The 144,179-nt window shown below is 48.6% G+C and overlaps 1 pseudogene; it reads right to left on the reverse strand.

The window, feature by feature from the left end:
* Nucleotides 1–2,308: 2,308 nt before the first annotated feature.
* Nucleotides 2,309–118,219, reverse strand: LOC123486922 (annotated as a pseudogene).
* Between the last annotated feature and the right edge of the window lie 25,960 nt (nt 118,220–144,179).

Here is a 144,179-nt window from a genome sequence, read left to right on the forward strand (position 1 = left end):
AATGTAGCTCATTTAATCATTTACAAAATGTAGCTAACATCTTACACTCTACTGGTTTTGGCAGTCCCTAGTCCAGATCATAAAAAATAATAAAAATAAAATATGCCATTTAGCAGGCGGCGCTTTTATCCTAAGCGACTTACAGTCATGCGTGCATACATTTTTAGTGTATGGGTGGTCCCGGGATCGGACCCACTACCTTGGCGTTACAAGCGCGTGCTCTACCAGCTGAGCTACAGAGGACCTGGTGATTGAAGCCCGAGACAGGCATTATGTTTTCAATACAGGCCAATATATTAAAAATCACCTTGTCCAGTGTGAGATTTACGATTATCAAAATGCCACGCCAGAATAATGGCCTCACCGAAACACAGCCCTTATTTAAAGGGTTTAGAAAATCCCCATAGAAAATGGTGGGAAAAAATAAATACATCAATGGTGGAAAAACAATTAGAACCATTTCCGTCGTTTGACGCCGCTAGGTTTTGATGATGTATGACTCATACTGTGGTACTCTATTAGATTGTACAGGTTTTCTCTTCCTTCCAATCAGAGACAGAAGAGAAACCAGGTACATCCACTCGCTGGTATTTTCAGTTTTTTTTTCTAGTTCAATGAAAGTCAATGAGCTACGCAGACCAGTCCCAGCTGCTATTGCATTGGTGTCTATAGGAGACACACCCAGTTAAGTAGACTGGAAATTACAATTTTTCTTCAATGGTAAAAAGGCCTGAGTGGACGTTTGAACTCATCCCCAGTCTTTGGCGTCATGTAGCCCTAGCCGTACATATTCATGCTTTGCCTACTCTGATTCGGAAGGTGCTCGTTGCTAAATCAACATGGCTGAAGCAGAGGCCTACACCAGCGCTAGTATCCGGCTGTATTAGATAGCTGCGTTTGCGCTGACTCTTAGTCCATTTAGCCAGCTAACTAGCGATTAGCGGCTAACACAATTGATTTTAGCTACAACTTGCTAAGACAAAGTAGCTGTTTGCAGACAGTAAAGACACACAAACTAATAGTGGAATCATAGAACACTGGTGGGTTTATATGAAGAAGCAAAGTGGAAATGACCTTTGCACCTAACCTGACCCATTACTGGACCAGATCTAACCTGTACCTAACCTGACCCATTACTGGACCAGGCCAGACCCTGCTGGACCTGAGGCCCAGATCTACCAAGTCACATCCAGCACTAAGAGAGTAAGACAGAGCTGATAGCTGACTGGTAATGGCTTAATGGATCCATAACAGTTGACTTGGAGCCAGGGTAATGCAGGGCTAATCCTGACCTACAGGGACAGTGTGTCACTGGGTCAGAGGAGAGAGGTGTGCTACTGGGTCAAGGAGAGGTGTGTTACTGGGTCAGAAGGAGAGGTGTGCTACTGGGTCAGAGGAGAGTTGTGCTACTGGGTCAGAGGAGAGGTGTGTTACTGGGTCAGAGGAGAGGTGTGCTACTGGGTCAGAGGAGAGTTGTGCTACTGGGTCAGAGGAGAGGTGTGTTACTGGGTCAGAGGAGGGGTGTGCTGCTGGGTCAGAGGGAGAGGAGTGTGCTACTGGGTCAGAGGAGAGGAGTGTTACTGGGGTCAAGAGAGTTGTGTTACTGGGGTCAGAGGAGAGGTGTGTTACTGGGTCAGAGGAAGGAGGTGTGTTGCTGGGTCAGAGGAGAGGTGTGTGTTACTGGGGTCAGAGGAGGGGTGTGCTGCTGGGTCAGAGGAGAGGTGTGTCACTGGGTCAGAAGGGGAGAGGTGTGTTGCTGGGTCAGAGGAGAGGTGTGCTACTGGGGTCCAGAGGAGGGTGTGCTACTGGGTCAGAGGAGAGGTGTGTTACTGGGTCAGAGGAGATGTGTGTTACTGGGTGCCAGAGGAGATGTGTGTTGCTGGGTCAGAGGTGAGGTGTGTTACTGGGTCAGAGGAGAGGTGTGTTACTGGGTCAGAGGAGAGGTGTGTTACTGGGTCAGAGGAGAGGTGTGTTACTGGGTCAGGAGAGGAGATGTGTGTTACTGGGTCCGAGGTGAGGTGTGTTACTGGGTCAGAGGAGGGGTGTGTTACTGGGTCAGAGGAGGGGTGTGTTACTGGGTCCAGAGGAGGAAGGTGTGCTACTATGGGTCAGAGGAGAGGTGTGTTACTGGGTCCAGAGGAAGGTGTGTGCTGCTGGGGTCAGAGGAGAGGTGTGTTACTGGGTCAGAGAGAGGGGTGGATGTGTTACTGGGTCAGAGGAGAGGTGTGCTACTGGGTCAGAGGAGAGGTGTGTTGCTGGGTCAGAGGAGAGGTGTGCCGGCCTGGGTCAGAGGAGAGGAGTGTGTTACTGGGTCAGAGGGGGGGTGTGCTGGCCTGGGTCTTGGAAGAGGGGAGGTGTGCTGGCCTGGGGTCAGAGGAGAGGTGTGCTGGCCTGGGTCAGAGGCAGAGGTGTGCTGGCCTGGGTCAGAAAGGTGTGTGCTGGCCTGGGTCAGAGGAGAGGTGTGCTACTGGGGTCAGAGGAGAGGTGTGCTGGCCTGGGTCAGAGGAGAGGTGTGCTACTGGGTCAGAGGAGAGGTGTGCTACTGGGTCAGAGTAGAGGTGTGCTACTGGGTCAGAGGAGAGGTGTGCTTGGCCTGGGTCTAGGGAGGAGAGGTGAGGAGTCAGCCAGAGGAGGTGCTGCTGCTGGGTCAGGGGAGAGGTGTGCTGGCCTGGGTCAGAGGAGAGGTGTGTTACTGGGTCAGAGGAGAGGTGTGCTACTGGGTCAGAGGAGAGGTGTGCTGGCCTGGGTCTAAGGAGGAGAGGTGAGGAGTCAGCCAGAGGAGAGGAAAGTAGGCCGTAGGATGAGTGGTGGTGCTGTTTACCTGTTCGGAGGAGAGGGGAAAGTAGGCCGTAGGATGAGTGGTGGTGCTGTTTACCTGTGGAGGTGGTGAATGCCAGCTGTAAAGTGTCCCCCTGCCCATCCTGGCACAGGCTCTGAGCTAGCAAACACTGGAACAGGGACAGAAGACATGTAGGCTCTGAGCTGGCAAACACTGGAGCAGGGACAGAAGACAGTAACAGGCTCTGAGCTGGCAAACACTGGAGCAGGGACAGAAGACAGTAACAGGCTCACCAGAGCTGGCAAACACTGGAGCAGGGACAGAAACAGTAACAGGCTCTCAGCTGGCAAACACTGGAGCAGGGACAAGAAGACAGTAACAGGCTCTGAGCTGGCAAACACTGGAGCAGGGACAGAGGGCAGTAACAGGCTCTGGGCTGGCAAACACTAGAGCAGGGACAAGGAGGCAGTATAGCAGGCTCTGAGCTGGCAAACACTGGAGCAGGGACAAAACATCAGACTCTGAGCTGGCAAACACTGGAGCAGGGACCAGAAGGCAGTAACAGGCTCTGAGCCAGCAAACACTGGAGCAGGGACAGAAGACAGTAACGGTCTCTGAGCTGGCAAACACTGGAGCAGGGACAAAAAGACAGTAACAGGGTCTGAGCTGGCAAACACTGGAGCAGGGACAAGAGGACAGTAACAGGCTCTGAGCTGGCAAACACTGGAGCAGGGAAGAAACATGTAACAGGCTCTGAGCTGGCAAACACTGGAGCAGGGACAGAAGACAGTAACAGTCAATCACACTGATAAGCCCACAGAAGCTATATGTATTCTGTCAGGGGATATGTCAAGTCAACCTTTATATAAAGTGCATATAACCCAAGATCTCAAAACACTTTACAGTGAGAATAAATGAAATCAAAACAGTGTCGCGTTAAGATTAAGGCACTCGTGCATGATCACCTAAAAACCTTAAAACAACCTCTTGGAGAACTCTACATTTGAGAAGTCAATAGATTCCCTAGAGACATGTGAACTGGCCTGCTGAACCCAGGAGCTGAACTCTGGTTCACCCCTACATCAGGGGCCCTGAGGGGCCTCAAGGGCACCAGGTACAAGACACACACACCTCTCTCCTCACACACCCGCACACACAGGAGCTCAGCTGTCACAGCCCTGGCCCACATAATACCATTCAACCAGGCTTGGCTGGGCTCAGCTCCATTATACTAGCCTGTTCCGGTCGGTCAGTCGGTCCGTCCGTCCCAGGGGGAACCTCTTTTAGTGGGTCACCTCCACAACTCCTCCTCCTCTACACACAGAGCCTGACAGAGAGACTACTGGACCGGCAGAGAGACTACTGGACCTACAGAGAGACTACTGGACCTACAGAGAGACTACTGGACCTGCAGAGAGACTACTGGACCTGCAAGAGACGCTGACCTGCAGAGAGACTACAGGACCTACAGAGAGACTACTGGACGGCAGAGAGACTCTACGGGACCTACAAGAGACTTCACGGGACCTGCAGAGACGCTACGGGACCTACAGAGAGGCTACTGGACCTACAGAGAGACTACTGGACCTATAGAGAGACTACTGGACCCGGCAGAGAGACTACTGGGCCTACAGAGAGACTACTGGACCTGCAGAGAGACTACAGGGCCTACAGAGAACTACTGGGACCGCAAGAGACTCTACGGGACCTATAGAGAGCTACTGGACCGGCAGAGAGACTACTGGACCTGCCAGAGAGGCTACTAGACCTACAGAGAGACTACTGGACCTACAAAACTACTGGACCTACAGAGAGACTACTTGGACCTACAAAACTAGGCTTGGGCAGTATGCGGGTTGTCATACCTTCATAGCGACCTTGTGCCATACTGGATATTCGTAACCCCAATAAAACACGGGCGGTTCTGACCTAAACTATACAAATAACAAACAAAAAAATGCTCCTCACAGTTTGCTACACATACAAAACGAATATTAGCCAGCAATTTGAATGAACAAAAAATACAGTGGTCCGAAATCCTGAGGCCAGCCACCCGGACAGCTGATGAAACTTGAGGAGTATTTCTGTCTATAATAAAACCCTTTTGTGCAGAGAAACTCATTCTGATTGGCTGGGCCTGGCTCCCCAGTGGGTTCCAGGGCCCCTGCCCAGTCCTGTGAAATCCATAGATTAGGGCCTAATCGAATTTATTTCCAATCGGCCGATTTCCTTACAGTGTGTGAAAAAGTGTTTGCCCCCCTTCCTGATTTGTTATTTTGTTTGCCACACTTAAATGTTTCAGATCATCAAACTAATTTTTATATTAGTCAAAGATAACACAAGTAAACACAAAATGCAGTTTTGAAATGAAGGTTGTTATTATTAAAGGAAAACCAAATCCAAACCCACACATGGCCCTGTGGAAAAAAGGGTTTGCCCCGTTACAACAGAACTCAGCTGTGGTTTATCGCACCTGAGTTCAATTCCTCTAGCCACACCCAGGCCTGATTGCTGCCTCACCTGTTTCTCTAATCAAGGATCACTTAACTAGGACCTTCCTGCCAAAGTGAAGTAGACCAAAAAGATCCTCAAAAGCTAGACATCATGCTGAGATCCAAAGAAATTCAGGAACAAATGAGAAAGAAAATAATTGAGATCCATCAGTCTGGAAAAGGTTATAAAGCCATTTTAAAGCTTTGGGACTCCAGCGAACCACAGTGAGAGCCATTATCCACAAATGGCGAAAGCATGGAACAGTGGTGAACCTTCCCAGAGTGGCCGGCTCGACCAAAAATTACCCCAAGATTGCAGCGGCTGACTCATCCAAGAGGTCACAAAAGAACCCACAACAACATCCAAAAGAGCTGCAGGCCCCACTTGCACTCCCAGTTAAGGTCAGTGTTGCTTGACTCCACCATAAGAAAGAGAGTGGGCAAGTGAGTTCCAAGATGAAAACCACTGCTGAGCAAAAAAATAACATCACTCGTCTATTTTTTTGCCAGAAAAACATCTTGATGATCCCCAAGACCTTTGGGAAAATACTCTGTGGACTGGCGAGACAAAAGTTGAACTTTTTGGGAGGTGTGTGTCCCATTACATCTGGCGTAAAAAGTAACACCGCATTTCCAGAAAAAAATATCATACCAACAGTAAAATATGGGCCTGTTTTGCTGCTTCAGGACCTGGAAGACTTGCTGTGATAAATAGACAGCAGAATTCCATGGTTCCACCAAAAAAAAATCCTGAAGGAGAATGTCCGGCCATCTGTTCATGACCTCCAAGCTGAAGCGAACTTGGGTTCTGCAGCAGGACAATGATCCAAAACACACCAGCAAGTCCACCTCTGAATGGCTGAAGAAAAACAAAAATGAAGACTTTGGGGTGGCTAGTCAAGTCTGACCTGAATCCTATTGAGATGCTGTGGCATGACCTTAAAAAAGGCAGTTCATGCTCAAAAAAGCCTCCAATGTGGCTGAATTACAACAATTCTGCAAAAGATGAGTGGGCCAAAATTCCTCCACAGCGTTGTAAAAGACTCATTGCAAGATATCACAAACGCTTGATTGCAGTTGCTGCTGCTAAGGGTGGCCCAACCAGTTATTAGGTTGTATGGGGCAAACACTTTTTCACACAGGGCCATGTGGGTTTGGATTTAGTTTTCCTTAATTAACAACCTTCATTTCAAAACTTGCATTTTGTGTTTACTTGTGTTATCTTTGACTAATATTAAAAATTTGTTTGATGATCTGAAACATTTAAGTGTGACAAACATGCAAACAAATAAGAAATCAGGAAGGGGGCAAACACTTTTTCACACCACTGTATATGAACTGTTACTCAGTAAAAATCGTTGAAATTGTTGCGTTTATATTTTTCTTCTGTATAGTTATAAGATATCTAGCTGGCAAACATTTAGTTGTGAATTCCATCCTGTGATTAGATCACCTGGCCCATGCTGCACAACAGGGAGTGACTCCCAAGGCTCCGGTATCTCCTCGTTGGGTGCTTGTAAACAAACACCATGTGACTGGATTACCGTAAACTTCATAATAGTGTGACTGGGGATTACGTAAACTTCATAATATTGTGACAGGGGGATTACGTAAACTTCATAATAGTGTGACTGGGGATAAAGAACAATGCATTCTTAATTTCACCTAACTTATTGCACAAGTTGACTGCAGGTATTTACTTAATGTAGCTACAAATATTACAATTTATTAAAAAAACTTCAAATAAATAGTTTCAGCGATATTGAAAAACCATCCTGTGGCTTTTTCCAAATACCCGGTTATACGGCTATATACGGTATGCCGCCCAAGCCTAAGAGACACTACAGGACCTACAGAGCCAGACAGACAGACAGCAACACCACCCAGAGCCAGACAGACAGACACTGCAACACCACCCAGAGCCAACAGACAGACAGCAACACCACCCAGAGCCAACAGACAGACAGCAACACCACCCCCAGAGCCAGACAGACAGACTAGCAACACCACCCAGACCAGACAGACAACAGCAACACCACCCAGAGCCAGACAGACAACAGCAACACCACCCAAGCCAGACAGACAGACAGCAACACCACCCAGAGCCAGACAACAACAGCAACACCACCCAGAGCCAGCCAACAGACACAACACCACCCAAGCCAGGCGAGCAACACCACCCAGAGCCAGACAACAGACGGACACAACACCACCCAGAGCCCGACAGACAGACAGCAACACCACCCAGAGCCAGACAGACAGCAACACCACCCAGAGCCAGCCAGACAGACACAACACCACCCAGAGCCAGACAGCCAAAAACCACCCAGAGGCAGCCAGACAGACAGCAACACCACCCAGAGCCAGCCAGACAGACAGCAACTACCACCCAGAGCCAGACCAGACAGACAGCAACACCACCCAGAGCAGCCAGACAGACACAACACCACCCAGAGCCAGCCAGACAGCAGCAACACCACCCAGAGCCAGACAGACAGACAGCAACACCACCCAGAGCCAGACAGACAGACAGACAGCAACACCACCCCAACCAGACAGACAGACAGCAACACCACCCAGAGCCAGCCAGACAGACACAACACCACCCAGAGCCAGCCAGACAGACAGCAACACCACCCAGAGCCAGCCAGACAGACAGACAGACAGCAACACCACCCAGAGCCAGACAGCAACACTACCCAAGCCAGACAGACAACAGCAACACCACCCAGAACAGACAGCAACACCACCCAGAGCCAGCCAACAACAACAGCAACACCACCCAGACCAACAGACAGACCTCACCAACCACCAACACCAACAACAGCACCACCCAGAGCCAGACCCAGCAGCACTACGCAGAGCCAGCCAGACAGACAGCAACACCACCCAAGCCAGCCAGACAGACAGCAACACCACCCAGAGCCAGCCAGACAGACAGACAGACAGCAACACCACCCAGAGCCAGACACAACACTACCCAGAGCCAGACAGACGACAGCAACACCACCCAGAGCCAACAACAGACAGCAACACCACCCAGAGCCAGCCAGACAACAGCAACACCACCCAGAGCCAGACAGACAGACAGCAACACCACCCAGAGCCAGCCAGACAGACAGCAACACCACCCAAGCCAGCAACAACAGACAAACAGCAACACCACCCAGAGCCAGACAGCAACACTACCCAGAGCCAGCCAGACAACAGCAACACCACCCAGAGCCAGCCAGACAGACAGCAACACCACCCAGAGCCAACAGACACAACACCACCCAGAGCCAGACAGCAACTACCACCCAGAGCCAGACAGACAGACAGCAACACCACCCAGAGCCAGACTACTGGGACCAACACAGTGCTGAGGTGTTAGAGGTCAGGGAGGTTAGAGCAGAAAACAGTGAGCCAATGAAAAGAGCAGGTTCTCTGAGAGGGAGGGGAGCTGTTTCTCGTTCCCAGCAGGTAACCACAGTGTTGCTGGTATGGGGACAGGAGGCCCGCCACCAGTTACTTTACGTTCCCAGCCAGGTAACCACAGTGTTGCTGGTATGGGGGAGACAGAAGGCCCACACCAGATTACTTCCCGTTCCCAGCCAGGTAACCACAGTGTTGCTGGTATGGGGGACAGGAGCCCGCCACCAGTTGCTTCCCGTTCCCAGCCAGGTAACCACAGTGTTGCTGGTATGGGGGACAGAGCCGCCACCAGTTACTTCCCGTTCCCAGCCAGGTAACCACAGTGTTGCTGGTATGGGGACAGGAGGCCCGCCACCAGTTACTTCCCGTTCCCAGCCAGGTAACCACAGTGTTGCTGGTATGGGACAGGAGGCCCGCCACCAGTTACTTCCCGTTCCCAGCCAGGTAACCACAGTGTTGCTGGTATGGGACAGAGGCACCGCCACCAGTTACTTCCCGTTCCCAGCCAGGTAACCACAGTGTTGCTGGTAGGGAGACGGGAGCCCGCCACCAGTTACTTCCCGTTCCCAGCCAGGTAACCACAGTGTTGCTGGTATGGGAGACAAGGCCCGCCACCAGTACTTCCGTTCCCGGCCAGGTAACCACGGTGTTGCTGGTATGGAAGGCGCCACCAGTTACTTCCGTTCCCAGCCAGGTAACCACAGTGTTGCTGGTATGGGGACAAGCGCCACCAGTTACTTCCCGTTCCCAGCCAGGAGCCACAGTGTTGCTGTATGGGGGACAGCCATACCCGAGTTACTTCCGTTCCCAGCCAGGTAACCACAGTGTTGCTGGTATGGGGGACAGGAGGCCCGCCACCAGTTACTTCCCGTTCCCAGCCAGGTAACCACAGTGTTGCTGGTATAGAAGGGACAGAAGGCCCGCCACCAGTTACTTCCCGTTCCCAGCCAGGTAACCACAGTGTTGCTGGTATGGGGGACAGAGGCGCCACCAGTTACTTCCCGTTCCCAGCCAGGTAACCACAGTGTTGCTGGTATGGGGGACAGGCCCGCCACCAGTTACTTCCGTTCCCAGCCAGGTAACCCAGTGTTGCTGGTATGGGGGACAGGAGGCCCGCCACCAGTTACTTCCCGTTCCCAGCCAGTAACCACAGTGTTGCTGGTATGGGGGACAGCCGACACCAGTTGCTTCCGTTCCCAGCCAGGTAACCACAGTGTTGCTGGTCATAGGGGGACAGGAGGCCCGCCACCAGTTACTTCCGTTCCCAGCCAGGTAACCACAGTGTTGCTGGTATGGGGGACAGAGGCCCGCCACCAGTTACTTCCCGTTCCCAGCCAGGTAACCACAGTGTTGCTGGTATGGGGACAGGAGGCCCGCCACCAGTTACTTCCCGTTCCCAGCCAGGTAACCACAGTGTTGCTGGTATGGGGGACAGGAGGCCCGCCACCAGTTACTTCCCGTTCCCAGCCAGGTAACCACAGTGTTGCTGGTATGGGGACAGAGGCCCGCCACCAGTTACTTCCCGTTCCCAGCCAGGTAGCCACAGTGTTGCTGGTATGGGGGACAGGAGGCCCGCCACCAGTTACTTCCGTTCCCAGCCAGGTAACCACAGTGTTGCTGGTATGGGGGACAGGAGGCCCGCCACCAGTTACTTCCCGTTCCCAGCCAGGTAACCACAGTGTTGCTGGTATTGGGGACAGGAGGCCCGCCACCAGTTACTTCCCGTTCCCAGCCAGGTAACCACAGTGTTGCTGGTATTGGACAGGAGGCCCGCCACCAGTTACTTCGTTCCCAGCCAGGTAACCACAGTGTTGCTGGTATGGGGGACAGGAAGCCCGCCACCAGTTACTTCCCGTTCCCAGCCAGGTAACCACAGTGTTGCTGGTATGGGGGACAGAAACCCGCCACCAGTTACTTCCCCGTTCCCAGCCAGGTAACCACAGTGTTGCTGGTATGGGGGACAGGAGGCCGCCACCAGTTACTTCCGTTCCCAGCCAGGTAACCACAGTGTTGCTGGTATGGGGGACAAGGCCACCAGTTACTTCCCGTTCCCAGCCAGGTAACCACAGTGTTGCTGGTGGGAGAGCCCGCCACCAGTCTTCCCGCTCCCAGCCAGTAACCACAGTGTTGCTGGATGGGGGACAGGAGGCCCGCCACCAGTTACTTCCCGTTCCCAGCCAGGTAACCACAGTGTTGCTGGTATGGGGGACAGGAGGCCCGCCACCAGTTACTTCCCGTTCCCAGCCAGGTAACCCAGTGTTGCTGGTATGGGGGACAGAGGCCCGCCACCAGTTACTTCCCGTTCCCAGCCAGGTAACCACAGTGTTGCTGGTATGGGGGGACAGGAGGCCCGCCACCAGTTACTTCCCGTTCCCAGCCAGGTAACCACAGTGTTGCTGGTATGGGGGACAGGGGGCCCGCCACCAGTTACTTCCCGTTCCCAGCCAGGTAACCACAGTGTTGCTGGTATGGGGGACAGAGAAGACCCCCGCCACCAGTTACTTCCCGTTCCCAGCCAGGTAACCACAGTGTTGCTGGTATGGGGGACAGAGGCCCGCCACCAGTTACTTCCCGTTCCCAGCCAGGTAACCACAGTGTTGCTGGTATGGGGGGACAGGAGGCGCCACCAGTTACTTCCCGTTCCCAGCCAGGTAACCACAGTGTTGCTGGTATGACAGGAGGCCCGCCACCAGTTACTTCCCGTTCCCAGCCAGGTAACCACAGTGTTGCTGGTATGGGGGACAGGAGGCCCGCCACCAGTTACTTCCCGTTCCCAGCCAGGTAACCACAGTGTTGCTGGTATGGGGGACAGGCCCGCCACCAGTTACTTCCCGTTCCCAGCCAGGTAACCACAGTGTTGCTGGTATGGGGGGACAGGGAGCCCGCCACCGGTTACTTCCCGTTCCCAGCCAGGTAACCACAGTGTTGCTGGTATAGGGGGACAGAGGCCCGCCACCAGTTGCTTCCCGTTCCCAGCCAGGTAACCACAGTGTTGCTGGTATGGGGGACAGGAGCCCGCCACCAGTTACTTCCCGTTCCCAGCCAGGTAACCACAGTGTTGCTGGTATGGGGGACAGGAGCCCGCCACCAGTTACTTCCCGTTCCCAGCCAGGTAACCACAGTGTTGCTGGTATGGGGGACAGGAGCCCGCCACCAGTTACTTCCCGTTCCCAGCCAGGTAACCACAGTGTTGCTGGTATTGGGGACAGAGCCCGCCACCAGTTGCTTCCCGTTCCCAGCCAGGTAACCACAGTGTTGCTGGTATGGGGGGACAGGAAGCCCGCCACCAGTTACTTCCCGTTCCCAGCCAGGTAACCACAGTGTTGCTGGTATGGGGGACAGGAGGCCCGCCACCAGTTACTTCCCGTTCCCAGCCAGGTAACCACAGTGTTGCTGGTATGGGGGACAGGAGGCCCGCCACCAGTTGCTTCCCGTTCCCAGCCGGGTTAACCACAGTGTTGCTGGTATGGGGGACAGAGCCCGCCACCAGTTACTTCCCGTTCCCAGCCAGGTATCACAGTGTTGCTGGTATGGGGGGACAGAGGCCCGCCACCAGTTACTTCCCGTTCCCAGCCAGGTAACCACAGTGTTGCTGGTATGGGGGGACAGGAGGCCCGCCACCAGTTACTTCCCGTTCCCAGCCAGGTAACCACAGTGTTGCTGGTATGGGGGACAGGAGGCCCGCCACCAGTTACTTCCGTTCCCAGCCAGGTAACCACAGTGTTGCTGGATGGGGGACAGGAGGCCCGCCACCAGTTACTTCCCGTTCCCAGCCAGGTAACCACAGTGTTGCTGGTATGGGGACAGGAGAGCCCGCCACCAGTTACTTCCCGTTCCCAGCCAGGTAACCACAGTGTTGCTGGTATGGGGGGACAGGAGGCCCGCCACCAGTTACTTCCCGTTCCCAGCCAGGTAACCACAGTGTTGCTGGTATGGGGGACAGGAGGCCCGCCACCAGTTACTTCCCGTTCCCAGCCAGGTAACCACAGTGTTGCTGGTATGGGGGACAGAGGCCCGCCACCAGTTACTTCCCGTTCCCAGCCAGGTAACCACAGTGTTGCTGGTATGGGGGACAGGAGGCCCGCCACCAGTTACTTCCCGTTCCCAGCCAGGTAACCACAGTGTTGCTGGTATGGGGACAGGAGGGCCGCCACCAGTTACTTCCCGTTCCCAGCCAGGTAACCACAGTGTTGCTGGTAGTGGGGGACAGGAGGCCCGCCACCAGTTACTTCCCGTTCCCAGCCAGGTAACCACAGTGTTGCTGGTATGGGGGACAGGAGGCCCGCCACCAGTTACTTCCCGTTCCCAGCCAGGTAACCACAGTGTTGCTGGTATGGGGGACAGAGGCCCGCCACCAGTTACTTCCCGTTCCCAGCCAGGTAACCACAGTGTTGCTGGTATGGGGGACAGGAGGCCCGCCACCAGTTACTTCCCGTTCCCAGCCAGGTAACCACAGTGTTGCTGGTATGGGGGACAGGAGGCCCGCCACCAGTTACTTCGTTCCCAGCCAGGTAACCACAGTGTTGCTGGTATGGGGGACAGAGGCCCGCCACCAGTTACTTCCCGTTCCCAGCCAGGTAACCACAGTGTTGCTGGTATGGGGGACAGAGGCCCGGCCACCAGTTACTTCCCGTTCCCAGCCAGGTAACCACAGTGTTGCTGGTATGGGGACAGGAGGCCCGCCACCAGTTACTTCCCGTTCCCAGCCAGGTAACCACAGTGTTGCTGGTTGGGGGACAGGAGGCCCGCCACCAGTTACTTCCGTTCCCAGCCAGGTAACCACAGTGTTGCTGGTATGGGGGACAGGAGCCCGCCACCAGTTACTTCCCGTTCCCAGCCAGGTAACCACAGTGTTGCTGGTATGGGGGACAGGAGGCCCGCCACCAGTTACTTCCCGTTCCCAGCCAGGTAACCACAGTGTTGCTGGTGGGGGACAGGAGGCCCGCCACCAGTTACTTCCCGTTCCCAGCCAGGTAACCACAGTGTTGCTGGTATGGGGGACAGAGGCCCGCCACCAGTTACTTCCCGTTCCCAGCCAGGTAACCACAGTGTTGCTGGTATGGGGGACAGGAGAGCCCGCCACCAGTTACTTCCCGTTCCCAGCCAGGTAACCACAGTGTTGCTGGTATGGGGGACAGGAGGCCCGCCACCAGTTACTTCCCGTTCCCAGCCAGGTAACCACAGTGTTGCTGGTATGGGGGACAGGAGGCCCGCCACCAGTTACTTCCCGTTCCCAGCCAGGTAACCACAGTGTTGCTGGTATGGGGGACAGGAGGCCCGCCACCAGTTACTTCCCGTTCCCAGCCAGGTAACCACAGTGTTGCTGGTATGGGGGACAGGAGCCCGCCACCAGTTACTTCCCGTTCCCAGCCAGGTAACCACAGTGTTGCTGGTATGGGGGACAGGAGGCCCGCCACCAGTTACTTCCCGTTCCCAGCCAGGTAACCACAGTGTTGCTGGTATGGGGGACAGGAGGCCACCAGTTACTTCCCGTTCCCAGCCAGGTAACCACAGTGTTGCTGGTATGGGGGACAGGAGGCCCGCCACCAGTTACTTCCCGTTTCCCAGCCAGGTAACCACAGTGTTGCTGGTATGGGGGACAGGAGGCCCGCCACCAGTTACTTCCCGTTCCCAGCCAGGTAACCACAGTGTTGCTGGTATGGGGACAGGAGCCCGCCACCAGTTACTTCCCGTTCCCAGCCAGGTAACCACAGTGTTGCTGGTATGGGGGACAGGAGCCCGCCACCAGTTACTTCCGTTCCCAGCCAGGTAACCACAGTGTTGCTGGTATGGGGGACGGAGGCCCGCCACCAGTTACTTCCGTTCCCAGCCAGGTAACCACAGTGTTGCTGGTATGGGGACAGAGGCCCGCCACCAGTTACTTCGTTCCCAGCCAGGTAACCACAGTGTTGCTGGTATGGGGGACAGGAGGCCCGCCACCAGTTACTTCCCGTTCCCAGCCAGGTAACCACAGTGTTGCTGGTATGGGGGACAGAGGCCCGCCACCAGTTACTTCCCGTTCCCAGCCAGGTAACCACAGTGTTGCTAGTATGGGGGACAGGAGCCCGCCACCAGTTACTTCCCGTTCCCAGCCAGGTAACCACAGTGTTGCTGGTATGGGGGACAGAGGCCCACCACCAGTTACTTCCCGTTCCCAGCCAGGTAACCACAGTGTTGCTGGTATGGGGACAGGAGCCCGCCACCAGTTACTTCCCGTTCCCAGCCAGGTAACCACAGTGTTGCTGGTATGGGGACAGGAGCCCGCCACCAGTTACTTCCCCGTTCCCAGCCAGGTAACCACAGTGTTGCTGGTATGGGGGACAGGAGGCCCGCCACCAGTTACTTCCCGTTCCCAGCCAGGTAACCACAGTGTTGCTGGTATGGGGGACAGGAGGCCCGCCACCAGTTACTTCCCGTTCCCAGCCAGGTAACCACAGTGTTGCTGGTATGGGGGACAGGAGGCCCGCCACCAGTTACTTCCCCGTTCCCAGCCAGGTAACCACAGTGTTGCTGGTATGGGGGGACAGGAGGCCCGCCACCAGTTACTTCCCGTTCCCAGCCAGGTAACCACAGTGTTGCTGGTATGGGGGGACAGGAGGCCCGCCACCAGTTACTTCCCCGTTCCCAGCCAGGTAACCACAGTGTTGCTGGTATGGGGGACAGGAGGCCCGCCACCAGTTACTTCCCGTTCCCAGCCAGGTAACCACAGTGTTGCTGGTATGGGGGACAGGAGGCCCGCCACCAGTTACTTCCCGTTCCCAGCCAGGTAACCACAGTGTTGCTGGTATGGGGGACAGGAGCCCGCCACCAGTTACTTCCCGTTCCCAGCCAGGTAACCACAGTGTTGCTGGTATGGGGGGACAGGAGGCCCGCCACCAGTTACTTCCCGTTCCCAGCCAGGTAACCACAGTGTTGCTGGTATGGGGGACAGGAGGCCCGCCACCAGTTACTTCCCGTTCCCAGCCAGGTAACCACAGTGTTGCTGGTATGGGGGACAGGAGGCCCGCCACCAGTTACTTCCCGTTCCCAGCCAGGTAACCACAGTGTTGCTGGTATGGGGGACAGGAGGCCCGCCACCAGTTACTTCCCGTTCCCAGCCAGGTAACCACAGTGTTGCTGGTATGGGGGACAGGAGGCCCGCCACCAGTTACTTCCCGTTCCCAGCCAGGTAACCACAGTGTTGCTGGTATGGGGGAGACAGAGGCCCGCCAACAGTTACTTCCCGTTCCCAGCCAGGTAACCACAGTGTTGCTGGTATGGGGGGACAGGAGGCCCGCCACCAGTTACTTCCCGTTCCCAGCCAGGTAACCACAGTGTTGCTGGTATGGGGGACAGGAGGCCCGCCACCAGTTACTTCCGTTCCCAGCCAGGTAACCACAGTGTTGCTGGTATGGGGGACAGAGGCCCGCCACCAGTTACTTCCCGTTCCCAGCCAGGTAACCACAGTGTTGCTGGTATGGGGGACAGGAGGCCCGCCACCAGTTACTTCCCGTTCCCAGCCAGGTAACCACAGTGTTGCTGGTATGGGGGACAGAGGCCCACCAGTTACTTCCCGTTCCCAGCCAGGTAACCCACAGTGTTGCTGGTATGGGGACAGGAGGCCGCCACCAGTTACTTCCCGTTCCCAGCCAGGTAACCACAGTGTTGCTGGTATGGGGGGACAGGAGGCCCGCCACCAGTTACTTTCCGTTCCCAGCCAGGTAACCACAGTGTTGCTGGTATGGGGGACAGGAGGCCCGCCACCAGTTACTTCCCGTTCCCAGCCAGGTAACCACAGTGTTGCTGGTATGGGGGACAGGAGGCCCGCCACCAGTTACTTCCCGTTCCCAGCCAGGTAACCACAGTGTTGCTGGTATGGGGGGACAGAGGCCCGCCACCAGTTACTTCCCGTTCCCAGCCAGGTAACCACAGTGTTGCTGGTATGGGGGACAGGAGGCCCGCCACCAGTTACTTCCCGTTCCCAGCCAGGTAACCACAGTGTTGCTGGTATGGGGGACAGGAGGCCCGCCACCAGTTACTTCCCGTTCCCAGCCAGGTAACCACAGTGTTGCTGGTATGGGGGACAGGAGGCCCGCCACCAGTTACTTCCCCGTTCCCAGCCAGGTAACCACAGTGTTGCTGGTATGGGGGGGACAGGAGGCCCGCCACCAGTTACTTCCCGTTCCCAGCCAGGTAACCACAGTGTTGCTGGTATGGGGGACAGGAGGCCCGCCACCAGTTACTTCCCGTTCCCAGCCAGGTAACCACAGTGTTGCTGGTATGGGGACAGGAGGCCCGCCACCAGTTACTTCCCGTTCCCAGCCAGGTAACCACAGTGTTGCTGGTATGGGGGACAGGAAGCCCGCCACCAGTTACTTCCCGTTCCCAGCCAGGTAACCACAGTGTTGCTGGTATGGGGGACAGGAGGCCCGCCACCAGTTACTTCCCGTTCCCAGCCAGGTAACCACAGTGTTGCTGGTATGGGGACAGGAGGCCCGCCACCAGTTACTTCCCGTTCCCAGCCAGGTAACCACAGTGTTGCTGGTATGGGGGACAGGAGGCCCGCCACCAGTTACTTCCCGTTCCCAGCCAGGTAACCACAGTGTTGCTGGTATGGGGGACAGGAGGCCCGCCACCAGTTACTTCCCGTTCCCAGCCAGGTAACCACAGTGTTGCTGGTATGGGGGACAGGAGGCCCGCCACCAGTTACTTCCCGTTCCCAGCCAGGTAACCACAGTGTTGCTGGTATGGGGGACAGGAGGCCCGCCACCAGTTACTTCCCGTTCCCAGCCAGGTAACCACAGTGTTGCTGGTATGGGGGACAGGAGGCCCGCCACCAGTTACTTCCCGTTCCCAGCCAGGTAACCACAGTGTTGCTGGTATGGGGGACAGGAGGCCCGCCACCAGTTACTTCCCGTTCCCAGCCAGGTAACCACAGTGTTGCTGGTATGGGGGACAGGAGGCCCGCCACCAGTTACTTCCCGTTCCCAGCCAGGTAACCACAGTGTTGCTGGTATGGGGGACAGGAGGCCCGCCACCAGTTACTTCCCGTTCCCAGCCAGGTAACCACAGTGTTGCTGGTATGGGGACAGGAGGCCCGCCACCAGTTACTTCCCGTTCCCAGCCAGGTAACCACAGTGTTGCTGGTATGGGGGACAGGAGGCCCGCCACCAGTTACTTCCCGTTCCCAGCCAGGTAACCACAGTGTTGCTGGTATGGGGGACAGGAGGCCCGCCACCAGTTACTTCCCGTTCCCAGCCAGGTAACCACAGTGTTGCTGGTATGGGGGACAGGAGGCCCACCACCAGTTACTTCCCGTTCCCAGCCAGGTAACCACAGTGTTGCTGGTATGGGGGGACAGGAGGCCCACCACCAGTTACTTCCCGTTCCCAGCCAGGTAACCACAGTGTTGCTGGTATGGGGACAGGAGGCCCGCCACCAGTTACTTCCCGTTCCCAGCCAGGTAACCACAGTGTTGCTGGTATGGGGGACAGGAGGCCCGCCACCAGTTACTTCCCGTTCCCAGCCAGGTAACCACAGTGTTGCTGGTATGGGGGACAGGAGGCCCGCCACCAGTTACTTCCCGTTCCCAGCCAGGTAACCACAGTGTTGCTGGTATGGGGGACAGGAGGCCCGCCACCAGTTACTTCCCGTTCCCAGCCAGGTAACCACAGTGTTGCTGGTATGGGGACAGGAGGCCCGCCACCAGTTACTTCCCGTTCCCAGCCAGGTAACCACAGTGTTGCTGGTATGGGGGACAGGAGGCCCACCACCAGTTACTTCCCGTTCCCAGCCAGGTAACCACAGTGTTGCTGGTATGGGGACAGGAGAGGCCCACCACCAGTTACTTCCCGTTCCCAGCCAGGTAACCACAGTGTTGCTGGTATGGGGGACAGGAGGCCCGCCACCAGTTACTTCCCGTTCCCAGCCAGGTAACCACAGTGTTGCTGGTATGGGGGACAGGAGGCCCGCCACCAGTTACTTCCCGTTCCCAGCCGGGTAACCACAGTGTTGCTGGTATGGGGGACAGGGAGGCCCACCACCAGTTACTTCCCGTTCCCAGCCAGGTAACCACAGTGTTGCTGGTATGGGGGGACAGGAGGCCCACCACCAGTTACTTCCGTTCCCAGCCAGGTAACCACAGTGTTGCTGGTATGGGGGACAGGAGGCCCGCCACCAGTTACTTCCCGTTCCCAGCCAGGTAACCACAGTGTTGCTGGTATGGGGGACAGGAGGCCCGCCACCAGTTACTTCCCGTTCCCAGCCAGGTAACCACAGTGTTGCTGGTATGGGGGACAGGAGGCCCGCCACCAGTTACTTCCCGTTCCCAGCCAGGTAACCACAGTGTTGCTGGTATGGGGGGACAGAAGCCCGCCACCAGTTACTTCCCGTTCCCAGCCAGGTAACCACAGTGTTGCTGGTATGGGGGACAGGAGGCCCACCACCAGTTACTTCCCGTTCCCAGCCAGGTAACCACAGTGTTGCTGGTATGGGGGACAGGAGGCCCGCCACCAGTTACTTCCCGTTCCCAGCCAGGTAACCACAGTGTTGCTGGTATGGGGGACAGGAGGCCCGCCACCAGTTACTTCCCGTTCCCAGCCAGGTAACCACAGTGTTGCTGGTATGGGGACAGGAGGCCCGCCACCAGTTACTTCCCGTTCCCAGCCAGGTAACCACAGTGTTGCTGGTATGGGGGACAGAGGCCCGCCACCAGTTACTTCCCGTTCCCAGCCAGGTAACCACAGTGTTGCTGGTATGGGGGACAGGAGGCCCGCCACCAGTTACTTCCCGTTCCCAGCCAGGTAACCACAGTGTTGCTGGTATGGGGGACAGGAGGCCCGCCACCAGTTACTTCCCAGTTAGCTCAAACAGCCCTGCTAGAGATGCCCCGGTCAACTGGAAGTGCTGTTGTGTACAGTGGAAACATCTAGAAACAACAACGGCTCAGCCGCGAAGTAGTAGGCAACACAAGCTCACAGAAACGGGACCGCCGAAGTGCTGAAGCGCGTAGCACGTAAAAAATATTCTGTCCTCGGTTGCAACACTCACTACCGAGTTCCAAACTGCCTCTGGAAGTAATGTCAGCACAAAACTGTCCGTCGGGGAGCTTCATGAAATGGGTTTCCATGGCAGAGCAGCCGCACACAAGCCTAAGATCACCATGCGCAATGCCAAGCGTCAGCTGGAGTGGTGTAAAGCTCACAGCCATTGGACTGTGGGGCAGTGGAACGTTCTCTGGAGTGATGAATCACGCTTCACCATCTGGCAGTCCGATGGACGAATCTGGGTTTGGCGGATGCCAGGAGAACGCTACCTGCCCCAATGCATAGTGCCAACTCTAAAGTTTGGTGGAGGAGGAATAATGGTCTGGGGTTGTTTTTCATGGTCCGGGCTAGGCCCCTTAGTTCCAGAGAAGGGAAATCTTAACGCTACGATTTTGTGCTTCCAACGTTGTGGCAACAGTTTGGGGAAGGCCCTTTCCTGTTTCAGCGTGATAATCACAGGCATAGCATCCTTTTCGCTCTGTCCTCCGGACGCTGTTTTATTAAACCTTCTGCCCATTTGCTACACAAAAAACCTGTCACTGATATTCACACTTCTACTCAATACAACACATATTGAATTAACTTCACACGGTTCACTGTATAATATAATACAGTCTCCCTCCCTCTCTCAGTCTCCCTCTCTCATAAACACACCTCTCTCTCTCATAAACACACCTCTCTCTCATAAACACACCTCTCTCTCAAACACACCTCTCTCTCAAACACACCTCTCTCTCTCTCAAACACACCTCTCTCTCTCATAAACACACCTCTCTCTCATAAACACACCTCTCTCTCATAAACACACCTCTCTCTCATAAACACACCTCTCTCTCTCTCAAACACACCTCTCTCTCTCTCAAACACACCTCTCTCTCTCATAAACACACCTCTCTCTCATAAACACACCTCTCTCTCATAAACACACCTCTCTCTCATAAACACACCTCTCTCTCATAAACACACCTCTCTCTCATAAACACACCTCTCTCTCATAAACACACCTCTCTCTCATAAACACACCCTCTCTGACTGGCCTGTGATTAAATGAGATTAAATGATACAATGTATCAACTTTGCTCGCTCTGAGCGCTGCTCCAATGTATCCAATGTAACAACAGAAGACTCATCAGGTTCTGCATCTTCACCCGCCATCCCTGCTAGATTCTATTTGAAAAACTGGAAGGTGATGTGGCTGGCTGATTACAGCTGTGAGTGACGGCTGGAAGGTGATGTGGCTGGCTGATTACAGCTGTGAGTGATGGCTGGAAGGTGATGTGGCTGGCTGATTACAGCTGTGAGTGATGGCTGGAAGGTGATGTGGCTGGCTGATTACAGCTGTGAGTGATGGCTGGAAGGTGATGTGGCTGGCTGATTACAGCTGTGAGTGATGGCTGGAAGGTGATGTGGCTGGCTGATTACAGCTGTGAGTGATGGCTGGAAGGTGATGTGGCTGGCTGATTACAGCTGTGAGTGATGGCTGAAAGTTGATGTGGCTGGCTGATTACAGCTGTGAGTGATGGCTAGAAGGTGATGTGGCTGGCTGATTACAGCTGTGAGTGATGGCTGGAAGGTGATGTGGCTGGCTGATAAAATCTGTGAGTGAAGGCTGGAAGGTGATGTGGCTGGCTGATTACAGCTGTGAGTGATGGCTGGAAGGTGATGTGGCTGGCTGATTAAATCTGTGAGTGATGGCTGGAAGGTGAGGTGGCTGGCTGATTACATCTGTGAGTGACGGCTGGAAGGTGATGTGGCTGGCTGATTACAGCTGTGAGTGATGGCTGGAAGGTGAGGTGGCTGGCTGATTACAGCTGTGAGTGATGGCTGGAAGGTGATGTGGCTGGCTGATTAAATCTGTGAGTGATGGCTGGAAGGTGAGGTGGCTGGCTGATTACATCTGTGAGTGACGGCTGGAAGGTGATGTGGCTGGCTGATTACAGCTGTGAGTGATGGCTGGAAGGTGAGGTGGCTGGCTGATTAAATCTGTGAGTGATGGCTGGAAGGTGAGGTGGCTGGCTGATTACATCTGTGAGTGACGGCTGGAAGGTGATGTGGCTGGCTGATTACAGCTGTGAGTGATGGCTGGAAGGTGAGGTGGCTGGCTGATTAAATCTGTGAGTGATGGCTAGAAGGTGAGGTGGCTGGCTGATTACATCTGTGAGTGACGGCTGGAAGGTGATGTGGCTGGCTGATTACAGCTGCCACATGAGAGATGGCATGACAGTGAAAAACTGACTTTATAAACATTTATAACAGTCGCCAGCTGGTTCTTTAGATTGGTACTATCATATGAAACAGTACTCGGGTATTCTGATATGTTGGTATCATAAGTATGAGGTTTTGATAGGGTAATATTACTGAGGTACTGGTATACCATGAAACACTAAATGACTTGACCGTGAAACACCTGATGACTGACCTGCTCTGTAGGAAAATAGTATGAGGAAATACTTCACAACACCGCTGTTCAGCAGAGGTCGCTTGAGGTCAGGGACTGAGTATGAGGAAATACTTCTACAACACCGCTGTTCAGCAGAGGTCGCTTTGAGGTCAGGGACTGAGTATGAGGAAATACTTCACAACACCGCTGTTCAGCAGAGGTCGCTTTGAGGTCAGGGGACTGAGTATGAGGAAATACTTCACAACACCGCTGTTCAGCAGAGGTCGCTTTGAGGTCAGGGACTGAGTATGAGGAAATACTTCACAACACCGCTGTTCAGCAGAGGTCGCGTTGAGGTCAGGGACTGAGTATGAGGAACACTTCACACACGCTGTTCAGCAGAGGTCGCTTTGAGGTCAGGGACTGAGAGAAATACTTCACAACACCGCTGTTCAGCAGAGGTCGCTTTGAGGTCAGGGACTGAGTATGAGGAAATACTTCACAACACCGCTGTTCAGCAGAGGTCGCGTTGAGGTCAGGGGACTGAGTATGAGGAAATACTTCACAACACCGCTGTTCAGCAGAGGTCGCTTTGAGGTCGCTTTGAGGTCAGGGACTGAGTCTCCAAAGGGCACTCACTCTATACCCTTTCCAGTGCACTACTTTGGACCAGGGCCCAGAGTCGGCAGACAGAGGACATGGGAGAGGCTAGATCACAGGTCACTCCTCTGACTAACAGGTGGAGGCTAGATCACAGGTCACTACTCTGACTAACAGGCTAGATCACAGGTCACTACTCTGACTAACAGGTGGAGGCTAGATCACAGGTCACTACTCTGACTAACAGGTGGAGGCTAGATCACAGGTCACTCCTCTGACTAACAGGTGGAGGCTAGATCACAGGTCACTCCTCTGACTAACAGGTGGAGGCTAGATCACAGGTCACTACTCTGACTAACAGGTGGAGGCTAGATCACAGGTCACTCCTCCTGGACTAACAGGTGGAGGCTAGATCACAGGTCACTACTCTGACCCAACAGGTGGAGGCTAGATCACAGGTCACTCCTCTGACTAACAGGTGGAGGCTAGATCACAGGTCACTACTCTGACTAACAGGTGGAGGCTAGATCACAGGTCACTCCTCTGACTAACAGGTGGAGGCTAGATCACAGGTCACTACTCTGACTAACAGGCTAGATCACAGGTCACTACTCTGACTAACAGGTGGAGGCTAGATCACAGGTCACTACTCTGACTAACAGGCTAGATCACAGGTCACTACTCTGACTAACAGGTGGAGGCTAGATCACAGGTCACTCCTCCTGACTAACAGGTGGAGGCTAGATCACAGGTCACTCCTCTGACTAACAGGTGGAGGCTAGATCACAGGTCACTACTCTGACTAACAGGTGGAGGCTAGATCACAGGTCACTCCTCTGACTAACAGGTGGAGGCTAGATCACAGGTCACTCCTCTGACTAACAGGTGGAGGCTAGATCACAGGTCACTACTCTGACTAACAGGTGGAGGCTAGATCACAGGTCACTCCTCTGACTAACAGGTGGAGGCTAGATCACAGGTCACTCCTCTGACTAACAGGTGGAGGCTAGATCACAGGTCACTCCTCTGACTAACAGGGAGGCTAGATCACAGGTCACTCCTCTGACTAACAGGTGGAGGCTAGATCACAGGTCACTACTCTGACTAACAGGTGGAGGCTAGATCACAGGTCACTCCTCTGACTAACAGGTGGAGGCTAGATCACAGGTCACTCCTCTGACTAACAGGTGGAGGCTAGATCACAGGTCACTCCTCTGACTAACAGGTGGAGGCTAGATCACAGGTCACTACTCTGACTAACAGGTGGAGGCTAGATCACAGGTCACTCCTCTGACTAACAGGTGGAGGATTACCTTGGAGGAGCCAACTGAGTGGATTCCTAGAGGGATCTTATGCGTGTGTGTGTGTGTGTGTGTGTGTGTGTGTGTGTGTGAGAGAGAGAGACAGGACAGTCATCTCTGCTCTGTCACAGCCATTTGAGCGGAGGGCATTTTGAGGGCAGAGACTGTGTCCCCAAATGGCAACATATACCCTTTTATAGTGCACTACTTTAGACCAGAGAATGGTACCATATACCCTTTATAGTGCACTACTTTAGACCAGAGAATGGTACCATATATCCCTTTATAGTGCACTACTTTAGACCAGAGAATGGTACCATATACCCTTTATAGTGCACTACTTTAGACCAGAGAATGGTACCATATACCCTTTATAGTGCACTACTTTAGACCAGAGAATGGTACCATATACCCTTTATAGTGCACTACTTTAGACCAGAGAATGGTACCATATACCCTTTATAGTGCACTACTTTAGACCAGAGAATGGTACCATATACCCTTTATAGTGCACTACTTTAGACCAGAGAATGGTACCATATACCCTTTATAGTGCACTACTTTAGACCAGAGAATGGTACCATATACCCTTTATAGTGCACTACTTTAGACCAGAGAATGGTACCATATACCCTTTATAGTGCACTACTTTAGACCAGAGAATGGTACCTATACCCTTTATAGTGCACTACTTTAGACCAGAGAATGGTACCATATACCCTTTATAGTGCACTACTTTAGACCAGAGAATGGTACCATATACCCTTTATAGTGCACTACTTTAGACCAGAGAATGGTACCATATACCCTTTATAGTGCAACTACTTTAGACCAGAGAATGGTACCATATACCCTTTATAGTGCACTACTTTAGACCAGAGAATGGTACCATATACCCTTTATAGTGCACTACTTTAGACTACTTTTGAAATATAGTGGGAATAGGGTGCCATTTGGGACACACTCACGTTCCATTTCTGAAGCCCCAATCAAAGGCTCTACCCCTCCACCCCTCCACCCCTCTACCCCTCCACCCCTCTACCCCTCTACCCCTCTACCCCTCTACCCCTCCACCCCTCCACCCCTCCATCCCTCCACCCCTCCACCCCTCCACCCCTCTACCCCTCCATCCCTCTACCCTCCATCCCTCTACCCCTCCCATCCCTCTACCCTCCACCCCTCTACCCCTCTACCCCTCTACCCCTCTACCCCTCCATCCCTCTACCCCTCCATCCCTCTACCCCTCCATCCCTCTACCCCTCCATCCCTCCACCCCTCCATCCCTCCACCCCTCCATCCCTCTCCCTCTACCCTCTACCCCTCTACCCCTCCACCCCTCTACCCCTCCATCCCTCTACCCCTCTATCCCTCTACCCTCTACCCTCTATCCCTCTACCCCTCTATCCCTCTACCCCTCTATCCCTCTACCCCTCTATCCCTCTATCCCTCTACCCCTCTATCCCTCTATCCCTCTACCCCTCTACCCCTCTACCCCTCTATCCCTCTACCCCTCTACCCCTCTATCCTCTACCCCTCCACACCCTCTACCTCCCTCTACCTCTACCCTCCACCCTCTATCCCTCTACCCCCTCTATCCCTCTACCCCTCCACCTCCCACCCCTCCACCCCTCTACCCCTCCATCCCTCTACCCTCCATCCCTCTACCCCTCCACCCTCTACCCCTCTACCCCTCCATCCCTCTACCCCTCCATCCCTCTACCCTCCATCCCTCTACCCTCCACCCCTCCATCCCTCCACCCCTCCATCCCTCTACCCCTCCACCCCTCTACCCCTCTACCCCTCTACCCCTCTATCCCTCTACCCCCTCTATCCCTCTATCCCTCTATCCCTCTATCCCTCTATCCCTCTACCCCTCTACCCCTCTACCCCTCTACCCCTCTATCCCTCTATCCCTCTACCCTCTACCCCTCTACCCCTCTATCCCTCTACCCTCTATCCTCTATCCCTCTACCCCTCTACCCTCTACCTCTATCCCTCTATCCCTCTACCCCTCTACCCCCTCTATCCCTCTACCCTCTACCCCTCTACCCCTCTACCCCTCTATCCCTCTATCCCTCTACCCCTCTATCCCTCTATCCCTCTACCCCTCTACCCCTCTATCCCTCTATCCCTCTATCCCTCTTGTTCAAACATCATTAGGCTTAACTACCCTTAACGCCACTTACATTCACACTGTATTTTTATTTTATTTTTAGTCATTTAGCAGACGCTCTTATCCAGAGCGACTTACAGGAGCAATTAGGGTTAAGTGCCTTGCTCAAGGGCACATCGACACATTTTTCACCTAGTTGGCTCGGGGATTAGAACCAGCGACCTTTCGGTTACTGGCACAACGCTCTTAACCACTAAGCTACCTGCCGCCCTGTATGACATCGTTTGCGTTCCAAATGGCACCCTATGGGTCCTGGTCTAAAGTAGTGCACTATATAGGGAATAGGGTGCCGTTTGGAACATAGTCAGCATTAGGCTCAACTCCCCCTCTACCTAATTCACACTGACATCTACCCCTCCACGGTTAAAGCACTCGTACTGACCGTTTCCATGGGGGTGATAGGGAGTTGTGTGTGTTTTGTCAATCATTCCCACTGCATGGCTAAACTCCCCTTAACTCTACTTACATTCACACTGTATGACGTCCCAGGGTTGAACTGCTGAATGGCTCCCATGCTGATCTGCTTCAGCTCGCTGTCCAAGGGCATCTGCATCAGGGACGTGGACAGGTGCTTAACGCTGACATACAGGCTGTCTGGGCCACTTTTACCCTACAGGAGGAGAGAGGGGAGGGGGAGAGAGAGGGGGAGGGGGAGAGGATACAGAGGGTGAGAGGAGAGAGAGAGGGGGAGAGGGGAGAGGGATACAGAGGGTGAGAGGAGAGAGAGGGGGGAGGGGAGAGGATACAGAAGGTGAGAGGGAGAGAGAGAGAGGGGAGGGGGAGAGGATACAGAGGGTGAGGAGAGAGAGAGAGGGGAGGGGGAGAGGGGAGGGATACAGAGGGTGAGGAGAAGCGAGAGAGGGGGAGAGGATACAGAGGGTGAGAGAGAGAGCGAGAGAGGGGGGAGAGGGAGACAGAGGTGAGAGAGAGAGAGAGAGAGAGAGAGAGAGAGAGAGAGAGAGAGAGAGAGAGAGAGGAGTGAGAGAGAGAGAGAGAGAGAGAGAGAGAGAGAGAGAGAGAGAGAGAGAGAGAGAGAGAGAGAGAGAAGAGAGAGAGAGAGAGAGAGAGAGAGAGAGAGAGAGAGAGAGAGAGACAGAGAGAGAGACAGAGACAGAAATAGGAGAGGGGGGGAAAAGAGAAGAGAATAGAATGTCAGTTTGAGCAGGACAACCTGTCAGTAGAATATGGGAGGGAAAGATTTAGTCAAAGCTTCCTCTACCATACCTGAGGATTTGGAATTGACTACTGTGGGCTGCTGGCCTATGTTCTCTAGATAACAGCAGGTTATGTAACGACACCGAACAAAACATGGGTAAAACATGCAGGCAGAAGCGGCACAGATGGAGGCTCAAACAGAACGACGTCTTCAAATGAACAGGGTTGGTACAGAGCGAGGAAAAGCAGACCAGACCAACAGACCACAGAGACATCATGCACTAAGAACAGACCAGACCAACAGACCACAGAGACATCATGCACTAAGAACAGTAACACCAGGCTGTATCATGGATGGCTGACAGGAGAGAGCACCAGAGAGACATGGGTTGGACTGTTGTCTGGTGGGTCCATGCTGTCCAACCCATGTATCACTATCAAATGATTGTTGCATCTTTTCAATGTGCTCCAGACTACCCTATACAGTGGCTCAAGTCCCCACAGGAAAACCAGGAAGAAGAAGACTCTGCCACATGGACAGCCCTGGTCATCAGGAACCACTGGTGATGTTTATTAGGATAGTTTACTTCCAATGAATGAATCCACTGCAGATAGAATCTCAGTGATACGTTTGTTACACAAACACGATCCCAAGCTAGCCCTGCCAGGTCAGGATCAGGGATGGGTGGTGTGGGGAGGGTGGGAGGGTGGCTAGCCCTGCCAGGGTCAGGATCAGGATGGGTGGTGTGGGAGGGTCGGAGGGGTCGCTAGCCCTGCCAGGTCAGGACCAGGGATGGGTGGTGTGGGAGGGTCGGAGGGTCGCTAGCCCTGCCAGGTCAGGATCAGGGATGGGTGGTGTGGGAGGGTCGGAGGGTCGCTAGCCCTGCCAGGTCAGGATCAGGGATGGGTGGTGTGGGAGGGTGGAGGGTCGCCAGCCCTGCCAGGTCAGGATCAGGGATGGGTGGTGTGGGAGAGGTCGAGGTCGCTAGCCCTGCCAGGTCAGGATCAGGGATGGGTGGTGTGGGAGGGTCGGAGGGTCGCTAGCCCTGCCAGGTCAGGATCAGGGATGGGTGGTGTGGGAGGGTCGGAGGGTCGCTAGCCCTGCCAGGTCAGGATCAGGGATGGTGGTGTGGGAGGGTCGGAGGGTCGCTTTAGCCCTGCCAGGTCAGGATCAGGGATGGGTGGTGGGAGGGTCGGAGGGTTCGCCGAGCCCTGCCAGGTCAGGATCAGGGATGGGTGGTGTGGGAGGGTCGGAGGGTCGCTAGCCCTGCCAGGTCAGGATCAGGGATGGGTGGTGTGGGAGGGTCGGAGGGTCGCTAGCCCCTGCCAGGTCAGGATCAGGGATGGGTGTGTGTGGGAGGGTCGGAGGGTCGCTAGCCCTGCCAGGTCAGGATCAGGGATGGGTGGTGTGGGAGGGTCCGGAGGGTCCGCTAGCCCTGCCAGGTCAGGATCAGGGATGGGTGGTGTGGGAGGGTCGGAGGGTCGCTAGCCCTGCCAGTCAGGATCAGGGATGGGTGGTTGTGGGAGTGGGTCGGAGGGTCGCTAGCCCTGCCAGGTCAGGATCAGGGATGGGTGGTGTGGGAGGGTCGGAGGGTCGCTAGCCCTGCCAGGTCAGGATCAGGGATGGGTGGTGTGGGAGGGTCGGAGGGTCGCTAGCCCTGCCAGGTCAGGATCAGGGATGGGTGGTGTGGGAGGGTCGGAGGAGTCGCTAGCCCTGCCAGGTCAGGATCAGGGATGGGTGGTGTGGGAGGGTCGGAGGGTCGCTAGCCCTGCCAGGTCAGGATCAGGGATGGGTGGTGTGGGAGGGTCGGAGGGTTCGCTGGCCCGCCAGGTCAGGATCAGGGATGGGTGGTCTGTGGGAGGGTCGGAGGGTTCGCTAGCCCTGCCAGGTCAGGATCAGGGATGGGTGGTGTGGGAGGGTCGAGGGTCGCTAGCCCTGCCAGGTCAGGATCAGGGATGGGTGGTGTGGGAGGGTCGGAGGGTCGCTAGCCCTGCCAGGTCAGGATCAGGGATGGGTGGTGTGGGAGGGTCGGAGGTCGGAGGGCAGTTAGAGGTCTATTCTGGAAATCTTTCAGCATCAGAAGAGACACCTTTCAGTCCCACACCTTCTTTCTTTACCACCCTGGGATCACCTTCAAAGGGGTTGAACAATTCAGTTAACTTTCCCAAAATTCCCAGGTTTTCCAGAAATCCCCAACTGGAGGATTCCCAGATTTTCCTGCTTATTCCCAACCGATTCCAACCGGGATTTCTGGAAAACCTGGCAATTTTGAGAAAGTGTTCCAACCCAATAGGCAGTGATCCCAGGGTAGAAAAGTAGTAGAGGCCTAGCAGAATAGACCTCAACATCCATCCCAACAGTCAGAGAGCAACAACGTCTGCGTCCCCAAATAGCACCCTTATTCCCCATAGTAGTGCACTATATAGGGATATAGTACGGCTGAGAGAACGACCAGCGATACGGTATTATCAACATACTTCGGTGCGATACGATATGTATTGAGATTCTCACGATTCTATATGTATTGTGATTCGATACTGCGATTGATGTTCCAAACATATTGCTCACAACACATTGGGAAAGTATTCAGACCCCCCTTCACTTTTCCACATTTTGTTGCCTTATTCTAAAATGTATTATATACTTTTTTCCCTCATCAGGTGCATCCTGTTTCCATTGATCATCCCTTGAGATGTTTCTACAACTTAATTGGAGTCCACCTGTGGTAAATTCAATTGATTGGACATGATTTTAAAAAGGCACACACCTGTCTTACAAGGTCCCACAGTTGACAGTGCATGTCAGAGCAAAAACCAAGCAATCGGGGGAGAAGGGCCTTGGTCAGGAGGTGACCAAGAACCCGATGGTCAGTCTGACAGAGCTCCAGAGTTCCTCTGTGGAGATGGGGAGAACTTTCTAGAAGGACAACCATCTCTGCAGCACTCCACCAATCAGGCATGTATGGTAGTGTGGCCAGACGGAAGCCACTCCTCAGTAAAAGGCACATGACAGCCCACTTGGAGTTTGCCAAAAAGGAACCTAAAGGACTCTCAGACCATGAGAAACAAGATTCTCTGGTCTGATGAAACCAAGATTAAACTCTTTGGCCTGAATGCCAAGCGTCACGTCTGGAGGAAACCAGGCACCGCTTATCACCTGGCCAATACCATCCCTACAGTGAAGCATGGTGGAGGCAGCATCATGCTGTGGAGATGTTTTTCAGCGCAGGTGTGCCAAGCTTTAGCTTAAGAAGATGGCAGCCGTTTACAGCCCTCTAACCAATTGTACTATTATGTGTGTTTTTTCGCATTATTTGTAATTTATTCAGTACATAATGTTTCTGCCATCGTCTCTGATAACCAAAAAGAGCTTCTGGATATCAGGACAGCGATTACTCACCTCGTATTGGACTAATACTTTTCTTCAACGAGTCGGACGGCGAAGGATATCCTACAGACACCCGACAAGGCCCAAATCCCCGTCATTCGCATGAGAAAGAAACGGAGATATCGTGGACGTAGGTCGGGGTGCCTTATGAGATCCGGCGGCAGCGAGTAAACTGCCTCTTCCATCAATCCTATTAGCCAATGTTCAATCATTTCAATATAAATTGGATGACCTAAGATTAAGGTTATCCTACCAACGGGACATTAAAAACTGTAATATCTTATGTTTCACCGAGTAGTGGCTGACAGCGACATGGACAATATACAGCTGGCGGGATACATTTTACATTTTTGTCATTTAGCAGACGCTCTTATCCAGAGCGACTTGCAGTTAGTGAGTGCATACATTATTTAATTTTTTTCATACTGGCCCCCGTGGGAAACAAACCCACAACCCTGCTCTACCAACATCCCTGCCGGCCATTCCCTCCCCTACCCTGGACGACACTGGGCCAATTGTGCGCCGCCCCATGGGTCTCCGGTCACGGCCGGCTACGACAGAGCCTGGATATACGCTACATCGGCAGGATAGAAACGGCTGACCCGGTAAGACAAGGGGTGGCGGTCTGTATATATGTAAACAACAGCTGGTGCATAAAATCTAATACAAAGGAAGTCTCAAGGTTTTGCTCGCCTGAGGTAGAGTATCTCATGATAAGCTGTAGACCCACTATCTACCAAGAGAGTTTTCTTCTATATTTTTCGTAGCTGTCTATTTACCACCACAAACCGATGCAGGCACTAAGATTGCACTCAATGAGCTGTATAAGGTCATAAGTAAACAGGGAAAACTCTAGACCACCTTTACTCCACACACAGAGACGCGTCCAAAGCTCTCCCTCGCCTCCATTTGGTAAATCTGACCATAACTCTATCCTCCTGATTCCTGCTTATAAGCAAAAACTAAAGCAGGAAGCACCAGTATCGGTTAATGGAAGTGGTCAGATGAAGCAGATGCTAAGCTACAGGACTGTTTTGCTAGAACAGACTGGAATATGTTCGGGATTCTTCTGAAAGCATTGAGAGTACACCACATCAGTCACTGGCTTCATCAATAAGTGCATCGATGACGGTCGTCCCCACAGTGACCGTGCGTACATACCCCAACCAGAAGCCATGGATTACAGGAAACATCCGCACTGAGCTAAAGGGTAGAGCTGCCGCTTTCAAGGAGCAGGACTCTAACCCGGACGCTTATAAGAAATCCCGCTATGCCCTCCGACGAGCCATCAAACAGGCAAGAACACTAAGATAACCTGCATAAATGACTACCGACCCGTAGCACTCGTCTGTAGTCATGAAGTGCTTTGAAAGGCTGGTCATCGACTCACAACACCATTATCCCAGAAACCCTAGACCACTCCAATTTGCATACCGCCCAAATAGATCCACAGATGATGCAATCTCTATTGCACTCCACACTGCCCTTTCCCACCTGGACAAGAGGAACACCTATGTGAGAATGCTATTCATTGACTACAGCGCAGGCGTTCAACAACATAGTGCCCTCAAAGCTCATCACTAAGCTAAGGACCCTGGGACTAAACACCTCCCTCTCCAACTGGATCCTGGACTTCCTGGACGGGCCGCCCCAGGTGGTAAGGGTAGGTAATAACACATCTGCCATCGCTGATCCTCAACACGGGGGCCCTCTCAGGAGTGCTGACAATTTGACCAGTCTCCTGGAATGCTTGAGCGTATTCCGACTACAGGGACGATCAAAATACTTGTAAAGATCTCTGGGGAACATGGGGAACTCAGGGCGTGTAGACCCAGAGCCGTGATCCCCAGATAGGCAGCCTCACTCTGGGGAACATGGGAACTCAGGGCGTGTGGACCCAGAGCCGTGTTCCCCAGATAGGCAGCCTCACTCTGGGGAACATGGGGAACTCAGGCGCGTGTAGACCCAGAGCCGTGATCCCCAGATAGGCAGCCTCACTCTGGGAACATGGGGAACTCAGGGCGTGTAGACGCAGAGCCGTGTTCCCCAGATAGCAGCCTCACTCTGGGGAACATGGGGAACTCAGGTGTAGACCCAGAGCCGTGTTCCCCAGATAGGCAGCATCACTCATGGGAACATGGGGAACTCAGGGCATGTAGACCCAGAGCCGTGTTCCCCAGATAGGCAGCCTCACTCTGGGGAACATGGGAACTCAGGGCGTGTAGACCCAGAGCCATGATCCCCAGATAGGCAGCCCTCACTCTGGGGAACATGGGGAACTCAGGGCGTGTAGACCCAGAGCCGTGATCCCCAGATAGGCAGCCTCACTCTGGGAACATGGGGAACTCAGGGCGTGTAGACCCAGAGCCGTGTTCCCCAGATAGGCAGCCTCACTCTGGGGAACATGGGGAACTCAGGGCGTGTAGACCCAGAGCCGTGATCCCCAGATAGGCAGCCTCCTCTGGGGAACATGGGGCTCAGGGCGTGTAGACCCAGAGCCATGATCCCCAGATAGGCAGCCTCACTCTGGGGAATGGGAAACTCAGGGCGTGTAGACCCAGAGCCGTGATCCCCAGATAGGCAGCCTCACTCTGGGGAACATGGGGAACTCAGGGCGTGTAGACCCAGAGCCGTGTTCCCCAGATAGGCAGCCTCACTCTGGGGAACATGGGGAACTCAGGGCGTGTAGACGCAGAGCCGTGTTCCCCAGATAGGCAGCCTCACTCTGGGGAACATGGGAACTCAGGTGTAGACCCAGAGCCGTGTTCCCCGATAGGCATCACTCTGGGGAAACACAGAACTCAGGGCTGTAGACCCAGAGCCGTGATTCCCCAGATAGGCAGCCTCACTCTGGGGAACATGGGAACTCAGGGGCGTGGAAGACCCAGAGCCATGATCCCCAGATAGGGAGTCTCGGGACAGGGGAACTCAGGGGCGTGTAGACCCAGAGCCGTGTTCCCCAGATAGGCAGCCTCACTCTGGGGAACATGGGGAACTCAGGCGTGTAGACCCAGAGCCGTGTTCCCCAGATAGGCAGCCTCACTCTGGGGAACAGTGGGGAACTCAGGCGTGTAGACCCAGAGCCATGATCCCCAGATAGGCAGCCTCACTCTGGGGAACATGGGGAACTCAGGGCGTGTAGACCCAGAGCCGTGATTCCCAGATAGGCAGCCTCACTCTGGGGAACATGGTGAACTCCAGGGCGTGTAGACCCAGAGCCGTGATCCCCAGATAGGCAGCTCATCTCCTGGGAACATGGGGAACTCAGGGCGTGTAGACCCAGGCCGTGTTCCCCAGATAGGCAGCCTCACTCTGGGGAACAGGGAACTCAGGGCGGAGACCCGAGCCGTGATCCCCAGATAGGCAGCCTCACTCTGGGGAACATGGGGAACTCAGGCGTGTAGACCCAGAGCCGTGATCCCCAGATAGGCAGCCTCACTCTGGAACAGGGAACTCGGCGTGTAGACCCAGAGCCGTGATCCCCTGATAAGCAGCCTCACTCTGGGGAACATGGGAACTCAGGGCGTGTAGACCAGAGCCGTGATCCCCAGATAGGCAGCCTCACTCTGGGGAACATGGGAACTCAGGGCTAGACCCAGAGCGTGTTCCCCAGATAAGCAGCCTCACTCTGAGGAACATCGGGAACTCAGGCGTGTAGACCCAGAGCCGTGATCCCCAGATAGGCAGCCTCACTCTGGGGAACATGGGGAACTCAGGCGTGTAGACCCCGAGCCATGATCCCCAGATAGGCAGCCTCACTCTGGGGAACATGGGGAACTCAGGGCATGTAGACCCAGAGCCGTGTTCCCCAGATAGGCAGCCTCACTCTGGGGGAACATGGGGAACTCAGGGCGTGTAGACCCAGAGCCGTTTCCCCAGATAAGCAGCCCTCACTCTGGGAACATAAGAACTCAGGGCGTGTAGACCCAGAGCCATGATCCCCAGATAGGCAGCCTCACTCTGGGAACATGGGGAACTCAGGGCGTGTAGACCGAGCGTGTTCCCAGATAGGAGCCTCACTCTGGGGAACATGGGGAACTCAGGGCGTGTAGACCCAGAGGTGTTCCCCAGATAGCAGCCTCACTCTGTGGGGAACATGGGGAACTCAGGGCGTGTAGACCCAGAGCCATGATCCCCAGATAGGCAGCCTCACTCTGGGGAACTTAGGGCGTGTAGACCCAGAGCGTGATCCCCAGATAAGCAGCCTCACTCTGGGGAACATGGTGAACTCAGGGCGTACGAGAGCCGTGATCCCCAGATAGGCAGCCTCACTCTGGGGAACATGGGGAACTCAGGGCGTGTAGACCCAGAGCCGTGTTCCCCAGATAAGCAGCCTCACTCTGGGGAACATGGGAACTCAGGGCGTGGGAGACCCAGAGCCGTGATCCCCAGATAGGCAGCCTCACTCTGGGGAGACATGGGGAACTCAGGGCGTGTAGACCCAGAGCCATGATCCCCAGATAGGCAGCCTCACTCTGGGGAACATGGGGAACTCAGGGCGTGTAGACCCAGAGCCGTGATCCCCCAGGTAGGCAGCCTCACTCTGGGAACATGGGGAACTCGGGCGTGTAGACCCAGAGCCGTGTTCCCCAGATAGGCAGCCTCACTGGGAACATGGGGAACTCAGGGCGTGCAGGACCCCAGAGCCGTGATCCCCAGATAGGCAGCCTCACTTGGGGAACATGGGAACTCAGGGCGTGTAGACCCAGGGCCGTGTTCCCCAGATAGGCAGCCTCACTCTGGGGAACATGGGGAACTCAGGGCGTGTAGACCCAGAGCCGTGATCCCCAGATAGGCAGCCTCACTCTGGGGAACATGGGAACTCAGGCGTGTAGCCCAGAGCCAATGATCCCCAGATAGGCAGCCTCACTCTCTGGGGAACATGGGGAACTCAGGCGTGTAGACCCAGAACCGTGTTCCCCGAGATAGGCAGCCTCACTCTGGGGAACATGGGGAACTCAGGGCGTGTAGACCCAGAGCCGTGATCCCCAGATAGGCAGCCTCACTCTGGGAAACATGGGGGAACTCAGGCGTGTAGACCCAGAGGCCATGATCCCCAGATAGGCAGCCTCACTCTGGGGAACATGGGGAACTCAGGGCGTGTAGACCCAGAGCCATGATCCCCAGATAGGCAGCCTCACTCTTGGGAACATGGGGAACTCAGGCGTGTAGACCCAGGAGCCGTGTTCCCCAGATAGGCAGCCTCACTCTGGGGAACATGGGGAACTCAGGCGTGTAGACCCAGAGCCGTGTTCCCCAGATAGGCAGCCTCACTCTGGGGAACATGGGGAACTCAGGGCGTGTAGACCAGAGCCGTGATACCCAGATAGGCAGCCTCACTCTGGGGAACATGGGAACTCAGGGCGTGTAGACCCAGAGCCGTGATCCCCAGATAGGCAGCCTCTCTAATGGGGAACATGGGGAACTCAGGGCGTGTAGACCCAGAGCGTGATCCCCAGATAGGCAGCCTCACTCTGGGGAACATGGGGAACTCAGGGCGTGTAGACCCAGAGCCGTGTTCCCCAGATAGGCAGCCTCACTCTGGGGAACATGGGAACTCAGGGCGTGTAGACCCAGAGCCGTGATCCCCCAGATAGGCAGCCTCACTCTGGGGAACATGGGGAACTCAGGGCGTGTAGACCCAGAGCCGTGATCCCCAGATAGGCAGCCTCACTCTGGGGAACATGGGGAACTCAGGCGTGTAGACCCAGGCCGTGATCCCCAGATAGGCAGCCTCACTCTGGGGAACATGGGAACTCAGGCGTGAGACCCAGAGCCGTGATCCCCAGATAGGCAGCCTCACTCTGGGAACATGGGGAACTCAGGGCGGTAGACCCGAGCCGTGATCCCCAGATAGGCAGCCTCACTCTGGGGAACATGGGGAACTCAGGCGTGTAGACCCAGAGCCGTGATCCCCAGATAGGCAGCCTCACTCTGGGAACATGGAACTCAGGGCGTGTAGACCCAGAGCCGTGATCCCCAGATAGGCAGCCTCACTCTGGGGAACATGGGAACTCAGGCGTGTAGACCCAGAGCCGTGTTCCCCAGATAGGCAGCCTCATCTCTGGGGAACATGGGAACTCAGGGCGTGTAGACCCAGAGCCGTGATCCCCAGATAGGCAGCCTCACTCTGGGGAACATGGGGAACTCAGGGCGTGTCGACCCAGAGCCGTGTTCCCCAGATAGGCAGCCTCACTCTGGGGAACATGGGAACTCCAGGCGTGTAGACCCAGAGCCGTGATCCCCAGATAGGCAGCCTCACTTGGGGAACATGGGAACTCAGGGCGTGTAGACCCAGAGCCGTGATCCCCAGATAGGCAGCCTCACTCTGGGAACATGAACTCCAGGGCGTGTAGACCCAGAACGTGTTCCCCAGATAGGCAGCCTCACTCTGGGGAACATGGGGAACTCAGGGCGTGTAGACCCAGAGCCGTGATCCCCAGATAGGCAGCCTCACTCTGGGGAACATGGGGAACTCAGGCGTGTAGACCAGAGCCGTGTTCCCCAGATAGGCAGCCTCACTCTGGGGAACATGGGGAACTCAGGCTTGTAGACCCAGAGCCGTATTCCCCAGATAGGCAGCCTCACTCTGGGGAACAGGGGAACTCAGGGCGTGTAGACTGAAGCCGTGATCCCCAGATAGGCAGCCTCACTCTGGGGAACATGGGGAACTCAGGCGTGTAGACCCAGAGCCGTGTTCCCCAGATAGGCAGCCTCACTCTGGGGAACATGGGAACTCAGGGCGTGTAGACCCAGAGCCGTGTTCCCCAGATAGGCAGCCTCACTCTGGGGAACCATGGGGAACTGAGGCGTGTAGATCAGAGCCGTGTTCCCCAGATAGGCAGCCTCACTCTGGGGAACATGGGGAACTCAGGGCGTGAGACCCAGAGCCGTGTTCCCCAGATGGGCCTCACTCTGGGGAACATGGGGAACTCAGGGCGTGTAGACCCAGGAGCCGTGTTCCCCAGATAGGCAGCCTCACTCTGGGGAACATGGGAACTCAGGCGTGTAGACTCAGAGCCGTGTTCCCCAGATAGGCAGCCTCACTCTGGGAACATGGGGAACTCAGGGCGTGTAGACCCAGAGCCGTGTTCCCCAGATAGGCAGCCTCACTCTGGGAACATGGGAACTCAGGGCGTGTAGACCCAGAGCCGTGTTCCCCAGATAGGCAGCCTCACTCTGGGGAACATGGGAACTCAGGGCATGTAGACCCAGAGCCGTGATCCCCGGATAGGAGCCTCACTCTGGGGAACATGGGGGACTCAGGGCGTGTAGACCCAGAGCCGTGTTCCCAGATAGGCAGTCCTCACTCTGGAGAACATGGGGAACTCAGGGCGTGTAGACCCAGAGCCGTGTTCCCCAGATAGGCAGAAGAGGAGAGAGAGAATACTCTGCTGCACCCCAGATGCCACCGTGCTCCTTATAGTAGTGATGGGGAATCTTATCGAATACCAATATTATTTTTGGGCGATATTATATCGATATTTGACTCCCAAGTATCGATAAATAAAATAAAATAAATCCAATATTTGGATTTTGCTACTGTAAGTAGCATTAGCTAGCGCTAGTCAGTTGTACCTGTGCCAAAACGCATGGTTTTCATCCTATAGCTTGTTCTCCAACTTTTTAAATAGCGAGCCAACATATTTTTAGCACTTTTATTTCTAATCACATTTTTTTTGTCCCTCTGTCCTCTTGTCCCATTCAGACCCTTTCACTTTTTCCACATTTTGTTACGTTACAGCCATATTCTAAAATGTATTAAAATGTTTTTTCCCCCTCATCAATCTACACAAAATACCCCCATAATGACAAAGCAAAAACAGGTTTTTAGAAATGTTTGCAAATGTATTACAAATAAAAAACTGAAATATAACATTTACATAAGTATTCAGACCCTTTACTCAGTACTTTGTTGAAGCACCTTTGGCAGTGAATACAGCCTCAGTCTTCTTGGGTATCAAATCAAATTGTATTTGCCACATGCGCCGAATACAACAGGTGTAGACATTACAGTGAAATGCTTACTTACAAGCCCATAACCAACAATGCAGTTTAAGAAAAAAATCTAAATCAAAAATAATTAAAGAGCAGCAGTAAAATAAAATAACAGTAGGGTGGTTATATACAGGGGGTACCGGTACAGAGTCTAATGTGCGGGGGCACCGGTTAGTCGAGGTATTGAGGTAAGTCGCTCTGGAAAAGAGCGTCTGCTAAATGACTTACATGTAAATGTAATATGTACATGTGGGTAGAGTTAAAGTGACTATGCATAAATAATAAACAGAGTAGCAGCAGCGTAAAGAGGAGGTTGGGAGGGGGGGCAGTGCAAATAGTCCGGGTAGCCATGATTAGCTGTTCAGGAGTCTTATGGCTTGGGGGTAGAAGCTGTTAAGAAGCCTTTTGGACCTAGACTTGGCACTCCGGTACCGCTTGCCGTCGCGGTGCAGAGAGAACAGTCTATGACTAGGGTGGCTGGAGTCTTTGATAATGTTTAGGGCCTTCCTCTGACAACCGCCTGGTATAGAGGTCCAGGAAGCTTGGCCCCAGGGATGTTCTGGGCCGTACGCACTACCCTCTGTAGTGCCTTGCTGTCGGAGGCCGGGCAGTTACCATACCAGGCGGTGATGCAACCAGTCAGGATGCTCTCGATGGTGCAGCTGTAGACTTGCTAATCCTTTCAGTCTCCTGAGGGGGAATAGGCTTTGTCGTGCCCTCTTCCGCGACTGTCTTGGTGTGTTTGGACCATGATAGTTTGTTGGGGATGTGGACACCAAGGAACTTGAGCTCTCAACCTGCTCCACTACAGCCCCGTCGATGAGAATGGGGCGTGCTTCGGCCCTCTTTTTTTTCTTGTAGTCTACAATCATCTCCTTTGTCTTGCTCACGTTGAGAGAGAGAGGTTGTTGTCCTGGCACCACACGGCCAGGTCTCTGACCTCCTCCCTATAGGCTGTCTCATCGTTGTCGGTGATCAGGCATACCACCCGTTGTGTCGTCAGCAAACTTAATGATGGTGTTGGGCGTGCTTGGCCACGCAGTCATGGGTGAACAGGGAGTACAGGAGGGGACTAAGCACGCACCCTGAGGGTCCCCGTGTTGAGGATCAGCGTGGCAGATGTGTTGTTGTCTACCCTTACCACCTGGGGCGGCCCGTCAGGAAATCCAGGATCCAGTTGCAGAGGGAGGTGTTTAGTCCCAGGGTCCTTAGCTTAGTGATGAGCTTTGTGGACACTATGGTGTTGAACACTGAGCTGTAGTCAATGAATAGCATTCTCACATACAGTGGGGAGAACAAGTATTTGATACACTGCCGATTTTGCAGGTTTTTCCTACTTACAAAGCATGTGAGGTCTGTCATTTTTATCATAGGTACACTTCAACTGTGAGAGACGGAATCTAAAACAAAAATCCATAAAATCACATTGTATGATTTTTAAGTAATTAATTTGCATGACAAAAGTATTTGATCACCTACCAACCAGTAAGAATTCCGGCTCTCACAGACATGTTAGTTTTTTCTTTAGAAGCCCTCCTGTTCTCCACTCATTACTTGTATTAACTAGACCTGTTTGAACTCATTACCTGTATAAAAGACACCTGTCCACACACTCCAATCAAACAGACTCCAACCTCTCCACAATGGCCAAGACCAGAGAGCAGTGTAAGGACATCAGGGATACAATTGTGGAGCCTGCACAAGGCTGGGATGGGCTACAGGACAATAGGCAAGCAGCTTGGTGAGAAGGCAACAACTATTGGCGCCCAGTTATTAGAAAATGGAAGAAGTTCAAGATGACGGTCAATCACACTCGGTCTTGGGGCTCCATGCGAGATCTCACCTCGTGGGGCATCAATGATCATGTGGAAGGTGAGGATCAGCCCAGAACTACACGGCAGGACCTGGTCAATGACCTGAAGAGAGCTGGGACCACGGTCTCAAAGAAAACCATTAGTAACACACTACGCCGTCATGGATTAAAATCCTGCAGCACACGCAAGGTCCCCCCTGCTCAAGCCAGCGCATGTCCAGGGCCGTCTGAAGTTTGCCAATGACCATCTGGATGATCCAGAAGAGGAATGGGAGAAGGTCATGTGGTCTGATGAGACAAAAATAGAGCTTTTTTTGTCTAAACTCCACTAAGCTGAGTTTAGGAGGAAGAAGAAGGAGAGTACAACCCCAAGAACACCATCCCAACTGTGAAGCATGGAGGTGGAAACATCATTCTTTGGGGATGCTTTTCTGCAAAGGGGACAGGATGACTGCACCGATTGAGGGGAGGATGGATGGGGCCATATATCCGCAAGATCTTGGCCAACAACCTCCTTCCCTCAGTAAGAGCATTGAAGATGGGTTGTGGCTGGGTCTTCCGGCATGACAAGACCCGAAACACACAGCCAGGGCAACTAAGGAGTGGCTCCGTAAGAAGCATCTCAAGGTCTGGAGTGGCCTAGCCAGTCTCCAGACCTGAACCCAATAGAAAATCTTTGGAGGGAGCTGAAAGTCCGTATTGCCCAGCGACAGCCCCCGAAACCCTGAAGGATCTGGAGAAGGTCTGTATGGAGGAGTGGGCCAAAATCCCTGCTGCAGTGTGTGCAAACCTGGTCAAGACCTACAGGAAACATCATGATCTCTGTAATTGCAAACAAGGGTTTCTGTACCAAATATTAAGTTCTGCTTTTCTGATGTATCAAATACTTATGTCATGCAATAAAATGCAAATTAATTACTTAAAAATCATACAATGTGATTTTCTGGATTTTCGTTTTAAATTCCGTCTCTCACAGTTGAAGTGTGCCTATGATAAAAATTACAGACCTCTACATACTTTGCAAGTAGAAAAAGTGTATCAAATACTTGTTCTCCCCACTGTAGGTGTGTTCCTTTTTGTCCAGGTGGGAAAAGGGCAGTGTGGAGTGCGGGTGAGGTTGCATCATCTGTGTATCTGTTGGGGCGTATGCGGGTGGGTGGGTCTAGGGTTTCCGGGATGATGGTGTTGATGTGAGCCATGACCACCCCTTCAAACACTTTGGCCGCGCGAGTGCTTCGTGGCGGTAGTCATTTGGGCAGGTTACCTTCGCTTTATTGGACAAAGGGACTATGGTGGTCTTTGAAACATGTAGGTATTACACACTTGGTCAGGGGAAAGGTTGAAAATGTCAGTGAAGACGCTTGCTAGTTGGTCGCGCATGCTCTGAGTCACGTCCTGGATCTGGCACCAAGCTTGTGAATGTTGACCTGTTTTCTTGCTCACATCGGCTACAAGCAGCGTGATCGTCGAGGAGCAGCTGGTGCTCTCATGCATGCTTAGTGTTGCTTGCTCGAGGCAAAGCATAGCGTCGTAGGTCGCGTTGGGCATCGCGGTGTTTCCATTTGTATCGTGTGTTTGCGAGCCCTGCCACATTCGGCGAGCGTCAGACCGGTGTAGTCGGAAATCTTAGTCCTGTATTGGCGCTTTGCCTGTTTGATGGTTCGTCGGAGGGCATAGCGGGATTTCTTATAAGTGTCTGGATTAGTGTCCGCTCCTTGGCGGCAGCTCTAGCCTTTGGCTCGGTCGCGGATGTTGCCTGTAATCCATGGCCTTCCTGGTTGGGACATATGTAAGTGCGGTCACTGTGAGCGTCGTCTCGTGCACTTATTGATTAAGCGGTGGCTGATGTGGTAAACTCTCAATGCCATTGGATGAATCCCAGAACATATTCCAGTCTGTGCTAGCAAAACAGTCCTGTGGCGTAGCATCTGTGTCATCTGACCGCTCTATTGAGAGTCACTGGTACTTCCTGCTTTAGTTTTTGCTTTTAAGCCCAGGAATCAGCAGGATAGAATTATGGTTAGATTTTCCAAAAGAAGGGCGAGAGAGCTTTGTGCGGCGTCTCTGTGTGTGGAGTAAAGTCGGTTTGTGGTGGTAAATGAGACGGCTATGAAAAATATGATGAAAACTCTTGGTAGATAGTGTGGTCTACAGCTTATCACTTGAGTCTCTTTATGTAGTGTTGTGGCGTGTCTCTTTATGTAGTGTTGTAGTGTTCTCTTTATGTAGTGTTGTGGTGTCTGTTTTGGCTTCTTTTTCGTGTTGTGATCTCTCTTTATGTAGTGTTGTGGTGTCTCTCTTTATGTAGTGTTGTGGTGTCTCTCTTTATGTAGTGTTGTGGTGTCTCTCTTTATGTAGTGTTGTGGTGTCTCTCTTTATGTAGTGTTGTGGGTCTCTCTTTATGTAGTGTTGGTGGTGTCTCTCTTTTTGTAGTGTTGTGGCGTCTCTCTTTATGTAGTGTTGTGGGTCTCTTTATGTAGTGTTGTGGTGTCTCTCTTTATGTAGTGTTGTGGTGTCTCTCTTTATGTAGTGTTGTGGTGTCTCTCTTTCTGTAGTGTTGTGGGGTCTCTCTTTATGTAGTGTTGTGGTGTCTCTTTATGTAGTGTTGTTGGTGTCTCTTTATGTAGTGTTGTGCCGTCTCTCTTTATGTAGTGTTGTGGCGTTCTCTCTTTATGTAGTGTTGTGGTGTCTCTTTTTATGTAGTGTTGTGGAGTCTCTCTTTGTGTAGTGTTGTGGTGTCTCTCTTTATGTCAGTGTTGTGGTGTCTCTCTTTATGTAGTGTTGTAGTGTCTCTCTTTATGTAGTGTTGTGGCGTGTCTCTCTTTATGTAGTGTTGTGGTGTCTCTCTTTATGTAGTGTTGTGGTGTCTCTCTTTATGTAGTGTTGTGGCGTCTCTCTCTTTATGTAGTGTTGTGGTGTCTCTCTTTATGTTGGTGTTGTCTCTCTTTTGTAGTGTTGTGGTGTCTCTCTTTATGTAGTGTTGTGGCGTCTCTCTTTATGTAGTGTTGTGGTGTCTCTCTTTATGTAGTGTTGTGCGTCTCTATGTAGTGTTGTGGCGTCTCTCTTTATGTAGTGTTGTGAGCGTCTCTCTTTATGTAGTGTTGTGGCGTCTCTCTTTATGTAGTGTTGTGGCGTCTCTCTTTATGTAGGTTGTGGTGTCTCTCTTTATGTAGTGTTGTGGTGTCTCTCTTTATGTAGTGTTGTGGTGTCTCTCTTTGTGTGGTGTTGTGGTGTCTCTCTTTATGTAGTGTTGTTGAGTCTCTCTTTATGTAGTGTTGTGGTGTCTCTCTTTATGTAGTGTTGTGGTTGTTCTCTCTTTATGTAGTGTTGTGGTGTCTCTCTTTATGTGGTGTTGTGGTTGTCTCTCTTTATGTAGTGTTGTGGTGTCTCTCTTTTGTGGTGTTGTGGTGTCTCTCTTTATGTTAGGTTTGTGGTGTCTCTCTTTATGCTTAGTGTTGTGGTGTCTCTCTTTATGTAGTGTTGTGGTGTCTCTCTTTATGTGGTGTTGTGGCGTCTCTCTCTTTATGTAGTGTTGTGGCGTCTCTCTTTATATAGTGTTGTGGCGTCTCTCTTTATGTAGTGTTGTGGCGTTCTCTCTTTATGTAGTGTTGTGGCGTCTCTCTTTTGTAGTGTTGTGGTGTCTCTCTTTATGTAGTGTTGTGGTGTCTCTCTTTATGTAGTGTTGTGGTGTCTCTCTTTATGTAGTGTTGTGGTGTCTCTCTTTATGTAGTGTTGTGGTGTTCTCTCTTTATGCCTAGTGTTGTGGTGTCTCTCTTTATGTAGTGTTGTGGTGTCTCTCTTTATGTAGTGTTGTGCCGTCTCTCTTTATGTTAGTGTTGTGGCGTCTCTCTTTATGTAGTGTTGTGGCGTCTCTCTTTATGTAGTGTTGTGGTGTCTCTCTTTATGTAGTGTTGTGGTGTCTCTCTTTATGTAGTGTTGTGGGTCGTCTCTCTTTATTTGGTGTTGGCTGGTGTCTCTCTTTGTGTATTGTTGTGGTGTCTCTCTTTATGTAGTGTTGTGGTGTCTCTCTTTTATGTAGTGTTGTGTATAGTGTCTCTCTTTTGTAAGTGTTGTGGCGTCTCTCTTTATTTAGTGTTGTGGTGTCTCTCTTTATGTAGTGTTGTGGTGTCTCTCTTTATGTAGTGTTGTGGTGTCTCTCTTTATGTAGTGTTGTGGTGTCTCTCTTTATGTAGTGTTGTGGCGTCTCTCTTTATGTAGTGTTGTGGTGTCTCTCTTTTGTAGTGTTGTGGCGTCTCTCTTTTGTAGTGTTGTGGTGTCTCTCTTTATGTAGTGTTGTGGTGTCTCTCTTTATGTAGTGTTGTGGTGTCTCTCTTTGTGTAGTGTTGTGGTGTCTCTATGTAGTGTTGTGGTGTTCTCTCTTTATGTAGTGTTGTGGTGTCTCTCTTTATGTAGTGTTGTGGTGTCTCTCTTTCTGTAGTGTTGGTGGCGTCTCTCTTTATGCTTAGTGTTGTGGCGTCTCTCTTTATGTAGTGTTGTGGTGTCTCTCTTTATGTAGTGTTGTGGCGTCTCTCTTTATGTAGTGTTGTGGCGTCTCTCTTTATGTAGTGTTGTGGTGTCTCTCTTTATGTAGTGTTGTGGTGTCTCTCTTTATGTAGTGTTGTGGTGTCTCTCTTTATGTAGTGTTGTGGAGTCTCTCTCTTTATGTAGTGTTGTGGTGTCTCTCTTTTGTGGTGTTGTGGTGTCTCTCTTTATGTAGTGTTGTGGTGTCTCTCTTTATGTAGTGTTGTGGTCTCTCTTTATGTAGTGTTGTGTGTTTTGTCCTACATCTTTATTTTTATTCCCAGCCCCTGTCCGAAGGCCTTTTGCCTCTTGGTAGGCCGTCATTGTAAATACATTACATTTTTTAAATTTTAGTCATTTAGCAGACGCTCTTATCCAGGCGACATTACAGGAGCAATTGGGGTTAAGTGCCTTGCTCAGGGGCACAGACAGACTTTCACCTAGTCGGCTCAGTTAGAACCAGCACCTTTCGGTTACTGTGCCAGCGCTCTTAACTCCACTAACTACCTGAATGTGTTCCTAATTTTAAAAATAAATAAATAAACCTATCTCAACACATGACATACCAAAGACTATACCACTGTCACTATTCAGATGACTGTGAAAGTAGATGTCATGCTCAAACAGTGAATTCAACACAAATTCACCTTCCAGCAGACAAAAACCTAAAACACAAGGCCAAATATACACTGGAGTTGGTTACCAAGACGACATTGAATGTTCTGAGTGGTGAATCGGTTGAGAATCTATGGCAAGACCTGAAAATGGCTGTTTAGCAATGATCAACAACCAACTTGACAGAGCTTGAAGAATTTTAAAAAAGAACAATGTGCAAATATTTTACATTCCAGGTTTGCAACGCTCTTGGAGACTTCGCAGAAAGACTCCCAGATGTAATCGCTGCCGAAGGTGATTCTAGCATGTATTGACTCTCAGGGAGTGAATACTTATGTAAATGAGATATTTCAGTATTTCATATTCAATACATTTCCTAACATTTCTAAAAACGTGTTTTCACTTTGTCATTATGGGGTATTGTGTGTTTTCCCTTTGTCATTATGGGGTATTGTGTGTAGATGGGTGAGGAAAAAACATATATTTAATCCATTTTGAATTCAGGCTGCAACACAACATGTGGAATAAGTCAAGGGGTATGAATACTTTCCGAAGCCACTGTATGGCTCCTATAATCCATCCATCCATCTCCATCTATCTATCTACGGCATGGATCCACCCCTTGAGTGGGTTTCTAGTGTAGAGCTGAGAGGAAACTGCCATGCACGACTGTCCCATAGACCGCCTCACTAGCAGGAAGCTAGCATAGAGCTGTGTTCAACATGACGACATAGAGCTGTGTTCAACATGACGGCATAGAGCTGTGTTCAACATGGCGACATAGAGCTGTGTTCAACATGACGACATAGAGCTGTGTTCAACATGACGACATGAGCTGTGTTCAACATGACAGCATAGAGCTGTGTTCAACATGACGACATAGAGCTGTGTTCAACATGGCGACATAGAGCTGTGTTCAACATGGCGAGCGTAAGAGCTGGATTTCAACTTGTAATGTGCGCATAGGCTGTGGTTTCAACTTGACGACATAGAGCTGGCTGTTCAACATGACGACATAGAGCTGTGTTCAACATGACGGACATAGAGCTGTGTTCAACATGACGACATAGAGTGTGTTCAACATGCGACTAGAGCTGGTCAACATGGCGACATAAGGAGCTGTGTTCAACATGACGACATAGAGCTGTGTTCAACATGACGACATAGAGCTGTGTTCAACATGACGACATAGAGCTGTGTTCAACATGACGACAGAGCTGTATTCAACATGACCATAGAGCTGTGTTCAACATGACAGCATAGAGCTGTGTTCAACATGACGACATAGAGCTGTGTTCCATGACGAGCAGAGCTGTGTTCAACATTGGCTGACATAGAGCTGTGTTCAACATGACGACATAGAGCTGTGTTCAACATGACGACAGAGCTGTGTTCAACATGACGACATAGAGCTGTGTTCAACATGACACATAGAGCTGTGTTCAACATGACGACATAGAGCTGTGTTCAACATGACGACATAGAGCTGTGTTCAACATGACGACATAGAGCTGTGTTCAACATGACGACATAGAACTGTGTTCAATATGACAACAGCACAGAAACACTGTTGAATATGATATCCCATCCTTTATTTATATAGGCGCTACCACCGGTTACTCAACCCTGCACCTTAGAGACTGCTGTCCTACGTACATAGACATGGACTCACTGGTCACTTTAATAATGTTTACATACTGTTCTACTAATTTCATATGTATATACTGTATTCTACTCAATGCCACTCTGACATTGCTCATCCTAATATTTATATATTTCTTAATTCCATATACTACTGCACTGTTGGAGCTCGGAACACAAGCGTTTCGCTACACCTGCAAAAACATCTGCTAAATATGTGTATGTGACCAATCAAATGTGATTTGATTTATGCCAACCATATGTTACCATATAGTCTACTACACATACTGAAACACGTTGTCCAGGCGTGACCCTGGCGTGACCTGGCGTGACCCTGGACAACACCCGGTCGTTCTCCGCTAACATCAAGGCGGTGACCCGATCCTGTAGGTTCATGCTCTACAACATTCGCAGAGTACGACCCTGCCTCACACAGGAAGCGGCACAGGTCCTAATCCAGGCACTTGCCATCTCCTCGTCTGGATTACTGCAACTCGCTGTTGGCTGGGCTCCCTGCCTGTGCCAATAAACCCCTACAACTCATCCAGAACGCCGCAGCCCGTCTTGTGTTCAACCTTCCCAAGTTCTCTCACGTCACCCCCTCCTCCGCACACTCCACTGGCTTCCAGTTGAAGCTCGCATCTGCTACAAGACCATGGTGCTTGCCTATGGAGCAGTGAGGGGGAACGGCACCTCCGCACCTTCAGGCTCTGATCAGTCCCTACACCCAAACGAGGGCATTGCGTTCATCCACCTCTGGCCTGCTGGCCCCCCTACCTCTACGGAAGCACAGTTCCCGCTCAGCCCAGTCAAAACTGTTCGCTGCTCTGGCACCCCCAATGGTGGAACAAGCTCCCTCACGACGCCAGGACAGCTGGAGTCACTCACCACCTGAGACACTTGAAACCCTACACTCTTTAAGGAATACCTGGGATAGGATAAAGTAATCATTCTACCCCCCTTACCCCACCCCCAAAAATGGTAAAGTGGTTGTCCCACTGGCTATCATAAGGTGAATGCACCAATCTGTAAGTGGCTCTGGATAAGAGCGTCTGATAAATGATGAAAATGTAAAATGTAAATGTAAACACTGAGCTGTCTTCCTTTAGAAATATAGTCGGACACCCTGTGTGTGTTTACAGACAATGTCAGATAAAATAACCTAGCAGATTCAACTTGCACTAAATGTGATCTATGGTTGGTCAATGACTATAGTTTAGCATCATCACATGTGGAGGAAGCAACAAGCCCTGGGGGGCAAATCCACAATATAGACGATCATGCATTACCCTGGACTGGACAGGGCAGAACAGGAAGTGGAGCAGAGTAGAGCAGGGGCAGGAAGGGTACTTACCACATGGCAGCATGGTCATTGTAGTTATTCTGAGCAGAACCAGAACCACCCAAACAAATGAAACATGTCCAGAACAGAGAGAGAAAGTATGGTAACAATACATGGACAGGAAGGAAGATCAGAGACAGACCAAGCATGCTGGCAGAAGGAGTCAAATCAATAGAGAAATCATTATAGATATACATCACTGGAGAGGGAGACATTCCTTAAAAAACAACGTCTTAAAACGGAAACGGGAATAAAAAGCTGGAAATGATTCTATACAGGATAGGGAAGCAAGCAGCAGAGCAGTCCGCTAGAACAGGTCTGGTTTGGGGTTTCACAGCTTATGTCCTCTCTGTCTCTGTCTGTCTGTCTGTCTGTCTGTCTGTCTGTCTGTCTGTCTGTCTGTCTGTCTGTCTGTCTGTCTGTCTGTCTGTCTCCTCTAGCTACTTCCTGACCAGCTGGGATTGGATCTTTGGTCTGTTTCATTGCAGTTGTTCTCCCCCAGAAATAACCATGTATCATTCTCCCCAGTCACTATTCAGTCTAATGTTATGTCAAGTCAGAATCATAACCTAGAATGATCTAGTTGCTGAGGTTTTCTGTGGAACTAAAACAGAATGAAAATGGCACAGAAAATAAGCAGCAGCAGCAGCAGTACATAACTCCAACCCTGAATACACATTACTGCAGTACATAACTCCAACCCTGAATTCACATTACTGCAGTACATAACTCCAACCCTGAATACACATTACTGCAGTACATAACTCCAACCCTGAATACACATTACTGCAGTACATAACTCCAACCCTGAATACACATTACTGCAGTACATAACTCCAACCCTGAATACACATTACTGCAGTACATAACTCCCAACCCTGAATACACATTACTGCAGTATAACTCAACCCCGAATACACATTACTGCAGTACATAACTCCAACCCTGAATACACATTACTGCAGTACATAACTCCAACCCCTAATACACATTACTGCAGTACATAACTCCAACCCTGAATACACATTACTGCAGTACATAACTCCAACCCTGAATACACATTACTGCAGTCATAACTCCAACCCTGAATACACATTACTGCAGTACATAACTCAACACTGAATACACATTACTGCAGTACATAACTCGCAACCCTGAATACACATTACTGCAGTACATAACTCAACACTGAATACACATTACTGCAGTACATAACTACAAACACGAATACACATTACTGCAGTACATAACTCCAACACTGAATACACATTACTGCAGTACATAACTCCAACCACGAATACACATTACTGCAGTACATAACTCCAACCCTGAATACACATTACTGCAGTACATAACTCAACCCTGAATACACATTACTGCAGTACATAACTCCAACACTGAATACATATTACTGCAGTACATAACTCCAACACTGAATACACATTACTGCAGTACATAACTCCAACACTGAATACACATTACTATAGTACAAGAATAATACTTCAATAACAACAAATGACCACAATAATAATAACTCACAACAACAAAACTCCATCTCCCAGAGAGTTCCCCTGCCTGCGGGGGCGTGGCTAACTCACCGCAGGTGTGGTGAAGACCTGGAAGGTGCTGCGGAGGAAGTTAATGAGGTCCATAAGGTATCCACTGGCTGGCCGTCTGACTCTGGCATGCCCCAGTCATAGTCTGCCAGCTGGATAAACTCATCTATCTTCTGGTTCAGTTTGGTGTGAGATTCTCTCCCTCCGCTGCATGACGTGCATCCTGTTGAAGACAGGGAAGACCATGTCAACAACAACAACAACAACCGTGTCAATGGTACTCTGGTTCAGTTTGGTGTAGATCTCTCCCTCCGCTGCATGGCGTGCATCCTGTTGAGGACAGGGAAGACCATGTCCCAACAACAACAACAACCACCATGTCAATGGTACTCTGGTTCAGTTTGGTGTAGATCTCTCCCTCCGCTGCATGACGTGCATCCTGGATACAACAGACAGGGAAGACCATGTCAACAACAACAACAACAACCATGTCAATGGTACTCTGGTTCAGTTTGGTGTAGATATCTCCCTCCACTGCATGACGTGCATCCTGGATACAACAGCCAGGGAAGACCACCAACACGTTCCTACTGACTGAATGAGCTGAACGCCAGGTAAGACTACGCCAGGTAAGACTACCCAGGTAAGACTGCTAGGTAAGATACGCTAGGTAAGACTACGCCAGGTAAGACTACGCTAGGTAAGACTACGCCAGTGCACTCTGAGGTACCTGAAGCTCTGTAGAGTTTATGACAGTTCCAGGTGTAATTGCTGTTGTGTAAACACCTTTATTCCAGCAACAAGCATGTTCTGAGCCTGAGAGCATGTTCTGAGCCTGAGAGCATGTTCTGAGCCTGAGAGCATGTTCTGAGCCGGAGGCAACACAAGAGAAGACACTACGACTAATGAAACATCCCTTAAGTTTGTTTGTTTAATAGTTACATCAAGTTAGTCAAGTAGCCACACTGGTAGAGAATGCAGGTTGAAATGCGTCCCAAGGATTTCCAACAACACCTTAAAGGTAGAAAGGCCGTAGAGACGGGTGGTGTGTACGGTTAGTTAATGTATAGTTTCCATACCTTAAAGGTAGAAAGGCCATAGAGATGTGTGGTGTGTACGGTTAGTTAATGTATAGTTTCCATACCTTAAAAGGTAGAAAGGCCGTAGAGACGTGTGGTGTGCACGGTTAGTTAATGTATAGTTTCCATACCTTAAAGGTAGAAAGGCCATAGAGACGTGTGGTGTGCACGGTGTTAATGTATAGTTTCCATACCTTAAAGGTAGAAAGGCCATAGAGACGTGTGGTGTGCACGGTTAGTTAATGTATAGTTTCCATACCTTAAAAGGTAGAAAGGCCATAGAGACGTGTGGTGTGCACGGTTAGTTAATGTATAGTTTCCATACCTTAAAGGTAGAAAGGCCATAGAGACGTGTGGTGTGTACGTTAGTTAATGTATAGTTTCCATAGCAGGTAGAAAGGCCATAGAGACGTGTGGTGTGTACGGTTAGTTAATGTATAGTTTCCATACCTTAAAGGTAGAAAGGCCATAGAGACGTGGTGTGTACGGTTAGTTAATGTATAGTTTCCATACCTTAAGGTAGGAAAGGCCGTAGAGACGTGTGGTGTGTACCGTTGGGTTAATGTATAGTTTCCATACCTTAAAGGTAGAAAGGCCATAGAGACGTGTGGTGTGCACGTTAGTTAATGTATAGTTTCCATACCTTAAAGGTAGAAAGGCCGTGAGACGTGTGGTGTGACGGTTAGTTAATGTATAGTTTCCATACCTTAAAGGTAGAAAGGCCGTAGAGACGTGTGGTGTGCACGTTAGTTAATGTATAGTTTCCATACCTTAAAGGTAGAAAGGCCGTAGAGACGTGTGGTGTGCACGGTTAGTTAATGTATAGTTTCCATACCTTAAAGGTAGAAAGGCCATAGAGACGTGTGGTGTGCACGGTTAGTTAATGTATAGTTTCGATACCTTAAAGGTAGAAAGGCCGTAGAGACGTGTGGTGTGCACGTTAGTTAATGTTAGTTTCCATACCTTAAAGGTAGAAAGGCCGTAGAGACGTGTGGTGTGCACGGTTAATTAATGTATAGTTTCCATACCTTAAAGGTAGAAAGGCCATAGAGACGGGTGTGTACGGTTAGTTAATGTGTAGTTTCATACCTTAAAGGTAGAAAGGCCGTAGAGACGTGTGGTGTGTACGGTTGGTTAATGTATAGTTTCCATACCTTAAAGGTAGAAAGGCCGTAGAGACGTGTGGTGTGTGTACGGTTAGTTAATGTATAGTTTCCATACCTTAAAGGTAGAAAGGCCATAGAGACGTGTGGTGTGCACGGTTAGTTAATGTATAGTTTCCATACCTTAAAGGTAGAAAGGCCGTAGAGACGTGTGGTGTGCACGGTCTCAGGTGAGACCGTTGATGTTGGTGATGAAGTCCTCCAGGTATTTACAGGCCTGCTCCAGATGGGTTGTGTTGATGATGATCTGGACCAACTGGAATACAGAGAGAGAAGTAAATGGGACCACATTTTGCAGAACCAATTTTATTTGAGTAAACTTAAGTTTACACTTATTGTCACCCCAGAGCTAGTACTTGGTGGCACAGCCTTTGGCCAGGATATCAAGCAAATGCTTCCTCGTGTCATCAATGAGCTGCACCTTTCTACTGGTATTTTGTGCCACTCTTCAGCAGCAAACTGCTCTAAATATTCTATGTTTGAGGGTGCCCTCCATTAAATACTGGTTTTTAGATCTCGCCACAGGTTTTGTATGTGATTCAGATCTGGACACCTCGCTGGCCACTCCAGAACAGTCCAGCATTTCTTCTTAACCATTCCTGGCTGGTTTTTGATGTCCTGCTGTAAGACCCACAACCTTCAATGGAGACCCAGTTTTCGACACTGGGTTGAACATCGGACTCCTAAACAGCTGATATTGTGCTGAATTCATGAAGTCTTGCACTACGTTCAAGGCCCCCCCAGAACCAGAGGCGCAAAGCAACCACACAACATTATCAAACCTCCCCCATCTTTGATTGTAGGGGAGGTTATTATTTTCGTTGAACGCTTCATTTGGTCGTCAGTATAAACAGCGCTGATCTGTACTGCCAAATAGCTCTAATTTTGTTTCATTGCTCCACAGAACAATTACCCCAGGATGTATGCTTGTTTAGGTGGGTTTTTTTGAGAAGTTCAATCGGGCTTTTCTGTTGAAGGTTGTGGATCTTCTAGCAAGACAACAACCCCAAAGACACATAAAAAGCACCCTGGAATGGGTCAGGAAGAACCCCTGGACTGTTCTGGAGTGGCCAGTGAAGAGTCCAGATCTGAATCACATCCTAAACCTACTTGGCGAGATCTGGACTGTTCTGGAGTGGCCAGTGAAGAGTCCAGATCTGAATCACATATGGTGAGATGTGAAAACAGCAGTTGGTGGAGGCACCCTCAAACATAGAATATTTAGAACAGTTTGCTGCTGAAGAGTGGCACAAAATACCAGTAGAAAGGTGCAGCTCATTGGATGGCTACAGGAAGCATTTGTTCGGCAGTTATCCTGGCAAAAGGCTGTGCCACCAAGTACTAGCTCAGGGTGCCAATAATTCTGTCCAAGCCATGTCTTTATTTTCTAAAATAAAATTGTAAACTTAAGTTTGTTGAAAATCCAATAACAAGGGCGGAGACCAAAAGTGTTTTAAATTTAAATTTCAACTTATTTGACAAGAAATAGGGAATTATTTAGCAAAAGTGCAAGGGTCCCGCAGAACTGTAATGTATTGTGCACCTCAGTCAGTCCTATATGGGGTTTCTTGATGAGGTTCTGGAGACAGCCACCAGTGTCTCGTCAACAACAGGTTGGTGGATTTACAGACATGTCATCGATCTCCCATCCAGCTGGAAACACAACCAAAACAAAAATGATAACAGCATGATTAAAGAGAAGAACCACACAGCAAGATAAGCAAACTGACTGGAAGACAACTTTCCTTCACAGAAAGCTAATAACATTCTCTACACAATTACTAAGCAGATTGGAAATTAAAGATAAACATTTTTGCTTTATTATAGTATTATTATATTATTGATCGATTGACTATGACTTTCAGATCACCCAGCAGTGCTATTTGCAGAGTTAACGCCATTCCTGAACTTCGACCAAAAACAAAGATACATATGGACAGTACCAAAACAAATGATTTAATGATTCTGTCTCTTCGCAGCAAAATGGCAGAGAAAGATGGGTTGTCCTTCCCATCTATAACATTATTTTGGTTGCAAGAATTTTGTGGTAATAATTTAAATTGAAAAACTAAGTATTGAATCTGGCATTGTTTTGTGTATAGTTCATATACCATGTGCCATGGAATCGGTAATCAAAATCTCTTCCCAACTATTTAGCCCAATCTGCATGGGACAGCTGTCAATTCTTTGGTCCTTAAATGAAACTGGTATATTTTTTTAATTAATCACAATTTTCTTTTAACCAGTTTTGGTCTTTGATGCAGGGCCGACAGACAAGTTCCTTAATTTTTTCCCCTTCCACTTTTTTTTTTTTTTAGGGGGTAGATCAGCTTTAATATTGCAGATAGATTTGTAACTTCCATCAATGTAATTGTCTGCATCACTTCAATCCCCCCATTTATTTTCTTCTGCATATATATATATATATACACTCCAATTGGTATGGTGTGTCACGTTTCGTATGGTATGTATTCATTTGTGGATGTCCATCGTTCATTTCGTATGATATGTTACGAATTGTAATTAAGTACAATATTAATTCCAATTTGTTGTGGCTAACGTTAGTTATGTGGCTAATGTTAGCTAGGCTAGTATAGCTGTGCTAGTAAGAAACACTCCAACAACGCAACTGACCAATAGATTCAGGAAGAGCAGTAATGAGATTCGCATAGAAAGATTAGACCAGAGACCAAGATATAACGTTTAGAAGTGCTAATGCCGCCATGTTTATTTTATAATAAAATAAATTGTAGTTCAACAACAAAAAATATGCTATTCACAATAATAGTATTTCACAATAAATAAACTCACGGTTCAAATAATCATGGATCTATTTCATACCTCCGGTAAAAATCGGTTCTACCTTCTACAGTATCAATTACCACCAGTAAAGTTCAACTCAGAAAACAAAAAACACATTCAATATTTCCCCAAAGTAGCTAAAAAGTAGTGGTCTATTAGCTAGAAAGATAAAGGTATCTTGGCAGCGTAGAGAATATTTTGCTGTCGTAAAGCAAATTTTCTGCAATTCTATGCATTTTCATAGTAAGGCTAATGCTGTGTTCCTCTGCTCAAACATTATACCAAAATCAGTGGACATGTGCACCTAAATACCCGTAAAAAATAAAAAAATATATACTGTTATCCACTATGGTAGTTGTTGCAGCAAGAGATATTCATAAAATAATTAGTTAAACAAATTGCTTAGTTTGAAAACCCCTGTACTTTGGACCCTAGTGAGGGACAGCCAGGCTCTGACTGGGGCAGCTGAAGGTCAACACTCTCTCTCACACCTATTACAGATATGACTTCATCTGACCGAGACAACAGTAGGATGAGGAAGGTGCTGACCAACCAGACAAACCCTTAGCAAACCCATGTTGACCAAGCAGACAAACCCTTAGCATGTTGACCAAGCAGACAAACCCTTAGCATGTTGACCAAGCAGACAAACCCTTAGCATGTTGACCAAGCAGACAAACCCTTAGCATGTTGACCAAGCAGACAAACCCTTAGCATGTTGACCACAGACAAACCCTTAGCATGTTGACCAAGCAGACAAAACCTTAGCATGTTGACCAAGCAGACAAAACCTTAGCATGTTGACCAAGCAGACAAAACCTTAGCATGTTGACCAACCAGACAAAACCTTAGCATGTTGACCAACCAGACAAACCTTAGCATGTTGACCAACCAGACAATACCTTAGCATGTTGACCAACCAGACAAAACCTTAGTATGTTGACCAACCAGACAAAACCTTAGTATGTTGACCAACCAGACAACACCTTAGCATGTTGGCCAACCAGACAACACCTTAGCATGTTGACCAACCAGACAACACCTTAGCATGTTGACCAACCAGACAAAACCTTAGCATGTTGACCAACCAGACAAAACCTTAGCATGTTGACCAACCAGACAAAACCAGCATGTTGACCAACCAGACAAAACCTTAGCATGTTGACCAACCAGACAAAACCTTAGCATGTTGACCAAACCAGACAAAACCTTAGCATGTTGACCAACCAGACAAAACCTTAGCATGTTGACCAACCAGACAAAACCTTAGCATGTTGACCAACCAGACAAAACCTTAGCATGTTGACCAACCAGACAAAACCTTAGCATGTTGACCAACCAGACAAAACCTTAGCATGTTGACCAACCAGACAACACCTTAGCATGTTGACCAACCAGACAAAACCTTAGCATGTTGACCAACCAGACAAAACCTTAGCATGTTGACCAACCAGACAAAACCTTAGCATGTTGACCAACCAGACAAAACCTTACATGTTGACCAACCAGACAAAACCTTAGTATGTTGACCAACCAGACAAAACCTTAGCATGTTGACCAACCAGACAAAACCTTAGCATGTTGACCAACCAGACAAAACCTTAACATGTTGACCAACCAGACAAAACCTTAGTATGTTGACCAACCCAGACAAAACCTTAGTATGTTGACCAACCAGACCTTAGCATGTTGACCAACCAGACAAAACCTTAGCATGTTGACCAACCAGACAAAACCTTAGCATGTTGACCAACCAGACAAAACCTTAGTATGTTGACCAACCAGACAAAACCTTAGTATGTTGACCAACCAGACAAAACCTTAGTATGTTGACCAACCAGACAAAACCTTAGTATGTTGACCAACCAGACAAAACCTTAGTATGTTGACCAACCAGACCTTAGCATGTTGACCAAGCAGACAAAACCTTAGCATGTTGACCAAGCAGACAAAACCTTAGCATGTTGACCAACCAGACAAAACCTTAGCATGTTGACCAACCAGACAAAACCTTAGCATGTTGACCAACCAGACAAAACCTTAGCACGTTGACCAACCAGACAAAACCTTAGCATGTTGACCAACCAGACAAAACCTTAGCATGTTGACCAACCAGACAAAACCTTAGCATGTTGACCAACCAGACAAAACCTTAGTATGTTGACCAACCAGACAAAACCTTAGCATGTTGACCAACCAGACAACACCTTAGCATGTTGACCAACCCAGACAAAACCTTAGCATGTTGACCAACCAGACAAAACCTTAGCATGTTGACCAACCAGACAAAACCTTAGTATGTTGACCAACCAGACAAAACCTTAGTATGTTGACCAACCAGACCTTAGCATGTTGACCAACCAGACCAAAACCTTAGCATGTTGACCAACCAGACAAAACCTTAGCATGTTGACCAACCAGACAAAACCTTAGTATGTTGACCAACCAGACAAAACCTTAGTATGTTGACCAACCAGACAAAACCTTGGTATGTTGACCAACCAGACAAAACCTTAGTATGTTGACCAACCAGACAAAACCTGTAGTATGTTGACCAACCAGACCTTAGCATGTTGACCAACCAGACAAAACCTTAGCATGTTGACCAACCAGACAAAACCTTAGCATGTTGACCAACCAGACAAAACCTTAGCATGTTGACCAACCAGACAAAACCTTAGCATGTTGACCAACCAGACAAAACCTTAGCATGTTGACCAACCAGACAAAACCTTAGCATGTTGACCAACCAGACAAAACCTTAGTATGTTGACCAACCAGACAAAACCTTAGCATGTTGACCAACCAGACAAAACCTTAGCATGTTGACCAACCAGACAAAACCTTAGCATGTTGACCAACCAGACAAAAACCTTAGTATGTTGACCAACCAGACAAAACCTTAGTATGTTGACCAACCAGACCTTAGCATGTTGACCAACCAGACAAAAACCTTAGCATGTTGACCAACCAGACAAAACCTTAGCATGTTGACCAACCAGACAAAACCTTAGTATGTTGACCAACCAGACAAAACCTTAGTATGTTGACCAACCAGACAAAACCTTAGTATGTTGACCAACCAGACAAAACCTTAGTATGTTGACCAACCAGACAAAACCTTAGTATGTTGACCAACCAGACAAAACCTGTATGTTGACCAACCAGACCTTAGCATGTTGACCAACCAGACAAAACCTTAGCATGTTGACCAACCAGACAAAACCTTAGCATGTTGACCAACCAGACAAAACCTTAGCATGTTGACCAACCAGACAAAACCTTAGCATGTTGACCAACCAGACAAAACCTTAGTATGTTGACCAACCAGACAAAACCTTAGCATGCTAGTGTAAATAACAACCTCTGCAGCGCTGACGTTTGCTAACCCACTAAGCAGGAAGAATACCTGTGAGAGCTGATCAGAATGACTGTGCGTTGGTGGAATGTTGTAACAAGACGTTAGACTGACCCACAGTATTAAATAGAACAGGTTCATAGTTCATAGCATCTATGGCTGCATCCCAAACAGCACCCACTTCCCCACATAGTGCACTACTTTTCACCAAAGCCCTATGGACCCTGGTCTAAAGTAGTACACTATATAGGGAGTCCTATGGACCCTGGTCTAAAGTAGTACACTATATAGGGAGTCCTATGGACCCTGGTCTAAAGTAGTACACTATATAGGGAGTCCTATGGACCCTGGTCTAAAGTAGTACACTATATAGGGAGTCCTATGGACCCTGGTCTAAGTAGTACACTATATAGGGAGTCCTATGGACCCTGGTCTAAAGTAGTACACTATATAGGGAGTCCTATGGACCCTGGTCTAAAGTAGTACACTATATAGGGAGTCCTATGGACGCTGGTCTAAAGTAGTACACTACATAGGGAGTCCTATGGACCCTGGTCTAAAGTAGTACACTATAGGGAGTCCTATGGACCCTGGTCTAAAGTAGTACACTATATAGGGGAGTCCTATGGACCCTGGTCTAAAGTAGTACACTACATAGGAGTCCTATGGACCCTGGTCTAAAGTAGTACACTATATAGGGAGTCCTATGGACCCTGGTCTAAAGTAGTACACTATATAGGGAGTCCTATGGACCCTGGTCTAAAGTAGTACACTACATAGGGAGTCCTATGGACCCTGGTCTAAAGTAGTACACTATATAGGAGTCCTATGGACCCTGGTCTAAAGTAGTACACTATATAGGAGTCCTATGGACCCTGGTCTAAAGTAGTACACTACATAGGGAGTCCTATGGACCCTGGTCTAAAGTAGTACACTACATAAGGAGTCCTATGGACCCTGGTCTAAAGTAGTACACTATATAGGGAGTCCTATGGACCCTGGTCTAAAGTAGTACACTATATAGGGAGTCCTATGGACCCTGGTCTAAAGTAGTACAAGCATATAGGGAGTAGGGTGCCATTTGGGAAGCAGTCTATGGGCTGACTGACTCACCTGCGATGCAGTGACTCCGAGAATTTAAGGCTGGCATAGATGAACTCCTTGACCTGGACGTAGATCTGAGGAACAGACTGAGACATGGGCAGCTTCTTTGGAAAGTCTTGCTGTTGGGCGACAACAGATAAAACACAGGTTATTTGGAAAGTCTTGCTGTTGGGCGACAGCAGATAAAACACAGGTTATTTGGCTTTACCTGACTAAGCCCCTTGGACCTCTATAGGAGCGTAGGCCATCGACTTTAAAACACCAGTTCAAGCATTTTACATTTAAATCACATCGAATGTCGTGAAGTTAGTCCGTTTAAGGGGTGTTGAATGAAGGACAAACCTTTTCAATTTCTGCGTCGTGAAGGGGAATCTACTAATAACAGACTTGTACTCTTCTTGGGTTTCTACAGGGATCGGGCTGTAGTTGTCCAATTCAAAGATCTCCCTGAAGACCAGAGCCCATTTCTTCAGCAGCGTTTCATTGTACTGGTCTCTGATCTCAAACAGCAGGTCAAACAGTCTGTTCACTGGGAAGCCATAACCCTGGAGAGAGAGAGAGTGGAGAGATGGGAGGTCACAAACCAGAGGCATCCCAATCTTAGGTCCACTGGTTAATGACCAACCTGCTTGGCTATTGGGTATTGTATTAGGATCCCCCATTAGCTGTTGCGAAAGCAGCTACTCTTCTTGGGGTCCACACAGAACATGAAACGTGACATAATACAGAACATTGATAGACATTAACAGCTGCTTCACTCATACCTTTATAAGAGCTCTAGATTTAATTCAGAAGACCTGGACAAGTCTCACCTGTAATGTGTCTGCAAATATGACAATGAGGTTCTTCAGCTCCAGCACCAGGTCAGGATCACTGCAGTACGACTGGAAGGAAATGAGAGGGGATCAAAAAGTCCTGTTTCCTTCACATTCAAATGGAAAAGGGACAGTCTTACTCCCGGTCTTCTGGGTGAGGTAAGGGTTTATCTAGAAGTGTTGGAATGATCATTGGTATCTAGGCACTTTCTTCCTGGTAGACCCTCCCAGTGAGCAGCTTTGAGCAGGGCTCCATTCAGATTGATCTGACGAAGAGCTCAGGTCATCTGAGCCTAATGGGGACAGACTGCAACAATAACAGCAGATGAACTAGTGTGAATATGGTAAAGTGCTGTGTGCTCGGAGGGCCCAGGCAGTGTGGGAGGAGGAGGCAGCAGGGGACAGGCAGAGTGTGTGGAGGAGGAGGCAGCAGGGGACAGGCAGAGTGTGTGGAGGAGGAGGCAGCAGGGGACAGGCAGAGTTTGGAGGAGGAGGCAGCAGGGGACAGGCAGAGTGTGTGGAGGAGGAGGCAGAGGGACGGCAGAGGTGTGGAGGAGGAGGCAGCAGGGGACAGGCAGAGTGTGTGGAGGAGGAGGCAGCAGGGGACAGGCAGAGTGTGTGGAGGAGGAGGCAGCAGGGGACAGGCAGAGTGTGTGGAGGAGGAGGGCAGGGGACAGGCAGAGTGTGTGGAGGAGGAGGCAGCAGGGACAGGCAGAGTGTGTGGAGGAGGAGGCAGCAGGGACAAGCAGAGTGTGTGGAGGAGGAGGCAGCAGGGGACAGGCAGAGTGTGGAGGAGAGGCGCAGGGGACAGGCAGAGTGTGTGGAGGAGGAGGCAGCAGGGGACAGGCAGAGTGTGTGGAGGAGGAGCAGCAGGGGACAGGCAGAGTGTGTGGAGGAGGAGGCAGCAGGGGACAGGCAGAGTGTGTGGAGGAGGAGGCAGCAGGGGACAGGCAGATGTGGAGGAGGAGGCAGCAGGGGACAGGCAGAGTGTGTGGAGGAGGAGGCAGCAGGGGACAGGCGAGTGTGTGGGAGGAGGCAGCAGGGGACAGGCAGAGTGTGTGGGAGGAGGCAGCAGGGGACAGGCAGAGTGTGTGGAGGAGGAGGCGCAGGGACAGGCAGAGTGTGTGGAGGGAGGAGGCAGGGGACAGGCAGAGTGTGTGGAGGAGGAGGCAGGGGACAGGCAGAGTGTGTGGAGGAGGAGGCAGCAGGGGGACAGGCAGAGTGTGTGGAGGAGGAGGCAGGGGACAGGCAGAGTGTGTGGAGGAGGAGGCAGCAGGGGACAGGCAGAGTGTGTGGAGGAGGAGGCAGCAGGGGACAGGCAGAGTGTGTGGAGGAGGAGGCAGCAGGGGACAGGCAGAGTGTGTGGAGGAGGAGGCAGCAGGGGACAGGCAGAGTGTGTGGAGGAGGAGGCAGAGGGGACAGGAGGTGTGAGGAGGAGGCAGCAGGGGACAGGCAGAGTGGAGAGAGGCAGCAGGGGACAGGCAGAGTGTGTGGAGGAGGAGGCAGCAGGGGACAGGCAGAGTGTGTGGAGGAGGAGGCAGCAGGGGAGCAGGCAGAGTGTGTGGAGAGGAGGCAGCAGGGGACAGGCAGAGTGTGTGGAGGGAGGAGGCAGGCAGGGGACAGGCAGAGTGGTGGAGGAGGAGGCAGCAGGGGACAGGCAGAGTGTGTGGAGGAGGAGGAAGCAGGGGACAGGCAGAGTGTGTGGAGGAGGAGCGCAGGGGACAGGCAGATGTGGAGGAGGAGGCAGCAGGGGACAGGCAGAGTATGTGGAGAGGAGGCAGCAGGGGACAGGCAGGGTTGGAAATCAGTCAGGGATGATGGTAATATCCCGGGGCTGGGACTCCAGGGCCTCTCACAACGCAGGGTCCTGGGGACCAACAAAGGCCTGGTCAAACCCCGCTGCTGGGTTATGTGACTGCACCCTGGCCCTCTCACTGCCTGGGACTTTGCCCCTGCTGGTTTGTGGACTGCTACCCTGGCCCTCTCACTGCTGGGGACTTTGGCCCTGCTGGGTTAGTGTGACTGCTACCCTGGCCCTCTCACTGCTAGGGGGACTTTAGGCCCTGCTGGTGGTTAAATGTGACTGCTGGCTGGCCCTCTCGCTGCTGGGGACTTTGGCCCCTGCTGGGGGTTAATGTGAGCTGCTAGCCTGGCCCTCTCACTGCTAGGGGATTTATCCCTGCTGGGGTTAATGTGACTGCTACCCTGGCCCTTCTCTCAATCCTGCTGGGTTAATGTGACTGCTACCCCGCCCCTCTCTCTTGCTGGGTAATGTATCTCTCTTCTCCTCCCTGCTAGGTTAATGTGACTGTCTACCCTGGCCCTCTCTACTGCGGGGACTTTAGGCCCTGCTGGGTTAATGCTGACTGCTGCCTGGCCCTCTCTCTGCTAGGGGACTTTGGCCCCCTGCTGGGGTTAATGTGACTGCTACCCTGGCCCTCCACTGCTAGGGGACTTTATCCCCTGCTAGGGTTAATGTGACTGCTACCCTGGCCTCACTGCTAGGGGACTTTATCCCCCTGCTGGGTTAATACGACTGCTACCCTGGCCCTCTCACTGCTAGGGGACTTTAGCCCCTGCTAGGGTTAATGTGACTGCTACCTGGCCCCTCACTGCTGGGGACTTTATCCCCTGCTGGGTTAATGACTGCTACCCTGGCCTCTCACTGCTAGGGAACTTTATCCCCTGCTGGGTTAATGTGACTGCTCTGGCCTCTCTCTCACTAGGGTAATCTGGCTGCTGCCCTGGCCCTCTCACTGCTAGGGGACTTTTATCCCCCTGCTAAGGTTAATGTGACTACTACCTGGCCCTCTCACTGCTAGGGGGGTGTGACTGCTACCTGCCCTCTCTCACTCTTAGGGTTAATGTGACTGCTACCTGGCCCTGTCGCTGCTATGGGGACTTTATCCCCTGCTGGGGTTAATGTGACTGCTAGCCTGGCCCTCTCACTGCTAGGGGACTTTAGCACCCTGCTGGGGTTAATGTGAAACTGATAGCCTGGCCACTCTCACTGCTAGAGGACTTTAGCCCCTGCTGGGTGTTAATGTGACTGCACTACCCTGGCCCTCTCACTGCTAGGGGACTTTGGCCCTCTGCTAGGTGGTCAATGCCAGACTGCTACCTGGCCCTCTCGCTGCTGGGGACTTTGCCTGCTGGGTTAATGTGACTGCACACCTGGCCCTCTCTCACTGCTAGGGGGACTGTATCCCCTGCTGGGTTAATCTTGACTGCTACCTGGCCCTCTCACTGCTAGGGGGGTTAATGTGACTGCTACCCTGGCCCTCTCACTGCTGGGACTTTGATCCCCTGCTGGGGATTAATGTGACTGCTACCCTGGCCTCTCTCGCTGCTGAGGGGGTTACAATGTGATGTACCTGGCCCCTCACTGCTAGGGGACTTTATCCCCTGCTGGAGAGTTAGTGTGACTGCTACCTGGCCCTCTCACCGCTACCCTGGCCCTCTCACTGCTAGGGGACTTTAGGCCCCTGCTGGTGGTCAATATGACTGCTACCCTGGCCCTCTCACTGCCCCAGACTTGCTAGCCCCTGCTGGGTTAGTGTGACTGCTAGCCTGGCCCCCTCACTTGCTAGGGGGACTTTGTCCCCCTGCTGGGTTAGTGTGACTGCTAGCCTGGCCCTCTCTCACTGCTAGGGGACTTTATCCCCTGCTGGGGGTTAATGCGGCTGCTACCCTGGCCCTCTCTCACTGCTAGGGTTAATGCGGCGCTGCCACCCTGGCCCTCTCGCTGCTAGGGGACTTTTTGGCCCTGCTGGGACGAAAATGTGACCTGCTACCCTGGCCCTCTCACTGCTAGGGGGGTTAATGTGACTGCTACCCTAGCCCTCTCTCACTGCTCTACCCTGGCCCTCTCACTGCTAGGGGACTTTAGCCCCTGCTGGCCGTCAGTGTGACTGCTACCCTGGCCCTCCTCACTGCTATGGGGTTAATGTGACTGCTACCCTGGCCCTCTCTCACACTGCTACTGGCTCTCACTGCTAGGGACTCTATCCCCCTGCTGGGGTTATGTGACTGCTACCCTGGCCCTCTCACTGCTGGGGTTAATGTGACATGCTACCCTGGCCCTCTCACTGCTAGGGTTAATGCTGACTGCCACCCTGGCCCCCTCTCACTGCTAGGGGACTTTATCCCCTGCCGGGGTTAATGCGACTGCTATCCCTGGCCCTCTCACTGCTAGGGGACTTTAGCCCCTGCTGGGGATAAATGTGACTGCTAGCCTGGCCACCTCTCACTGCTAGGGGACTTTATCCCCTGCTGGGTTAATGTGACTGCTACCCTGGCCCTCTCCCTGACTAGGGGACTTTGGCCCCTGCTGGGGTTAATGTGACTGCTACCCTGGCCCCTCTCTCACTGCTAGGGTTATGTGACTGCTACCCCGCCTCTCTCTCACTGCTGGGTTAATGTGACTGCTACCCACTGGCCCTCTCCCTGCTAGGGGACTTTGCCTGCTGGGTTAGTGAGCACCCTGGCTCTTCCACTGCTGGTTAATGTGGCTGCTACCTGGCCCCCTCACTGCTAGGGGGCTTTAGCCCCTGCTGGGTTAATGTGACTGCTACCCTGGCCCCCTCACTGCTAGGGGGTTAATGTGGCTACTACCCTGGCCCTCTCTCACTGCACCCTGGCCCCTCTCACTGCTAGGGGACTATCCCTGCTGGGGTTAATGTGACTGCTGCCCTGGCCCTCCTCACTGCACTGTTAATGTGACTCTTGCTACCCTGGCCCCCTCGCTGCACTAGGGGACTTTAGCCCCTGCTGGGTTAATGTGACTGCTACCCTGGCCCTCTCGCTGCCCCAGGGTTTATGTTGACTGCCCCTGGCCTCTCACTGCTAGGGGACTTTATCCCCTGCTGGGTTAATGTGACTGCTACCCTGGCCCTCTCACTGCTAGGGGACTTTATCCCCTGCTGGGTTAATGCTGACTGCTACCCTGGCCCTCTCACTGCTAGGGGACTTTAGCCCCTGCTGGGTTAATGTGACTGCTACCTGGCCCCTCTCACTGCTAGGACTTTAGCCCCTGCTGGGTTAGTGTGACTGCTACCTGGCCCCCTCACTGCTAGGGGACTTTATCCCCTGCTGGGTTAATGTGACTGCTACCCTGGCCCCCTCACTGCTAGGGGACTTTATCCCCCTGCTGGGGTTAATGTGACTGCTACCCTGGCCCTCTCACTGCTAGGGGACTTTATCCCCTGCTGGGGTTAATGTGACTGCTACCCTGGCCCTCTCACTGCTAGGGGACTTTATCCCCTGCTGGGTTAATGTGACTGCTTCCCTGGCCCTCTCACTGCTAGGGGACATGCCCTGCTGGGTTAATGTGACTGCTACCCTGGCCCTCTCACTGCTAGGGGACTTTAGCCCCTGCTGGGTTAATGTGACTGCTACCTGGCCCTCTCACTGCTAGGGGACTTTATCCCCCTGCTAGGTTAATGTGACTGCTACCCTGTGCCCTCTCACTGCTAGGGGACTTTAGCCCCTGCTGGGTTAATGTGACTGCTACCCTGGCCTCTCACTGCTAGGCGGGGTTAATGTGACTGCTACCGGCCTCTCACTGCTAACCCTGGCCTCTCACTGCTAGGGGACTTTATCCCCTGCTGGGGTTAATGTGACTGCTACCCTCTGGGTTAATGTCGCCCCTGGCCCTCTCACTGCTAGGGGACTTTAGCCCCTGCTAAGGTAATGTAACTGCTACCCTGGCCCTCTCACTGCTAGGGTTAATGTGACTGCTACCCTGGCCCTCTCACTGCCTTAGGGGACTTTACCCCCCTGCTGGGTTATGTGACTGCTACCCTGGCCCTCTCACTGCTAGGGTTAGTGCTGACTGCTACCTGGCCCCTCTCACTGCTAGGGGACTTTGTCCCCTGCTGGGTTAGTCTGACTGCCCTACCCTGGCCCTCTCACTGCTGGGGGACTTTAGCCCCTGCTGGGATTAATGTGACTGCTACCTGGCCCTCTCCCTGCTGGGGGGACTTTAGCCCCTGCTAGGTTAATGTGACTGCTACCCCAGCCCTCTCACTGCTAGGACTTTATCCCCTGCTGGGTTAATGTGACTGCTACCCTGGCCCTCTCACTGCTAGGGACTTTAGCCCCTGCTGAGGTTGTTGCCCCCCCCCGGGGGTTATGTGACTGCTACCCCGGCCCTCTCTCACTGCTAGGGGACTTTAGCCCCTGCTGGGTTAATGTGACTGCTGCCCTGGCCCCTCTCCACTGCTGGGGACTTTGCCCCTGCTGGGTTAATGTGACTGCTAACCCTGGCCCTCTCACTGCTAGGGGACTTTATCCCCTGGTGGGTTTGACTGCTACCCTGGCCCTCTCACTGCTAGGGGACTTTAGCCCCTGCTGGGTTAATGTGACTGCTCCACCCCGGCCCTCTCTCACTGCCGGGTCAATGTGGCTGCTACCCTGGCCCTCTCCTCACTGCTCGGGTTAATGTGACTGCTACCTGGCCCCTCTCACTGCTAGGGGACTTTAGCCCCCTGCTGGGGTTAATGTGACTGCTACCCTGGCCCTCTCACTGCTAGGGGACTTTAGCCCCTGCTGGGTTAATGTGACTGCTACCCTGGCCCTCTCACTGCTAGGGGACTTAGGCCCCTGCTGGGTTAATGTGATCGGGTAATGTGGACCCTGGCCCTCTCACTGCTAGGGGGACTTTACCCCACAGGTGTTAATGTGACTGCTACCCTGGCCCTCTCACTGCTAGGGGACTTTACCCTGCTAGGGTTAATGTGACTGCTACCCTGGCTCTCACTGCTAGGGGACTTTATCCCTGCTGGGTTAATGTCTGACTGCTACCCTGGCTCCTCTCTCACTGCTGGGGCTCCCTGTTTATCGTGACTGCTACCCTGGCTCTCTCCTGCTGGGGATCCCGGGGTTTGTGACTGCTACCCTGGCCCTCTCACTGCAGGGGACTTTCAATCCCAAAAAGACACAGGGCTGAGCCCTCCATGACCCCATAGACCTTGTCATGGTCGAGCCAGGCCACTCGCTCCCCCTCACATCCAGGTGTGTGTGTGTGTGTGTGTGTGAGCTGTAATGACAGTTTGTATGTGTGTTTGTGTGTGAACGGTACTCACAGAGTGTATGTGTGTTTGTGTGTGAACGGTACTCACAGTGTGTATGTGTGTTTGTGTGTGAGCGGTACTCACAGAGTGTGTGTGTGTTTGTGTGTGAGCGGTACTCACAGTGTGTATGTGTGTTTGTGTGTGAGCGGTACTCACAGTGTGTATGTGTGTTTGTGTGTGAACGGTACTCACAGTGTGTATGTGTGTTTGTGTGTGAGCGGTACTCACAGAGTGTATGTGTGTTTGTGTGTGAGCGGTACTCACAGAGTGTACGTGTGTTTGTGTGTGAGCGGTACTCACAGAGTGTGTGGGGCACCAATGATCTTAGACAGGGCCATGTTCCACAGTTCATCAGTAAAGGCTCTGGTCACCAGTCCCTGTGTGGCGTGCAGAATGTGATCCTCCACACACGAAAAACCCTAGGATCTGATTGAAGTACGCGGTACCCCTCCACTGTCTCGTGCTGACCCAGGAAATACACATTATAGGTGGAGGTTTAGAGGAACAACTACTAATCAATGGGAATGGAAGAGAAGGGAACAGAGAGGGGAACAGAGAGAGGAACAGATAGAGGAACAGATACAGAGGGAACAGATAGAGGGGAACAGATAGAGGGAACAGATGAGGGGAACAGATAGAGGAACAGATAGAGGGAACAGATAGAGAGGGAACAGATAAGGGGGAACAGATAGAGGGGAACAGATAAGGGGAACAGATAAGAGGGATAGAGAGGGGAACAGTAGAGGGGAACAGATAGAGGAACAGATGAAGGGAACAGATGGGGAAGATAGAGGGAACAGATAGAGGGAACAGATAGAGGAAACAGATAGAGGGAACAGATAGAGGAACAGATAGAAAGATAGAGGGGAACAGATAGGCAGATAGAGGGGAACAGATAGAGGGGAACAGATAGAGGGGAACAGATAGAGGGACAGATAGAGGGAGAACAGATAGAGGGAACAGATAGAGGGAATGAGAGAGGAACAGATAGAGGGAACAGATGGGGAACAGATAGAGGGGAACAGATAGAGGAACAGATAGAGGGATAGAGAGAGGGGAACAGATAGAGGGGAACAGATAGAGGGGAACAGATAGAGGGAACAGATAGAGGGAACAGATAGAGGGGAACAGATAGAGGGGAACAGATAGAGGGAACAGATAGAGGGATAGAAGAGGGAACAGATAGAGGGGAACAGATAGAGGAACAGATAGAGGAACAGATGGGGAACAGATAGAGGGGAACAGATAGAGGGGAACAGATAGAGGAATAGAGAGGGAACGATAGAGGGGAACAGATAGAGGGAACAGATAGAGGGAACAGATAGAGGACAGATAGAGGAACAGATAGAGGGGAACAGATGAGGGAACAGATAGAGGGGAACAGATAGAGGGGAACAAATAGAGGGGAACAGATGAGGGGAACAGGATAGAGGAACAGATAGAGGGGAACAGATAGAGGGAACAGATAGAGGGAAGAAGGAACAGATGGGAACAGATAGAGGGAATAGATAGAGGGAACAGATAGAGGGGAACCAGATGGGGAACAGATAGAGGGAACAGATAGAGGGAACAGATAGAGGGGAACAGATAGAGGGGAACAGATAGAGGGGAACAGATAGAGGGGAACAGATAGAGGGAAACAGATAGAGGGGAACAGATAGAGGGAACAGATAGAGGGGAACAGATAAGGGGAACAGATAGAGGGAACGATGAGGGAACAGATAGAGGGAAACAGATAGAGGGGAACAGATAGAGGGAACAGATAGAGGGGAACAGATAGAGGGAACAGATAGAGGGGAACAGATAGAGGGACAGATAGGGGGATAGAGGGGAACAGATAGAGGGGAACAGATAGAGGGGAACAGATAGAGGGAACAGATAGAGGGGAACAGAGGAGAGGAACAGATAGAGGGAACAGATAGAGGAGAACATAGGGGAACAGATAGAGGGACAGAGAGGGGAACAGATAGAGGGAAGAGAGAGAGGACAGATAGAGGGGAACAGATAGAGGGGAACAGATAGAGGGGAACAGATAGAGGGGAACAGAGTAGAGGGAACAGATAGAGGGAACAGATAAGGGAGAGGGAACAGATGAGGAACAGATAGAGGGGAACAGATAGAGGGGAACAGATAGAGGGGAACAGATAGAGGGGAACAGAGAGGGGAACAGATAGAGGGAAGAGAGAGGGGAACAGATAGAGGGGAACAGATAGAGGGAACAGATAGAGGGAACCGAGAGAGGGGAACAGATAGAGGAAGAGGGGAACAGATAGAGGGGAACAGATAGAGGAACAGATAGAGGAACAGATAGAGAAGGAACAGATAGAGAGGGAACAGATAGGGGAACAGATAGAGGGAACCGATAGAGGAACAGATAGAGGGAACAGATAGAGGGGAACAGATAGAGGGGAACAGATAGAGGGAACAGATAGAGGGAACAGATAGAGGGAACAGATAGAGGGAACAGATAGAGGGGAACAGATAGAGGGGAACAGATAGAGGGGGACAGATAGAGGGAACAGATAGAGGGGAATAGAAGAGGGAAACAGATAGAGGGGGAAAGATAGAGGGAACAGATAGAGGGGAACAATAGAGGAAAGTAGAGGGAACAGATAGAGGGAAAGATAGAGGGGGAACAGATAGAGGAATAGATAGAGGGGAACAGATAGGGGAACAGATGGGGAACAGATAGAGGAACGAGATAGGGGAACAGATAGAGGAACAGATAGAGGGGAACAGATAGAGGGGAACAGATAGAGGGGAACAGATAGAGGGAAAACAGATAGAGGGAACAGATAGAGGGAACAGATAGAGGGGAACAGATGAGGGGAACGAGATAGAGGGAACAGATAGAGGGGAACAGATAGAGGGAACAGATAGAGGGGAACAGATAGATGGGAACAGATAGAGGGAACAGATAGAGAACAGAAGGGGAACAGATAGAGGGGAACAGATAGAGGGAACAGATAGGGGCAGATAGAGAAATAGAGGGGAACAGATAGAGGGGAACAGATAGAGGGGAACAGATAGAGGGAACAGATAGAGGAGAAGAGACAGAATGAAGAACAGAAGCTGGTCTCCATCCTCACCATGTTAGACTGAGGCTGCAGCACCAGCCTGGCCTGTTTCTTCCTCTGTTTCCTGTAGTAGTTCTCAAAGGTTTCTCTGTCACCCTGGAAACACAGACAGAACAACAAGCCAGATGTTTCACCTGATGTAGAAATGAAGATCTGAGTGGATGTGCAGGGGTACCAGGTAATAACATGGCTATATACAGGAAGTACCAGTACTGAGTGGATGTGCAGGGGTACCAGGTAATAACATGGCTATATACAGGAAGTACCGTACTGAGTGGATGTGGGTACAGGTAATACATGCTATATACAAAGTACCAGTACTGAGTGGATGTGCGGAGTAAGGTAATAACATGGCTATATATAGAAGTACCAGTACAAGTCAATGTGCAGGGTACCAGGTAATAACACGGCTATATACAGGAAGTATCAGTACTGAGTGGATGTGCAGGGTACCAGGTAATAACATGGCTATATACAAGTACCAGTACTGAGTCAATGTGCAGGGGGTACCAGGTAATAACATGGCTATATACAGGAAGTACCAGTACTGGTCAATGTGCAGGGGACCAGGTAATAACATGGCTATATACAGGAGTACCAGTACTGAGTGGATGTGCAGGGGTACCAGGTAATAACATGGCTATATACAGGAAGTACCAGTACTGAGTGGATGTGCAGGGTACCAGGTAACAACATGGCTATATACAGGGAGTACCAGTACTGAGTGGATGTGCAGGGTACCCAGGTAATAACAAGGCTATATACAGGAAGTACCAGTACTGAGTGGATGTGCAGGGGTACCAGGTAATAACATGGCTATATACAGGAAGTACCAGTACTGAGTGGATGTGCAGGGGGTACCAGGTAATAACATGGCTATATACAGGAAGTACCAGTACTGAGTGGATGTGCAGGGGTACCAGGTAATAACATGGCTTATACAGGAAGTACCAGTACTGAGTGGATGTGCAGGGGGTACCAGGTAATAACAAGGCTATATACAGGAAGTACCAGTACTGAGTGGATGTGCAGGGGTACCAGGTAATAACATGGCTATATACAGGAAGTACCAGTACTGAGTGGATGTGCAGGGGGTACCAGGTAATAACATGGCTATATACAGGAAGTACCAGTACTGAGTGGATGTGCAGGGGTACCAGGTAATAACATGGCTTATACAGGAAGTACCAGTACTGAGTGGATGTGCAGGGGGTACCAGGTAATAACATGGTTATATACACAGGGTACCAGTACTGGTGGATGTGCAGGGGTACCAGGTAATAACATGGCTATATACAGGGTACCAGTACTGAGTGGATGTGCAGGGGTACCAGGTAATAACATGGTTATATACAGGAAGTACCAGTACTGAGTGGATGTGCAGGGGTACCAGGTAATAACATGGCTTATACAGGAAGTACCAGTACTGAGTCAATGTGCAGGGGTACCAGGTAATAACATGGTTATATACACAGTACCAATACTGAGTCAATGTGCAGGGGTACCAGGTAATAACATGGTTATATACAGGGAGTACCAGTACTGAGTCCATGTGCAGGGGTACCAGGTAATAACATGGCTATATACAGGAAGTACCAGTACTGAGTGGATGTGCAGGGGGTACCAAGTAATAACAAGGCTATATACAGTATATCAACGAATTGTGGGCACTAGAACAGTCTGCAGCACCCGGCCTCACCCTACTAGAATCTGAAGTCAAATGTCTACTGTTTGCTGATGATCTGGTGCTTCTGTCACCAACCAAGGAGGGCCTACAGCAGCACCTAGATCTTTCTGCACAGATTCTGTCAGACCTGGGCCCTGACAGTAACTCAGTAAGACAAAAATAATGGTGTTCCAAAAAGGTCCAGTTGCCAGGACCACAAATACAAACTCCATCTAGACACCGTTGCCTTAAAGCTGAAAAAACTACACATACTCAGCCTAAACATCAGCGCCACAGGTAACTTCCACAAAGCTGTGAACGATCTGAGAGTAGGGCTGTTGTATTCGGCGCATGTGACAAATAAAATTTGATTTGATTTGAAAAATAATATAAAATAATGCCACTGAATTCTAAGTAAATCTTGTCTGCTAAATGAACTAGTGTATAATAATAAATATAATATGCCATTTAGCAGACGCTTTTTATCAAAGCGACTTACAGTCATGCGTGCATACATTTTTTTTGTGTATGGGTGGTCCCGGGGATCGAACCCACTAGTGTAGCCCACAGCCATATGGCATAGCCAGATCAGGACCTAACATAAGGACAACTCAGAGTATGCTATTCTGTTCTTCTGAAATAGACTACATTTTCTGCATATCATGTTTCTTTAGACCTGTCTTAAATAAATAATGGATTTATTGTGACGGTGTAGGCTATATTACATGGATTTATTAGACTTTTTCAAATGTAGATGTTCCAAAGGTCTGCATCAGTGGCTTGTAGGCTATGAGTAGAAACAGGAGATGCTAAATGTGTTTATGTTCATTAACGGTTCAATTACCGTGAGACTAGCAGATTTGCTAGCAATCACAGGCTGACAAAATGTAATGGCCCTCGCAGGAGAAAGCCCCTAAAAAGCTGGTCCTGGGAGCTCTGTTCACAAACACACAGAGCCGCAGGAGAAAAGCCCCTAAAGCTGGTCCTGGGGCTCTGTTCTGAAACACAAGCCGCAAGAAAACCCTAAGAGAAAGCTGGTCCACCGGGGCTCTGTTCACAAACACACAGAGCCCGCAAGGAAAAAAGCCCCTGAAAGCTAGTCCTGGGAGCTCTGTTCCACACAAAACAGAGCCACTTGGAGAAAAAGCCCTAAGAAAGCTGGTCCTGGGGGCTCTGTTCACAAACACACAGAGCCACCCCGGAGAAAAGCCCCCTAAGAAAGCTGGTCTGGGGCTCTGTTCACCCAAACACACAGAGCCGCAGGAGAAAAGCCCCCTAAAAAGCTGGTCCTGGGGCTCTGTTCACAAACACACAGAGCCCGCGGGAGAAAACCCCTAAGAAAGCTGGTCCTGGGGCTCTGATCCACAAACACACAGGCCGCAGGAGAAAAGCCCCTAAGAAAGCTGGTCCTGGGGCTCTGTTCACAAACACACAGAGCCGCAGGAGGAAAAAGCCCCTAAGAAAGCTGGTCCTGGGGCTCTGTTCACAAAAAACAGAGCCGCAGGACAGCAACACAATTAGACTGAACCAAATCATGAGAAAACAAAAAGATAATTACTTGACACATTGGAAAGAATGAACAAAAACACAGAGCAAACTAGAACGCTATTTGGCCCTAAACAGAGAGTACACAGTGGCAGAATACCTGACCACTGTGACTGATCAAACTTAAGGAAAGCTTTGACTATGTACAGACTCAGTGAGCATAGCCTTGCTATAGAGAAGGCCACGTAGGCAGACCTGGCTCTCAAGAGAAGACAGGCTATGTGCACACTGCCCACAAAATGAGGTGGAAACTGAGCTGCACTTCCTAACCTCCTGCCAAATGTATGACCATATTAGAGACACATATTTCCCTCAGACCCACAAAGAATTAGAAAATAAATCCAATTTTGATCAACTCCGAAGATTTGTGACCTGTTGCCACAAGAAAAGGGCAACCAGTGAAGAACAAACACCATTGTAAATATAACCCATATTTATGTTGATTTATTTCCCCATTTGTACTTTAACTATTTGCACATTGTTACAACACTGTATATATACATAATATGACATTTGAAATGTCTTTATTCTTTTGGAACTTCTGAGTGTAATGTTTACTGTTAATATTTATTGTTTATTTCACTTTTGTTTACTATCTACTTCACTTGCTTTGGCAACGTTAACATATGTTTCCCATGCCAATAAAGCCCTTATATTGAATTGAATTGAGAGAAACAGAGAGAGAGAGAAACAGAGAGAGAGAGATACAGAGGGAAGAGAGAAGAGAGAGAGAAAAGAGAGAAAAACGAAGAGAGAAACGAGAGAGAGAAACAGAGAGAGAGAAACAGAGAGAGAGAGAGAAACAGAGAGAGAGAGAAATAGAGGAGAGAAGAGAGAGAGAGAAGAGAGAAAACGAGAGAGAGAAACAGAGAAGAGAGAGAGAGAACAGAGAGAGAAGAGAGAGAGAAGAGAGAGAAAGCAGAGAGAGAGAGAGAGAGGAGAGAGATAGAAGAGAGAGAGAGAGAGAGAGAGAGAGAGAGAGGAGAGAGAGAGAGACAGGAGAGAGAGAGAGAGAGAGAGAGAGGAGAGAGAGAGAGAGAGAGAGAGAGAGAGAGAGAGAGAGAGAGAGAGAAGGAGACAGAGAGAGAGAGAGAGAGAGAGAGAGACGAGAGAGATAGAGAGAAGAGAGATAGAGAGAGCGAGAGAGACAGAGAAGAGACAGAGAGAGAGAGGCAGAGAGAGAGAGAGACAGAGAGAGAGAGAGAGAGAGAGAGAGAGAGAGAGAGAGAGAGAGAGAGAGAGAGAGAGAGAGAGAGAGAGAGAGCAGAGAGGAGAGAGAGACAGAGAGAGAGAGAGACGAGAGAGACAGAGAGAGAGACCAGAGAGAGAGAGAAGAGAGAGAGAGAGAGAGAGAGAGAGAGAAACAGTCTGAAACAACTGAAGGGATGATTTTTGTGGTTGAGTGTCTACAGTCTTTCATAACTGATAAAGTATTCTATCCCCCAGTGAGAGGCTCCCAATAGAGCGGATGGATATCATTATTTATATGAGCTCTATTACGGCAGAATCTGAACCAAATCAATAGAAGAACCTATACCATTGAACACGTGCCATTCAACACATAACATGAGAATATCTACTTCTGCTAAGCTTCCAAGTAAAGCAATGAAAACAAACAAGCATCCCAGAAAAGTGCTCAAAAATAGCCCACATTAACATATATAGCTTAAGAAACAAGGTTCATGAAATCAATAATTTGCTACTAACAGATAACATTCATATTCTGACTATCTCTGAAACCCACTTAGACAATACCTTTGATGATACAGTGGTAGCAATACAAGGTTATAAGATCTACAGATAATACAGAAATGCCGAACGGTGGAGGTGTGGCTGTTTATATTCAGAACCACATTCCAGTAAAGATTAGAGAGGATCTCATGTTAAATACTGTTGAAGTAATATGGCTACAGGTTCATCTGCCTCACCTAAAGCCCATTCTGGTGGGAAGCTGCTATAGACCACCAAGTGCTAACAGTCAATATCTGGGTAACATGTGTGAAATGCTTGATAATGTATGTGATATCAACAGAGCGGTATATTTTCTGGGTGATTTAAATATTGACTGGCTTTCATCAAGCTGCCCACTCAAGAAAAAGCTTCAAACTGTAACCAGTGCCTGCAACCTGGTTCAGGTTATCAGTCAACCTACCAGGGTAGTTAAAAACAGCACAGGAATGAAATCATCAACATGTATTGATCACATCTTTACTAACGCTGCAGAAATGTATAAAAAAGTTGCGTATCCAGATCCATCGGATGTAGTGATCACAATATAGTAGCCATATCTAGGAAAACCAAAGTTCCAAAGGCTGGGCCTAATATAGTGTATAAGAGGTCATACAATATGTTTTGTAGTGATTCCTATGTTGTTAATGTAAAGAATATTTGTTGGTCTGTAGTGTGTAATGAGGAGCAAACAGACGTTGCACTTGAGACATCTATGAAATTGCTTATCCCAATTACTAATAAGCATGCACCCATTAATAAAATGACTGTAAAAACTGTTCAACTCCCGTGGACTGATGAGGAATTTAACAATTGTATGGTTGAGAGGGTTGAGAGCAGGAATGGCAAATAAGTCTGAGAGTTGTAATTTTGAATTCCTGTAAAGTGAGTGTGGAAGAGGTGAAAAAATATTGTTGTCTATCAACAATGACAAGCCACCGGGTCTGAAGAGCCAACTTGGATGGAAAATAACTGAGAATAATAGCGACGATATCGCCACTCCTATTTGCCATATTTTCAATCTAAGCCTACTAGAAAGTGTGTGCCCCTCAGGCCTGGAGGGAAGCTAAAGTCATTCCGCTACCTAAGAATAGTAAAGCCCCTTTACTGGCTCAAGAACATAAAACCAATCAGCCTGTTACCAACCCTTAGTAAAGTTTTGTAAAAAAATTGTTTGACCAGATACAATGCTATTTTACAGTAAACAAATTGACAGACTTCCAGCATGCTTATAGGGAATGACATTAAACAAGCACAGCACTTACACAAATGACTGATGATTGGCTGAGAGAAATTGATGATAAAAAGATTGTGGGGGCTGTTTTGTTAGACTTCAGTGCAGCTTCTGACATTATCGATCATAGTCTGCTGCTGGAAAAACGTATGTGTTATGGCTTTACTCCCCCTGCTATATTGTGGATAAAGAGTTACCTGTCTAACAGAACACAAAGGGTGTCTTTAATGGAAGCCTCTCCAACATAATCCAGGTAGAATCAGGAATTCCCCAAGGCAGCTGTCTAGGCCCCTTGCTTTTTTCCATCTTTACTAATGTCATGCCACTGGCTTTGAGTAAAGCCATAGTGTCTATGTATGCGGATGACTCAACACTATACATGTCAGCTGCCACAGCGACTGAAATGACAGCAACACTTAACAAAGAGCTGCAGTTAGTTTCAGAATGGGTGGCAAGGAATAAATTAGTCCTAAATATTTCAAAAACTAAAAGCATTGGGTATTTGGGACAAATCATTCACTAAACCCTAAACCTCAACTAAATCGTAATGAATAATGTGGAAATTGAGAAAGTTATAGTGGCTCAAAGTGGAGTAGAGATTGAGTTCATCACTACTTGTATTTGTGAGAGGTATTGACATGTTGAATGCACTGAGCTGTCTGTTTAAACGACTATCACACAGCTTGGAAACCCATGCATACCCCACAAGACATGCCACCAGAGGTCTCTTCACAGTCCCCAAGTCCAGAACAGACTATGGGAGGCGCACAGTACTACATAGAGCCATGACTACAGGGAACTCTATTCCACAGCAGGTAACTGATGCAAGCAGTAGAATCAGATTTAAAGGACAGATAAAAATAGACCTTATGGAACAGTGGGGACTGTGAAGCAACACAAACATAGGCACATGCATACACACACATGATAACAGGGCACACACTTAGTGTGTTGTGAAATCTGTTATGAATGTATTGTAATGTTTTTAAAATAGAATAACTGCCTTAATTTTGACAGACCCCAGGAAGAGTAGCTGCTGCCTTGGCAGGAACTAATGGGGATCCATAATAAATACCTCTGTGTACATTGTTAGGTTTCACATTTAGTGTTTGCAAGGTGTTTTCCCCATTTGAAAGTTGTTAAAACTTCCATTGAACGAGAGGAGAACATGGAGGACAACGTTTCACCCTTTGACCTCAGAAATGCTCTCTCCCTCCATGTGCGTGTCTCGCTCTCTCTCTCTGTGTGAGCGTGTCTCTCTCTCTCTCTCTTTGTGCGTGTCTCTCTCTCTCTCTCTCTCTCTCTGCGTGTGTGTCTCTCTCTCTCTCTGTGTGCCTCCCTCTCCCTCCCTCCCCTCTCCCTCCCCTCTCTCTCCCTCCCTCCCTCCCTCCTTGTCTGTCTCTGTCTCTCCCTGTGTGTGTCTCCGGCCCCTCAGTCAGAAGTCCCTGTGCTCTCATTAGGGCTGATTTCCAGAGGAAAGCGCCTCCCAGTGAATGATCAGCAGTTAGTTTGCAGAGCTCAGGGAAGCTGCTGCAGGAGGTTACTGCTCGGTCAATCCCATTCAAAGCCTCACTAATGACACCCTATTCACCATATAGTGCACTACTTTTCACACGGGCCCATACTGGGATTACTATAGGGAATAGGGTGCCATTTGGGACGAACTCAGTGTTTAAGGCCACACCATTAGTTCACACAGAGAGATGAGATACGTTAGGCTAAAGCAAAAGCCTCCAAGAGCTCCGCTCCCACCCCAACAATAGTTTTCATTTGGATTAAAGCAGGAAATAACAGTGCTGGCGTGCCAATCAAAACCCAGCAGGTCCCATGGTTACTCAGGCTAACACAGCCGTCGTTGGGAGTTCAATGAGCCTGTTGCTGCTGTGGTTGAACCACTTGAAGGAAACACTGTTGAAAACCGGTAGAGAGGTCCACTGGAATCTCTACTATGGAATCAAACATAGTGTCTGTGCCCCAAATGGTACCATATTCACCATGTAGTGCACTACTTTAGACCGGGACACTACATAGGGAATAGGATGCCATTTATGACACCGCCAATGACTAACACCTGTACTAACACCTGTACTAACGCCTCTACTAACACCTGTACTAACCCCTGTACTAACCCCTGTACTAACCCCTGTACTAACACCTGTACTAACCCCTGTACTAACACCTGTACTAACCCCTGTACTAACACCTGTACTAACCCTGTACTAACACCTGTACTAACCCCTGTACTAACCCCTGTACTAACACCTGTACTAACACCTGTACTAACACCTGTACTAACCCCTGTACTAACCCCTGTACTAACACCTGTACTAACCCTGTACTAACCCTGTACTAACCCTGTACTAACCCCTGTACTAACACCTGTACTAACACCTGTACTAACACCTGTACTAACCCCTGTACTAACCCCTGTACTAACCCCTGTACTAACACCTGTACTAACACCTGTACTAACACCTGTACTAACACCTGTACTAACACCTGTACTAACCCCTGTACTAACACCTGTACTAACCCTGTACTAACACCTGTACTAACCCCTGACCCCTGTACTAACCCCTGTACTAACACCTGTACTAACCCCTGTACTAACACCTGTACTAACACCCGTAAGTATAAAACCCTGTACTAACACCTGTACTAACACCTGTACTAACCCCTGTACTAACCCTGTACTAACCCCTGTACTAACACCTGTACTAATACCTGTACTAACACCTGTACTAACACCTGTACTAACACCGTACCAACACCCGTACTAACACCTGACTAACCCCCAAAGTACTAACACCTGTACTAACACCTGTACTAACACCCGTACTAACACCTGTACTAACACCTGTACTAACACCTATACTAACACCTGTACTAAACCCTGTACTAACACCTGTACTAACACCTGTACTAACTCCCTGTACTAACCCCTGTACTAACCCCCTGTACTAACCCTGTACTAACACCTGTACTAACACCTGTACTAACACCTGTACTAACCCTGTACTAACACCTGTACTAACACCTGTACTAACCCCCTGTACTAACCCTGTACTAACCCCCTGTACTAACACCTGTACTAACACCTGTACTAACCCCCTGTACTAACACCTGTACTAACACCTGTACTAACACCTGTACTAACCCCTGTACTAACTCCCCTGTACTAACACCTGTACTAACAGTGACGGTTACTACTTTGAAGAATCACAAATATAAAATATATTTTGATTTGTTTAACACTTTTTTTGGTTACTACATGTTTCCATATGTGTTATTTCATAGTTTTGATGTCTTCACTATTATTCTACAATGTAGAAAAAGTACAAATAAAGAAAAAACCCTTGAATGAGCAGGGTGTCTAAACTTTTGACTGGTACTGTATATATACACCAACCAGCAAGACGCGGCAAGACGCGGCAAGATGCAGCAAGACGCGGCAAGGCGGCAAGACGCAGCAAGACGCAGCAAGAGCAGGGTCAGATGATGAAACATCAGTAGCTATGACATCATTATAAGCACCAAGTGGCCTTGATAAATAGTGAAAATCTGCACCAAAGCAATAATGGCATTATAATGAGCACACTGTAAGTGTTGATATGACAGTCAAACATAGTCCATTATTGGCATACTGTAAGTGCTTCGATATGACAGTCAAACATAGTCCATTATTGGCATACTGTAAGTGTCGATATGACAGTCAAACATAGTCCATTATTGGCATACTGTAAGTGTTGATATGACAGTCAAACATAGTCCATTATTGGCATACTGTAAGTGTCGATATGACAGTCAAACATAGTCCATTATTGGCATACTGTAAGTGTTGATACGACAGTCAAACATAGTCCATTATTGGCATACTGTAAGTGTTGATACGACAGTCAAACATAGTCCATTATTGGCATACTGTAAGTGTCGATATGACAGTCAAACAGTCCATTATTGGCATACTGTAAGTGTTGATATGACAGTCAAACATAGTCCATTATTAACTGTAAGTGTTGATATGACAGGTCAAACATAGTCCATTATTGGCATACTGTAAGTGTGATATGACAGTCAAACATAGTCCATTATTGGCACACTGTAAGTGTTGATATGACAGTCAAACATAGTCCATTATTGGCATACTGTAAGTGTTGATATGACAGTCAAACATAGTCATTATTGGCATACTGTAAGTGTCGATATGACAGTCAAACATAGTCCATTATTGGCATACTGTAAGTGTTGATATGACAGTCAAACATAGTCCATTATTGGCATACTGTAAGTGTTCGATATGACAGTCAAACATAGTCCATTATTGGCATACTGTAAGTGTTGATACGACAGTCAAACATAGTCCATTATTGGCATACTGTAAGTGTGCGATACGACAGTCAAACATAGTCCATTATTGGCATACTGTAAGTGTTGATATGACAGTCAAACAGTCCATTATTGGCATACTGTAAGTGTTGATACGACAGTCAAACATAGTCCATTATTGGCATACTGTAAGTGTCGATATGACAGTCAAACATAGTCCATTATTGGCATACTGTAAGTGTTGATACGACAGTCAAACATAGTCCATTATTGGCATACTGTAAGTGTTGATACTGACAGTCAAACATAGTCCATTATTGGCATACTGTAAGTGTTGATATGACAGTCAAACATAGTCCATTATTGGCATACTGTAAGTGTTGATATGACAGTCAAACATAGTCCATTATTGGCATACTGTAAGTGTCGATATGACAGTCAAACATAGTCCATTATTGGCATACTGTAAGTGTTGATACGACAGTCAAACATAGTCCATTATTGGCATACTGTAAGTGGTTGATATGACAGTCAAACATAGTCCATTATTGGCATACTGTAAGTGTTGATATGACAGTCAAACATAGTCCATTATTGGCATACTGTAAGTGTTTTGATACGACAGTCAAACATAGTCCATTATTGGCATACTGTAAGTGTCGATATGACAGTCAAACATAGTCCATTATTGGCATACTGTAAAGTGTTGATATGACAGTCAAACATAGTCCATTATTGGCATACTGTAAGTGTCGATACGACAGTCAAACATAGTCCATTATTGGCATACTGTAAGTTTGATATGACAGTCAAACATAGTCCATTATTGGCATACTGTAAGTGTTGATATGACAGTCAAACATAGTCCATTATTGGCATACAGTAAGTGTCGATATGACAGTCAAACATAGTCCATTATTGGCATACTGTAAGTGTTGATATGACAGTCAAACATAGTCCATTATTGGCATACTGTAAGTGTCGATACGACAGTCAAACATAGTCCATTATTGGCATACTGTAAGTGTCGATATGACAGTCAAACATAGTCCATTATTGGCATACTGTAAGTGTCGATATGACAGTCAAACATAGTCCATTATTGGCATACTGTAAGTGTTGATATGACAGTCAAACATAGTCCATTATTGGCATACTGTGAAGTGTTGATATGACAGTCAAACATAGTCCATTATTGGCATACTGTAAGTGTCGATATGACAGTCAAACATAGTCCATTATTGGCATACTGTAAGTGTTGATACGACAGTCAAACATAGTCCATTATTGGCATACTGTAAGTGTTGATATGACAGTCAAACATAGTCCATTATTGGCATACTGTAAGTGTCGATATGACAGTCAAACATAGTCCATTATTGGCATACTGTAAGTTTGATATGACAGTCAAACATAGTCCATTATTGGCATACTGTAAGTGTCGATATGACAGTCAAACATAGTCCATTATTGGCATACTGTAAGTGTTGATATGACAGTCAAACATAGTCCATTATTGGCATACTGTAAGTGTCGATATGACAGTCAAACATAGTCCATTATTGGCATACTGTAAGTGTCGATATGACAGTCAAACATAGTCCATTATTGGCATACTGTAAGTGTTGATATGACAGTCAAACATAGTCCATTATTGGCATACTGTAAGTGTCGATATGACAGTCAAACATAGTCCATTATTGGCATACTGTAAGTGTTGATATGACAGTCAAACATAGTCCATTATTGGCATACTGTAAAGTGTCGATATGACAGTCAAACATAGTCCATTATTGGCATACTGTAAGTGTTGATATGACAGTCAAACATAGTCCATTATTGGCATACTGTAAGTGTCGATATGACAGTCAAACATAGTCCATTATTGGCATACTGTAATGTCGATATGACAGTCAAACATAGTCCATTATTGGCATACTGTAAGCGTCGATATGACAGTCAAACATAGTCCATTATTGGCATACTGTAAGTGTCGATATGACAGTCAAACATAGTCCATTATTGGCATACTGTAAGTGTTGATATGACAGTCAAACATAGTCCATTATTGGCATACTGTAAGTGTCGATATGACAGTCAAACATAGTCCATTATTGGCATACTGCAAGTGTTGATATGACAGTCAAACATAGTCCATTATTGGCATACTGTAAGTGTCGATATGACAGTCAAACATAGTCCATTATTGGCATACTGTAAGTGTCGATATGACAGTCAAACATAGTCCATTATTGGCATACTGTAAGTGTTGATATGACAGTCAAACATAGTCCATTATTGGCATACTGTAAGTGTCGATATGACAGTCAAACATAGTCCATTATTGGCATACTGTAAGTGTTGATATGACAGTCAAACATAGTCCATTATTGGCATACTGTAAGTGTTGATATGACAGTCAAACATAGTCCATTATTGGCATACTGTAAGTGTCGATATGACAGTCAAACATAGTCCATTATTGGCATACTGTAAGTGTCGATATGACAGTCAAACATAGTCCATTATTGGCATACTGTAAGTGTTGATACGACAGTCAAACATAGTCCATTATTGGCATACTGTAAGTGTTGATATGACAGTCAAACATAGTCCATTATTGGCATACTGTAAGTGTTGATATGACAGTCAAACATAGTCCATTATTGGCATACTGTTCAGGTTCAGGCTGAGGCTCAGAAACAGAAGATTACTCATCAGAGAGGATTCATTTCTTCCCCACTATCGGAGTGGTTTTCATTGAGATTTTGTAGCAACGCTAACGCAGCCTGTGCATCCATTGGTCTTGGTCTTCTCACCATTGGAAATGACACACGCTCTCACTGTGTACTCCAATTAGGCCAGAGTACTGATAAGACTGCTTGGATTTACTGGACTGGTATAGGTACCATTTTGAGGTTACAATTCCCGTTCATCAACTCATCCATTCTCCCCCTTCACACTTTATTTCATTTATTTCAGCGGTTATATGTGTGACATTACACTGAACAAAAATATAAACGCAACATGCAAAGTGTTGGTCCCATGTTTCATGAGCTGAAATAAAAGATCACAGAAATGTTCCATATGCACAAAGCTTATTTCTCTCAAATGATGTGCACAAATGTGTTTACATCCCTGATAGTGAGCATTTCTCCTTTGCCAAGATAATCCATCACACCTGACAGGTGTGGCATATCAAGAAGCTGATTAAACAGCATGTTCATTACACAGGTGCACCTTGTGCTGTGGACAATAAAAGGCCACTAAAATGTGCAGTTTTGTCACACAACGCAATGCCACAGATGTCTAACATTTTGAGGGAGCGTGCAATTGGCATGCTGACTGCAGGAATGTCCACCAAAGCTGTTGCCAGAGAATTTAATGTATCTTTCTCTACCATAAGCCACCTCCAGCGTCAGTTCTGTCTGTAATAAAGCCCTTTTGTGGGGAAATATCATTCTGATTGGCTGGGCCTGGCTCCCCAGTGGGTGGGCCCCTGCCCAGGGGCTGGGCCTGGCTCCCCAGTGGGTGGGCCCCTGCCCAGTCATGTGAAATCCATAGATTAGGGCCTAATGACTTTATTTCAATTGACTGAGTTGTTTATATGAACTGTAACTCAGCGAAATCTTAGAAATTGTTGCGTTTATTTTTTGTTCAGTATAGTTTCGGTATAGTTTAGGTTCAGTTTTCGAGGTCATTATCAACTGGGCACGGCACCTTCCACTGTAGGGAGAAGGAGGGGAGCAGGCCCTACTGTCAGGAGAAGGAGGGGAGCAGGCCCTACTGTCAGGAGGAGGAGGGGAGCAGGCCCTACTGTCAGGAGAAGGAGGGGAGCAGGCCCTACTGTCAGGAGGAGGAGCGGAGCAGGCCCTACTGTCAGGAGGAGGAGGGGAGCAGGCCCTACTGTCAGGAGAAGGAGCGGAGCAGGCCCTACTGTCAGGAGGAGGAGGGGGAGCAGGCCCTACTGTCAGGGAGAAGGAGCGGAGCAGGCCCTACTGTCAGGAGAAGGAGCGGAGCAGGCCCTACTGTCAGGAGGAGGAACGGAGCAGGCCCCTACTGTCAGGAGGAGGAGCGGAGCAGGCCCTACTGTCAGGAGGAGGAGCGGAGCAGGCCCTACTGTCAGGAGGAGGAGGGGAGCAGGCCCTACTGTCAGGAGGAGGAGCGGAGCAGGCCCTACTGTCAGGAGAAGGAGGGGAGCAGGCCCTACTGTCAGGAGAAGGAGCGGAGCAGGCCCTACTGTCAGGAGAAGGAGCCGGAGCAGGCCCTACTGTCAGGAGGAGGAGCGGAGCAGGCCCGACTGTCAGGAGAAGGAGCGGAGCAGGCCCTACTGTCAGGAGGAGGAGCGGAGCAGGCCCTACTGTCAGGAGAAGGAGCAGGCCCTACTGTCAGGAGGAGGAGCGGAGCAGGCCCTACTGTCAGGAGAAGGAGCGGAGCAGGCCCTACTGTCAGGAGAAGGAGGGGAGCAGGCCCTACTGTCAGGAGGAGGAGCGGAGCAGGCCCTACTGTCAGGAGGAGGAGCGGAGCAGGCCCTACTGTCAGGAGGAGGAGGGGAGCAGGCCCTACTGTCAGGGAGAAGGAGGGAGCAGGCCCCTACTGTCAGGAGAAGGAGGGGAGCAGGCCCTACTGTCAGGAGAAGGGAGGGGAGCAGGCCCTACTGTCAGGAGAAGGAGGGGAAGCAGGCCCTACTGTCAGGAGAAGGAGCGGATTAGGCCCTACTGTCAGGAGAAGGAGCGGAGCAGGCCCTACTGTCAGGAGAAGGAAGGAGCAGGCACGTCAGGAGAAGGAGGGGAGCAGGCCCTACTGTCAGGAGAAGGAGGGGAGCAGGCCCTACTGTCAGGAGAAGGAGGGGAGCAGGCCACTGTCAGGAGGGAGGGGAGCAGGCCCTACTGTCAGGAGAAGGAGGGGAGCAGGCCCTACTGTCAGGAGAAGGAGGGGAGCAGGCCCTACTGTCAGGAGAAGGAGGGGAGCAGGCCCTACTGTCAGGAGGGAGGAGCGGAGCAGGCCCTACTGTCAGGAGAAGGAGCGGAGCAGGCCCTACTGTCAGGAGAAGGAGCGGAGCAGGCCCTACTGTCAGGAGAAGGAGCAGAGCAGGCCCTACTGTCAGGAGAAGGAGCGGAGCAGGCCCTACTGTCAGGAGGAGGAGCGGAGCAGGCCCACTGTCAGGAGAAGGAGCGGAGCAGGCCCTACTGTCAGGAGGAGGAGCGGAGCAGGCCTACTGTCAGGAGGGAGGAGGGAGCAGGCCCTACGTCAGGAGAAGGAGGGAAGCAGGCCCTACTGTCAGGAGAAGGAGGGGAGCAGGCCCTACTGTCAGGAGGAGGAGGGGAGCAGGCCCTACTGTCAGGAGAAGGAGCGGAGCAGGCCCTACTGTCAGGAGAAGGAGGGGAGCAGGCCCTACTGTCAGGAGGAGGAGGGGAGCAGGCCCTACTGTCAGGAGAAGGAGCGGAGCAGGCCCTACTGTCAGGAGAAGGAGGGGAGCAGGCCCTACTGTCAGGAGGAGGAGGGGAGCAGGCCCTACTGTCAGGAGGAGGAGGGGAGCAGGCCCTACTGTCAGGAGAAGGAGGGGAGCAGGCCCTACTGTCAGGAGAAGGAGCGGAGCAGGCCCTACTGTCAGGAGAAGGAGCGGAGCAGGCCCTACTGTCAGGAGAAGGAGCGGAGCAGGCCCTACTGTCAGGAGGAGGAGGGGAGCAGGCCCTACTGTCAGGAGAAGGAGGGGAGCAGGCCCCTGTCAGGAGGAGGAGGGGAGCAGGCGAAAGAGGCCACTGTCAGGAGGGGAGCAGGCCCTACTGTCAGGAGAAGGAGAGCAGGCCCTACTGTCAGGAGGAGGGAGGAGGGGAGCAGGCCTACTGTCAGGAGAAGGAGAGGGAGCAGGCCCTACTGTCAGGAGGAGGAGGGGAGCAGGCCCTACTGTCAGGAGAAGGAGGGGCAACGGGGGAAACCATTCATAATATGACGTGCCCTCCTAAAACTGCTTCCAACTCCAGTTCTGTTTGCGACATTAAGATTCTAACAGCAGTGTGTTATATGGACCTGTTATGGGTCCTGGTCAAAGGTTGTGCACTATATAGGGAATAGGGTGCCATTTGGATGGAACAATAAGAAACAATAAATAAATAAATAAAATAGTGTACATACCAGAACGGTGTAGATGTGGAGACATCTGTAAACAGGAGAGAAGTCCACCAGGTCCTGGGCTGTTAACACCTGGGAGGTTAAACCACGTTACGTTAGTGAACCACAGTCAGGAATCAGGAGGTTAAACCACGTTACGTTAGTGAACCACAGTCAGGAATCAGGAGGTTAAACCACGTTACGTTAGTGAACCACAGTCAGGAATCAGGAGGTTAAACCATGTTACGTTAGTGAACCACAGTCAGGAATCAGGAGGTTAAACCATGTTACGTTAGTGAACCAGTCAGGAATCAGGAGGTTAAACCACGTTCGGCGTTAGTGAATCACAGTCAGGAATCAGGAGGTTAAACCACGTTACGTTAGTGAACCACAGTCAGGAATCAGGAGGTTAAACCACGTTACGTTAGTGAACCAGTCAGGAATCAGGAGGTTAAACCACGTTACGTTAGTGAACCAAGGTCAGGGAATCAGGAGGTTAAACCATGTTACGTTAGGGGTGAATCACAGTCAGGAATCAGGAGGTTAAAACCATGTTACGTTAGTGAATCACAGTCAGGACTCAGGAGGTTAAACCACGCTACGTTAGTGAACCACAGTCAGGAATCAGGAGGTTAAACCACGCTACGTTAGTGAACCAGTCAGGAATCAGGAGGTTAAACCACGTTACGTTAGTGAACCAGTCAGGAATCAGGAGGTTAAACCACGTTACGTTAGGTGAACCAGTCAGGAATCAGGAGGTTAAACCACGTTACGTTAGTGAACCACAGTCAGGAATCAGGAGGTTAAACCACGTTACGTTAGTGAATCACAGTCAGGAATCAGGAGGTTAAACCACGTTACGTTAGTGAACCACAGTCAGGAATCAGGAGGTTAAACCATGTTACGTTAGTGAACCAGTCAGGAATCAGGAGGTTAAACCACGTTACGTTAGTGAACCACAGTCAGGAATCAGGAGGTTAAACCACGTTCGTTAGTGAACCACAGTCAGGAATCAGGAGGTTAAACCATGTTACGTTAGTGAACCACAGTCAGAATCAGGAGGTTAAACCACGTTACGTTAGTGAACCACAGTCAGGAATCAGGAGGTTAAACCACGTTACGTTAGGGTGAACCAGTCAGGAATCAGGAGGTTAAACCACGTTATGTTAGTGAATCACAGTCAGGACTCAGGAGGTTAAACCACGTTATGTTAGTGAATCGCAGTCAGGAATCAGGAGGTTAAACCACGTTATGTTAGTGAACCAGTCAGGAATCAGGAGGTTAAACCACGTTACGTTAGTGAATCACAGTCAGGAATCAGGAGGTTAAACCACGTTATGTTAGTGAATCACAGTCAGGAATCAGGAGGTTAAACCACGTTATGTTAGTGAACCACAGTCAGGAATCAGGAGGTTAAACCATGTTACGTTAGTGAACCAGTCAGAATCAGGAGGTTAAACCACGTTACGTTAGTGAATCACAGTCAGGAATCAGGGGAGGTTAAACCACGTTACGTTAGTGAATCACAGTCAGGAATCAGGAGGTTAAACCACGTTACGTTAGTGAATCACAGTCAGGAATCAGGAGGTTAAACCACGTTACGTTAGTGAACCAGTCAGGAATCAGGAGGTTAAACCACGTTACGTTAGTGAACCACAGTCAGGAATCAGGAGGTTAAACCACGTTACGTTAGTGAACCACAGTCAGGAATCAGGAGGTTAAACCACGTTACGTTAGTGAACCACAGTCAGGACTCTGTGTCATTCACTCATTTCAAGAGTTTCATGATCACTTTGGCTCTTCTTCCAAATCATTTACAGGGTGCGTTTACATTAAGTGTGGATAACGTCAATATACGTGTTGTTTTAATAAATGACCAAAGAGTAGGAAAAGTTCCTTTGTGAAGAATCTCTCACCTCCTCCTCTGATTGGTCCTCCTCCGCGGCGAGGCCGTTGTTCTGCGTTGCGTCTGGCCGTTCAGGGAGGAGCCTGGCGTGGTGAAGCCCATCCCACTGTCCTGCTTCTGAACCACACTGTTAAAGGTCCTGTGCTGCTGTACCTGGGCGGTGAGCACAACACAGCCACACCTCTCTCCTGCTCACAGGACGCTTCCAAAGCTTCCTAGCACAAGATCAGACATCTTTGGTCCATTTTCTCCAATAGATTTATGATGATCTTAGTGCTACAAAGCTCAGGGAAGCTCCAGGGGAAGCTCCCCACCCCCCCAGAATAAAAAGAATAAAAGAGCACAGTAAGCAGTTCATATCAACACATCACACCAAGAGCACCCCTCCCTCCCTCCTCCTCCATCCCTCCACCCTCCTCTCCACCTCCCTCCCTCCCTCCCTCCCTCCTTCCCTCCCTCCACCCCTCCCTCCCTCCATCCCTCCCTCCATCCCTCCACCCCTCCCCTCCTCCATCCCTCCCTCCATCCCCTCCATCCCTCCCTCCACCCTCCCTCCCTCCATCCACCCGTCTCATACCCGTCTCATTGTGCCTGTTTCTATACAATAACAACAGTCTCATACCTGTTTCATGGCGGTCTCTCCGATCCTGTCCGAGTGTTTCCTGATGCTCTCCAGGAAGTCCTTGAGGTCGGACATGGAGATGTCCTTAATGTCCTCTCTGAGCTTGGGCAGGTTCTCGGCCATGATCTGACAGAAGCGGTAGCGGCCGACCCGGGGATGGAGACCTTCTCCAGCTGCTCCATGGTCTTCAACGAGCATAGTACCTGGAAAGACAGACACCTCTCTAGTCTGGAGTACTGGAAGACAGACACCCCCCCTGTAGTCTGGAGTACCTGGAAGACACAACACCTCTCTCTAGTCTGGGAGTACCTGAAGACAGACACCTCTCTCTAGTCTGGAGTACCTGGAAGACAGACAACTCTCTAGTCTGAGCACTGGAAGACAGACACTTCTCTCTAGTCTGGAGTACCTGAAAGCACAGACACCTCTCATGGTGTACCTTGAAGACAGACACCTCTCTATGAGTACTGAAGACAGACACCTCCCTCTAGTCTGGGAGTACCTGGAAGACAGACACACTCCTCTAGTCTGGAGTACTGGAAGACAGACACCTCTCTCTGTGGACTGGAGCAATACCTGAAGACAGACACACTCTCTAGTCTGGGAGTACCTGGAAGATTAATGACACCTCTCTCTAGTCTGGAGTACCTGGAAGACACGACACCTCTCTAGTCCGGGAGTACCTGGAAGACAGACACCTCTCTCTGGCCCGGGAGTATGAAGACAGACACCACTCTAGTCTGGAGTACCTGGAAGACAGACACCTCTCTCTAGTCTGGAGAGTACCTGGAAGACAGACACCTCTCTCTAGTGGAGTATGGAAAGACAGAACCTCTCTCTAGTCTGGAGTACCTGGAAGGCAGACACCCTCTCTAGTCTGGAGTACCTGGAAGACAGACACCTCTCTCTAGTCTGGAGTACCTGGAAGACAATTTACACCTCTCTCTGGGGTCTGGGGTACTGGAGAGACAGACACCCTCTAGGCCCGAGTACCTTGGAAGAGCTGTGACACCTCTCCTAGTCTGGAGTACTGGAAGACAGACACCTCTCTAGTCTGGAGTACCTGGAAGACAGACACCTCTCTCTAGTCTGGAGTACCTGGAAGACAGACACCCTCTCTAGACTGGAGTACCTGGAAGACAGACACCCTCTCTAGTCTGGAGTACCTGGAAGATGACACCTCTCTCTAGTCTGGGAGTACCTGGAAGACAAGACACCTCTCTCTAGTCTGGAGTACCTGGAAGACAGACAACTTCTCTAGTGGGAGTACTGGAAGACAGACACCTCTCCAGTTGGAGTACTGGAAGACAGACACCTCTCTAGTCTGGGAGTACCTGGAAAGACACACACCCTCTCTAGTTGGAGTACTGGAAGACAGACACACTCTCTAGTCTGGAGTACCTGGAATATGTGACACCTCTCTCAGTCTGGAGTACCTGGAAAGACAGACACCTCTCTAGACTGGGAGTGCCTGAAGACAGACACCCTCTCTAGTTGGAGTACCTGAAGATGACACCTCCCTCTAGTCTGGAGTATCTGAATGACAGACACCTCTCTCTAGCTTCGGGAGTATCTGAAAGACAGACACCTCTCTCTAGTCTGGGGTACCTGAAGATAGACAACCTTCTGTAAATTTAGGGTACTTGAAAGATGGGAAGCTTCTCAGGAGTATTGGAAAAGACAGACACCTCTCTCTAGTCTGGAGCATCTGAAAGACAGACACCTCCTCTCTAGTCTGGAGTACCTGGAAGACAGACACCTCTTCTCTAGTCTGGAGTACCTGGAAGACAGACACCTCTCTAGTCTGGAGTACCTGGAAGACAGACACCTCTCTCTAGTCTGGAGTACCTGGAAGACAGACACCTCTCTCTAGTCTGGAGTACCTGGAAGACAGACACCTCTCTCTAGTCTGGAGTATCTGAAAGACAGACACCTCTCTCTAGTCTGGAGTACCTGGAAGACAGACACCTCTCTCTAGTCTGGAGTACCTGGAAGACAGACACCTCTCTATAGTCTGGTTGGCTTTCATACTGTTACTGTACAAATGGTTTCCATTCACTCTGTTGATCGAGGGTTTTATTACTGAAAACACTCAATCCTGTATTCAGTTAAGGATGATTAGATGTCGGAGGACGAATGAATACTGTATCGGTAAATAAGCTTGAAAGAGGGAAACGTGTACTAGTTGAAATATACTGGTTGTGGCGCCACACAGTAGATTGTCTTTATCAGTGTTGCAGAGTAAAGGATTGTTTGTGTGAAAGGGCTGGGTGGTGTTTACTGTGAGTGGCATGACAGGTCCCCATGTCCTAACCCACTGATGACATCACACATAATAACACCATGTCCTAACCCACTGATGACATCACACATAATAACACCATGTCCTAACCCACTGATGACATCACACATAATAACACCATGTCCTAACCCACTGATGACATCACACATAATAACACCATGTCCTAACCCACTGATGACATCACACATAATAACACCATGTCCTAACCCACTGATGACATCACACATAATAACACCATGTCCTAACCCACTGATGACATCACACATAATAACCCCATGTCCTAACCCACTGATGACATCACACATAATAACACCATGTCCTAACCCACTGATGACATCACACATAATAACACCATGTCCTAACCCACTGATGACATCACACATAATAACCCCCATGTCCTAACCCACTGATGACATCACACATAATAACACCATGTCCTAACCCACTGATGACATCACACATAATAACACCATGTCCTAACCCACTGATGACATCACACATAATAACACCATGTCCTAACCCACTGATGACATCACACATAATAACACCATGTCCTAACCCACTGATGACATCACACATAATAACACCATGCTAACCCACCCACTGATGACATCACACATAATAACACCATGTCCTAACCCACTGATGACATCACACATAATAACACCATGTCCTAACGGATGACATACACATGATAACACACTCATGTCCTAAACTCCACTGATGACATCACACATAATAACACCATGTCCTAACCCACTGATGACATCACACATAATAACACCATGTCCTAACCCACTGATGACATCACACATAATAACACCATGTCCTAACCCACTGATGACATCACACATAATAACACCATGTCCTAACCCACTGATGACATCACACATAATAACACCATGTCCTAACCCACTGATGACATCACACATAATAACACCATGTCCTAACCCACTGATGACATCACACATAATAACACCATGTCCTAACCCACTGATGACATCACACATAATAACACCATGTCCTAACCCACTGATGACATCACACATAATAACACCATGTCCTAACCCACTGATGACATCACACATAATAACACCATGTCCTAACCCACTGATGACATCACACATAATAACACCATGTCCTAACCCACTGATGACATCACACATAATAACACCATGTCCTAACCCACTGATGACATCACACATAATAACACCATGTCCTAACCCACTGATGACATCACACATAATAACACCATGTCCTAACCCACTGATGACATCACACATAATAACACCATGTCCTAACCCACTGATGACATCACACATAATAACACCATGTCCTAACCCACTGATGACATCACAACCCAGCGGAGGACCCCTGAACTTCCCCCTCCTGCAGTTTACCTGTAAGTCTATGGTCTCATGGGTCTTCTCAAACACCCCATGTGGATAGGCCAAGTACCCCTAGATGGGAACCACTGTCCTAAACAGTATGAGGGCTATTTTGACCAAACCAGTCACCCCAACAGCATTTTTAAAAGGGAACCGTGTGTGCATGCTAGTCAAGTGTGTGTTCATCCAGTGTGTGTGTGTGTGTGTGTGTGTGTGTGTGTCCTGCCCAGTGTGTGTGTGTGTGTCCTGCCCAGTGTGTGTGTGTGTGTGTGTGTGTGTGTGTGTGTGTCCTGCCCAGTGTGTGTGTGTGTGTGTGTGTGTGTGTGTGTGTGTGTGTGTCCTGCCCAGTGTGTGTGTGTGTCCTGTGTGTGTGTGTGTGTGTGTGTGTGTGTGTGTGTGTGTGTGTCCTACCCTGTGTGTGTGTGTGTGTGTGTGTGTCCTGCCCAGTGTGTGTGTGTGTGTGTGTGTGTGTGTGTGTGTGTGTGTGTGTGTGTGTGTGTGTGTGTGTGTGTGTGTGTGTCCTGCCCAGTGTGTGTGTGTGTGTGTGTCCTGCCCAGTGTGTGTGTGTGTGTGTGTGTGTGTGTGTGTGTGTGTGTGTGTGTGTGTGTGTGTGTGTGTGTGTGTGTGTGTGTGTGTGTGTGTGTGTGTGTGTGTGTGTGTGTAGGTGTTTGTTCAGTGTGTGTATGTTTGGCCCAGTTTGTCCCAGGCTGGTCATTAGCGCTGACAGGAGACCCACAGAGAAACACTGGTATATTGGCTTCATTGGGACCGAGCCATAGAGTCAGATAGAAACGCCTGCATAGAGTCAGATAGAGAACGCCGCCATAGAGTCAGATAGAAGCCGCCATAGAGTCAGATAGAGAACGCCGCATAGAGTCGGGCGCCATAGAGTCAGATAGAGAACGGCCATAGAGTCAGATGCGCATAGAGTCAGATAGAGAACGCCTGCCACAAAGCCTGTTTCAGCACGGGGAGCACCGCTGAAGGATGAAGTATTTATACAGTAGTTAACTGGGTGTGATTTGCTATGGTTACGGAGGGACCACAGAGGGGCCAGTCAGTGAACTGTACTCCTGAGCAAACGCTCCAGTACTGCAGGTGGCATTATGTCTGGTCAGACTACACACTCCAGTACTGCAGGGGGCATTATGTCTGGTCAGACTACACACTCCAGTACTGCAGGTGGCATTATGTCTGGTCAGACTACACACTCCAGTACTGCAGGGGGGCATTATGTCTGGTCAGACTACACACTCCAGTACTGCAGGGGGCATTATGTCTGGTCAGACTACACACTCCAGTACTGCAGGGGGCATTATGTCTGGTCAGACTACACACTCCAGTACTGCAGGGGGCATTATGTCTGGTCAGACTACACACTCCAGTACTGCAGAGGGCATTATGTCTGGTCAGACTACACACTCCAGTACTGCAGGGGCATTATGTCTGGTCAGACTACACACTCCAGTACTGCAGGGGGCATTATGTCTGGTCAGACTACACACTCCAGTACTGCAGGGGGCATTATGTCTGGTCAGACTACACACTCCAGTACTGCAGGGGGCTTTATGTCTGGTCAGACTACACACTCCAGGGGGCGGTATAGGCCTACCCCTTTTCAGTTTGTCTACCAATAAACGTATAGAAGAAGAAGAAATGAAGGTCTAGTTTAAAATGGAGAATTCCCTCAATGGCGCTGCCCATGCTGTCATAGAAGCGATCGATGGCAAAGCGAGGGTGTCTCTTTCCAACTCTCTGGCCGGCGCCTGTGACAGCAGTGTTCTCTAGGAGACCGCTGTGCTGTGAAGAAGGTTACACAATAGGTCAACTGTCCTGCGTTTGAACGGTGACCTCTCCCTATGATGTGTTATGACTGATTAAACAGACAATAAGTGACAAGGAAGGGTCATTACTGTCCGGTTCAGCGTGAGCTTCCCTTCCCCTCTGCTTGGTTCCACGGAAATAGTTTCAAATCAGATTTCTGTGAAATATGTCAAGATAGCTTGCCTTTTGTTTATGAGCTATACTGAGCCAGAGTGGGTTTCTATGAAAGAGTTAGGGTGTTACTGTCTAAAGCACCATGTTATCTAGAGAGAGTGACTTTATTGTTAATATATTGCGGTGGAGTAACATTGATGACAACAATGGACATAGTGAGGAGAGTAAGGAAGTGCAGTTACCTTTTAGATTCAAGCTGCTCCTTCAATTTACTGTACATTTCTAACACTGCAAAGGAAGAAATAAGAGAGGAGAGTTAGCTTTTAGAACAGAAATAAGAGAGGGGAGAGGTAGCTTTTAGAACAGAAAGAAGAGGGGAGAGGTAGCTTTTAGAACAGAAAGAAGAGGGGAGAGGTAGCTTTTAGAACAGAAAGAAGAGAGGGGAGAGGTAGCTTTTAGAACAGAAAGAAGAGAGGAGAGGTAGCTTTTAGAACAGAAAGAAGAGGGGAGAGGTAGCTTTTAGAACAGAAAGAAGAGGGGAGAGGTAGCTTTTAGAACAGAAAGAAGAGAGGGGAGAGGTAGCTTTTAGAACAGAAAGAAGAGAGGAGAGGTAGCTTTTAGAACAGAAAGAAGAGAGGGGAGAGGTAGCTTTTAGAACAGAAAGAAGAGAGGGCAGAGGTAGCTTTTAGAACATAAAGAAGAGAGGAGAGGTAGCTTTTAGAACATAAAGAAGAGAGGAGGAGAGGTAGCTTTTAGAACAGAAAGAAGAGGGGAGAGGTAGCTTTTAGAACAGAAAGAAGAGAGGAGGAGAGGTAGCTTTTAGAACAGAAAGAAGAGGGGAGAGGTAGCTTTAGAACAGAAAGAAGAGGGAGGTAGCTTTAGAACAGAAAGAAGAGGGAACAGAAAGAAGAGAGGGGAGAGGTAGCTTTTAGAACAGAAAGAAGAGAGGGGAGAGGTAGCTTTTAGAACAGAAAGAAGAGAGGGGAGGTAGCTTTTAGAACAGAAAGAAGAGGGGAGAGGTAGCTTTTAGAACAGAAAGAAGAAAGGAGAGGTAGCTTTTAGAACAGAAAGAAGAGAGGGGAGAGGTAGCTTTAGAACAGAAAGAAGAGAGGGGGAGAGGTAGCTTTTAGAACAGAAAGAAGAGAGGGGAGAGGTAGCTTTTAGAACATAAAGAAGAAAGGAGAGGTAGCTTTTAGAACAGAAAGAAGAGAGGGCAGAGGTAGCTTTTAGAACATAAAGAAGAGAGGAGAGGTAGCTTTAGAACATAAAGAAGAAAGGAGAGGTAGCTTTTAGAACAGAAAGAAGAGAGGGGAGAGGTAGCTTTTAGAACAGAAAGAAGAGAGGGGAGAGGTAGCTTTTAGAACAGAAAGAAGAGAGGGCAGAGGTAGCTTTTAGAACATAAAGAAGAGAGGAGAGGTAGCTTTTAGAACATAAAGAAGAAAGGAGAGGTAGCTTTAGAACAGAAAGAAGAGAGGGGAGAGGTAGCTTTTAGAACAGAAAGAAGAGAGGGGAGAGGTAGCTTTTAGAACAGAAAGAAGAGAGGGGAGAGGTAGCTTTTAGAACAGAAAGAAGAGAGGGGAGAGGTAGCTTTTAGAACAGAAAGAAGAGGGGAGAGGTAGCTTTTAGAACAGAAAGAAGAGAGGGGGAGAGGTAGCTTTTAGAACAGAAAGAAGAGAGGGGAGAGGTAGCTTTTAGAACAGAAAGAAGAGAGGGGAGAGGTAGCTTTTAGAACAGAAAGAAGAGAGGGAGAGGTAGCTTTTAGAACAGAAGAAGAGGGGAGAGGTAGCTTTTAGAACACACAACTATATAAAGTCAAGTTAAACATGACTCTTTCTGGAACAAAAACTTTGTTGATCGATACGGTGATGAGAGCTTCCTGTTATTTCAGACGGACATATCAAATAAATGTAGGCTACATGCATCGGTCTGCATGTGTGTGAGATAGTCAACATGTTGCTGATGCAGCATGTCATTGTGTCTCACCCAGTGTGCGAACAATGTGTTGCATATTGAACACGTTCATATGTTATGGTATGTTATACATCATGTATTACACAGTATACACAGCTGTATTCTCTCCACAGTGGTAGCCATGTTATTAGATGTTATGTTAAATACACTGCTCAAAAAAATAAAGGGAACACTTAAACAACACATCCTAGATCTGAATGAATGAAATAATCGTATTAAATACTTTTTTCTTTACATAGTTGAATGTGCTGACAACAAAATCACACAATAATTACCAATGGAAATCAAATGTATCAACCCATGGAGGTCTGGATTTGGAGTCACCCTCAAAATTAAAGTGGAAAACCACACTACAGGCTGATCCAACTTTGATGTAATGTCCTTAAAACAAGTCAAAATGAGGCTCAGTAGTGTGTGTGGCCTCCACGTGCCTGTATGACCTCCCTACAATGCCTGGGCATGCTCCTGATGAGGTGGCGGATGGTCTCCTGAGGGATCTCCTCCCAGACCTGGACTAAAGCATCCGCCAACTCCTGGACAGTCTGTGGTGGATGGAGCGAGACATGATGTGCTCAATTGGATTCAGGTCTGGGGAACGGGCGGGCCAGTCCATAGCATCAATGCCTTCCTCTTGCAGGAACTGCTGACACACTCCAGCCACATGAGGTCTAGCATTGTCTTGCATTAGGAGGAACCCAGGGCCAACCGCACCAGCATATGGTCTCACAAGGGGTCTGAGGATCTCATCTCGAGCACATGGAGGGCTGTGCGGCCCCCAAAGAATTGCCACCCCACACCATGACTGACCCACCGCCAAACTGGTCATGCTGGAGGATGTTGCAGGCAGCAGAACGTTCTCCACGGCGTTTCCAGACTCTGTCACACGTGCTCAGTGTGAACCTGCTTTCATCTGTGAAGAGCACAGGGCGCCAGTGGCGAATTTGCCAATCTTGGTGTTCTCTGGCAAATGCCAAACGTCCTGCACGGTGTTGGGCTGTAAGCACAACCCCCACCTGTGGACGTCGGGCCTTCATACCACCCTCATGGAGTCTGTTTCTGACCGTTTGAGCAGACACATGCACATTTGTGGCCTGCTGGAGGTCATTTTGCAGGGCTCTGGCAGTGCTCCTCCTGCTCCTCCTTGCACAAAGGCGGAGGTAGCGGTCCTGCTGCTGGGTTGTTGCCCTCCTACAGCCTCCTCCACGTCTCCTGATGTACTGGCCTGTCTCCTGGTAGCGCCTCCATGCTCTGGACACTGACAGACACAGCAAACCTTCTTGCCACAGCTCGCATTGATGTGCCATCCTGGATGAGCTGCACTACCTGAGCCACTTGTGTGGGTTGTAGACTCCGTCTCATGCTACCACTAGAGTGAAAGCACCGCCAGCATTCAAAAGTGACCAAAACATCAGCCAGGAAGCATAGGAACTGAGAAGGGGTCTGTGGTCACCACCTGCAAAACCAGTCCTTTATTGGGGGTGTCTTGCTAATTGCCTATAATTTCCACCTGTTGTCTATTCCATTTGCACAACAGCATGTGAAATGTATTGTCAATCAGTGTTGCTTCCTAAGTGGACAGTTTGATTTCACAGAAGTGTGATTGACTTGGAGTTACATTGTGTTGTTTAAGTGTTCCCTTTATTTTTTTGAGCAGTGTATATATATATCTCACCAGGTATACACAGCTGTATTCTCTCCACAGTGGTAGTCATGTTATTAGTGTTATATATATCTCACCAGGTATACACAGCTGTATTCTCTCCACAGTGGTAGTCATGTTATTAGATGTTATGGTATATATATATATATCTCACCAGGTATACACAGCTGTATTCTCTCCACAGTGGTAGTCATGTTATTAGATGTTATGGTATATATATATATATCTCACCAGGTATACACAGCTGTATTCTCTCCACAGTGGTAGTCATGTTATTAGATGTTATGGTATATATATATATCTCACCAGGTATACACAGCTGTATTCTCTCCACAGTGGTAGTCATGTTATTAGATGTTATGGTATATATATATATATCTCACCAGGTATACACAGCTGTATTCTCTCCACAGTGGTAGTCATGTTATTAGATGTTATGGTATATATACAGTGGGGAAAAAAAGTATTTAGCCAGCCACCAATTGTGCAAGTTCTCCCACTTAAAAAGATGAGAGAGGCCTGTAATTTTCATCATAGGTACACGTCAACTATGACAGACAAATTGAGGGAAAAAAATCCAGAAAATCACATTGTAGGATTTTTAATGAATTTATTTGCAAATTATGGTGGAAAATAAGTATTTGGTCACCTACAAACAAGCAAGATTTCTGGCTCTCACAGACTTGTAACTTCTTCTTTAAGAGGCTCCTCTGTCCTCCACTCGTTACCTGTATTAATGACACCTGTTTGAACTTGTTATCAGTATAAAAGACACCTGTCCACAACCTCAAACGGTCACACTCCAAACTCCACTATGGCCAAGACCAAAGAGCTGTCAAAAGACACCAGAAACAAAATTGTAGACCTGCACCAGGCTGGGAAGACTGAATCTGCAATAGGTAAGCAGCTTGGTTTGAAGAAATCAACTGTGGGAGCAATTATTAGGAAATGGAAGACATACAAGACCACTGATAATCTCCCTCGATCTGGGGCTCCACGCAAGATCTCACCCTGTGGGGTCAAAATGATCACAAGAACGGTGAGCAAAAATCCCAGAACCACACGCGGGGACCTAGTGAATGACCTGCAGAGAGCTGGGACCAAAGTAACAAAGCCTACCATCAGTAACACACTACGCCGCCAGGGACTCAAATCCTGCAGTGCCAGACGTGTCCCCCTGCTTAAGCCAGTATATCTCCAGGCCCGTCTGAAGTTTGCTAGAGTGCATTTGGATGATCCAGAAGAGGATTGGGAGAATGTCATATGGTCAGATGAAACCAAAATAGAACTTTTTGGTAAAAACTCAACTCGTCGTGTTTGGAGGACAAAGAATGCTGAGTTGCATCCAAAGAACACCATACCTACTGTGAAGCATGGGGGTGGAAACATCATGCTTTGGGGCTGTTTTTCTGCAAAGGGACCAGGACGACTGATCCGTGTAAAGGAAAGAATGAATGGGGCCATGTATCGTGAGATTTTGAGTGAAAACCTCCTTCCATCAGCAAGGGCATTGAAGATGAAACGTGGCTGGGTCTTTCAGCATGACAATGATCCCAAACACACCGCCCGGGCAACGAAGGAGTGGCTTCGTAAGAAGCATTTCAAGGTCCTGGAGTGGCCTAGCCAGTCTCCAGATCTCAACCCAATAGAAAATCTTTGGAGGGAGTTGAAAGTATGTGTTGCCCAGCGACAGCCCCAAAACATCACTGCTCTAGAGGAGATCTGCATGGAGGAATGGGCCAAAATATCAGCAACAGTATGTGAAAACCTTGTGAAGACTTACAGAAAACGTTTGACCTGTGTCATTGCCAACAAAGGGTATATAACAAAGTATTGAGAAACTTTTGTTATTGACCAAATACTTATTTTCCACCATAATTTGCAAATAAATTCATAAAAAATCCTACAATGTGATTTTCTGGATTTTTTTTTCTCATTTTGTCTGTCATAGTTGACGTGTAACTATGATGAAAATTACAGACCTCTCTCATCTTTTTAAGTGGGAGAACTTGCACAATTGGTGGCTGACTAAATACTTTTTTTCCCCACTGTATATATATCTCACCAGGTATACACAGCTGTATTCTCTCCACAGTGGTAGTCATGTTATTAGATGTTATGGTATATATATATATATCTCACCAGGTATACACAGCTGTATTCTCTCCACAGTGGTAGTCATGTTATTAGATGTTATGGTATATATATATATATCTCACCAGGTATACACAGCTGTATTCTCTCCACAGTGGTAGTCATGTTCCTCTGCTGTATCCGACAGCGAATCACCTCCTCCGTTTGGGCTGTCACCTTACGTAAGAGAGGTCAAAGAGTGTAAGAACTCCCCAATTACCCAGAGAGGTCAGTCAGAGGTACTTTCTGTCTCAATCTGTACCCCTCTGTCCTCTAACTTGACCACAGGCAACACTGACACAGGGACACGGGGACACAGGGACACGGGGACACAGGGACACGGGGACACGGGGACACAGGCAACACAGGGACACGGGGACACGGGGACACAGGCAACACAGGGACACGGGGACACGGGGACACAGGGACACGGGGACACGGGGACACGGGGACACAGGGACGGGGACACAGGGACACAGGCAACACTGACACAGGGACACAGGGACACGGGGACACGGGGACACAGGCAACACTGACACAGGGACACGGGGACACGGGGACACAGGGACACGGGGACACAGGGACACAGGCAACACTGACACAGGGACACAGGGACACAGGGACACGGGGACACGGGGACACAGGCAACACTGACACAGGGACACAGGGACACAGGGACACGGGGACACGGGGACACAGGCAACACTGACACAGGGACACAGGGACACGGGGACACAGGGACACGGGGACACAGGCAACACTGACACAGGGACACAGGGACACGGGGACACGGGGACACAGGGTGTTACGGATACAGGTATCCTGTGTTTTTGTGTGTTTCTCTCCTTCTGCCCTAATCACAGGTGTCCTGTATGTTCCTGATTGGTGGTCGTTGAGGTGTCTGCTGATTGGACCAATCAGTGAACATTCCTGTGAATAGCACCACCTGTTACTCGTTTGTTCAATCACACAGCCCATTGTACAAAAACCAGTCTTGTGTTTGTTGAGAAGGAGAGAGAATATTTCCGTATGTGAGTATGGACACTGTGGTGTCCTGTTTTTGTTTACTCACTAAGTTGCTGGTTACTCTGGTTGGTAATTTTGTTAGACCTCTGTTTTGTATGTGAGTAATGGATACTGTGATGTCCTGTGTTGAGAGTACTCATTAATTTGCTGGTTACTCTGTTTGGTAACTATTGTGTGTTTCTGGGAAAAGGGGAGTTTGAGCTAGCTGCCCTTGGGCATACATTTCCCGTAGAAAGAACTGTCTATAAACACTAGTTAGACCTGAGCGGACCACCCACTGTATTTTTGTATGACTAGCAGTAGCCTAGCGGTTCTTGAGGCAGGCAAGATCAGTTTAGGGGTGTTTTACACTATGGTTTCATTTCTTGGGTCCTGCTCAGCCCTTTTTCCCAAACCCTTACCGTGTGTTCAGAAATAAACACTTTGTGTTTGACGGTAGTTCATGGTTGTTGTGTCATTTTTGGTTCTCACTGTTCCCGGCCACACTTATAATTTACATGAATTTATGTTACGGGTCTCATGTCCATCCACCCTAGATGTTTAGAGCCACGGGGTTCGTAACATAAAGTGGGGGCTCGTCTGGGATATATCCCATGCTACTCATGCAAATTAGCAAGTGTCTGGTTCAGTGTTGAGCTTGGCAGTGGTACTACCTGTTTTTTTTTGTGTGTTCAGTAGTCGACGGCTCGTGTTGCTAGTAGGATGGCTACTTTTGAGTTGGAGGCATTTTTGGAAAACCCTACGTGGGAGGTTTTTGATAATTGCCGTAGAGTGGATCTACAGGCTTTGGCTGACCACTTTTCTGCACCCATACCGAGGGGCTTAGTGAAAGCAGAAGTTAGGGAAGTAGTGTTAGCGATATTGTTAAACGAGCGAGTGCTTGAGTTACCGCCGCCTGAGTCTGCTGCTCCTGTAGGGGATGTGGTTGCTGATCCTGTAAGCCCATCAGTGTCTGAGGACGAGGCTAAGGCTCCAGCCACATTGCCCCGTTATGACCCACTCTCCCCACTGACTGACAGTGATGCCAGGATCGATGTCCGCTCGACACGGCTCCAAATGGAGGCGGAAGAGCGGGCACAAATCAGGCAAGACAAGCTGGAGATGCGTAAGCTAGAGGCAGAACAGGAGACGCGTAAGCTAGAGGCAGAACAGGAGACGCGTAAGCTAGAGGCAGAATGGGAGACGCGTAAGCTAGAGGCAGAACTGGAGACGCGTAAGATGGAAATGGAGATGCGTAAGATGGAACTGGAGGTGCGTAAAATGGAACTAGAGGCAGAAACAGCGAGGTTAGTCTCTGCTAATACTATGCCTGCTAGTGAGCCATCCTCACCAGCTGTGTCATCTGCTACGTTTGATATTACTAGGCAGATCACCTTGGTACCTGTGTTCAGGGAGTCAGAGGTTGATTCCTATTTCAGTGTGTTTGAACGTATAGCGGTAGCATTGAAATGGCCCGACGAGGTATGGTGCCTATTACTTCAGTGTAAACTAACAGGTAAAGCCCAAGAGGTTCTGGCAGCGCTACCTCTTGAAGACAGTTTGAATTATGAAGTGGTCAAAGCTACTGTTCTTCGTGCCTATGAGCTTGTTCCTGAGGCATATCGACAAAGATTTAGGTCTCATAAAAAGTCTCCTACTCAGACTTATGTGGAGTTTGCTAGAGACAAAGGAAATCTGTTTGACAAATGGCACAGTGCTAGTAAAGTAACTGATTTTAACTCTCTACGGGAGTTAATCTTGTTAGAAGAGTTTAAAATTGCTTACCCGAACGCATTGTAGTTTATCTGAACGAACAGAAAGTATCCTCACTGTCGGAAGCGTCTGTATTGGCAGACGAGTTTGTGTTGACGCATAAGAGCGTGTTTTCGGCTCGTACGGAGAGCAGGGCTGCGGAGTTGCTAACTTTTAGTCCTAGTCGACCAGCAGTACATCCAGCACGCCCAAAAGATGTGCGTCACTGTTTCTATTGTCATAAGGTGGGACATATGGTTAATGATTGCTTTCTGCTAAAACGCAAACCCGGGGATGCCTCAGCACGCCAGGCCGCCAACGGGTGTTGGGCTGATTCGGCATCGGTTGTAAGGCCAGAATCAAGACAGAGGCCTCATAGTGAATGTGGTTTGAAAGTCCCTGTCCCAGATCACAGTTATGAACCGTTCATTTTTGAGGGGTTTGTTTCTATATCAGATGACGAAGCGTCTCAGCGTCCAGTTAGAATCCTCAGGGATACTGGTGCGGCGCAGTCGTTCATACTAGCTGATGTGTTGCCCTTGTCTAATAATACATATTGTGGTTCCAGTGTGTTAGTACAAGGAATTGAAATGGGATTTGTTCCAGTGCCATTGCACTTTGTGAACGTACACTCTGAGTTAGTCAGTGGATTGTTCAGAGTTGGCGTACGTCCTATGTTGCCAGTAAAAGGTGTGACATTTATAATGGGCAACGATATTGCCGGAGGAAAGGTGATACCCGTATTGGAGGTATTGGATAAAAGTGACCAGTCTCTCTCCGAGGAGCTGGCACAGGGTTATCCAGATGTGTTCCCCGCTTGTGCTGTCACACGTGCTCAAGCACGACAAGTGGGTGAAGTGATAGATTTGTCGAACACGATTCTTTTCAGAGAGTGTGACCCAGAGGATAGTTCGGGTGCTACCTCTGGTAAGCTGGTGCAGTCTGACCAACAGTCCAGAGAAAGGAAGAAGGATGTGGAACTTGTTGCTGAGGCAATACAGTTACCAGTTACTCGTGAGCAGCTGATCGCTAACCAACAGGTTGACATTAGCCTGGCTAAATGTTTTTCTAGTGTTGTCTCAGAGGAGGAGCTAAAGAAGAAAAACATGGCATACTTCAGTGATGGTAATCTCCTCATGCGTAAATGGACATCCCATGTTGACGCTGGCGAAGATTGGAATGCTGTTTACCAAATAGTGATTCCTACAGCCTTTCGACAAAATGTTTTATCCCTCGCTCATGATCACCAGTGGTCCGGACATCTGGGAGTCACCAAGACTTATGATCGAGTTTTGCAACATTTCTTTTGGCCTGGTTTAAAGCAAGATGTGGCTCAGTTCTGTCGGACTTGCCACACCTGTCAAGTAACTGGGAAACCGAACCAGGTTATTTCCCCGCGCCTCTTTGTCCCATACCGGCCATAGGTGAACCCTTCGAACATGTGATGGTTGATTGTGTTGGACCATTACCAAAAACAAAATCTGGTAACCAGTTTATGTTGACAATTATGTGTGTGGCCACCAGGTACCCAGAGGCCATTCCTCTGCGAAGGATTACTGCTCCGGTGGTGAGTAAAGCGTTGATCAAATTCTTCTCAACTTTTGGGTTACCTAAGGTGATACAAACTGATCAGGGTACGAATTTCCTTTCTACACTGTTCAAACAAGTGTTAAAATCCTTGTCAGTTACACACCGTGTGTCAAGCGCATATCACCCAGAGTCTCAGGGTGCGCTTTGAACGTTGGCATCAGACCCTGAAGTCTATGCTCCGTAAATATTGTTTGGAATCTGAGAAAGATTGGGATTAGGGAGTTCCTCTAGTTTTGTTTGCTGTCCGTGAGACAGTACAGGAATCCCTAGGGTTCAGCCCAGCTGAACTGGTGTTTGGACACACCATGAGAGGACCTATGAAAGTCCTTAAGGATCAGTTTTTGTCACAAGAGTTGTGTGTGAAAGAAAATGTGTTGGACTACGTTAGTCGCTTTCGTGAGCGCCTACATGCTGCCTGTGCTCTAACAAAGGAAGCGCTGTCTTCCTCACAGAAACGGATGAAACGACACTATGACACACAGGCTGTTTCTCGTTCACTGCAGCCAGGTGACCGAAGTTCTTGTATTGTTGCCTGTGCCAGGAGCGTCATTGTCAGCACGTTTCTCTGGTCCTTATGTCATTGAAAAGAAACTAAGTGAAACTGACTACGTGATACAGACTCCTGATAGAAAACGCCAATCTCGTGTGTGCCACGTTAACATGTTGAAGACATACCACACCAGACCCGTCACTCAGGTAGACAGTCCAGATAAACTGGCCGAGTCGGCTGTCTCTATTGCTGCTACGGCTGTAGTGGGAGGTCATGTTAATGATGTGGACGGAGATGGTTTGGAGTTGCGCAATACTCAGCAGCAGTGTGCTAGATTGCCCAATTTAGAGATGCTGCTGTCTCTCCCGTCAAGCCTGATTCATTTAACGGACAGACAGTCAGATGATATTGTGAGACTATTACACAGCTTTCCATGTATTTTTAATGATGTTCCTACATGTACAAATGTGTTAGAACATGACATTAATGTTGGAAACGCTGCACCTATCAAGCAACATCCTTATCGTGTCAACGTCTCTAAGAGAAAGATAATGAGGGGTGAGGTCGGTTATTTGCTGGAGAATAACCTGGCTATGCCAAGTTCAAGTCCTTGGAGTTCTCCGTGCATTCTGGTTCCTAAACCTGATGGGACATCCAGATTATGTACGGACTATCGGAAAGTCAATGCTGTCACAGTGCCCGACTGCGTTCCCGTTACCCAGACTGGATGACTGTATTGATACTGTTGGTGCTGCTACTTATGTAACCAAACTAGATCTTCTAAAGGTTACTGGCAGGTGCCGTTAACCCCACGTGCCTCCGACATCTCTGCCTTTGTGACCCCAGATCACTTCCTACAATATGCTGTCATGGCATTTGGGATGCGGAACGCACCAGCCACTTTCCAACGCCTGGTTAACACAGTATTGGCTGGAGTTCCTAATTGTAGTGCTTACCTTGATGATCTGGTAATTTATTCAACTGAGTGGTCTGATCATGTTAACACTCTAAAGGTAGTGTGTGAACGTCTAGCAATCGCTTCTCTAACCCTGAACTTAGCAAAGTGCGAGTTTGGGAAGGCCACTGTTACTTATCTTGGTAAACAGGTCGGCCATGGTCAGGTGCGCCCTGTAGATGCCAAGGTCTCGGCTATAAACGCATTTCCCGCACCTACCACCCGAAGAGAGCTACGCCGTTTTTTAGGGATGGTTGGCTACTACCGTAGTTTCTGTAAAAATGTCTCTGCTGTAGTTGCTCCATTAACGGATTTGCTCAGTCCGGCGAGAAAATTTGTATGGTCTGAAGATTGTCGTACTGCTTTCAACACTGCTAAAGCACTCTTATGTAGTACTCCTGTTCTTGCTGCGCCAGATTTTGAACGACCGTTTAAACTGGAGGTAGATGCAAGTGCCAGAGGTGCTGGGGCTGTTCTACGGCAGCAAGACCAGAGTGGAGTGGACCATCCTGTCTGTTATTTTTCACGGAAATTTAACAAATGTCAGACAAACTATTCCACCATTGAACAAGAAGCTCTAGCTTTGTTGTTAGCTCTGCAGTACTTTGAAGTTTATGTTGGTTCCAGTGCATTACCAGTGATAGTTTATACTGACCATAACCCCTTAGTTTTTCTCCACCGGATGTACAACCAGAACCAACGCCTTATGCGTTGGGCACTTGTCGTGCAAAATTATAATTTGGAGATCCGCACAAAAAGGGGGTTGGATAATGTGTTGGCAGATGCTTTGTCTCGTGTGTAATGATCTTGGGTTTTTTTTGTTATCCCGGCAGGATGATTTGTGAATTTGGGTGTTGTGATAGTACGTGTGTCGCAAACCATTGTGGTTTGCTCTTTTAAGGGTGGGAGTGTTACGGATACAGGTATCCTGTGTTTTTGTGTGTTTCTCTCCTTCTGCCCTAATCACAGGTGTCCTGTATGTTCCTGATTGGTGGTCGTTGAGGTGTCTGCTGATTGGACCAATCAGTGAACATTCCTGTGAATAGCACCACCTGTTACTCGTTTGTTCAATCACACAGCCCATTGTATAAAAACCAGTCTTGTGTTTGTTGAGAAGGAGAGAGAATATTTCCGTATGTGAGTATGGACACTGTGGTGTCCTGTTTTTGTTTACTCACTAAGTTGCTGGTTACTCTGGTTGGTAATTTTGTTAGACCTCTGTTTTGTATGTGAGTAATGGATACTGTGATGTCCTGTGTTGAGAGTACTCATTAATTTGCTGGTTACTCTGTTTGGTAACTATTGTGTGTTTCTGGGAAAAGGGGAAGTTAAGCAAGCTGCCCTTGGGCATACATTTCCCGTAGAAAGAACTGTCTATAAACACTAGTTAGACCTGAGCGGACCACCCACTGTATTTTTGTATGGTAGCAGTAGCCTAGCGGTTCTTGAGGCAGGCAAGATCAGTTTAGGGGTGTTTTACACTATGGTTTCATTTCTTGGGTCCTGCTCAGCCCTTTTTCCCAAACCCTTACCGTGTGTTCAGAAATAAACACTTTGTGTTTGACGGTAGTTCATGGTTGTTGTGTCATTTTTGGTTCTCACTGTTCCCGGCCACACTTATAATTTACATGAATTTATGTTACGGGTCTCATGTCCATCCACCCTAGATGTTTAGAGCCACGGGGTTCGTAACACAGGGACACGGGGACACAGGGACACAGACTCTTACCTCTCTGCCAGCGTCTTGCAGTCTTCTGTTTGTGTCAGTAACCTGGCCCTTCAAAAAAAACAAGATGGCTAATGGTTAGACAACTCCCTGTTGTAGCTGCTCACCTTGTCATCAGATCATCCTCCACGAGGACACAGTTAGACAACGGCAGGCACATTCTGATTCAATCTGCGACGGGAACTTGAACTTTTGGTCGGCGTCGAAAGCTTTTATGCGCAGGTAATAGCTTGACAGCCCTTTCCAACAGATTCTGTGACAAACTTCTCAATTCTACGTTGAGGATTTTTGAACTCTACTTGTCTCTGCAGGTCTTGTCAAACAAATTCAATGACCCAATTGACCAGTGGTCCCTTCCTGATAACCTCAATGAGCTCTCTGTACCATTCATTGTCTAGAGTGAAAGGCCCACTGCATTTTGTGGGTAATTAAACATTGGGTTTCAGAGCTGAATACAAACAGTCACTAGCTGGTTGATTCACAGAGTGGAGGGGTCCTGTGGTAACTCAGGCTGGGGTTAGGAGGGCGACAGTAGGGATAGCAGGACCACAGAGAGAGCTTCCCACATCGCTCCCCACGTCTCATTAGCTCACGGTAATCAGGAAGCCATTTATTCTGTTTTTTTTTAAAAGTCTCATTAATCTGTGGGAGAAAGAGGGTCAGTGAGGTAGTTGATCTGCTGCCCTGTTAGCTGAACATGCTTCATACAGGCCAGTGGCTGGTCCAGTTCCAACCATCTGCTCACCTAAAGACCACGTTCAGCTGGGAAAGAGAGCTAAAGAGATCTGGCCTGTGCCTCCAACCATCTGCTCACCTAAAGACCACGTTCAGCTGGGGAAGAGAGCTAAAGAGATCTGGCCTGTGCTTCCAACCATCTGCTCACCTAAAGACCACGTTCAGCTGGGAAAGAGAGCTAAAGAGATCTGGCCTGTGCCTCCAACCATCTGCTCACCTAAAGACCACGTTCAGCTGGGAAAGAGAGCTAAAGAGATCTGGCCTGTTACCTTAGACTGGCTCAGTCCTGGGGAGGGATCATTAGGTTACCTTAGACTGGCTCAGTCCTGGGGAGGGATCATTAGGTTACCTTAGACTGGCTCAGTCCTGGGGAGGGATCATTAGGTTACCTTAGACTGGCTCAGTCCTGGGGAGGGATCATTAGGTTACCTTAGACTGGCTCAGTCCTGGGGAGGGATCATTAGGTTACCTTAGACTGGCTCAGTCCTGGGGAGGGATCATTAGGTTACCTTAGACTGGCTCAGTCCTGGGGAGGGATCATTAGGTTACCTTAGACTGGCTCAGTCCTGGGGAGGGATCATTAGGTTACCTTAGACTGGCTCAGTCCTGGGGAGGGATCATTAGGTTACCTTAGACTGGCTCAGTCCTGGGGAGGGATCATTAGGTTACCTTAGACTGGCTCAGTCCTGGGGAGGGATCATTAGGTTACCTTAGACTGGCTCAGTCCTGGGGAGGGATCATTAGGTTAACTTAGACTGGCTCAGTCCTGGGGGGGGATCATTAGGTTACCTTAGACTGGCTCAGTCCTGGGGAGGGATCATTAGGTTAACTTAGACTGGCTCCGGACCAGGCCCTAACCCCCAGGACTAGAACGAGGAAGAGACGGTGCAGGAGAGCCAAACGAGAGGTCTCCATGACGAGACTACGTTGGGGGGGCAAATAAACTGCCTCTACGCTCCGTTCTATTGGCCAACGTACAATCACTAGAAAACCAACTGGACTGGTGGCTGAACAAGGACATGGATAATATAGATCTAGCTGGTTTCTCTCTGCATCGCCACCGAACGGCAGCTTAGGGTAAGGTTAAGGGGGAGGTATGTGTCTCCCTGTTAACAACAGCTGGTTTCTCTCTGCATCGCCACCGAACGGCAGCTTAGGGTAAGGTTAAGGGGGAGGTGTGTGTCTCCTTGTTAACAACAGCTGGTTTTTCTCTGCATCGTCACCGAACGGCAGCTTAGGGTAAGGTTAAGGGGGAGGGTGTGTCTCCTTGTTAACAACAGCTGGTTTTTTCTCTGCATCGTCACCGAACGGCAGCTTAGGGTAAGGTTAAGGGGGAGGGGTGTGTCTCCTTGTTAACAACAGCTGGTTTTTCTCTGCATCGCCACCGAACGGCAGCTTAGGGTAAGGTTAAGGGGGAGGTGTGTCTCCTTGTTAACAACAGCTGGTTTTTTCTCTGCATCGTCACCGAACGGCAGCTTAGGGTAAGGTTAAGGGGGAGGTGTGTCTCCTTGTTAACAACAGCTGGTTTTTCTCTGCATCGTCACCGAACGGCAGCTTAGGGTAAGGTTAAGGGGGAGGTGTGTCTCCTTGTTAACAACAGCTGGTTTTTCTCTGCATCGTCACCGAACGGCAGCTTAGGGTAAGGTTAAGGGGGAGGTGTGTCTCCTTGTTAACAACAGCTGGTTTCTCTCTGCATCGCCACCGAACGGCAGCTTAGGGTAAGGTTAAGGGGGAGGTGTGTGTCTCCTTGTTAACAACAGCTGGTTTTTCTCTGCATCGTCACCGAACGGCAGCTTAGGGTAAGGTTAAGGGGGAGGTGTGTCTCCTTGTTAACAACAGCTGGTTTTTCTCTGCATCGTCAACGAAAGGCAGCTTAGGGTAAGGTTAAGGGGGAGGTGTGTCTCCTTGTTAACAACAGCTGGTTTTTCTCTGCATCGTCACCGAACGGCAGCTTAGGGTAAGGTTAAGGGGGAGGTGTGTCTCCTTGTTAACAACAGCTGGTTTCTCTCTGCATCGCCACCGAACGGCAGCTTAGGGTAAGGTTAAGGGGGAGGTGTGTGTCTCCTTGTTAACAACAGCTGGTTTTTCTCTGCATCGTCACCGAACGGCAGCTTAGGGTAAGGTTAAGGGGGAGGTGTGTCTCCTTGTTAACAACAGCTGGTTTTTTCTCTGCATCGTCAACGAAAGGCAGCTTAGGGTAAGGTTAAGGGGGAGGTGTGTCTCCTTGTTAACAACAGCTGGTTTTTCTCTGCATCGTCACCGAACGGCAGCTTAGGGTAAGGTTAAGGGGGAGGTGTGTGTCTCCCTGTTAACAACAGCTGGTTTTTCTCTGCATCGTCACCGAACGGCAGCTTAGGGTAAAGTTAAGGGGGAGGTGTGTCTCCTTGTTAACAACAGCTGGTTTTTCTCTGCATCGCCACCGAACGGCAGCTTAGGGTAAGGTTAAAGGGGAGGGGTGTGTCTCCTTGTTAACAACAGCTGGTTTTTCTCTGCATCGTCACCGAACGGCAGCTTAGGGTAAGGTTAAGGGGGAGGGGTGTGTCTCCTTGTTAACAACAGCTGGTTTTTCTCTGCATCGTCACCGAACGGCAGCTTAGGGTAAGGTTAAGGGGGAGGTGTGTGTCTCCTTGTTAACAACAGCTGGTTTTTCTCTGCATCGCCACCGAACGGCAGCTTAGGGTAAGGTTAAGGGGGAGGTGTGTGTCTCCTTGTTAACAACAGCTGGTGCGCGAACTCTAATGTTAACGGTGCACTATGCAGAAATCGCTCCGCCATTTCCTGGTTGCTAAAACTTGAATAGTCGGCCTAATTTCAGTTTATGTGACAAAACAAGCAGGTATAGTATCATACTAGATCATCAACTAGATTCAGTCGCGGGCCGTTTTTTCTTGAGCGGATGGTCGGGGGGCCGGAACATAACTACAAATAATTTGTAGACTGCAAATTGACCACAAGAAGCCCAAACAGATATGTTTGACTAAAACATAATAATTTAAAACCTTGCATACATTTGTATACGATCACGTGTCTCTCTATTATGTGTGGGAATACTGGGGAACAGATTTCCAAAATGTAAATCACTTGGAACTGATTTCCTGTTGTTTTTACAGTCAGTCATGTCCAACAATGAAAATAAAAAATAAATATTTTGTATTATAATTTTTTGCTCAGAAAACTTGGGCGGCCAAATAAAACCACCAGCCGCCAGTTGGGGAACCCTGGTAGAGAAAATCATTGTACCATCTAAAACGCTGTCAAATATATTTTCCATAACCAAAAACATTGTATTTTCAGCTGTTTGACGCTGTAAAAAACAACCTACACTGAGTATACTAAACATTAAGAACACCTTCCTAATATTGAGTTGCACCCCCTTTTGCCCTCAGAACAGCCTCAATTCGCCGGGGCACGGACTCTACAAGGTGTCGAAAGGGTTCCACGGGGATGCTGGCCCATGTTGACTCCCAATGCTTCCCACAGTTGTGTCAAGTTGGCTGGATGTCCTTTGGGTGGTGGACCATTCTTGATACACAAAGGAAACTGTTGAGCGTGAAAAACCCAGCAGCGTTGCAGTTCTTCACACAAACCGGTGCGCCTGGCACCTACTACCATACCCTGTTCAAAGGCACTTAAATCTTTTGTCTTGCCCATTCACCCTCTGAATGGCACACATACACAATCCATGTTTCAGTTGTCTCAAGGGTTAAAAAACCCTTCTTTAACCTGTCTCCTCCCTTTATCTATACTGATTGAAGTGGATTTAACAAGAGACATCAATAAGGGATCATAGCTTCACCTGGATTCACCTGGTCAGTCTTGTGTCATGGAAAGAGCACAGCACTAACCGTACTATTTGTGACGTAAATTGAGTGTGTAGTATGCTTATTGGTCATAGTATGGATATAGTTAGAATGCCAAAAGTTCCCGGATGTCGTACTACATTCGCCAAAATTCAAAGTATCCAAGCAGTGGACACTATTTCCGTGCTTTTAAGGCCCATAATGCAATTCTTCAGAAAATGGGCGTGGCTTCACAACGTTTTCAGATTTGACGAAAATGGCGGAAAATATGCAGCCGAAGTCCGACGAGAGCGAATTTAAATGTAGTCCAAAAAGTAAATAAATATGAATTAATTGCTTTAACTGATAATGACAAAGGGAGTTTTTCCAAGCCACCGTGCTTCTACATCTGCATTGCTTGCCGTTTGGGGTTTTAGACTGGGTTTCTGTATAGCACTGCTAAAAAGGGCTTTATAAATACATTTGATTGATTGATTGATGTTGAAAAATGTAATGACTTTTCAAATAAGTTATGTTGACAATTTGTTAGCTACACTAGCCTACGAACCGCATATCATTATAGCAGTTACTTGTGGTCCTCTGTAGCTCAGTTGGTAGAGCATGGCGTTTGTAACGTCAGGGTAGTGGGTTCGATCCTCGGGACCACCCATCCGTAAAAATGTATGCACACATGACTAAGTCGCTTTGGATAAAAGCGTCTGCTAAACGGCTTATTATTATATTATTATTATTGTATGTACCGGTATGTTAGCTAGCTACCTAACGTTAGTTGGCTCCTAATACATCGAACTTGCCAGTATATATATATATAGTATATATATATACTATATGCTATCTAACTAAACGGCCCAACGTTTATTGACTTGATTATTCACATCATTCTTAGCTTAGCGAAGTGGTATAGTCGTTGTGCGTTCTCAATGGACATTGATAATGAAGTCGTAAGATGTGTAGCTAGTAATTTGTTATGCTAACAAGCTAGCAAGAGGTTGCATAGCAACAGCATTAACTTCCGGTAGACAGGGGAAGTGCTAGTACACCAACTGAAAGGATACTGTTCGTTTACAGTATACTAACATTAACTAATAGTATATACTCATTAAGTATGTAGTATACAGTATGTTAGTATGGGTATTCGAACACAGCTCTGGTGTCCTTAATGTTTTGCACACTGAGTGTGAGAAGGGGACAGGGCCTGGGGGGGGACTGGGCGTACATTACATTTACGTCATTTAGCAGACGCTCTTATCCAGAGCGACTTACAGTTAGTGAATACATCTTTATTTTTATTTTTTATACTGGCCCCCCGTGGGAATCGAATGACCAGAGAACATTACATCTTTGCATAGACATTAAGTGGGAAATGATGCACTGCTATCCCTGGTTGAACAAAGAGGTAGACTAGATTGATCCACTGCTATCCCTGGTTGAACAAAGAGGTAGACTAGATTGATCCACTGCTATCCCTGGTTGAACAAAGAGGTAGACTAGATTGATCCACTGCTATCCCTGGTTGAACAAAGAGGTAGACTAGATTGATCCACTGCGATCCCTGGTTGAACAAAGAGGTAGACTAGATTGATCCACTGCTATCCCTGGTTGAACAAAGAGGTAGACTAGATTGATCCACTGCTATCCCTGGTTGAACAAAGAGGTAGACTAGATTGATCCACTGCTATCCCTGGTTGAACAAAGAGGTAGACTAGATTGATCCACTGCTATCCCTGGTTGAACAAAGAGGTAGACTAGATTGATCCACTGCTATCCCTGGTTGAACAAAGAGGTAGACTAGATTGATCCACTGCTATCCCTGGTTGAACAAAGAGGTAGACTAGATTGATCCACTGCTATCCCTGGTTGAACAAAGAGGTAGACTAGATTGATCCACTGCTATCCCTGGTTGAACAAAGAGGTAGACTAGATTGATCCACTGCGATCCCTGGTTGAACAAAGAGGTAGACTAGATTGATCCACTGCGATCCCTGGTTGAACAAAGAGGTAGACTAGATTGATCCACTGCGATCCCTGGTTGAACAAAGAGGTAGACTAGATTGATCCACTGCGATCCCTGGTTGAACAAAGAGGTAGACTAGATTGATCCACTGCGATCCCTGGTTGAACAAAGAGGTAGACTAGATTGATCCACTGCGATCCCTGGTTGAACAAAGAGGTAGACTAGATTGATCCACTGCGATCCCTGGTTGAACAAAGAGGTAGACTAGATTGATCCACTGCGATCCCTGGTTGAACAAAGAGGTAGACTAGATTGATCCACTGCGATCCCTGGTTGAACAAAGAGGTAGACTAGATTGGACTCTAACCTCAACACAGTAATAACTTCTGAGCAGACCTGGATCCTGTTTGATGTGTTGTGATGAACTGCTCAGAATCATATCAACCATGTACTGACCGTGCCTGTGATATCTGGTTGTCTCACCTAGCTAGAAGATGAATGCTGGATAACAGCTAAATGATTGAAATGTAAAATGTATGTTTAGTGAGATAGTTTCCATTTCTTTAGCTCTGGGTCTCCTTCTTTCTCACCATCAGTTTCTCTGCGTCAGCGCGGACTTTGAGCAGCTCAGTGATGGCATCCACAAACCCCTGGTGGTGGAAGTTACACATCTTCTCAATCTCTCTGTCATGGTTTCGGATCCTGACCTCAAGCTTCTCCATAAACCTCTTGTGGGCATTGGGCTGGTCATCGTACACAGATCTGAAACAGAAGATCAGGGAACAGCGGAGTTAGATCTGAAACAGAAGATCAGGGAACAGCGGAGTTAGGATTGGGGTTACAGACAGACATTCCTGGACTAAAACACAGCAATGAGCCAACAGCAAGGCTGTGAAGACACACACCTAGTCATGGTTGATTATGGAATAAGTTTACCTAATTCAGGGTTCTCCCCAGGATTATATATATTTTTTTTTTACAAGGTGGTGCTGCAGAGTTCAGCGGGGGGAGGCCCGGTGGGGAGGTCCTATAATCTAGAGTGGTGCTGCTGAGTCCAGCGGGGGGAGGCCCGGTGGGGAGGCCCGGTGGGGAGGCCCGGTGGGGAGGTCCTGTAATCTAGAGTGGTGCTGCTGAGTCCAGCGGGGAGGCCCGGTGGGGGAGTGGGGGGAGGCCCAGTGGGGAGGTCCTGTAATCTAGAGTGGTGCTGCTGAGTCCAGCGGGGGGAGGCCCGGTGGGGAGGCCCGGTGGGGAGGTCCTGTAATCTAGAGTGGTGCTGCTGAGTCCAGCGGGGGGAGGCCCGGTGGGGAGGTCCTATAATCTAGAGTGGTGCTGCAGAGTTCAGCGGGGGGAGGCCCGGTGGGGAGGCCCGGTGGGGAGGCCCGGTGGGGAGGTCCTGTAATCTAGAGTGGTGCTGCTGAGTCCAGCGGGGGGAGGCCCGGTGGGGAGTGGAGCAAAAAATGGCCTTAAAATACCAATAAAGTAAAAAATAATAAAATAAACATTTGTCTTATTTTTTGGTACATATTGGAGCAGCCAGTCCACAAGGTGGCGCAGCACCCCACTTACATTATTGATTATGAGGCTAAAGCTTGACTAATAGTAGGCCACATCAGCCGTTACACTGAGCCATCAATCAGTGCTTGACCCTCTTTCCTTCATACTCTCTCCGGTGGTCCCTGATACCTGTCATAACTCATAGGAACCCTCTGGTGGTCCCAGATACCTGTCCTAACTAATAGGAACTCTCTGGTGGTCCCAGATACCTGTCATAACTCATAGGAACTCTCTCTGGTGGTCCCAGATACCTGTCATAACTCATAGGAACCCTCTCTGGTGGTCCCAGATACCTGTCATAACTCATAGGAACTCTCTCTGGTGGTCCCAGATACCTGTCATAACTCATAGGAACTCTGGTGGTCCCAGATACCTGTCATAACTCATAGGAACTCTCTCTGGTGGTCCCAGATACCTGTCATAACTCATAGGAACCCTCTCTGGTGGTCCCAGATACCTGTCATAACTCATAGGAACCCTCTCTGGTGGTCCCAGACACCTGTCATAACTCATAGGAACTCTGGTGGTCCCAGATACCTGTCATAACTCATAGGAACTCTCTGGTGGTCCCAGATACCTGTCATAACTCATAGGAACTCTGGTGGTCCCAGATACCTGTCATAACTCATAGGAACCCTCTCTGGTGGTCCCAGATACCTGTCATAACTCATAGGAACTCTGGTGGTCCCCGATACCTGTCATAACTCATAGGAACCCTCTCTGGTGGTCCCAGATACCTGTCATAACTCATAGGAACCCTCTCTGGTGGTCCCAGATACCTGTCATAACTCATAGGAACTCTCTCTGGTGGTCCCAGATACCTGTCATAACTCATAGGAACTCTCTCTGGTGGTCCCAGATACCTGTCATAACTCATAGGAACCCTCTCTGGTGGTCCCAGATACCTGTCATAACTCATAGGAACTCTCTCTGGTGGTCCCAGATACCTGTCATAACTCATAGGAACCCTCTCTGGTGGTCCCAGATACCTGTCATAACTCATAGGAACCCTCTCTGGTGGTCCCAGATACCTGTCATAACTCATAGGAACCCTCTCTGGTGGTCCCTGATACCTGTCATAACTCATAGGAACTCTCTCTGGTGGTCCCAGATACCTGTCATAACTCATAGGAACCCTCTCTGGTGGTCCCAGATACCTGTCATAACTCATAGGAACCCTCTCTGGTGGTCCCAGATACCTGTCATAACTCATAGGAACCCTCTCTGGTGGTCCCAGATACCTGTCATAACTCATAGGAACTCTCTCTGGTGGTCCCAGATACCTGTCATAACTCATAGGAACTCTCTCTGGTGGTCCCAGATACCTGTCATAACTCATAGGAACCCTCTCTGGTGGTCCCAGATACCTGTCATAACTCATAGGAACTCTCTCTGGTGGTCCCAGATACCTGTCATAACTCATAGGAACCCTCTCTGGTGGTCCCAGATACCCGTCATAACTCATAGGAACTCTAGTGGTCCCAGATACCTGTCATAACTCATAGGAACCCTCTCTGGTGGTCCCAGATACCTGTCATAACTCATAGGAACCCTCTCTGGTGGTCCCAGATACCTGTCATAACTCATAGGAACCCTCTCTGGTGGTCCCAGATACCTGTCATAACTCATAGGAACTACAGTGCATTCGGAAAGTATTCAGACCCCTTGACTTTTTCCACATTTTGTTACGCTACAGCCTTATTCTAAAATTGATTAAATAGTTTTTCCCCACTCATCAATCTACACACAATACCCCATAATGGCAAAGCAAAAACAGATTTTTAGAAATCTGTCTGAGGTCCTGAGCGCTCTGGAGCAGGTTTTCATCGAGCCAACAGTGTGGGCTGGGCTGAGATATCACCTAACCACCAGTGTGGACTGGGCTGGACTGAGATATCACCTAACCACCAGTGTGGGCTGGGCTAAAATATCACCTAACCACCAGTGTGGGCTGGGCTGGGCTGAGATATCACCTAACCAACAGTGTGGGCTGGGCTGAGATATCACCTAACCAACCGTGTGGGCTGGGTTGGGCTGGGCTGAGATATCACCTAACCAACAGTGTGGGCTGGGCTGAGATATCACCTAACCACCAGTGTGGGCTGGGCTGGGCTGAGATATCACCTAACCAACAGTGTGGGCTGGGCTGTTGTGGGACACAGTGAAGGGAGGGCTTGGATAGCCAGTTCACTACTTTGCACACAAAGCCTAAAGTTAGTCCTTTAAAGTCAGCGGGCGGCAGAAGTACTGGGTCACTATAAGAGACTGAAGCTACATGATCCTTCTACCAGAGAGTCATAAGGCCGTCTGATGGCTAAACAAACACCAAGCAGGGGATGGTGTGTGACCTGGGAAACTAAAGAATAGGCTTGGAAGAGCTGTCCAGTTTGTCAACCTAGGACTCCCCCTACTGGACAGAACGCAGAACAGCCACAGCAGAACCAGGAAGAGAAAAGGGACTAGTCAGTCTAGATAACCGTGTAGGAAGGAGCAACCAGGGCTATGAACGGGCAAACGCTTAAAACGAAATTGGGATCCTTAACGATGACAAAAATCCCTAACCAAAAAACTACATTTAAATCACAGTGCAGTAAATCACAAACCCTTGTTTTCTGTGTTATAGCCCAACTAGACAATAAGCTGTAAAGGCCTGAGGAAGTTGTCATTTAAATGAAGACAGCCATACGAAGTAGATGCAGACAGTAAAACAGCATAGTGGCTCCATTTCAACAACAACTAAGAGCGTTGAAGCGCGAGGCTCAACTTCTCCTCTGTTTTGGTGCCCTGGCTACCACCATGATCAGCGTGAAGCCAACCCGTGCACATGAACAGATACTGTGTGTGACTGAAGTGTTGCCTCTCACTCATCTCAATATTCTGGACTATTCATTGATGATAGGCCCTGCTTCACTGAAGTTGCGAGATACAGCTTTTGTCTGTCTGGTGGCTGACCTGCCTATACTGATAGATAGGCCTAGTGCAGGGTTCTGTCTGTCTGGTGGCTGACCTGCCTATACTGATAGATAGACCTAGTGTACGGTTCTGTCTGTCTGGTGGCTGACCTGCCTATACTGATAGATAGGCCTAGTGCAGGGTTCTGACTGTCTGTCTGGTGGCTGACCTGCCTATACTGATAGATAGGCCTAGTGCAAGGTTCTGTCTGTCTGGTGGCTGACCTGCCTATACTGATAGATAGGCCTAGTGCAGGGTTCTGACTGTCTGTCTGGTGGCTGACCTGCCTATACTGATAGATAGGCCTAGTGCAGGGTTCTGTCTGTCTGGTGGCTGACCTGCCTATACTGATAGATAGGCCTAGTGCAGGGTTCTGACTGTCTGGTGGCTGACCTGCCTATACTGATAGATAGGCCTAGTGCACGGTTCTGACTGTCTGGTGGCTGACCTGCCTATACTGATAGATAGGCCTAGTGCAGGGTTCTGTCTGTCTGGTGGCTGACCTGCCTATACTGATAGATAGGCCTAGTGCAGGGTTCTGTCTGTCTGGTGGCTGACCTGCCTATACTGATAGATAGGCCTAGTGCAGGGTTCTGTCTGTCTGGTGGCTGACCTGCCTATACTGATAGATAGGCCTAGTGCACGGTTCTGTCTGGTGGCTGACCTGCCTATACTGATAGATAGGCCTAGTGCAGGGTTCTGACTGTCTGGTGGCTGACCTGCCTATACTGATAGATAGGCCTAGTGCACGGTTCTGTCTGGTGGCTGACCTGCCTATACTGATAGATAGGCCTAGTGCACGGTTCTGACTGTCTGTCTGGTGGCTGACCTGCCTATACTGATAGATAGGCCTAGTGCAGGGTTCTGACTGTCTGTCTGGTGGCTGACCTGCCTATACTGATAGATAGGCCTAGTGTACGGTTCTGACTGTCTGTCTGGTGGCTGACCTGCCTATACTGATAGATAGGCCTAGTGCACGGTTCTGTCTGTCTGGTGGCTGACCTGCCTATACTGATAGATAGGCCTAGTACACGGTTCTGTCTGTCTGGTGGCTGACCTGCCTATACTGATAGATAGGCCTAGTGCAGGGTTCTGACTGTCTGGTGGCTGACCTGCCTATACTGATAGATAGGCCTAGTGCAGGGTTCTGACTGTCTGGTGGCTGACCTGCCTATACTGATAGATAGGCCTAGTGCACGGTTCTGACTGTATGTCTGGTGGCTGACCTGCCTATACTGATAGATAGGCCTAGTGCACGGTTCTGTCTGTCTGGTGGCTGACCTGCCTATACTGATAGATAGGCCTAGTGCAGGGTTCTGACTGTCTGTCTGGTGGCTGACCTGCCTATACTGATAGATAGGCCTAGTGTACGGTTCTGACTGTCTGTCTGGTGGCTGACCTGCCTATACTGATAGATAGGCCTAGTGCAGGGTTCTGTCTGTCTGGTGGCTGACCTGCCTATACTGATAGATAGGCCTAGTGCAGGGTTCTGACTGTCTGTCTGGTGGCTGACCTGCCTATACTGATAGATAGGCCTAGTGCACGGTTCTGACTGTCTGTCTGGTGGCTGACCTGCCTATACTGATAGATAGGCCTAGTGCAGGGTTCTGACTGTCTGGTGGCTGACCTGCCTATACTGATAGATAGGCCTAGTACACGGTTCTGTCTGGTGGCTGACCTGCCTATACTGATAGATAGGCCTAGTGCAGGGTTCTGTCTGTCTGGTGGCTGACCTGCCTATACTGATAGATAGGCCTAGTGCAGGGTTCTGACTGTCTGGTGGCTGACCTGCCTATACTGATAGATAGGCCTAGTACACGGTTCTGTCTGGTGGCTGACCTGCCTATACTGATAGATAGGCCTAGTGCAGGGTTCTGTCTGTCTGGTGGCTGACCTGCCTATACTGATAGATAGGCCTAGTACACGGTTCTGTCTGGTGGCTGACCTGCCTATACTGATAGATAGGCCTAGTGCAGGGTTCTGACTGTCTGGTGGTTGACCTGCCTATACTGATAGATAGGCCTAGTGCAGGGTTCTGACTGTCTGGTGGCTGACCTGCCTATACTGATAGATAGGCCTAGTGCACGGTTCTGTCTGGTGGCTGACCTGCCTATACTGATAGATAGGCCTAGTGCAGGGTTCTGACTGTCTGGTGGTTGACCTGCCTATACTGATAGATAGGCCTAGTGCAGGGTTCTGACTGTCTGGTGGCTGACCTGCCTATACTGATAGATAGGCCTAGTGCAGGGTTCTGACTGTCTACCTGGTGGCTGACCTGCCTATACTGATAGATAGGCCTAGTGCACGGTTCTGACTGTCTGTCTGGTGGCTGACCTGCCTATACTGATAGATAGGCCTAGTGCACGGTTCTGTCTGTCTGGTGGCTGACCTGCCTATACTGATAGATAGGCCTGGTGCAGGGTTATGTCTGTCTGGTGGCTGACCTGCCTATACTGATAGATAGGCCTAGTGCACGGTTCTGACTGTCTGGTGGCTGACCTGCCTATACTGATAGATAGGCCTAGTGCACGGTTCTGTCTGTCTGGTGGTTGACCTGCCTATACCGAATAGATAGGCCTAGTGCAGGGTTCTGACTGTCTGTCTGGTGGCTGACCTGCCTATACTGATAGATAGGCCTAGTGCACGGTTCTGTCTGTCTGGTGGTTGACCTGCCTATACTGATAGATAGGCCTAGTGCAGGGTTCTGACTGTCTGTCTGGTGGCTGACCTGCCTATACTGATAGATAGGCCTAGTGCAGGGTTCTGACTGTCTGTCTGGTGGCTGACCTGCCTATACTGATAGATAGGCCTAGTGCACGGTTCTGACTGTCTGGTGGCTGACCTGCCTATACTGTGCCCCTCCCCTCGCGCCTCACCCTTCGCTAGCTCGCTATGAAAGATGCAAGTGTTTGTGTTCTCAGAAGTACGGCAACTAAATCAGTCTCCTCCGTTCCAAAAACATTGAATCTTTGGAGTCGATTCCTAATGGAATCAAAATGTCGACACTCAGAAATGGGAGTCGACACTGGGAGTCGACATGTAAGGAGTCAAGGAATCAATTATTTTGGAGTTGACTCTCCACCACTACGTCCTCGTCGACTCTCCACCACTACGTCCTCGTCGACTCTCCACCACTACGTCCTCGTCGACTCTCCACCACTACGTCCTCGTCGACTCTCCACCACTACGTCCTCGTCGACTCTCCACCACTACGTCCTCGTCGACTCTCCACCACTACGTCCTCGTCGTAAACAGTTGGAAAAATGCGACAGCAGTGAAGTCCTGTATGACAATACTTTGACAAGTTAAATGAGAAGGAAATGCAAACATTGCGAGGTGGAATCGAGGTACAGTAATGGTAGTACAGGTGCAATGCTTCACCATCTGAAAGGGGACACACCGTGAGACCCAACCCGTCTGAAAGGGGACACACCGTGAGACCCAACCCGTCTGAAAGGGGACACACCGTGAGACCCAACCCGTCTGAAAGGGGACACACCGTGAGACCCAACCCGTCTGAAAGGGGACACACCGTGAGACCCAACCCGTCTGAAAGGGGACACACCGTGAGACCCAACCCGTCTGAAAGGGGACACACCGTGAGACCCAACCCGTCTGAAAGGGGACACACCGTGAGACCCAACCCGTCTGAAAGGGGACACACCGTGAGACCCAACCCGTTGCTGGCAGCAGCGCAGCTGCACTGTGAATTCACATGGACATTTTAATTATCATTTTAAATGGAAAAACGATTAAAAAAAAAAAATTATGTTTAAACGTTACGAAAATGTTTCCATTTGTCACATCCCTATAAACTTCACCACCTCAATGACCTCTACCAGACAAAACCTACCACCTGCTGCAACACCATCATTTACATTTACATTTTAGTCATTTAGCAGACGCTCTTATCCAGAGCGACTTACAGGAGCAATTAGGGTTAAGTGCCTTGCTTAAGGGCACATCGACAGATTTTTCACCTAGTTGGCTCAGGGATTAGAACCAGCGACCTTTCGGTTACTGGCACAACGCTCTTACCCACTAAGCTACCTGCCGCCCTAACACCACACCTGATTGGTGGATTCCCAGAGACAATAAAGGCCATAAAGAAAGCCTATTTGGTTCATTATCTATAACTGACTATTCCTTTATGGAAATTCAGAGCAACAGAAACTACGCTCACAGTGCTTTCCATAACAGCCAAGTATTCTTCATCAATCATGTGTTTGACTTTTACCCTAAACTATAGACAGGGAATGCTGCTGGGAGCAGACTACACAGAGACAGCAACCTAGCAAACACATTGTGCCAACAGATGAACTGAAGTGTCACAGCCAAATGTCTGCCCTGCTAGAGCTGCCCCAGTCAACTGTAAGTGCTGTTATTGTGAAGTGGAAACGTCTCGGACCAACCACGGCTCAGCCGCGAAGTGGTAGGCCACTCAAGCTCACAGAACAGGACCGCCGAGCTCTGAAACGCATAGCGTGTAAAAAAAATAGTCTGTCCTCGGTTGCAACATTCACTACCGAGTTCCAAACTGCCTCTGGAAGCAACGTCAGCACAAGAACTGTTCGTCGGGAGCTTCACCATGCGCAATGCCAAGCGTCGGCTGGAGTGGTGTAAAGCTCGCCGCCATTGGACTCTGGAGCAGTGGAAATACATTCTCTGGAGTGACAAATCACGCTTCACCCTCTGGCAGTCCGACGGACGAATCTGGGTTTTGCGGATGCCAGTAGAACGCTACCTGCCCCAATGCATAGTGCCAACTGTAAAGTTTGGTGGAGGAGGAATAATGGTCTGGGGCTGTTTTTCATGGTTCGGGCTAGGCCCCTTAGTTCCAGTGAAGGGAAATCTTAACGCTACAGCATACAATGACATTCTAGACGATTCTGTGCTTCCAACTTTGTGGCAACAGTTTGGGGAAGGCCCTTTCCTGTTCTGCATGACAATGTCCCCGTTCACAAAGCGAGGTCCATACAGAAATGGTTTATAGAAGGGCCTCCCGAGTGGCGCAGCGGTCTAAGGCACTGCATCGTAGTGTTGCTGCGTCACTACAGCCTGGGGTTCGATCCCAACCGGCCGTGACTCCCATAGGGCGGCGCACAATTGGTCCAGCGTCGTCCGGGTTAGGGGAGGGTTTGGCCGGGGGGGCTTTACTTGGCTCATCGCGCTCTAGTGACTCCTTGTGGCGGGCCGGGTGCCTGCAGGCTGACTTCGGTCGTCAGTTGAATGGTGTTTCCTCCAACACATTGGTCCGGCTGGCTTCCGGGTTAAGCGAGCGGCTGTTAAGAAGCGCGGCTTGGCGGGTCATGTTTCGGAGGACGCATGACTCGACATTCGCCTCTCCCGAGCCCGTCGGGGAGTTGCAGCGATGAGACAAGATCCCAATTGGATAGCACGAAATTGGGAAGAATTAGAACGCTGACTGCGAGCCAGGCTTAAATCACCCAGCATCAGTGTCCAACCTCACTAATGCTTGTGGCTGAATGGAAGCAAGTCCTCGCTGCAATGTTCCAACATCTAGTGGAAAGCCTTCCCAGAAGAGTGGAGGCTGTTATAGCAGCAAAGGGGGGACCAACTCCATATTAATGCCCATGGTTTTGGAATGAGATATTCAACGAGCAGGTGTCCATATAATTTTGGTCATGTAGTGTATCTCATTAAGTTATGGTTGAACAATCTCAACTCTCTGTGGTGTTGTGTAGCACTTGTCAGCTTCTCTCTCATTTGTCTCTAGTATGGTGTTTAGTCTACTACAGCAGTGGGGTATTCTAGATGATATCCTGCCATTAAGCAACACATTCAGAATAGTGCACTATATAGGGAACAGAGAGCCATTTGGGGCAGACAGACTTAGTTCACCAAAGCCATAAACCAGGCCATTATGGAAAACAAAACAGGTTTAGATTGTGGACTGGACTTTATCTTGGCCAGGTCGCAGTTGTAAATGAGAAATTGTTCTCAACTGGCTTCTTACCTGGTTAAATAAAGGTGGAGGAGAAATAAAATAAAAATAATCATAAATGTGGACTGGAAGCTTATTTTCTCTGGTATGGTCTGCAGTCTAATATAGCCTGGGTATTCTAGATGTGGACTGGAAGCTTATTTTCTCTGGTATGGTCTGCAGTCTAATATAGCCTGGGTATTCTAGATGTGGACTGGAAGCTTATTTTCTCTAGTATGGTCTGCAGTCTAATATAGCCTGGGTATTCTAGATGTGGACTGGAAGCTTATTTTCTCTGGTATGGTCTGCAGTCTAATATAGCCTGGGTATTCTAGATGTGGACTGGAAGCTTATTTTCTCTGGTATGGTCTGCAGTCTAATATAGCCTGGGTATTCTAGATGTGGACTGGAAGCTTATTTTCTCTAGTATGGTCTGCAGTCTAATATAGCCTGGGTATTCTAGATGTGGACTGGAAGCTTATTTTCTCTAGTATGGTCTGCAGTCTAATATAGCCTGGGTATTCTAGATGTGGACTGGAAGCTTATTTTCTCTGGTATGGTCTGCAGTCTAATATAGCCTGGGTATTCTAGATGTGGACTGGAAGCTTATTTTCTCTAGTATGGTCTGCAGTCTAATATAGCCTGGGTATTCTAGATGTGGACTGGAAGCTTATTTTCTCTGGTATGGTCTGCAGTCTAATATAGCCTGGGTATTCTAGATGTGGACTGGAAGCTTATTTTCTCTGGTATGGTCTGCAGTCTAATATAGCCTGGGTATTCTAAATGTGGACTGGAAGCTTATTTTCTCTAGTATGGTCTGCAGTCTAATATAGCCTGGGTATTCTAGATGTGGACTGGAAGCTTATTTTCTCTAGTATGGTCTGCAGTCTAATATAGCCTGGGTATTCTAGATGTGGACTGGAAGCTTATTTTCTCTAGTATGGTCTGCAGTCTAATATAGCCGGGTATTCTAGATGTGGACTGGAAGCTTATTTTCTCTAGTATGGTCTGCAGTCTAATATAGCCTGGGTATTCTAGATGTGGACTGGAAGCTTATTTTCTCTGGTATGGTCTGCAGTCTAATATAGCCTGGGTATTCTAGATGTGGACTGGAAGCTTATTTTCTCTGGTATGGTCTGCAGTCTAATATAGCCTGGGTATTCTAGATGTGGACTGGAAGCTTATTTTCTCTAGTATGGTCTGCAGTCTAATATAGCCTGGGTATTCTAGATGTGGACTGGAAGCTTATTTTCTCTGGTATGGTCTGCAGTCTAATATAGCCTGGGTATTCTAGATGTGGACTGGAAGCTTATTTTCTCTGGTATGGTCTGCAGTCTAATATAGCCTGGGTATTCTAGATGTGGACTGGAAGCTTATTTTCTCTGGTATGGTCTGCAGTCTAATATAGCCTGGGTATTCTAGATGTGGACTGGAAGCTTATTTTCTCTGGTATGGTCTGCAGTCTAATATAGCCTGGGTATTCTAGATGTGGACTGGAAGCTTATTTTCTCTGGTATGGTCTGCAGTCTAATATAGCCTGGGTATTCTAGATGTGGACTGGAAGCTTATTTTCTCTAGTATGGTCTGCAGTCTAATATAGCCAGGGTATTCTAGATGTGGACTGGAAGCTTATTTTCTCTGGTATGGTCTGCAGTCTAATATAGCCTGGGTATTCTAGATGTGGACTGGAAGCTTATTTTCTCTAGTATGGTCTGCAGTCTAATATAGCCTGGGTATTCTAGATGTGGACTGGAAGCTTATTTTCTCTAGTATGGTCTGCAGTCTAATATAGCCTGGGTATTCTAGATGTGGACTGGAAGCTTATTTTCTCTGGTATGGTCTGCAGTCTAATATAGCCTGGGTATTCTAGATGTGGACTGGAAGCTTATTTTCTCTGGTATGGTCTGCAGTCTAATATAGCCTGGGTATTCTAGATGTGGACTGGAAGCTTATTTTCTCTAGTATGGTCTGCAGTCTAATATAGCCTGGGTATTCTAGATGTGGACTGGAAGCTTATTTTCTCTGGTATGGTCTGCAGTCTAATATAGCCTGGGTATTCTAGATGTGGACTGGAAGCTTATTTTCTCTAGTATGGTCTGCAGTCTAATATAGCCTGGGTATTCTAGATGTGGACTGGAAGCTTATTTTCTCTGGTATGGTCTGCAGTCTAATATAGCCTGGGTATTCTAGATGTGGACTGGAAGCTTATTTTCTCTGGTATGGTCTGCAGTCTAATATAGCCTGGGTATTCTAGATGTGGACTGGAAGCTTATTTTCTCTAGTATGGTCTGCAGTCTAATATAGCCTGGGTATTCTAGATGTGGACTGGAAGCTTATTTTCTCTAGTATGGTCTGCAGTCTAATATAGCCTGGGTATTCTAGATGTGGACTGGAAGCTTATTTTCTCTAGTATGGTCTGCAGTCTAATATAGCCTGGGTATTCTAGATGTGGACTGGAAGCTTATTTTCTCTAGTATGGTCTGCAGTCTAATATAGCCTGGGTATTCTAGATGTGGACTGGAAGCTTATTTTCTCTAGTATGGTCTGCAGTCTAATATAGCCTGGGTATTCTAGATGTGGACTGGAAGCTTATTTTCTCTGGTATGGTCTGCAGTCTAATATAGCCTGGGTATTCTAGATGTGGACTGGAAGCTTATTTTCTCTGGTATGGTCTGCAGTCTAATATAGCCTGGGTATTCTAGATGTGGACTGGAAGCTTATTTTCTCTGGTATGGTCTGCAGTCTAATATAGCCTGGGTATTCTAGATGTGGACTGGAAGCTTATTTTCTCTGGTATGGTCTGCAGTCTAATATAGCCTGGGTATTCTAGATGTGGACTGGAAGCTTATTTTCTCTGGTATGGTCTGCAGTCTAATATAGCCTGGGTATTCTAGATGTGGACTGGAAGCTTATTTTCTCTAGTATGGTCTGCAGTCTAATATAGCCTGGGTATTCTAGATGTGGACTGGAAGCTTATTTTCTCTGGTATGGTCTGCAGTCTAATATAGCCTGGGTATTCTAGATGTGGACTGGAAGCTTATTTTCTCTGGTATGGTCTGCAGTCTAATATAGCCTGGGTATTCTAGATGTGGACTGGAAGCTTATTTTCTCTAGTATGGTCTGCAGTCTAATATAGCCTGGGTATTCTAGATGTGGACTGGAAGCTTATTTTCTCTGGTATGGTCTGCAGTCTAATATAGCCTGGGTATTCTAGATGTGGACTGGAAGCTTATTTTCTCTAGTATGGTCTGCAGTCTAATATAGCCTGGGTATTCTAGATGTGGACTGGAAGCTTATTTTCTCTAGTATGGTCTGCAGTCTAATATAGCCTGGGTATTCTAGATGTGGACTGGAAGCTTATTTTCTCTGGTATGGTCTGCAGTCTAATATAGCCTGGGTATTCTAGATGTGGACTGGAAGCTTATTTTCTCTAGTATGGTCTGCAGTCTAATATAGCCTGGGTATTCTAGATGTGGACTGGAAGCTTATTTTCTCTAGTATGGTCTGCAGTCTAATATAGCCTGGGTATTCTAGATGTGGACTGGAAGCTTATTTTCTCTAGTATGGTCTGCAGTCTAATATAGCCTGGGTATTCTAGATGTGGACTGGAAGCTTATTTTCTCTAGTATGGTCTGCAGTCTAATATAGCCTGGGTATTCTAGATGTGGACTGGAAGCTTATTTTCTCTGGTATGGTCTGCAGTCTAATATAGCCTGGGTATTCTAGATGTGGACTGGAAGCTTATTTTCTCTGGTATGGTCTGCAGTCTAATATAGCCTGGGTATTCTAGATGTGGACTGGAAGCTTATTTTCTCTGGTATGGTCTGCAGTCTAATATAGCCTGGGTATTCTAGATGTGGACTGGAAGCTTATTTTCTCTGGTATGGTCTGCAGTCTAATATAGCCTGGGTATTCTAGATGTGGACTGGAAGCTTATTTTCTCTGGTATGGTCTGCAGTCTAATATAGCCTGGGTATTCTAGATGTGGACTGGAAGCTTATTTTCTCTAGTATGGTCTGCAGTCTAATATAGCCTGGGTATTCTAGATGTGGACTGGAAGCTTATTTTCTCTGGTATGGTCTGCAGTCTAATATAGCCTGGGTATTCTAGATGTGGACTGGAAGCTTATTTTCTCTGGTATGGTCTGCAGTCTAATATAGCCTGGGTATTCTAGATGTGGACTGGAAGCTTATTTTCTCTAGTATGGTCTGCAGTCTAATATAGCCTGGGTATTCTAGATGTGGACTGGAAGCTTGTTTTCTTTAGTATGGTCTGCAGTCTAATATAGCCTGGGTATTCGAGTTGATCTCCTGCCATAAAGCAACACAATGCCTGGACTGGGAATCCAGTGGAACACTCACTCCAACTAGCTCCAGTCTGTTTTAGAGGGAATCCAGTGGAACACTCACTCCAACTAGCTCCAGTCTGTTTTAGAGGGAATCCAGTGGATCACTCACTCCAACTAGCTCCAGTCTGTTATAGAGGGAATCCAGTGGAACACTCACTCCAACTAGCTCCAGTCTGTTTTAGAGGGAATCCAGTGGATCACTCACTCCAACTAGCTCCAGTCTGTTTTAGAGGGAATCCAGTGGATCACTCACTCCAACTAGCTCCAGTCTGTTTTAGAGGGAATCCAGTGGATCACTCACTCCAACTAGCTCCAGTCTGTTTTAGAGGGAATCCAGTGGAACACTCACTCCAACTAGCTCCAGTCTGTTATAGAGGGAATCCAGTGGATCACTCACTCCAACTAGCTCCAGTCTGTTATAGAGGGAATCCAGTGGATCACTCACTCCAACTAGCTCCAGTCTGTTATAGAGGGAATCCAGTGGAACACTCACTCCAACTAGCTCCAGTCTGTTTTAGAGGGAATCCAGTGGATCACTCACTCCAACTAGCTCCAGTCTGTTATAGAGGGAATCCAGTGGAACACTCACTCCAACTAGCTCCAGTCTGTTATAGAGGGAATCCAGTGGATCACTCACTCCAACTAGCTCCAGTCTGTTATAGAGGGAATCCAGTGGAACACTCACTCCAACTAGCTCCAGTCTGTTATAGAGGGAATCCAGTGGATCACTCACTCCAACTAGCTCCAGTCTGTTATAGAGGGAATCCAGTGGATCACTCACTCCAACTAGCTCCAGTCTGTTATAGAGGGAATCCAGTGGAACACTCACTCCAACTAGCTCCAGTCTGTTATAGAGGGAATCCAGTGGAACACTCACTCCAACTAGCTCCAGTCTGTAATAGAGGGAATCCAGTGGATCACTCACTCCAACTAGCTCCAGTCTGTTATAGAGGGAATCCAGTGGATCACTCACTCCAACTAGCTCCAGTCTGTTATAGAGGGAATCCAGTGGAACACTCACTCCAACTAGCTCCAGTCTGTAATAGAGGGAATCCAGTGGATCACTCACTCCAACTAGCTCCAGTCTGTTATAGAGGGAATCCAGTGGAACACTCACTCCAACTAGCTCCAGTCTGTTATAGAGGGAATCCAGTGGAACACTCACTCCAACTAGCTCCAGTCTGTTTTAGAGGGAATCCAGTGGAACACTCACTCCAACTAGCTCCAGTCTGTTATAGAGGGAATCCAGTGGATCACTCACTCCAACTAGCTCCAGTCTGTTTTAGAGGGAATCCAGTGGAACACTCACTCCAACTAGCTCCAGTCTGTTATAGAGGGAATCCAGTGGAACACTCACTCCAACTAGCTCCAGTCTGTTTTAGAGGGAATCCAGTGGAACACTCACTCCAACTAGCTCCAGTCTGTTTTAGAGGGAATCCAGTGGATCACTCACTCCAACTAGCTCCAGTCTGTAATAGAGGGAATCCTATGTATAGCCCTTTAGAATCTGCCTCCTAAAGGGGCACTCTAATTCCCTATATACTGACAATGCAAAACATTAACAACACCTGCTCTTTCCATGACATAGACTGACCAGGTGAAAGCTATGATCCCTTATGGATGTCACTTGTTAAATCCACTTCAATCAGTGTAGATGAAAGGGAGGAGACAGGTTAAAGGATTTTTAAGCCTCGAGACAATTGATACATGGATTGTGTATGTGTGCCATTCAGAGGGTGAATGGGCAAGACTAAATATTTAAGTGCCTTTGAACGGGGTGTGGTAGCAGGTGCCAGGCGCACCGGTTTGTGTCAAGAACTGCAACGCTGCTGGGTTTTTCACGCTCAACAGTTTCCTGTGTGTATCAAGAATGGTCCACCACCCAAAGAACATCCAACCAACTTGACACAACCGTGGGAAGCATTGGAGTCAACATGGGCCAGCATCCCTGTGGAACGCTTTTGACACCTTGTAGAGTCCATGCCCCGATTTAATTGAGGCTGTTCTGAGGGGGAAAGGTGGTGCAACTCAATATTAAGGTGTTTCTAAAGGTTTTGCATACTCAGTGTAGATTTGCACATTTTAGTAATTTAGCAGACGCTCTTATCAAGAGCCACTTAGTTAGTGAGGGCATACATTCGCATACTTTCTTTTTTTTCATACTGGCCCCCCGTGGGAATCGAACACACAACCCTGGCGTTGCAAGCGCCATGCTCTACCAACTGAGCTACACAGGATAGAGCCCTAGAGCCCTGGTCAGAAGTAGTGCACTACATAGGGAATAGGGTGCCATTTGGGACACATAGATTTAGCCAAAGCCTATAAACAAGTCCATTATGAAAAACAAAACCGTTTTTATACTGAACAAAAATATAAAAACGCAACATGCAACAATTTCAAACACTTTACTGAGTTTACAGTTCATATAAGAAAATAAGGAAATTGAAATAAATGAGGCCCTAATCGATGGATTTCACATGACTGGGAATACAGACATGAATCTGTTGGTCACAGATACCTTAAAAAAAAATGAGGCTTGGATCAGAAAACCAGTCAGTGTCTGGTGTGACCACTATTTGCCGCCTCATACAGCGCGACATCTACTTCGCATAGAGTTGATCAGTCTGTTGATTGTGGCCTGTGGAATGTTGTCCCACTCCTCTTCAATGGCTGTGCGAAGTCACTGGATATTGGGAGGAACTGGAACACGTTGTCGTACACGTCGATCCAGAGCATCCCAAACATGCTCAATGGGTGACATGGCTGGTGGGTATGCAGGCCATGGAAGAACTGGGACATTTTCAGCTTCCAGGGCTTGTGTACAGATCCTTGCGACATGGGGCCGTGTATTTTCATGCTGAAACATGAGGGGATGGCGGCAGATGAATGGCACGACAATGGGCCTCAGGATCTCGTCACGGTATCTCTGTGCATTCAAAGTCATCGATAAAATTAAATTGTGTTCGTTGTCCGTAGCTTATGCCTGCCCATCCCATAACCACACCGCCACCATGGGGCACTCTGTTCACAACGTTGCCATCAGCAAACCGCTCGCCCACATGCCACCATACACGTGGTCTGCGGTTGTGAGGCCGGGCCAGTAGAAATTCTGGATTTAAATTTTTTTTTCTCATCAATCTACACACAATAACGACAAAGCAAAAACAGGTTTTTCGATATTTTTGCAAATGTATAAAAAAACAAAATATGACATTTACATTAGTATTCAGACCCTTTACTCAGTACTTTGTTGAAGCACCTTTGGCAGCGATTACAGCCTCGAGTCTTCTTGGGTATGACGCTACAAGCTTGGCACACCTGTATTTGGGGAGTTTCTCCCATTCTTCTCTGCAGATCCTCTCAAGCTCTGTCAGGTTGGATGGGGAGCGTCACTGCACAGCTATTTCCAGGTCTCTCCAGAGATGTTCGATCGGGTTCAAGTCAGGGCTCTGGCTGGGCCACTCAAGGACATTCAGAGACTTGTCCCGAAGCCACTCCTGCGTTGTCTTGGCTGTGTGCTTAGGGTCATTGTCCTGTTGGAAGGTGAACCTTCACCCCAGTCTGAGGTCCTGAGCGCTCTGGAGCAGGTTTTCATCAAGGATCCTGCTGTACTTTGCTCTGTTCATCTTTCCCTCGAACCTGACTAGTCTCAGTCCCTGCCGCTGAAAAACATCCCCACAGCATGATGCTGCCACCACCATGCTTCACCGTAGGGATGGTGCCAGGTTTCCTCCAGACGTGATGCTCGGCATTCAGGCCAAAGAGTTAAATCTTGTTTCTCATGGTCTGAGAGTCTTTAGGTGCCTTTTAGCAAACTCCAAGCAGGCTGTCAAGTGCCTTTTACTGACGAGTGACTTCTGTCTGGCCACTCTACCATAAAGGCCTGATTGGTGGAGTGCTGCAAAGATGGTTGTCCTTCTGGAAGGTTCTCCCATCTCCACAGAGGAACTCTGGAGCTCTGTCAGAGTGACCATCAGGTTCTTGGTCACCTCCCTGACCAAGGCCCTAATCCCCCGATTGCTCAGTTTGGCTGGGCGACCAGCTCTAGGAAGAGTCTTGGTGGTTCCAAACTTCTTCCATTTAAGAATGATGGAGGCCACTGTGTTCTTGGGGACCTTCAATGCTGCAGAAATGTTTTGGTACCCTTCCCCAGATCTGTGCCTCGACACAATCCTGTCTCTGAGCTCTACGGACAATTCCTTCGACCTTATAGCTTGGTTTCTTCTCTGACATGCACTGTCAACTGTGGGACTTTATATAGACAGGTGTGTGCCTTTCCAAATCATGTCCAATCAATTGAATTTACCACAGGTGGACTCCAATCAAGTTGTAGAAACATCTCAAGGATGATCAATGGAAACAGGGTGCATCTGAGCTCAAATTTTCATAGCAAAGGGTCTGAATACTTATGTAAAAAAAATCTCAGAATCTGTTTTTACTTAGTCATTATGGGGTATTGTGTGTGTAGAGTGATGAGGAACGTTTTGTATTTAATCCATTTTAAAATAAGGCTGTAACGTAACAAAATGTGGAAAAAGTCAAGGTGTCTGAATACTTTCCGAATGCACTGTACATGACCATCCGGTAAGTAAACTTAAAGTCTTGTTTGTATTTTCAATATGATCCATTAGTGATGTTAAAGGGACTCGTCAGTCGCCTACTGAATGGCATCGTTAAGAGAGACGATTCATTTGATTCCCTGTTTTGCATACCGGTAGACTTTTCAGCGATTATCTTCAGATAAATGATGAAGACATTGGATGAAGATGGTGACTCCTCGTCACAGCAGGAACAATAGGTTGGCTAGTGGAAAGAGAGTCTCTCTCTGGTCCACAATATGATCAAATAAAACAGATCTAATTGCTTTAAAAGCTAATGACACCTATATGGTATTTTCAAAGATATTGATATAGGCCTACTGATTTAATCAAAGTGTTGACAATGGAGTAGTCGACGGCTGCTTTCTGTGTAGCAAAGCCCATGTTTAACACCTGCTTCATTCTTCAATCATACCTGTATTGCAGATAGCTGACAAAATGCCTCTTAAAAAGGGAAGCTTGAAGCCTGTGAAAGTCAGCTCTTACAGGATCTTTTAAAAAAAGGGCCCAGTGTAGTCAAAATTACATTTTTTCCTGTGTTTTATATCATATTGTACAACAGCTGATGAAACTAACACTGTAAAAGTGTGATCAACATTCCAATCTAGCTTTAGAATCTACCAGAGGCCACCAGAATAGAGCTTGTTGTTGCAAAAATGTCTTAGCACCGGCGGGAACCTGGCTGGCTACTCTTTCTATTTGGCTGGCTACTCCATGTGCTTGTGGAAAACACTGGTTTCATTGCAAATCCTGCAAATCACCAGCAGAGGGAGACCTTTTTATAATTCAATTTTCACATTCACTCCGTTGGTAATAGCAGAGATCCCACACTGGAACTTTGATATGCCCGTAGAGTATATTAATGTTCAACAATATATTGAAAGATTAGCCAAATAAAATAAAAAATGTATATTCATGTTTATATTTTTAAATATTCATAAATGAATGTAAGGAAATTGTTATAGAAATCATAATACTCATTAGAAAGAGCAAGCAGTAAGGCTTCATATGACACCAAATTTTTTGCTTTGTAGCAGCTACAGATGAAACCTTTGGGAGTCTTAAAGGCCCAGTGCAGTCAACCCTTTGGGAGTCTTAAAGGCCCAGTGCAGTCAACCCTTTGGGAGTCTTAAAGGCCCAGTGCAGTCAACCCTTTGGGAGTCTTAAAGGCCCAGTGCAGTCAACCCTTTGGGAGTCTTAAAGGCCCAGTGCAGTCAACCCTTTGGGAGTCTTAAAGGCCCAGTGCAGTCAACCCTTTGGGAGTCTTAAAGGCCCAGTGCAGTCAACCCTTTGGGAGTCTTAAAGGCCCAGTGCAGTCAACCCTTTGGGAGTCTTAAAGGCCCAGTGCAGTCAACCCTTTGGGAGTCTTAAAGGCCCAGTGCAGTCAACCCTTTGGGAGTCTTAAAGGCCCAGTGCAGTCAACCCTTTGGGAGTCTTAAAGGCCCAGTGCAGTCAACCCTTTGGGAGTCTTAAAGGCCCAGTGCAGTCAACCCTTTGGGAGTCTTAAAGGCCCAGTGCAGTCAACCCTTTGGGAGTCTTAAAGGCCCAGTGCAGTCAACCCTTTGGGAGTCTTAAAGGCCCAGTGCAGTCAACCCTTTGGGAGTCTTAAAGGCCCAGTGCAGTCAACCCTTTGGGAGTCTTAAAGGCCCAGTGCAGTCAACCCTTTGGGAGTCTTAAAGGCCCAGTGCAGTCAACCCTTTGGGAGTCTTAAAGGCCCAGTGCAGTCAACAACGTGTTTTTCCCATGTGTTTATATTTCCACATTATGAGGTTGGAATAAAACTGTGAAATAGTGTAAATGATGATAATGCCCTTTTAGTGTAAGAGCTGTTTGAAAAGACCACCTGCAATGTCAGCCTGTGTTGGTGGGATGGAGTTGTGGCCTCCCTGGTGACATTAAGACCAATGAGAAAGAGCGTTCCAAACCTCTACCAATAACAGCTACTTTCCCCACTCAGACCACTCCCAGACAGTCCTAGCAAAAATTATTGCTTGAGAAATTGCTCTTTGCTGAGAAGCTATTTATGTTCATTTTTGACCATTTTAATTTAAAAACAAATCACAGTAAGGTACTTAATTGTTACCCAGAGATTATTTGATATAAAAAAGGTAAAAACGTCTGTATTGGACCTTTAAAGCTGAAATCCCCAATGGTGAAACAGCCACATCCATTACAACAGTACAGAAAAGAAGGTAGTTACACCAACGAGCAGAGTTTCTTTCCCCTCGGACATCCTTGCACGTGCGATAGAAGAGCACAATATGTACAGACATTTATTTGACCATGCTGCGCGACGCTCCTCTGTACACGCCTATGGTGGATTCATCTTTAAAAGTAGGCCTGGGTAAGGCCAAAATGTCAAATATTCCAACTTTAAATTACTTCTCATTATATGTCAACAATCCTTCCTCCAAAAGGACCCTCTATGGATTACATCAGGTGGAAATCCTGCCCTTTGTTGTTCTAGTCTGGTGAGGAATCACCCCAACAGCATTTCACTGTAATGGTCAGAAACAACTAGGCTAATAAAAAGCTATTATTTGTACAGGACGATCATTTTCCAAAATATTCTAATGATATGGCCTCACCCTACGTTAAATAAACTCGAGTGGAGAGTGTAGATATCACAATGTGGCCTGAACGACAGGGTCTTAACGGCCGTATCTCTTTGTAATATAGGCCTGGGTAACGACAGGGTCTTAACGGCCGTATCTCTCTGTAATATAGGCCTGGGTAACGACAGGGTCTTAACGGCCGTATCTCTCTGTAATATAGGCCTGGGTAACGACAGGGTCTTAACGGCCGTATCTCTCTGTAATATAGGCCTGGGTAACGACAGGGTCTTAACGGCCGTATCTCTCTGTAATATAGGCCTGGGTAACGACAGGGTCTTAACAGCCGTATCTCTCTGTAATATAGGCCTAGGTAACGACAGGGTCTTAACGGCCGTATCTCTCTGTAATATAGGCCTAGGTAACGACAGAGGTCTTAACGGCCGTATCTCTCTGTAATATAGGCCTGGGTAACGACAGGGTCTTAACAGCCGTATCTCTCTGTAATATAGGCCTAGGTAACGACGAGGTCTTAACGGCCGTATCTCTCTGTAATATAGGCCTAGGTAACGACAGGGTCTTAACGGCCGTATCTCTCTGTAATATAGGCCTGGGTAACGACAGGGTCTTAACGGCCGTATCTCTCTGTAATATAGGCCTAGGTAACGACAGGGTCTTAACAGCCGTATCTCTCTGTAATATAGGCCTGGGTAACGACAGGGTCTTAACGGCCGTATCTCTCTGTAATATAGGCCTAGGTAACGACAGGGTCTTAACGGCCGTATCTCTCTGTAATATAGGCCTGGGTAACGACAGGGTCTTAACGGCTGTATCTCTCTGTAATATAGGCCTGGGTAACGACAGGGTCTTAACGGCCGTATCTCTCTGTAATATAGGCCTGGGTAACGACAGGGTCTTAACGGCCGTATCTCTCTGTAATATAGGCCTGGGTAACGACAGGGTCTTAACGGCTGTATCTCTCTGTAATATAGACATAGGTAACGACAGAGTCTTAACGGCTGTATCTCTCTGTAATATAGGCCTGGGTAACGACAGGGTCTTAACAGCCGTATCTCTCTGTAATATAGGCCTAGGTAACGACAGAGTCTTAACGGCCGTATCTCTCTGTAATATAGACATAGGTAACGACAGGGTCTTAACGGCCGTATCTCTTTGTAATATAGGCCTGGGTAACGACAGGGTCTTAACGGCTGTATCTCTCTGTAATATAGGCCTAGGTAATGACAAGGTCAGAGACCTGGCCGTGTGGTGCCAGGATAACAACCTCTCCCTCAACGTGACCAAGACAAAGGAGATGATTGTGGACTACAGGAAAAAGAAGAGGACTGAGCACGCCCCCATTCTCATCGACGGGGCTGTAGTGGAACAGGTTGAGAGCTTCAAGTTCCTTGGTGTCCACATCACCAACAAACTATCATGGTCCAAACACACCAAGACAGTCGTGAAGAGGGCACGACAAAGCCTATTCCCCCTCAGGAGACTGAAAAGATTTGACATGGGTCCTCAGATCCTCAAGAAATTCTACAGCTGCACCATCGAGAGCATCCTGACTGGTTGCATCACCGCCTGGTATGGCAACTGCTTGGCCTCCGACCGCAAGGCACTACAGAGGGTAGTGCGTACGGCCCAGTACATCACTGGGGCCAAGCTTCCTGCCATCCAGGACCTCTATACCAGGCGGTGTCAGAGGAAGGCCCTCAAAATTGTCAAAGACTCCAGCCACCCTAGTCATAGACGGTTCTCTCAGCTACCGCACGGCAAGCGGTACCGAAGTGCCAAGTCTAGGTCCAAAAGACTTCTCAACAGCTTCTACCCCCAAGCCATAAGACTCCTGAACAGCTAATCATGGCTACCCGGACTATTTGCACTGCCCCCCCACCCCATCTTTTTACGCTGCTGCTACTCTGTTAATTATTTATGCATAGTCACTTTAACTCTACCCACATGTACATATTACCTCAACTACCTCAACTAGCCGGTGCCCCCGCACATTGACTCTGCACCGGTACTCCCCTGTATATATAGCCTCCCTACTGTTATTTTATTTTACTTTACATCTGCTCTTTTTTTTCTCAACACTTTTTTTGTTGTTGTTTTATTTTTATATTTATATTTTAAAATAAATGCACTGTTGGTTAAGGGCTGTAAGTAAGAATTTCACTGTAATGGCTACACCTGTTGTATTCGGCGCATGTTGCCAATAAAATTTGATTTGATTTGATTTGATAGAGAAATGCTGATTCTCTGCTCTTAAACAGAACAGCGTGACCTGACCATGCTACTTCCCTATGACCTTGTCCAAGAGCAGTTTAACCTCATTATGCCACCTATATTTATTCTCACTAATCAACATGAGGCTGAAACAAAGAGTGAACGTGTGCCAGGTGATAAAAACGTCCGAGCTACAGATGTTTTCCTCTGGTCACAATGCAGGAGGATGACCGCTCGCTTCAGCCCCAAAAACGGCCTCGGAAAACAGACCGTCTTTCAAACGGCTGTGGCCCCCAGCCCCCCGTGCTCCCTGTCATGCAGCGATATCCTGACTGGCTGTGGCAGTTAGAGAGAGAACCAGGCTGCAGGTGCTTCCTGTGGAGCTACAGTAGAGGGGGAGAGAGAGGGGGGAGGTTGAGGGCAGAGAGAGGGGGAGAGGACATGGGAGGGGAAGGCCCTTCTGAGGCTTCCTTTGAGCCACAGAACACCCAACCTGGCACCACTGTGCTCCCCCTCCACTCCCCAGGACACTGGCCGTGCACAACCACAACGAGACAAACCAACTGCTCCGTCACGGACATCCGTGGGCCAGGTGAAGCAAAATCAGGGAATAACTAATATAAATGGAACTGTGGGCGTGTGGAGTACACTGCACTGACTGCCTCAGATACAGCCTTGGCTCCTAACTGCTCGCCAGCGCTGATTTGTGAAAGGACCCTTGTGACAGAGCATGATGCCATTAGCAACAGTCTGTCCAAGCTATCCACACACTAATAGGTTTTATAATTAGGCTCCAGAATCCTGCATCGATGTCCTGATCTTGATTCACAAAAACATGCGACTCACACCATTAAGAAATGGTCATACGATGAAGAACTGACTTCCGGTGGCATGCAGTGAACAAGCTTAGTTCGAATCACAGAATTCCCCCAAATGAAGACTTTATCCACGACAGATCTATCGTTATTTTTCAAGATTAGGAATTGAAACCGTATTGGCGTCACATAATGCCGTATAACACACGCAGCACTCCAATGGATCCCAACGCTCTTGCAAATATGATCAGAGACATTGGTCCGCCAGGAAATATCCTCCGCTCTTGACAGCGAGCTGAGTTAAATCCATGACACAGTGGAGAAACGGTGGAGAAGAACTATGATAAGCTGTTGGAGGAAAATACACTCTCTGGTGAACACCGCTCATCACACCGGACCTATGACAAATGGAAACCGGTGTGTGATAACACGGCTACATAGCTTCGAGGCAAAACAAATGATACTTCGCCTGGCAGGAGAGATGGGGATAGTACCAGGGACAGAGGATCAGCATCTACCCCGATATGACTGCAGTACCAGGGACAGAGGATCGGGATCTACCCCGATATATGACTGCAGTACCAGGGACAGAGGATCAGCATCTACCCCGATATGACTGCAGAGCTACGCAACACAAGCTACCTGCATTGAGGTGAGAGGAAAAACCAACCTGAGGTACGGCGTGGTTCACCCCAGCAAAGCAGCTGATCACCTTCAGCAACAAGACCCACACTTTCACGGAGGCAATGGACTTCTACGAGAGGCGAGTCAAGCCAACGCTGGATTCAACTCCCCCCGACCACGGTCCCGTAGGCCCCATTGGCTTTCTGATCCTGTGGGCACGGGACCATGAACATGCCCATAATATGGTCGAACACCCACAAATATCCCAGGTACACAGAATATGATTTGTACGATCTGCCATAGACTTTACAATTCATTAATTGATTTGCTTCTATCAAGACTAACTCTGTGTAGGTCTTCCGAATCCCTGGGACGTAAAACAGATCTATAAATGGGGGCTGTATAGCCTTACTTTGAACTACGGACGCCTTTTCCCCCCACCTTCGGTTACGTGGTTGGGCATTATCACATCTTTCTGATTGTGCGTTGTCTCATACAGACAAATCAATACTGGATATACTGTAAACCCAACCTAGTGAGACATTATTTCACTCAGAATAGGATTTACTGTCATGTGTGACGGCGCATGGCTTTCTGGACTGAATGGTTATTTCTATCCAACCCCTGTCTGTCTGTGGCCGGGTGTTCCATTCACTTAGTTTACATTCTGCCACTAATAGAACATCCCAGAGGAAACTCAACAGTAATGACCAACTCATGATCTGTTGAATGGTTTATACTGCGTCCCTATCAAACAGTGACTTGGACAAACATTATTTGGTTTATTTGGCTATTTCAGCCACACCCGTTGCTGACAGGGGTATAAAAATCAAGCACACCGCCATGCAATCTCCACAGACAAACATTGGCAGTAGAATGGCCCGTACTGAAGAGCTCAGTGACTTTTAACGTGACACCGTCATAGGATGCCACCTTTCCAACAAGTCAGTTTGTCAAATTTGTGCCCTACTAGAGATGCCCCAGTCAACTGTAAGTGCTGTTATTGTGAAGTGGAAATATCTAGGAGCAACAACGTCTCAGCCACAAAAATGGTAGGCCACACAAACAGAACAGAACAGGGCCGCTGAGTCCTGAAACACGTGGCGCGTAAAAATATTCTGTCCTCGGTTGCAACACTCACTACCGAGTCCCAAACTGCTTCTGGAAGCAACGTCAGCACAAGAACTGTTAGTCGGGAGCTTCATGAAATGGGTTTCCATGGCCAAGCAGCCGCACACAAGCCTAAGATTACCATGCCCAATGCCAAGCGTCGGCTGGAGGGGTGTAAAGCTCGCCTCCATTGGACTCTGGAGCAGTGGAAACACGTTCTCTGGAGTGATGAATCACACTTCACCATCTGGCAGTCCGACGGACGAATCTGGGTCTGGATGCCAGAAAAACGCTAACGGCCCCAATGCATACTGACAACTGTAAAGTTTGGTGGAGGAGGAATAATGGTCTGGGGCTGTTTTTCATGGTTCGGGCTAGGCCCCTTAGTTCCAGTGAAGGGAAATCTTAATGCTACACCATACAATGACATTCGAGACGATTCTGTGTTTCCAACTTTGTGGCAACAGTTTGGGGAAGGCTCTTTCCTGTTTCAGCATGACAATGCCCCCGTTCACAAAGCGAGGTCCATTCAGAAATGGTTTGTCGAGATCGGTGTGGAAGAACTTGACTGGCCTGCACAGAGCCCTGACCTCAACCCCATCGAACACCTTTGGGATGAATTGGAAGGCAGACTGCTAGCCAGGCCTAATCACCCAACATCAGTGCCTGACCTCACTAATGCTCTTGTGGTTGAATGGAAGCAAGTCCCCTGCAGCAATGTTCCAACATCTAGTGGAAATCCTTACCAAAAGAGTGGGAGGCTGTTATAGCAGCAAAGGGGGGGACCAACTCCATACTAATGCCCATGATTTTGGAATGGGATGTTAGACGAGCAGGTGTCCACATACTTTTGTATTATTGTACCTTGACAATGTACCACAATCCCTCCCTAATGTATGAAGTATATTCAGACAATTCAGCAGTAGATCAACCTTCCTAAATCATCTCTGCTTCCACTTAACAAAACAATGTTCAATCTCAATATAGAATCGAAGACACCAATCGTGACCCATTTTAAATACCTGGGCATATACATTTTTCCTCTCTAGATAAAATTGTTTCTTAGAACTACAAACAAGTTACAACCGCAATAACAGCAGATCTCGACAGATGGTTTAATCTAACTAACTTTATCAGGTCGAATTCCGATACTCAAAATGAATGTCTTGCCTAGACTACATTTTTTTGTTAGCATGCTTTCTCTGCCCACGCCATTAGGGTACTGGGAAAATATTCAAAGTTCAGTCTCAAATTTTATTTGGAAAGGGAAAATTCCCAGAATTAAGATGACTACACTCCAGCAATTCAAAGGTTTTGGGGATCTAGGTTGGTTTACCCAACTTCAAGTTCTATTGCTTTGTCTCTAGTGCTCCGCCCACTTAAGAAATGGTTTGATCAAGTTAAATGTCTTCCTTGGTTGGAAACAGAGGAAAATATAGTGTCAACATTGAAAGATGTACTATTCTCTGCCATATCTCATAAGTTTTGCCGTACTCAGTTTGGACCAATCACCACTAAATACAGACCTGGCAACAAATTGAAAAACTTGGTAATTGGGAAGTCCAATGGCATACCCAAACACCAATATTTTGAAATAACTCCCTACCTTTGGGAGGGAAACCTATTATTTTTCAAGAATGGTCTAAATAAGGAATTCATAAAACTTTCCAACATAATGAATGATGAAGATTTATTATCCTTTCATGACCTAAAAAATGTATAATTTACCTGGTTCGTCATTTTATAAAATAAATGTGCAGTTAAGAAATCGCTATGCGCCGTTATGGAGTCATCCACTCCCACTCCATCCACTTGCTGAGTTGTTTGGTAGTCAGAACACAAGTAGAGATTTTGTATCCAATCTATATAAAAACTACTAGAAGCCCTCCGTACACCAATGGGAATAGTTACATGCAACAATTTCAAAGCTTTCACTGAGTTACAGCACATACTGTATCAGGAAATCAGTCAATTGAAATAAATGAGGCCCTAATCTATGGATTTCACCTGACTGGGAATACAGATATGCATCTGTTGGTCACAGATACCTTTAAAAGAAAAGGTAGGGGTCGTGGATCAGAAAACCAGTCAGTATCTGGTGTGACCACCATTTGCCTCATGCAGCGCGACACATCTCCTTCACATAGAGTTGATCAGGCTGTTGATTGTGGCCTGTGGAATGTTGTCCCACTCCTCTTCAACGGCTGTATGAAGTTGCTGGAAGTTGGCGGAAACTGGAACACGCTGTCG

Source organism: Coregonus clupeaformis, unplaced genomic scaffold (assembly GCF_020615455.1).
Source record: "Coregonus clupeaformis isolate EN_2021a unplaced genomic scaffold, ASM2061545v1 scaf1353, whole genome shotgun sequence".
In the NCBI taxonomy this organism is placed as follows: Eukaryota; Metazoa; Chordata; class Actinopteri; order Salmoniformes; family Salmonidae; genus Coregonus; species Coregonus clupeaformis.